At 41.9% G+C, this 144,179-nt stretch overlaps 2 protein-coding genes across 4 annotated transcripts; one reads left to right on the top strand and one right to left on the bottom strand.

Annotated features, from left to right (window-relative positions):
• Positions 1-26,377: 26,377 nt before the first annotated feature.
• On the bottom strand, positions 26,378-88,292 carry LOC307258168 (interferon alpha/beta receptor 1a-like). 2 transcript variants are annotated; one of them, XM_080037616.1, is made up of 8 exons: positions 88,104-88,292; positions 71,432-71,555; positions 48,786-48,976; positions 47,610-47,770; positions 37,748-37,901; positions 29,341-29,486; positions 29,059-29,204; positions 26,378-28,543 (listed from the first exon to the last, which is right to left on the bottom strand). In XM_080037616.1, the coding sequence occupies exons 1-8, from the start codon at positions 88,150-88,152 to the stop codon at positions 28,399-28,401; spliced, it is 1,116 nt and encodes a 371-aa protein (XP_079893742.1). In that variant the 5' UTR covers positions 88,153-88,292; the 3' UTR covers positions 26,378-28,398. The 2 variants fall into 2 exon arrangements, with proteins under 2 accessions (XP_079893742.1, XP_079893743.1); XM_080037617.1 differs by lacking the exon at positions 71,432-71,555.
• Positions 88,293-92,077: 3,785 nt separating this feature from the next.
• itgb2 (integrin, beta 2) lies at positions 92,078-142,560 on the top strand. Of its 2 annotated transcripts, none has more exons than XM_080037814.1 (16): positions 92,078-92,122; positions 95,144-95,195; positions 102,894-102,991; positions 110,080-110,281; positions 110,578-110,748; positions 111,090-111,331; positions 111,589-111,747; positions 111,924-112,019; positions 112,137-112,226; positions 112,384-112,521; positions 118,655-118,845; positions 123,429-123,661; positions 124,564-124,783; positions 124,882-125,096; positions 135,258-135,424; positions 142,164-142,560. In XM_080037814.1, the coding sequence occupies exons 2-16, from the start codon at positions 95,147-95,149 to the stop codon at positions 142,227-142,229; spliced, it is 2,337 nt and encodes a 778-aa protein (XP_079893940.1). In that variant the 5' UTR covers positions 92,078-92,122; positions 95,144-95,146; the 3' UTR covers positions 142,230-142,560. The 2 variants fall into 2 exon arrangements, with proteins under 2 accessions (XP_079893940.1, XP_079893939.1); XM_080037813.1 differs by lacking the exon at positions 92,078-92,122 and adding an exon at positions 93,572-93,649.
• Positions 142,561-144,179: the final 1,619 nt, after the last annotated feature.

Here is a 144,179-nt window from a genome sequence, read left to right as displayed (position 1 = left end):
CTAGTTCAATATCTAACCTGTAGAGGGCGGTTATAAGCTTAACAGTGTCTAAACTGCCTGAATCTTATAAGAAGAAGAAGAAATTCTTCATTGCTTGAGTATACTTCAACTGAGAACGTTTAGACGCAGCTCGCATACACAATCGATCTTTGAGTAGAGAGTATGCATGAGTATGTAGGATGTAGGACGCTAGTATGGCAGTTCAGACACGGCCACCGGCTACTGAGTGACGCGCATGCGCATTTAAAAGACAACGTTTACAGGAAGTGCGTCATTATCGCGCATCTAGGACCCCGAGCGGATCTGGCAGCCGAGCGGATCTGGTACTCACACCTCAATTAAACATTTGCGAACAGGCATACACATAGGGCCTACACATTAATAAAATAAAAAATGAAATAATAGACAACATGTAAAACGAACGTAAGAGCCGCATGAAACGTTTGCGAACATGCACACACATAGGCCCACACAAAAAAAAAAGTATAAAAAAAAAAAAAAAAAATCACATAATTTGATATGAACTGAAGAGCCGCACGAAGCTGGGCAAAGAGCCGCATGCGGCTCGCGAGCCGTGGGTTGGCCACCCCTGCTGTAGGCAGAAATAAACACATTTAAAAAAATATTGCATTATCAACAATTATGGTGTATTTCATGCCAACAAGAAGGTGGACTTGTTAAAGGTGAAATATGCGGAATGGTCAGTTAAGCTAACTTCCTGTCAATAGCCCCTTTTACACAGAGATTGTGGCATATTGACGGAACAACATCACTCCAATATGCCGTCCTTGCTTGCTTCTGTGTTATTTACACAGAACAAAGCAACGCCGGCCTGCTGGCGCATCAGTAGCCCCTTTTAGGGCCCACTCACACTAGTGCCGTTGGCCTGTTCTGTGCTGCAGGAAGATTCAGCACGATTCCCCCCCTCTCCACTCCCCCCCGCAGGCCCGTGCTCACACTGCTTGTGGCCTGGGCACGATTGCACCTTGCCAACTTCCACATTAGAGCAACTAGAATCCTTAAGCTTTTTTTTTTTTTTAATGTAGCTTTGACGTAATAGGTCGCGGTGGACAGTCTCATATTTGTGCAACACGCTGTTTATTATTAATATAACGGCCCGTCATCAGACCATACGTACCGGATGGTTTTATACACAGATCGCTCCATCAAATCCAAGTCAGAACTTTTTGTATGGGCAGAGATCGTTTTTTTAATTGTCTTTATAAAGTTTCTTGTTAAACCTTAGTGTAGGCTACTGTTTCCTTATCACCGGGCCGCGGAGTCCCGTTGTGTGTTGTTTTGTGTTCGTCTCCACCGCCATGCGTATAGGCAGTATTATGACAGCTGACGGGAGGAAAAAGAAAAAAATCATCGGACGAACGTGAGTAAACACGAAAACCTTTTTGCTTTGCTTTCTGCGCTCACCTATTTAGCTCTCTCCCTCTTTTATTAGCCCACACCTAGGCCTACACACACGTTAATTCTCACACATTTTATGTAGCTACAAGTCCAAGTGGTGGGCAATTCTGGTGACGACTAGTAAGGCAGCGGGCGTTAAAGGACTATGCGCATCCTTAATAAATTCACATCAGGAACTCCGCCTGTGTGCTTGCTTGTGCGCTTGCTTGTGCGCGTGTCATCTCATTAGCATCTGCATGGCGTGGTCACACTAGCCAAACGTTCTAGACTTTAGTATGCTAATGAGCTTTGGCACGGGGCCGCGGCCCTAGTGTGAGTGGCCCCTTACACAGCGCTCCGGAATGAAAGAGGTGCTTGTAAACAGCGTCAGGTGTGACGTAAACATTTAGCGCCGCGCCGGTCAGCTGCTTTACAATAACAACACTGGCCGGTGAATTGAGAGCAGAAGTGCTGGAGCTTGCAGTACGAGGGCCGAATGTTACCCCGGAATTCCACTGGCTGCGGGTGCGGTGTCCAACGGTTTTGCTCCGTGCGCTCACGTCCGGCAATACCCACCGGCTCCGTTTTCAAACCAGCACGGCCAGCTCCGCTGAACTGCTGGGGTCGCGAGAACGAGGAGTTCCCGCGGTAATAAAAGTGACGGGCGATCGCTCTTGATAATATGATTCTCCTATATGGTATTTACACAACAACGAACGCAAGGAAGGTTATTGTTCCCATCCGAACGAGTAAAAGAACAGTGGACATGCTTGTATGTGTCACTGTTTTGAGAATGTCACCTGCAGTGAACACCGAGTGTCTTATTTTGAAAATTAACCGGAGGTTTTATTGTTTTGTCGGCGCCTGTGTTCCTGTCTATCTCGATGTGTTCTGTGCTAAATTGATGCGGTGAGCTCCGGCATCCGGCAGAAATAGAAGCAGTGCGTATTTCACCGGAGAGCTGGAGCAGCAGCGGAGCAGAGAGACGGCGCAGCGGCCATGGTGGAAACTCACCCACTGACTGCTCTTAATTGTATTTTTGTTTCTGCCGTGCTGGAGCGGAGAAGGACCGGAGACGCAGCCGGTGGAATTCGGCCTTTACTGTCCCTGTGATGTGCCGGTTGAGTCCAACATCTCTGGGACTGTTAACCAAACTGACAAAAATCACTCCGCTGCTCACTGCTTCACCTCTGTGTGTGTGTGTGTGTGTGTGTGTGTGTGTGTGTGTGTGTGTGTGTGTGTGTGTGTGTGTGTGTGTGTGTGTGTGTGTGTGTGTGTGTGTGTGTGTGTGTGTGTGTGCGTGTGTGTGTGTGTGTGGTACAGGTTGGCTGTGAGCGAGTCTCTTTGTAAGGGCAGCGATCTGCCAATCAGACATACACATACACACAGTGTGTGAAGTCACGTAATTGTAGACAGAAATAAAGTGTGGATATACGCTCAGACTTAGGATAATAATAGCGGCGGTGATCCTGTCGCAGCCTAGCTTAGCCTAGCCTAGCTTAGCCTAGCTTTCCCATTGTACAACTTCCCCTGGGCAGAAATAGACTCTGCAAAATGAAGCGTGGGGGTTTGGATTGAGCAGCGGACCTTATGACCAGCTAAATGATACGCCGTTCCTTTTATTTGGTGATTTTTACGGGACATCAGTCCGCCGTGGTTAATGTTAAACACACGTCCTTCAACCGCATGTTTAGAACGTAGGCTATGGAACGTCAAACGCCCCCCTGTTCCGCAACAACAAGCTGGCCGCATTTATACAGAGAGGCGGAACTAATTGTGTCGGGAATCTTACTACCCCCCGAGGTAGTAAAATTCCCGGAACAATCTCTCGCACCTTTCTTCCCTCATTCTGCAACGGTCGCATTTATACAGCAGGGCGGAGGGCCGAAATTCCGGCATATTCCCGTCTTTCACTGGCTGTGTAAAAGGGGCTAGTGACTGCAGTTGGCAGTCCCCTCCCTCATCCCCACGTCACCACATTAATGCACTGCGGTCTTTCACCTCTTAAGCTCTAGCCTATTTTTTAGGTTTCTGCTCGAAAATGACATACCCAAAATGAATAGAGTATATCTCTGCATCTACAGGGTCTATTTGAATAATTGTGGTGTCATTATGAAGGGAACACTTGTGAAATGTGTTCAGATGTGTAAGTATCAGTATTTATGTCACTGGCTCAGAGTCAATTAAGTTTGCACACAAGCATAAATGACTGATTTCATTTCCGCCTAAAAAAAATCACACTTTTTCAATGAATATCTCTTTGAAATGATGCTGATGGGGCTAAAACTCTACATCTAAGCATAGCACAAGGTGTTACCATTATCCCTGCAAAGTTTGATCCTCATAAAGTGAAGCAGAGCAGAATTACAGAGGTTTTAGTACAGACTAGTCAGGCGGACTCTCCAAAATGGTCATTTGGCACATTTTGGCACACTTTGGCACTAGCTGTGCCATTTGAAGTTTTTGATGTACTGAACTATATTTTTCACTTTTATGTCATTATCTGTGATCATCACATACATTTTCAAGAGTTTTTGACTTTTTTTTTGATTTTTGATTTTTTTTTTCATAACCAACCTAAACTATATACAATTTTCAAAGAACCATAAAAAGCAACTGAAGTTTGCATCAAAATGAAACATATTTATTTATCAACAATAATAAACAAACTGTAAAAAAATAAATCACAGAACTATTTACACTGACTGTGAAGTCCAAATAAAAACAATATATCAACAATAAGTCAAAACTAAAAACAGCCCCTCCTGAGTCTCCTTTTCCTCTCTACTTGTTGTTGTGCCAGAGCTGGAAACAGTTCTTTTTTGCAGTGAGACAGTGGTACCTGACATTTCCTGCAATACATGGATATCTTCACCCTCGGGATCCCAGCATTGAGGCACCACTTTTGCGAGTAATTTGCGAGTCATAGTAGATGGGCATGCATGGGGGTAGAGGCAAGCGGTAGCTGCTGAGCCTTCAGCAAACACCAACTTCCTAGCTGCATCTGAGAAGGCGATGGCTCTGTCTGGGAAGATGAAGCTGCTCATCATCACTGCAACACCAATTGTGGAAGGAAACAAATATTATTTAGTGGCCTTATTTTGAAAGTGTAATACATTCACAATATATTCTCAAAAGCTATCACTATAGATGTGTGATAATAACAATCTTGGAAGTAAAACACACACACAATACATGCATTCACAAAAGCAATAGACATGTGATAATAATAATCTTGGAAGTAAACATAACATAAAAAACACACTCCCTCCCTGCCTGTCTCTGTGTCTCTCTCTCTCTCACACACACACACACACACACACACACACACACACACACCGCACACATATACACACACACACACACACACCGCACACATATACACACACACAGGCCGGCACACACACGCATTTATCTAGCATAAAACTGATATTATATACATTATATACTGGTATATATGAACATCTCTTTGAGATGTCTCTCTAGTAACTAAAGAAATTAATTGTACCTTTCTAATGGCGTGTAGTCACTGTCGCTGCCGAAGTCTCTGTCGTCTGAGCTGGAGTCCCGTGCAGAAAGCTTCAGCATGCTCAGCAGTTATCATTTCGATCAACTTATCCATACTGCACTTGGTTCGGCGATGTTCTGCCATTTTTCATAATAAATGACCAAAAAACAACGACAAACTCTCTCAGAACTGCTCAGTATCCGTCTCAGACCGTGCGCTCTGCGCACTATGCGTAAAGATGGCTACTGCTGGATGTAGGCTAAGAAGGTTACGCAGACGAATAACTCAGCCAGTGATTGGTCGTTTTGGATGATTGACACCTTGTTTTAACCGTAAGAGCCAATAGATTTTAGGGGAGGTATCGAAATGTGTGCCAGACACATGATTGGCTAGCAGTAAGGAAGCAAAATGGTACCCGCGGGAAACTTTCTCTGATGTGTAAGCGCTATAACAGTCAAAGGAGGAATCTTTTCCGAAAACTTGGGTTGCGTTCCGAATCGCATACTTTCTACTATATAGTATGTAGAAAAAAGATTTAGGATGTCCCGATTCTTGTGGCCAGATTTAGGATGGTTAGAATACCCGGATGGTCTACTTCATGCGGCCAAGATTGTTAGTGTTGAAAAGTGCATCCTATTTGGGCGATTCTGACCCACAATCCAGTGCGCACGTGAAGTGACGTAACATCGACGAAGCCTATAGGTCCATGTTATGAAAACAAACGGGGATGCGACGGATATAAAAGCAAGAGGCAAGATCAAGGCGCAATGTTATGATGAAATAAGAGAGAAAAGTATGTCCCAATAGTATGTCTACTGCATCCTAACTAGATTATTTTTATCGTCGGATGTAGTATGTAGAATAGAAAAAAGAAAGAGTATGCGATTCGGAACGCAACCTTGGATCAGCTGGGGAATTAGTTTTCAATATGCACAACCTTCTGAATCTGGAGTCATGGGATAAAACGAAGGACTTGTTGGATTATCTTCACAACACTGGACTATACTCAAGGATTTAGAGCAGGGGTGGCCAACCAGTCAGAGACAAAGAGCCACATTTTTTACTGTGTTACTGCAAAGAGCCACATCGTACACACGGGTACACACAGTGGCGATTCCAGGAAATTTTGACTGGGGGTGGCCAAGGTGGGCCACAGAGTTAGAGTGGGGTGGCCATCGCACCCCTGAATGAATAGCATGTGATATGCTGTACAACCAATTCATAGATGATTTATAATCCCAAATGCCCAAATCATGTTAGTATCCATTGTAATGTTTGTCAGAAAACTAAACCCCTGAAGGGGGGTCTGGGGGCATCCCCCCCCCAGACGATTTTTTTGTGTTTTTAACATGTAATCTAAGCATTCTGGTGCATTCTGGCGAAGATAATAAAGGAAAAAGTCAATATTTATTTCAGCTCAGATGAATAGTAAAATTAGCAAGACAACATAACTTGCTAGTGTAGTAAGAAAATCAAAGCACGGTGATATGTTGTAGAAGCAAACAGGTTTATTTTCAATCAATAACAAGAAAACTCCGCGGAGTGGTCACTAGTTCCAACACATGTGAGTGCGTTGCAAGGAATGACAATATGTCCTTCAAATCATGAGCTATTTAAGGACATGTTATTGGGAGACAGACAGGTAGGGCTGGGTGGGGGGAAGGAGGGGAAGACAGGTTGGGAGGCAGACCGGTCTTGAGATATACATTCATATTATAATCGTGGTTGGGGCAGGCTGCCCCAGAACAGCAGGAGGCTGTCTGCAGGAACATTGTCCTCTTTCAAATGTATAGTCAGGCTGGCTCCACACGGGAGATTGAGGGGGATGGTTGAATCTACATTTCAGTTAATCAGTTTACACTAAAACACACTCAATATATGTCTATACAGGTTTGTAGCAAATGTTTCCTATTTCATTAATAAGCATTCTAACATTTGAGTCCAGACATACATCATATGCAAAATCTGCCACTACACTTCACTCTTTTTATCATATATGATAACATAAAAGATAGCAAACCACAGTAAGGGAAATGAACACTAGGGGAACAAATAAACCCCAAATCAGTCAAAATGTAAGGCAAAAGTAATAACAGGGAATAATAAAAACCTCGTAAGGAAAAAATATAAACCCAGGACAGGCCAAGATTAACACAAAATGAGAAATTTGATCAATGGGAAAAAACCTCGATAGGCGTTGTTTGAGGAAAACATTAAACCAAATTTCTGTGTAAAAGAAACAAAACAAAAGTTTAAGGCCAAAGATACAAAGAAAGCAGAAACCAAAAGACGATAAGGCAAAATAGTCCTAGAATGCCTGTAAAGTTCAAAGAGCCCCAAGGGTAGCAGAAAGGCACGGACAAGCAGCAAAAGCCACCACTGGAGGCAAAAATCGAGTTAATCGCCATCCGAAAAAGGACAAACCTTCGCTTAAGGTCATCTGCCAGGGTGTAGGGAATAGGGGAGCTGTGGAGGATGTGGGGAGCTGATGGCAAATCCAGTCATCAGGGTGATGGCTGCGTAGTCGGAGGAGTGGGAGGGGTTGGGGTTGTTGGTAGGGAGGGGAGGGGGTGGGGGGGTTGTGGAGCGGGGAGGGGGGGGGGGGGGCAGACATTTTCCATCAGGTCTGAAAGCATGGAGGGCGCACACTAGTGTGAGTGAATCCGGGGAGGGGGGCATCCGTGGTGCAGGATAGGCGGCCATTGCTGGGGGAGGTGGGGGTCGTCTGGCTCTCCTTGCGTCATCTTCCTCGTCGCTGCTGGTGCTGGTCCAGCTGATGTCATCTGGTCCATGCTGGTGGGCTGTAGTCCTGTAGGTGCCTCTCGATCCGTTCGCTGTGACTGGCATGGATCCAGGTGGTCCGATCTGCAACCTTCACGGCCGTCATGGAGGAGAGGAGGAGTTGAAAGGGTCCCGTCCATCGCTTGCTTAGTCAGAACCTTCGTCTGGGAGCCTTGACCACAAACCGATCCTCGGGTGGTGGCTGGTCGTGGTAGTGCATCCTTCACCAGTCTGTGGAGAGCAGAAAGAGAAGACAGGGGAGTGACCGTGACAGTGACAGTTGACAGTAGGCGTGCTTAGAAAAGTTGTTTGTGGGAAAACTCAAGTATTTTGTTTAACGGCAGTCATAGCCGCTATGGCAGCCAAAAAGAAACAGTTTGTAAAGGTATCACATATGCGCCCTGCAACTACTTAGGGTAGGAGCAAATAGCATCAAAAGGGTTGTCACTAATGTGTGTGTTGGATGCAGAAATCACCGTGAAGCCAACTTGGCCTTGCTCTGAGGCCAGATGCCGTGAAGCAGAGACATCCACCAAAGCTCCAGGTCTGGAAGGGACAGCGGAGGCGCCTTTCAAGTCAGGACAGGGGGAAACACTGCTGCATACACTGTGACGCATAGAGGAGAGAAGGATATTGTTCAAATATAATCAAAGAGACAGCGACATGAGGTATCAACATGGCAAATTGAGAAAAGCCCACTAAATCAGCTTAAAAGGGAAAGAAGATAACACTTATAGCAGAAAGTCAAAGCCATAAATAACAACAATGTTGACTTGTCAAATAAACAAAGTGATCTTACCTTTTGGATGCGGTCATCAAGCAAAACGTAACCATACTAAACTTACCGATTGGACCTGCAAGGCCAACAATGTAAACTGTGGTGAAACATCAACAAGTTTGCAGCAAAATGTTGATAATGTGCAGCAAATAAAACAAAACAAATTGCAAAGTTAGTTGTGTTAAAATGAGTTGTGTTAGGTTTTAGGAAAACCACAGAATGCGAGAAACAGTACAAAGAAACATAAAAGAAAACAGGTATGGAAATAGAATGAGATGAGCATATTTCCAGGGAAATATTAGAAAGCAGCACCTACAAGAAAAGTTTGGAAGCAAATTTAGCAGTTAGAAGCAAAACAAGAACAAGTTTAAGCAAAGCTTAAACGATCGCTGCGCGCAACAGAAAAACTGAAATACACACCCAAGTGTACAGAGTTAATCCAAACAACAACAAAAACACAAACATACAAAAATCAAGCATTCAAAAATGCCGGCAGCAAGGTGACCAATTTGGCTAATGGTCAGACAGACGCCAGAGATTCCACACAAAACACAGAGAGAGAAAAGGAGAGAAAAACAAGCCAACTGACTGATTTTTTATTTTTTTTTGGCAAAGCCAGAGATCAGAACTCTGTACCCTCACACATAAAACACACCTCAAACTCAACCAAACTATAACAACAACAAACCTCTCACTGTCTCACATGTGCTGTGAAGCACACAAAATCCTGCAACAAAGAAAACTAAAATCTCTCTCTCTCTCTCTCTCTTTTTTTTTTTTTTTTTTTTTTTGTAAAACACAGAACTCTCCACTGTCAACAAAAACAACCAAAATAGAGGGCCAACTCTGCCCTTATGCTTTGTTCACAAGAAGGGAAAAGTTTTAAAGGAGTTAAAACCTGCTGGAGAAAAGAAAAATTAGTACAAATGAATGCAATGTAGGAAAAGCTTGGAGGGAAATTTGCTATACAGTAAGTGGGCTATCAGTGGGCAATAGCTTGTGTGATGTGCAAAAGGTGTTGGTGCATCTGTGAAACAAAGCCAAAGCCTGGAGGGAGGGAGGCATTTACATCAAACTGTGGCTGAAATGGTCAGTAGGCTAAGAAATGTAAAAACATAGGTGACTGTGCTTTTGAGAAGTAAAGGGGCATGGTGGCTGGGCCTAGAAAAGGTGGATCTAAAAGAAATGAGCAATCAAGAAAACAATACAGCTTCTTTAATAGGCCTTTCACACCAAAATGAACCAAGAGTCAGTTCCAGGCTGGTGTTGGGGTCAGTTCAAAACTGGTTACAGCCTTATCCCAGTTATGAACCGGTTGGTTTCACATCGACCGGAGACAGCCATGGAGCCGGCAAGAGAGCAACGTGATGACGTCACTGTAAACGTGTGTGTACGTCACCCGACGCCGCTGCTCTTGTGGCTAACGCTAAAGCTACCGCTAGCTTTAAGCACAACAACAGCGGCGAATACGTCTTATTTTTACACTTGTTGGCTCTCGCTTTGCTTTCTTAAGCAAACAGGACCCATACAGCGTATTCTCGCCGGTCAATTTGATCGCTACGTTCGGTGATTATGTTATGTTTACGTCTCGTAGTAGCGGTGTTTTTAAATATGGCGGGCATGAGGTTTGAGTTGCTCTGGTTGGTCAGGATAATCCCTCCCCCAACCGTTCGCGCAAGCAGTTCTTATCAAACCCTGCTCAATCCTGGGGTATGAGTTCCCCCGGTTTTTACGGCCCGGAGCAGGCTCTCTGGCGGTGTGAAACCAAAACACTGGCTCTAACTCCGAACAAGCCCAGAACTAGCGCCGATTTTGCGGCAGTGTGAAAGGCCTATGAGAGTGGCTGTGCATGTTTAGCTGTGGTTTAAAGAGATGTAAATGAGGGAGTTTGGCTTGAACCAGGACATGTAGTATTTAAAGCAGAAGAACTAGTCCCCTTTCTAGAAGGAGGCAAATTGTAACTAAAATTAATGCTAGAACAAGGCAAAAGTGACAAGTGCATGGAGACAGGCTAGTCCAGCCATGACTGCAAAAATGAGAGTAGCCCTTTTTGCTACAGAGGATCCATGTAAACACAGGAGGTGTAGACAAAGGCATTTGTTAACAGAGTCAACTTAGGTGGCAGTGTCCCTGTCGTGCTGAAGGGAGACTGAAAAACAGACAGAACAAATTATTTTAGAGATGGGAAGAAAACAGCATAAAATCAGACAAGTTTCATTGGGGGAAAACGGCAGAGGGAAAACACAGTCAATTCCAGCAATTTACACATGGTGAACACAAGACAAAAGGCCATGGTCAGGACGGAGGATTAGACAAAAGGAAGATGCAAATGATGAGATGGTTGAACTAAGCAAAACACAGGGAGGATACTCACACCTTGGAAGTGGGCCATAGCAGACGAATAATAACAATAACAAGAGAAATACTCTAAGCAGAAGGTAAAAATGGGCACCTTGGTTGGCCCAAAAGTGTTTAAAAGTAAATTGGTAAAATAGCTAACCTGAAAGCCTACATTCGACTGAGGCATATCCATAAGCTAGGCTAGATAGAAGAGCAGACATTCACAACAGTGACCTAGGGAATCGTCGCTTACCAACTGGAAGAGTGTTTGACGCTGCTCCTCTGCTGGAGAGAGCAGCGGAAATGAACATGGAGCCAAATGAGCCCACAGGAAAAGCCTCTGAAAGAAATCACACACTAGCAAAATCAAGTGAAAACACGTCAACCAGCCTCGAAGGCCGGCTCCTGCTTTTGCGTGTGGCTAGTTCAGCCACAGAAAATGACTTTGCACAATGTTCCCTTCAACAGGACAACTCCAAACTCAAAAAGGAATTTAAAACAGATAGGCAGCTAGCTTTAGACAAAGTTAATGGCAAGGCCATCTGAACAGGGAATTAAATGGTAGCTAAAAGACATATGATGCCTCAATATCCTAAGGCTACAGGCCTGAATGCTAAAAGTAAATGGTTCGAAGCGTCCTGTGGAGCCTTCGCTAGTCAATTGTCACCACCACGGATGGGGCAATCGCGCTTCCAGTGCCCGGATTTCTTACAATGGAAACAAGTTTCGCGGACAACTTTGTTATTACGAGATTTGTAGTTGTTCGAATTGTAGTTCTTACTGTGATTATTTTGTCCGAAGCGGCCATTTTGTTCCCGCCCTCTCTCGTTCTGCGTGCCCTGAGACATCGCAATCGCGAGGATAGCCTGGTGTAGCTCAGTTGCTCTCGCCTCCAACGTCTCTGTTACCTGCTTTTCCAGAAGTAACTCCACGTGGGCTGCGTACACCTCGATCAACTGAAGCTTGGCAGAAGCCCAAGAAACACACAAATGTTTAATCAAATCAGCATTTTCCTTATGCATACCGTTAAAGTAAGCGTAACGTAAGTGGGCTTCGAAAGCTGTAACGGGTCCTTCGTTCAGATTATCTGGGGTGGGAAGCCCACAGAAGTCCTTATGGACTATAGTTAGACGAGCAAGATAAGAGGCTGTAGTCTCGTTACCGGTTTGTTTACATAGAGAGATTTTCACCAAGTCAACTTTGGGCGGAGAAGCAGAAATGCAATGCTGGGCCAAATCGGTTAACCCTGTACTGTAGAGCGCGTTGGAATCGAGATTGTTTGTGTCGGAAAGGGTAGCACAATCACTATATTGTATACAAGGCGAATTTGGAGTGACTACATCAGCCCGTTTGCTAAAAATCTTCCCCATTGTTATAAACACAGAAATAAGACCACAATTTTTCTTACCTTTTCCTTGTGGTACCGTGGCTAGTTAACACAAAGCAAAACAGAATGAAAAACAACAAGACAATACAAAAACAAAGACAAACAATAAAAAGAACACTTATGAAATTTCAATTTTCTTGCTATTGTCGAAAACAAACCCCACTAATACAGCGTATCTTGGTCTGTAAAAAGGTTAACAATTTCTAGATTTTTATCTCCAAGAAGGACCTGTTTAATAATTCAGGCTTTCCAAGCCAACTGCTTGTCCCGGTCCGTCAACCGAACAAGTACTAAACTACCTAAAACCTTCCTCTCAACCTGCTCAGTTCAACTTGAACAAATAAGGCAAATTCGGCTCCCGTGCTTGGCGGAAGGCTTCCCAAATGTGCTAACAGTCACCCCCCGTAACCCGGCCAAAACTAACCAGTAAATTCAACTGGAGAGTTGCGCAACCGTTTACAGTGTAAAAGTCAACACAGAGATATCTTTAGAAAAAGTCCTTTTTACCCAATCGTTTTGCTTTTTAAAAAAAGATTTTCCACATACCGATTCTTTTAGGAGGAGATGACAGAGTTTCCCACGGGACGGCCAGCAGAGTTCCTCTCTGTCCCGAATCAAAAGGGCTTTCAGAAGGTGATCAGCCTTTTGGAGTCTGTTGCCCGGGCCCGTGGACTCCCGTCGGTACTCCTCCCCTGGAACTGGCTCGCCAAATACTGTAGTAAGAAAATCAAAGCACGGTGATATGTTGTAGAAGCAAACAGGTTTATTTTCAATCAATAACAAGAAAACTCCGCGGAGTGGTCACTAGTTCCAACACATGTGAGTGCGTTGCAAGGAATGACAATATGTCCTTCAAATCATGAGCTATTTAAGGACATGTTATTGGGAGACAGACAGGTAGGGCTGGGTGGGGGGAAGGAGGGGAAGACAGGTTGGGAGGCAGACCGGTCTTGAGATATACATTCATATTATAATCGTGGTTGGGGCAGGCTGCCCCAGAACAGCAGGAGGCTGTCTGCAGGAACATTGTCCTCTTTCAAATGTATAGTCAGGCTGGCTCCACACGGGAGATTGAGGGGGATGGTTGAATCTACATTTCAGTTAATCAGTTTACACTAAAACACACTCAATATATGTCTATACAGGTTTGTAGCAAATGTTTCCTATTTCATTAATAAGCATTCTAACATTTGAGTCCAGACATACATCATATGCAAAATCTGCCACTACACTAGCAGCCAGATGCCTAACAACTGCACAGAGGGACGGATGACCACTAGCTTTTGACCAAATATCTTGCTAAAAAAATAAACCTTTATTTATGAAAGTCTGCCCTTGCTAAGAACATGTTACACTCGCTAACTACAAACTTTAATTTTTTTATTCAGATTTCAAAAATCTGCTGGGACACGTGCCTATACACATGCATGGGTGGCACGCATGTCACAAGCACACTTATGCTTTTTTCAAGACCTTTGCTGACCAGAGACCAGTTCTAGTGGCCACAGTCCTACCATTAATTTAGTAATTGAAAATTGGGGGGGGGGGGGGGGCGTTTTTATTTTTATGTTGCGTCCGCACCAAACGTTTGCGAACGTTATGTTGCGTCCTCAATTAAACATTTGCGAACAGGCATACACATAGGGCCTACACATTAATAAAATAAAAAATGAAATAATAGACAACATGTAAAACGAACGTAAGAGCCGCATGAAACGTTTGCGAACATGCACACACATAGGCCCACACAAAAAAAAAGTATAAAAAAAAAAAATTATAATCACATAATTTGATATGAACTGAAGAGCCGCACGAAGCTGGGCAAAGAGCCGCATGCGGCTCGCGAGCCGCGGGTTGGCCACCCCTGATTTAGAGTAACATAACAAACAGTGGGGGGCAGCAATACGCCATAGATGCGTCAAGTCTGCCTAAAATCAAAGAAGAAGAAGAAGACTTTCTCTGATGCATGCTGAACCAACGAGACTCATTGAAAGTAAAAAATACGTCAGATTCACTTGGAAATGGTTGGAAACGAAAGGGGACATGTTGGATTTACTATAATAGGAGTTTTTTGCTCTGAAGTACAACTTTTCATCAAAATATCACAAAGGTAAGAGTGAATTTATGTTGGTCTCTGTAAGTAAGTGATTGTTTACCTTTGTATTCTTTGGCAGCTGGTTCACTGAGTTTTTAATCGTAGGGACATGACAGTGGTACTGTTGAACTCGTCATGGTCTTAGCTTTCATGTGAGATGATATTTGTGTGTATACAATGAAGTATCGGAGCGGTAGCAATGGAAATGTGGAGAGAGGGTTGACTTTCTGACGCTATTCGGATTTTGACATTTGATCATTAATATGCTTGGTGTTTGAGTTGTGTTTGGTGCGTGTAAAAAATGACTTATATGTGCTTGTAGCTGAGTTTCTCATGTTTAATTTGATGTGCAGTATGACTATTTCTACATTGTTATGGAAGTGTTGCATGCCTTTTGCTGCGAGAGTGATCACAAAGTCCCCTAATTAGGGGACCCTAGAGTTTAGCAGCGAGTCATCTAGCATCATCTCAGATCCATAAGGGTGATAAAACATGATAAAAACCATCAAAACAGACATTGGGAAGGACTTTTTACCTGCTCCGCCATTGTAGGCGCATAAACATTCACCAATCTGTTGCTCTGCGCGTGCACCGGCAGTGAGACGGGTGCCGGTTTGTAGCATTCTCTCTTCTGATTGGTTATCAGTAGTGGGATCCCCGAAAAGTTTATTTGCTGATTACATGCAGAGCGCACACTATGTAAGTGATCACTCATCACTGTATGAATATAGAGCGACTTATCACGTATATTAACATAAATATATCGCTTACTTCACCTTTAAAGCTGGGGTGGAGGATTTGGGGAGAAAATGGCAGTTGGGATAGAGATTTGAATTCAAATACCTCAACCGCTCAACTTGTTCTCTTTGGTCCCTCCCCTATGGTCCCTCCCTGACACACTCTACACCAACAAAGTCGTGCCAAAGTGAATGGACAGTCCCAACCATAGACATTATAAAGGATAGACGCCTCATTGGGCGTTGAGCGCGAGAAATGCGGCAGTTTTCCCCCTTTTCGGGGGATGTTCCTCGTTTTGATCTCGGACGGCTGGTTACTTAGCCTATATCATATCAGAATCTTCTATGACTGTTAAGCCCACTATGAATATTAAAACACGTCGAATCTGTATCTTAGCTACATGTATGATCTTTGCAGCAAAGAAAACCGCGTGAAAATCAGTTTGGTATTTAATGAGATATGATTAATTACATGCGCTGACAGTTCATTGCACCTGCCAAACAGACTACACTGAGTGGAACGTGTGACCGGTTCAAGATGGCGGCCCCACGGCTCGTCAGCGCCAATAGGCAGTAGCGGCCAACGCGGCGTCTATCCTTTATAACGTCTATGGTCCCAACAGCCAACAAGAACAGAGAATCGGAGCCTCGCTCTGATTGGTCAAAGTGTACAGCTCATGAAAACTTTGACTAATCAGAAATCATATACCCCAGCTTTAAGCTTGACCACAACCTGTAAGCAAACCCTTACAAAGAAAATGTCTCAGTAGTTAAGTTAGCTAAACAATAAACTCAGCCTTTTAAATATCCCTTCAATGAAATGCATTAATCACTGGTGTTGTGGTGTCACTAGACTTGACAATATGTTCTTAATTGGACGGATTCTCCAATATGACAGGGTGGACAATTTTTTAAGGGACACAAATAAACATCTTCTTTTTATTTTATAAATAAATTGTTACAGATAGATACGCATTGTCCAGTACAACAAACCTCTTTTATAATATTGACATGACATGAGCCCCTTTTCCACCACATACACCTTTCTCAGGAACTAGGAACCTTTGTTCTTGCTGTGATTTATTTACCCTTCGCCCCTTCTCAATAGGTCCATGGATAGTACTTTACAAAGGTTTGGGAACATTGGGGGCGGGGCTGGACTGCTAAAGCTCTTTGATTGGACCAGGATCACTGCCAGCTTCCACATGCCATAGCCCTATGCAACATGGGCTTAGCAGCCAAGCCTGGTATTGCAAGTCCTGGACCCAGAGGTAAATTTCACAGTTCACTCCAATACAAGCGTGGAAGAGGTGTTTGTCTCTGGAAAGAAATCTAAATCTAAATCGAAGGCTCATAATTATCATTAGACCATGTTCCCAAAAATATTAGGAAAGATTTTTTAGTAGCACTTTATAATAATGTTAATTTATAAGATTCATAAGTCATATAAATCATAAGAAAATTATGAAATAATCATTTACTAAACATATACATACATACATACATCTTCAACCGCTTATCTGAAATCGGGTCGCGGGGGCAGCAGCTTGAGCAGGGAACCCCAAACTTCTCTTTCCCGGGCCACATCAACCAGCTCTGACTGGGGGATCCCGAGGCGTTCCCAGGCCAGTGTGGAGATATAATCTCTCCACCTAGTCCTGGGTCTTCCCCGAGGCCTCCTTCCAGCTGGACGCTCCTGGAACACCTCCCTAGGGAGGCGCCCTGGGGGCATCCTTACCAGATGCCCGAACCACCTCAACTGGCTCCTTTCAACGCAAAGGAGTAGCGGCTCTGCCCCGAGTTCCTCACGAATGACTGAGCTTCTCACCCTATCTCTAAGGGAGACGCCAGCCACTCTCCTGAGAAAACCCATTTCGGCCGCTTGTACCCGCGATCTCGTTCTTTCGGTCATTACCCAGCCTTCATGACCATAGGTGAGGGTAGGAACAAAGATCGACCGGTAGATCGAAAGCTTTGCCTTACGACTCAGCTCTCTTTTCGTCACAACAGTGCGGTAAAGCGAGTGCAAAACCGCCCCTGCTGCTCCGATTCTCCGGCCAATCTCACGTTCCATTGTTCCCTCACTCGAAAACAAGACCCCGAGGTACTTGAACTCCTTCACTTGGGGTAAGGACTCATTCCCTACCTGTAGCAGACAATCCATCGGTTTCCTGCTGAGCACCATGGCCTCAGATTTAGAGGTGCTGATCCTCATCCCAACCGCTTCACACTCGGCTGCAAACCGATCCAATGAGAGCTGAAGGTCACAGGCCGATGATGCCATCAGAACCACATCATCCGCAAACAGCAGAGATGAGATCTTCAGACCACCAAACTGCAACCCCTCCCCACCACGACTACGCCTTGATATCCTGTCCATGAATATCACAAACAGGATTGGTGATAAAGCGCAGCCCTGGCGGAGGCCAACCCCCACCGGAAACGAGTCCGACTTACTACCGAGAACCCGGACACAGCTCTCGCTTTGAGCGTACAGAGATTGGATGGCCCTGAGAAGAGACACCCTCACCCCATACTCCCGCAGCACCCCCCCACAGTATCTCCCGGGGAACCCGGTCATAAGCCTTCTCCAGATCTACAAAACACATGTAGACTGGATGAGCAAACTCCCAAGCTCCCTCTAGGATCCTTGCGAGAGTGAAGAGCTGGTCCGTTGTTCCACGGCCAGGACGGAATCCGCATTGTTCCTCTTCAATCTGAGGTTCGACTATCGGCCGAGCCCTCCTTTCCAGCACCTTGGAGTAGACTTTGCCGGGGAGGCTGAGAAGTGTGATACCTCGGTAATTGGCACACACTCTCTGGTCCCCCTTTTTGAAAATAGGAACCACCACCCCGGTCTGCCACTCCTTCGGCACTGTACCCGACTTCCACGCAATGTTGAAGAGGCGTGTCATCCAAGACAGCCCCTCCACACCCATTGCTTTCAGCATTTCTGGACGGATCTCATCAACCCCCGGGGCTTTGCCACTGTGGAGTTGTTTGACTACCTCAGTGACTTCCACCAGGGAAATTGACGATGATCCCCCATCAGCCTCCAGCTCTGCCTCCAACATAGAGGGCGGGTTAATCGGATTCAGGAGTTCCTCAAAGTGCTCCTTCCACCGACCGACCACCTCCTCAGTTGAGGTCAACAGCGTCCCATCCTTACTGTACACAGCTTGGATGGTTCCCCGCTTCCCCCTCCTGAGGTGCCGGACGGTCTTCCAGAAACACTTTGGTGCCGACCGAAAGTCCTTCTCCATGGTTTCTCCGAACTTCTCCCACACCCGCTGCTTTGCCTCTGTCACGGCAGAGGCTGCAGCCCTTCGGGCCTGTCGGTACCTTGCAACTGCCTCAGGAGTCCCCCGTGATAACATATCCCGGAAGCACTCCTTCTTCAGTCGGACGGCTTCCCTGACCACCGAGGTCCACCACGGCGTTCGAGGGTTACCGCCCCTTGAGGCACCTGAGACCTTGAGACCACAGCTGCCTGCCGCGGCTTCAGCAATGGAAGTTTTGAACATCGACCACTCGGGTTCAATGCCCCCAACCTCCACAGGGATGCTAGAAAAGCTCTGCTGGAGGTGCGAATTAAAGATCTCTTGAACAGGGGCCTCCGCCAGACGTTCCCAGTTCACCCGCACTACCCGTTTGGGCTTACCAGGTCTGTCCAGAGTCTTCCCCCACCCTTTGACCCAACTCACAACCAGATGGTGATCAGTTGACAGCTCTGCCCCTCTCTTCACCCGAGTGTCCAAAACATGCGGCCTCAGATCAGATGATACGATCACGAAATCGATCATCGACCTTCGGCCTAGGGTGCTCTGGTACCATGTACACTTATGAGCATCCTTATGTTCGAACATGGTGTTCGTTATAGACAAACCATGACCAGCACAGAAGTCTAACAACAAACGACCGCTCGGGTCCAGATCGGGGAGGCCGTTCCTCCCAATCACGCCTCTCCAGGTGTCTCCATCATTGCCCACGTGCGCGTTAAAGTCTCCCAGCAGAACTATGGAGTCCCCTACCGGAGCCCCATGCAGGACTCCGTTCAGGGTCTCCAAGAAGGCCGGATACTCCGAACTGCTGTTCGGTGCATACGCACAGACAACAGTCAGAGTCTTCCCCCCCACAACCCGGAGGCGTAGGGAGGCGACCCTCTCGTCCACCGGGGTAAACTCTAACGTAGTAGCGCCCAGCCGGGGGCTCATGAGTATCCCCACACCGGCCCGGCGCCTCACACCTTGGGCAACTCCAGAGAAAAATAGAGTCCAACCCCTGTCCAGAAGTACGGTTCCAGAACCAAGACTGTGCGTGGAGGTCAGCCCCACCAGATCTAATTGGTAGCGCTCCACCTCCCGCACCAGTTCCAGCTCCTTCCCCCACAGCGAGGTGACGTTCCACGTCCCCAAAGCCAGCCTCTGCCGCCCGGGTCTGGTCCGTCGTGGTCCCCGCCCTTCACTGCCACCCATAAGGCAGCGCACCCGACCCCAGCGGTTCCTCTGACGAGTGGTGGGCCCATCAGTTGTAGAGGGAGTTTGTGCCACGTAGCTTCTTCGGGCTGTGCCCGGCCGGGCCCCGTGGCAGACCCGGCCACCAGACGCTCGCAGGCGGGCCCCCTTTCTGGGCCTGGCTCCAGACGGGGGCCCCGGGCTTCCTCCGGGCAGGGTCACACTTCCTCTTGCTTGATCTTCCATGGGGTCTTTGTGAACCATTCTTAGTCGGGCCCCTCACTTGAGACCACTTTGCCATGGGAGACCCTACCAGGAGCACTAGGCTCCGGACAACACAGCTCTCAGGTTCACAGGGGCACCCAAACCTCTCCACCACGGTAAGGTGATGGTTCCCGGAGAGGAACCATCACCTTACCATACAAATATATATACTAAACAGTCATATATATTTGTAGAATATCAATAAGTGTTATGTTAACATATCACAAATGTGTTGTAAGTGATCTATAAATTATTTTAGTAATTCATGGAATGCTCATTAAAAAATCATTGGTAAATGAATAAGTGTAAATAAACCATTCATCAGGTACTAATTTCCTCGACTAAAAATGTAAAAAGTGTAATCTGATTGGTCCAATCTTGCATATAGGGTAAGCAGCAAATCAAGTAATTTTTTTCCTGCTTATTGATCCATATTCTCATTTGCACGTGTTTCCTAAACCACACAAAGGGGCTAAAAGGCTTAATTATTAGTTAGGTTGGTAACACTTTATTATATTATCGATAGGTCATTAGATAATGATGAACTAATGATTTACTAAACAGTAATATATATTTGTAGATGATTAATATGTGTTATCACAACTGTGTTGAAAGTCATCTATAAAGCTTTTAGTAGATCATAAAATGCTCATTAATAAAATGATTGGCAAATTATTAATAAGTAATTTACTAACCTTTCTGCATCCCCCTAATCTAAAGTGTAAAGCATTCATCAGATATAAATATGTGGTAGGGCTGTTCTCGACTGTAATGGTTTACACAATTTGTTAATAAGCATGCGATGATTTACTAAAAGTTTTATACGTGACGTACAACACATTTATGATATGTTAACAGCACTTAATAATCATCTACAAATATATATTACTGTTTTGTAAATAATTTGTTCATCATTATATAATGACTTATACTATATATGACATATGAATCTATAAATGAATATAATAATAATAATAATAATAATAATAATAATAATAATAATAATAATAATAATAATAATAATAATAATAATAATAAATTAAAACTGCGAGCAGTGATGACCGGGCCCTCGCACCTCCGTGCTGCTCGCCGTCCCGGCCGTCCTCGGCGCTCCGGGCGACCGCGTGAGAGAACGCGCCGCGGTCTCCTCTTCTTCGGAGTGCGCGGCACAGCGATACCTGTCGCTGGAAGCGTGGAAGTTGCCGCTACGCGCTCGATGCGGATGCGAGGAAGTCCTCGGGCCTGGGCTCTTACCAGGCGGGTGAAGTTTGGAGCGTGTGGGACAGCGCATAGCGAAATTACAGCGACTTCCTGCTTCATGGCGACGACGCCGAGCAATTACTAAGGCCATGGAGCCGATTGAACCGGCTTCCCGTGTCATCGTTGTCTCTAGACCTCCCTGAGCTGCTTTGAGGTTGATTTGATCAAGTGTGTAGGACTTGAAGGTAAATAACTATCATGCAATATTTACTTTGCCCAGCAGTTGGCGCTCTCACTTTTTCTTAATATTATTGTGTGGGCTTACTCAGGCCTTGGGTCTCATTAAGCATATCAAATGTTGAGAAGATCAGACTGAGTATACTGGAGCTACAGCTACTTCCTGTTTACTGGCGAAGACGCCAAGCAACGGCGAAGGCGTTTTGACAGGTGGCACTCTCACTTTGTATGAATATTACACACAACACAAAGTAATATGTATGAATATGCAATGAGAAAATTATGTATTATGTGTAATTGTCCGGAAGAATAATAATAAATAAATAAATAAATATTAGCGTGCAGGCTTCCTCAGGCCTTGGGTCTCATTAACCATAAGAAATTTGAGATGATCAGACAAAGTACAGTGAAGTTACAGTGACTTCCTGTTTAGTGAAAAAGACGCCAAGCTATGGCGAAGGCCTTTCAGCCAATGAAACCAGCTTCCAGTTTTATCACGGTGGATGTCTGTAGACCTCCCTGAGCTGCTTTGAGGTTGATTTGATAAAAGTTTGACGGACATATAGCTAAATAACCAACATGCAATATTTACTTTGCCCAGCGGGTGGCGCTCTCACTTTATATGAATATTAGCGTGTGGGCATCCTCAGGCCTTGGGTCTCATTAACTATATACAATTTTGAGATGATCAGACGGAGAATAGTGAAGTTACAGCGACTTCCTGTTTGGTGGCGAAGACGCCAAGCTACGGCGAAGGCGTTTCAGCCAATGGAACCAGCTTCCAGTGCTATCATGGTGGCTGTCTCTAGACCTCCCTGAGCTGCTTTGAGTTTGATTTGATCCAAGTTTGTAGGATGTGTAGGTAAATGCAGCAACATGCAGTATTTATATTGTCCAGCAGGTGGCAATGTCTTCCTACTTAATGTAATACTGTCATCTAGTGTGCAGCCCTTTCTTTATAGGTCCATGTAGAGAAAAGTTGAAAAAATTGTGAATATTTCAATTTAAAAGTCTTCCTGTTGATTTTGGGGCGGGGCTTCAAGAGGCTTTTTTGTTTGTCCTGGGATTATACATTTCTGTATAAAATATTGGGCATCTAGGTGTAACACAGCATGAGTTATGATCAATGAAAGGGTTCATGAGGTCCGTTTTTGATGTTTTTTGGCGAATACTTCAAGATAAAGGTCTTCCTGTTGATTTTGGGGCGGGGCGTCAAGAGGCTTTTTTGTTTGTACTGGGATTGTACATGGCTGTATAAAATTGTGTGGTTCTAAGTATAACACAGCCTGAGTTATGATCAAGCAAAGGGTTCATGAGGTTCGTTTTTGATGTTTGTTGGCGAATGTGGAGCCGGTGCTGCAAGACGGTTAATCCGGATAAAACAAGCTTTCGGGTATATCATCTTCCATGTCGGAAGACGTACCCTATCATGTTTTTTTTTGCACAAAAAGTTGTTATGAGTCCACTTTGCTCTGCAATCCTGCAGAGTAATGTGGAGTTCTGACTTTTGCCGCCATTTTGGCGAATATCGGCTCCCATCTCGTCATAGTTAATCGGAATCAAACAAAAAATGTTGTGGTGTATATTCCATGATAGATGAGTGTCCCTACAGTGGTCGTTTTTCTAAATATGTTCCTGCTAGGAGTTATTAATTTTTGAACATTTTGATGATTTGAGAGCCAGAAATTCACATATTTCACTTAAAAAAAATTCCTGTTGATTTTGGGGCGGGGCTTCAAGAGGCTTTTTTGTGGGGCCTGCAAAGATACATTTGGGTTATTAATTTGGTGCAGCTAGGTATAACACAGCCTGAGTTATGATGAATTAAAGTTTCATGAGGTTCGTTAATTATGATGTTTACGTCAACTTTGACCCCCAATAGATCACTGGTACTACTGTGATCTTGAAATCTTTTCGCAATCTAACATCGGGCAAGCGTTTTGAGTACTTGAGCAGTGGTTTGACGCCCCTGGCGTAAAATCTCTAGGAGCCTTTCGTCGAAATGCGAAATTATGGTTTTGGCGATTTTAGGCACTAAATCCAACATGGCCGACTTCCTGTTGATTTTGGCCCTGGATATAAAATTGCATTTATGTGCGCCCTGGGCCATTACATGTTGTCAGGCTTCTAGCCCAATTTTTGAGCATGCATTTCCTGAAAAACTGTTTGTGGCCATAGGGGGCGCAATTTTAATGCACAAAACCCGAAACCACTGATAAGTTGCAATTTTTTGCAGGTCTGACCTGTCTGCAAAGTTTTTCCGTTTTGTTTCGATGGGAAGGGGGTGAAAAGTGCCAAAAATGACTACAAATAAAAGAATAAAAAGAATAAAAATCCTAGCGGTTTCAATAGGGCTTCGCACCGGTCGGTGCTCGGGCCCTAATTATCATAAAGTGTTACCGGACGTTTTATTTTGAAAGACACCAGGGGCCTCATTTATAACGGTGTGCGTAGAAACCATCCTAAAACATTGCGTCCGCACAAAGCCAAAAATGTGCTGCGCAAAAAAAAATTCAGATTTATAAAACTGTGCGGCGCACAGTTTCACGCAATCTTCCCTTTATAAATACCCACCTGCGGTGAATTGTGCGCAGATGATCTCCACCCCGTGTCCTCCCACTTCACCTCCCAATTTCATCCCACATTCTACCATACATGGCGAATGCTAAATAGCTCCTGAATATGATGACGCACTTAATAAGCACGGAATTTTGACTGACATGAGGAAAAAAGGGAGGCAACCGGCCGCAAAGAAAGCGACTGTGAAGGAAGAAAGCCCGTGACGTGCATGTGCTGCAGAAACTGGCACACACACACACACACACACACACACCCGCGCGCTTATCACATATCATGATTGGCACAGTCGTTGTAGTCTTTGTAAAGCAGTTTCGGCCAACTTTGTACTGTATGCAATATCACGTATTAGCGTAGGCCTACCTGTAGTACTATATGTAGGCCTATATAAAATATGGTGTGACAAGTGAAATAATGCCTATAGTCTATTCGAGAGAATTGTTTATCTCCCGTGAGGTCCACACATTTCCAACAACGTCAGATTATAGTTATATCTTCCAGGGTAAATTGTTATGGGAAAGAGATGCGTGTAATGATTTGCTAAATTCATAACATGATTTTATCTAACGAAATATACAATTTAATTAATATCTGTTGGGCTTAACTTTGTACAAAACTACTTTTTACTCACCTCTTAAAATTTGCTCTCCCGCTGGGCACTCACGGAAACACCTCCCGACGTATAGGATATTATTATAGAGTAGTGCTAAAAGATTCAATTTATAAAATAACCAAAACATGTAGACCTAGGCTACTTAGTAATAAGTAATTCAACCTATCACAACTGCATGCCATAGACTACAGTAGCCATAGCCTATATGCGCAACTATAGGTAAGCTTATACATTTTATTGACTAAATAGATTGGGTGCCAAGCATCATTTGTCTGTGTTTTTCTGATGACTGAGCTTTATTTCGTGGTGTTGCCATTGAGTGTCGCTGATTCCCCGAGTCAGGAAAACCTTGCGGTAGCTCTACGCATGGTCGAAAGTTGGCGTAGGAATACGCACACTTCTCCGCAAATAATGTTTTTATAAATACCAACGTTTGTCACCGCACATTTTCCCGCACATTTCTGTCCGTCTACGCAAGGTTTTTGTGCGCCGCAAGCTTTATAAATGAGGCCCCAGGATTGTTAGAACTATTGTGAATGTTGCCAGTATGATGTTAATATGAGGGTCAACAGAATATTTATCTCTCTATTTTAGTGAGAGGCACCTATTTGCAGACCCATGGGGGAGCGGAGCTCCACCGGAAATACGAAAACTTCTTCTTCGTTTTGTTTTACTGGTCGGCGATCACCCAGCGTTTCTTCTTTTTGTTTTACTGGCGGCGATCACCTAGCGGTGAATAATAACAAGACACAGTTTCCACCGGCTATGGTGCTAGTAGACAGTAAAATAAGTCAGTTTGTTAAGGGTCCCAAGTGGCCAGGACGGTGGTAAAAAGTAGATGTTGAGGTAGAAGATTATGAGAGGAAACATGAGGCTGTTTAAAAGATATTTAAATGTTACTCGGAGCTGCTTTAACATGGCGCAGTAAAATAGGCAGACACAAGTGCAGCAGGAGAATGATGTGTGGCCAGGGCGTTAGTATGGAGGGCACTAGTACGGAGGAGGGCACTTAGGTTGTGCTGTTGCTGATCGCTCTTTATTACATCTCAAATGGATTAAAACCAAACAATGAAATGAGACAAACACAAAAACAGGATTTTAAAGATGGCGGGTGAAATGCTGCGAGTAGGCTACTCTTCAAGGAATTAAAAGTTTTCTGAAGTTTTTGAAGTCCTTCAGGGCGTTGTGAGTGTGTGTGTGTATGGGTGTGTGCATGTGGAAGACAATAGAAGGCTTAAATGCTGGCCAAGAAGAAAGAAGAAAGGGGGAAGCCCTAGAATAATCAACAAAACATAATTTACAAATAAACAATGTGCTAGATTGGAGCTGTCTCTCAGGATTCAGCTTGACACTGGCCCTCCTGGATCCTAGAGACCTTGTGTTCCTCTGAGCCCACTTTCATCATCCAACAGAGACGTGTAGAAAGAAGAGCAACCCAACATGTGAGAGCGTATTGGGTCTTTGTAATCCAGAACTGAGTCAGGGTTAAAACTAAAAGCTGAAATGTAAACCTCATGCTTATATTTAATAAAGCAAACATCCAATTTTCACCTGATCAACTTGGACTCCTGTCAAAATCAAGCCCCAACCACAGCGAGTTCTACCAGCATCCAATGTGGAAGTGACAAAAAATGCAGTTCATCAGCAGAGTGGCTACTAAGGGCAGGTACCAAAACAGAGCAATATTGACTCCCATGTTAAATAGGCTGTTTTCACAGCATTACTAAACCTATTTAATGCCTGGTCCAAAAAACGATTGTAGTCTGTATCTCTAGGTCATATCTCCTGACATTACACCTGCCCCCACTAAGCTGAGCACCCAGTTGCATATTTGGGTGCGACCTCATGTTCTGCGGGAGGGAATTATGGTATTGATTCCCTATGTACACAGAGCATAAGCCACCCTCTCCATGCTGCATCTACCCACACAATTGGTTTGCTAAATGTTTGAAACGTTTTTTTGAAAAGTGTGTGTGTGTTTGTGTGTGTGATTCAATATTAACCAAGGTTTGGTATTAAGACGTCATTTATTTCATGTTCAAGATTGTCCATTAAAATAGGTAATGTAGATGCAAACATTCACAACTCGCTTGACCGGTACACAATATGCACAAAATTGTTATGTACAATTACAACCGTGTTAAGCAATATATTGAGGTTATGAGGATTAGACATTCAGCAACAAGGATTAAGTCAAACTGGTCCCAGCTTCAGGTTGGCCAACAGTTTGTTTGTCCAAGCTCTGAAGTTCAATTGGGCAGTTTTGGGGGATTTTAAAAAGGTATACATTGAATTCACAATTGTTTTGCTGACATTTTATCCATCACATTCTACATGCAGACTGGTTTGATTGGTATTTCCTTACAAAACTTGCTGCCTCAAAATGTCACACATACATCCTTGCATTGTACATTCAGGAAGGGGACATTCATATTTTACAAATCAATGACAGCTGTTGAATAAACTATGTAGAGCATAAGCCACCCTCTCCATCTACCCACACAATTGGTTTGCTAAATGTTTGAAAAGTTTATTTCCGTCTTTGCTGAATGTGAGATCACAGAATAAGTGATGTATGTGAGTAAAAGCTGTTGTGTTAATATGAAAGTATAGGAATAACTCTGGCTGTCTGTATAACTTTAACTATGATCCACATTCACCTTTACAACTTGGACTTCAGCCAAAATCCATCATCTCAGATTCTGGATGTTTACTTGGGGAAATAGTTCTGAAAGAAACAACTTTCTTCCTCAAAACATAAAATCAAGGATAAAAGATTAACAGCGGTGGAAATAATATAGCTCCAATGAAAAAGTATATTATCTTTGATACACATTAAATCTATCATAAGAACCATCAAAAATAATATGGCACCAAGATTCTATAAGAATCATAAATGGTAGAAAAAATATGTATTCAAATTAAATTTTTTTTATAGCCTGGAAATCCAGACCCACATCTAGAACGATATAGTGTCCGGCTACGATCAATAGACCTTTCCAACTCAAATGCACCTATGCGTGCATTTCAAATACCACTGCACGCAATTGGATAGCACTACGACCAATCAGAGCAATACACAAGGTGACGTATTAAGCCCCGTTCGTTTAGCGAACAGTGGGGTTAACTGGTAAATTAAACTTTTGCCGTCATCGGTCGGAAAACAGAACATTCCTCTTACTTGGTAATGAAGGATTTGAGTGCCGTCTTCCAAATCGTAAAGGGTCGAGGCCAAAACCGTTTCAAACACAAACAACGTATCCCATACCCAGATCCCAATACATAGGGCTCTGGCCTACCCATTTCAGATAGAACGAGATTGGCATCTCCGAATTTTCCGACATAGTTAATGAGCTTCAATGGATTGTGTCCAGACCAACTGGCTGAGCAAATTTACATTTGCCAGCGGTAGGTCTGGATTTCCAGGATAGCTTTTTTAAGCTAAGTGGATCTAATAAATTATGTTTAGTGAAAAATGTGCACATCAGAGGTTGACTCCATTGTCTTTTCAACTGCAACAGTGCTTTGAGAACATTAACATCACTGTTGGTATCAACCAATCATTCTATTTGACTTCCTCTGCTTATGTTTATTTGCTGAAACCTAATCAGCACAAGGTGCTCATGTTGACTCATTAAAGCAAGGTGACAGTTAATAAGATCATTTAGGATTTGACTTAGAAAAGCATTATTAATGAAGACTGCTACAAAAATACACTCCAACCCATTCACCCACATTGAGTCAGACTAGAGCTGTCTAGCAATCACTCACAGCATGAGTGCAAGGTTAAGATGTTTGAGAGGAGGTGAATGTAAAAGATGTTCAAAGCAGCACTGACAGGACCTCGTGATTGGTTTGTCACAGGAGAGAAGTGACATTACATCATATGTTTAGTTCCTTGTTTGTGTGAGTCTGGCACTCCTCTTGAGACAGGCCTCTTTGCTCTCCTGCTTCCACATTGACAGATAAAGGGAACGCTGTACAGTTTACACATGCTTAACCCCACAAACAGCTGTTGTTGTCATGGCTTCAGACAGACATGTCTGTGAGGCCCTGGTCCCTGCTGAGCAGTGGGCTCTTCATGTTGCTCATGTTGAGCTGCTCCAGGTGTGCAGCGGAGCCTGTGGAGTAAACTCCCGAGTCCCTGCTGCCGCCGCTGTCCTGACAGCTGTGTCTGAAAACACCAGAGGAAAGGAACTCTTATTATTTGGCCTGCTGAAAACACATACAGTGGCTTGCAAAAATAATCATACCCCTTGAACTTTTCCACATTTTGTCACGTTACAACCACAAATGTATTTTATTGGGATTTTAAGTGACTTGTAGCTGTAATTGCAGCGATAGGTGGTTCTATTGAGGTTTTGACTCAGGGGGGGCTGAATGCTTTTGCACGCCACACTTTTCAGTTTTTCTATTTATATATATTTTTTAAACTAACTATCATTTTCATTCCACTTCACAATTATGCTCCACTTTATGTTGGTTATCACATAAAATCCCAATATAATACATTTATGTGTGTGGTTGTGATGTGACAAAATGTGGAAAAGTTCAAGGGGTATAAAAACTTTTGCAAGCCACTGTATCTCCCCATAATGTGCAAGTACCTGGCCAATAGACTGGCCAATAAAGTGTGATGAGTAATTTCTTATAATTGCACTACTTCTTTGTAGACATGAATGTAGCTACCTGCAGTCTGGCTCCAGGTCTGCGAGGGGCTCCAGTGGGGCTTGGAGTGGAGCTGGACACAGGCTGACTTTATCACACAGCGGCTCACACTGGGGGTCCGGGCAGAGCAGCTGAGGAATGTCTGATCCAGGAGAGTCACAGAGATACTGGAGGGAATAGCAGGGGAAAGGGTTAAGATGATGTGCTCTATCTCATTCAAAGCTGATAGGATGACAATAATAGTATACCCAGGTAATATCCCAAATGTAAAGATGAACTAGTGTGTGCATAGGTGTGACTGACCTGAGGCAGCTGGATGGAGGGGTAGAACGTTGCCTTCAGGGTCTTGTAGAACCAGAAGAAGCTGCAGAGTGAGAAGAGCACCAGCAGGAAGCAGAGCACCAAAGAGCCCAGGAAGTACACAAAGATCTGCCACCACGGAGTAGCACCTGTTAGTGTGGAAACACACAAACCATAGTCACCTAGCTACATTCACACAGGCAAATACACACATGCCATCTTTTTTTTTATACACAACAAAAAGCATTCTGACTATATTACAGACGTTCCACTTCATTATCATAGGTCATTGGCTATATTGGCAAATTTAGCAATGATGGTGTACCGGAGGATTGGACTCAAGTCACAAATGTGATGAGTTTACACCCTTGATGATAGATATGTGACTTCACTTGGACTTGAACCTTCCCCCAAGCCAAATGAAAAAGTAGAGGTCACCATGGCCAAATGGACGTTTTCCAAACTATTGTTATTGGCCAAACTATTGAGCTTCACTGTTTTGCATGAGGTTCCATAAGAATAAGGAATTACGGTATGTATAACACAACTTCATTTGTAAACCATGAACATGATTAGTCCATGGTCCGAGTCCCAAAATGTCACTTATTGGTACCATCTGGGTGGGAACATTCTAGTTGGGATTTTATATATCCTATACATCCCTAGAAGAAGGTTTTGATGTGATAGACCTTTTATATTGGTAGCTTTTTAGTGGTTATCCCCTCTTAAAGTAAAGGCTACTGTAATGGAGGAGAGACACTGCAGGTGAATAGGGTAACATTTTTAACATAGATATCATCATGAAACTTTGCCAGTTGATTACTTACATTAAAACAAAACAAAAATATATTACATATTGAATAAATATGCAAATGTGGCATTATCTGACTTAATATGCATTAATCTTTATTTAAAAAAACTAAAACTAAAAACTAGGTGTTGGACATAGCCAGACCTAAATCATTATTTAATATTTTCAACTTATATGTGTCCAAAGTTTTAACTAAACAGAAAATGGATAGTCTTTTTTTCATTTTATAGTGTTGCCTTTTCGGCATGTTTTTAAGAAGAAAATGTATCATAAATCACCTTCTGAAGCACTGACATCAACTTAACATTCCATAATCATTCTTAGCACTACTCTGAAGGTTATTATAGAAGGATTTGTTCATATGTTGTTAATCGTCTGAATTATGATACATTTTCTCCTTAAAACAAGCAGAAAAGGCAACACTATTTTGTGATAGTATTTTTTGATTAAAAAAAAAAAAAAAAAAAAAGGCTGGATCCATATTCTGTTCTGGAAAATCATTGTACACATAAACGTTGCAAAAATGGCTTTTTCCAACATCAAATTTATTTTTTATATTTAAGCATATTTAGTTAGATTTGCATATTTATTCAAGCATTCCTGGAAAAATTGTGGTATAAAAAATTATTGTTTTAATGTTAGTAATCAACTGGCAAAGTTTCATAAGAATTTAAAAATGTAATCCTATGCACCTGCAGTGTCTGGCCTCCATTACAGTAGCCTTTACTTTAAGAGGGGATAACCACTAAAAAGCTACCAATAATATCAAAACCTCTTCTAGGGATATAAAGTACATCAAAAATCACAACTAGAATTTGCCCACCCAGATAGTACCGATATCTGCATGGAAACATTTCTGTCCATGTGTCACTGTACTGTGTTATAGTACTCCAGACCGGTCTCTGCCTTGTCATGGTCTGGACTTCTCAAAGTCTTGGGCCCTTTCCCAAATGACTCCCTATGCACTCCCACTCCGTGAGCGAGTGTGACTCGCTGTGGAGTCACCCTCGCGGCTGTGGAGTGCCACTCGATCATTAAGGGGAGGGTATAACAACGGCGCGGCTTTGGCAAGCCCTCGCCTTTGCCAGACGGAAACAGGAAGAAACCTAGAGACACTAGTTAACTGTTAAGTTACCCTAAAATAAAATTCCACCACATTTATATTTGACCTGAAACACTCTTTACATTCATAAGCTACGCATGTGAGAGTAAAATGTAGTATTGAATAAAAACAAACACTCCCATGATTTTTTGGCTGCATAATTTATTTTTTGTTAAACATTTTGTAACTGCATATTCTTAATTTTACCAGCTCAGTCTGTAGTGGAGAAAACGGGTGGGTGTTTGATCCGCTGTTTAATTATCCTTTTAGTTTACATGCACAGCAGCATACAACACCAGGGAAAAGAACAATAGTGTGCTAAGGCATGTATTCCACTTGTCATGGTACGTTAATCTGCCATTTCGACCGGCGAATCGCGGCAGTTAATTAGCGTGCATAAATTATAATGCACTGCAAGGGTGGTCATAAATAAGAAAAGTCATGCGCTCCAGCTGACTGACGTCACCGCCGCTATTACTACCCCTCATCGGCTTTAACAGAAACACAAATCTTGCTAACAATTTAAGGAAATAATAATCACTGTCCCTTATTAACTTGTGGGCATTTTCTTCATCTCCTTCGTTTTATCTTTTATTCACGCCTTTAAAATACACTAACGGTAGACAAGTGGCATAATCAAATCAACAAGTGTAAAACAACATGTTAATTCCAATATTGTAGGCTACCCTCTGGTTCCGTCATTTAGGGCTATGCATAAAAATAATCAATCAAATGTCTGTTTGAGGTAAGAGAACGTTTCATTTATAATTCGGGAAACGAACTCCATGGAACTCTCATTTGTAAGTTGGCTCCTCCATTCCGGACTTAATTGATTGGCGGACACCTGTGTCAAACGTAGGGCTAAGCGGGCTAAGCCACCATCGATGCAGACTCGGTGATCGAGGGCTTTATAACCCACTCACACTCGAGGCTCTGTGGTTTGGGACGACACTCAATATGGCGGGCCCTCCTCACGAACGCGCAAACGGAGGGATAGTGGATAGAGATAGGGTGTAGGGGGTGGATCTAGATTGGGCCTTGGTCTTGCGTCGGTCTCGGTACACTCCGGTCTCGGTTTAGGTTGTCTCGACTACAACACTAGATTGTACTACTTTTCTATTGTTCTGTACGTGTGACAACTATGATGTATGTCCGTCCTGGGAGAGGGATCCCTTCCTTTGTCACTCTCCCTGAGATGTCTCAATGTTTTTTCCTGTTAAAGAGTTTTTTTTCTGTGAGTTTTTTCTCAGTCGAGCTAAGGGTCTAAGTCAGTGGTGTCAAACATACGGCCCGCGAGATGATTTAATCTGGCCCGCGACTTGTAGAGCACACATTTCTGAGCATTTAAAATAAATTTAAAAAGTAAGTCTCTAGCCCATTCCTGTGAGGAGTTATGAATTTTTAAAGAAATAACCAAAATGCTCACTCCAGCAGCCAGGGGGCAGACAAAATTTAAAAAAGCACATTTTAGCAACGTGGAAAATGGTAAATGGCAATCTTGTTTCACCGCTATTAATGTTTCCTCTAGTGCTTTATGGCAAAGTAAAAACCAAAAAATTATTATTATTATTTTTAGTGCTGAACAATTAATGCGCGCGAAACGAGCAGGAGCATGCTAGTGTAGGCCTATAAGATGTATTTCCTAATTTTCTGCTTTAAATTCTGCTTTATTTTTATGTTTTAAATTGGGAAAAACGTATTCCAAAACAACCACTAACCTCTGTATTTAAAAATAAATCAAAACAGTAGAAGTTGCACTTTTATTTAATTGTATTTTGTACTGTCTGCATGTTTGCACAAAATGTGTCCCTGTACATAGCAAACAAAATTGCATAACTGTAAGGTCAGTGTCTGTTGTATTGTTGTACTCAAATCAACAGTTGTTTATTTCATTAGTGCGTATTGGCATCTTTGAGCAAAAAAATAAATAAAATGTTGCTGCTATTGTAATGTAGGTTACAAATCGTCACCCTCTTAGGGTGTATTCACACATGCCGTGTTTAGTTCGGTTGAAACGAACTCAGATGCACTTCTGCCTTCGGTGCGCATCTTTCAGGCAGGTGTGAATACAGCAATCACACTCGGGGGCGGACCAAACAAACGCTCCGAGACACAGCTGAAGAGGTAGTCTCGGTGCGTTTCCAAACGCAGTCTGCTGCAGTTCGTTTGTGGTGTGAATTTGTCCGGACTCGATCCGACCCAAATGCAGGAGGCACTGTGCCTTTTCTTTCTTTTCTTTTTTAATAAATAGCCGTCAGCTTCACATTATGGGAAAGTGTTGTTGTCGCCATTGTTAGGACGATAAGTTGTGGTTTGACCGGGAGCCCAGAACAATATATTACATTTGATCGAGAGGACGCATTAACATGCTGAATGTGTTCAGCGATCAGATGAAGGAGAGGGGAGCGTCTCTCGCACAGTGCCAACAGGTTCACGCTGCGCAAGAAATGTGTGTTTTTATTTTGCTTCCCATGTACGGGACCGTCAATACTATCCCCTTGTCAGTTTGGAGCTGAACTGCGCCGACCCAGCTGATACACAGCTTAATCAGCTGAGTGTCAGCTTGAGCCTATTCTTCTCGCGTGACGCGCGTCCAGCACCAAAAATACAGTAAAAATTATGTTTCACATTGTAGGCTACAAGCCACATAACGTGGCATTGACATAGGGCTACATATTATAACCATATGAAACAACAATAATTTGATGTTTTTCCTCTTTATTTATAGGTTAGATGTAGGCAATATTTAAATTTTTAACCCCATATTATATCAATGATATATATTTCGCAGTTTTAACTTCATACTTCCTGTTTCTCTCCACCCCAGAATGTCTGTCCAATGAATGAATGACCTCAGATCACGTGTGGTTTTGCTTCGTAATGCTGGTTCACTTGCAAAAGGGGCAATATGAAAGTGGACCACACCAAACAAAAAAAATCAAAACTCTATTTGGTCTGGACCAAAGCAAGTGAACTAGCGGACTTTCCCAGTGTGAATACACCCTTAAAATAATGGCATAAGTCACTTTTTTGCCAAAATGATTTTCTTGCCTAAATCAGCTCCTTGTTACGGTGGCGCTGAGCATTCACCAAATAAAAAAAAGTTTCACAGCAGGATCTCGTAATTAGGAGAAAAGATCTCGTATTTACGAGATAAGTATCTCGTAATTACGAGATAAAGATCTCGTAATTACGAGATAAGGATCACCCTCTCATTCATCAATAACGATGTCTGTGTGTGTGTGTGTGTGTGTGTGTGTGTGTGTGTGTGTGTGTGTGTGTGTGTGTGTGTTTGTGTGCAGACGAGGTGAACCTAGCCATAGGAAAACGTAGGCAATTGCCTTGGTTTCCGGACTACAATGGGCCCCACAATTATTTTAAATATTTGTTTACTGTTCATTCATTAATCAGCGATCGCATCGGGAAATGAGGGACACACTTTCACTTTTTATATGCAGTTTGTTCATTATGAGCCACCGGAGCCACCGTACTGTGTTGCCTCATCCAATCAGAATGCCCGGTGGGCTAGTTCACTTTTACCTCCTGTTTGTTACTGTATCGGCGCGCAGTTTTATTGAATGCTTTGATTAAATGCAGTCGTTAAACTCGGTGTGATCCATGACTCATACAAACACATAAGAACTTTCTACAAGGAGGGCATGACAATGAGTACAGCCATGTCAACTTTGTGCAGATATGCAGTCACTGGGACTATTCAGGAGAAAAGCCCAGTCGGACCTCAGCAGCTGATCACGGGCGTAAAGCCGAAAGAGTGTCCCTCAGTACCTGATGCGATCGCTGATTAATGAATGAACTGCAAATAAATATTTAAAATTATTGTATTGATTATGGGCCCCATTGTAGTCCGGAACCCAAGGCAATTGCCTACGTTTTCCTATGGCTAGGTTCACCTCGTCTGCACACAAACACACACACACACACAGACATCGTTATTGATGAATGAGAGGGTGATCCTTATCTCGTAATTACGAGATCCTTATCTCGTAATTACGAGATCCTGCTGTGAAACTTTTTTTTATTTTGTGAATGCTCAGCGCCACCGTACCTTGTGATGCTGGCCACCTCTGGTAAAACTCTCAGCATCCTCAGTTGAACAGATCATGTGATCCCAACCCTTTAGTGTAATGGCCTATGTCAAGAGTGTGAATTAGGCCATTTTATTTAGCCTAAGTCACTAGACGGAGTGACTTAGGCAATTTTATAAGCGTTTGAAATTATAACCAAATATGGTAAACATTTACAATAAGGTTTAGGGTTAGGGGGTTAATCAGCATTAACAGTAAGGTTATGTTTAATTACCATGCTTATTCACATAATGCTTAGTTCATGCTTACCTTAGTTAAGCAGTTAAGTAAAATGTGTGGTAAATGATTATTGAGAATGTTTGTTGACAAATCACTTTGTCAACATCAGTGAATATCTCTTCCCAATCTGCTACCGGTCCATACTGTGAGCACTGACAAATCTTGTTAATACACCTAGGCTAGGGAATTTTAACAAAGACGACCCGCTTAACCCACCTTCAATGCTAAGTTGATGCTTATAAAACATTAACTTAGCATTGATTAATGCTTATTAAGCATTACATAACAATTAATTAATGCACCCTTATTGTGTGCATTAATAAGATAAGATAAGAAAATATAAGATAAGATAAGATCCTCTCCACCTCCAGACTGTCCAGTTAAAGTCCCACAACCGAGATGGCCTTCCTCACCAGCTTGTTGAGTCTGTTTGACTCCCCAGCCTTGATGCCTCCTCCCCAGCATGCCCCAGCGAAGAACAGCGTACTGGCTACCACAGACTGATAAAATGTCCTTAGTAGTCTGCCACACACGTCAAACGACCTGAGCCTCCTGACGAAGAAGAGTTTGCTCTGACTCTTCCGGTAGAGGGCCTCTGTGTTGTCTGACCAGTCCAGTTTATTGTTGATGTGTACTCCAAGGAATTTATACGAATCCACCGTCTCTATTTCAACCCCCTTCCTCTTCCGGCGGAAGCCCCTTGGTCTTGCCGATGTTGAGTTGGAGGTGATTCTCAGACTGACCTGCTGAGCTCACTGGGGCAGGGGTTGAGTCAAACCGGTTGAAAAATAGGTTCAGCTCATTTGCACGTTTATGTCCGCCCGCCACAGCTGGACCTGGCAGTTTGTGTCCCGTGATCTTCTTCATCCCATCCCAACCTCCTTGGCACTGTTCCTTTCGAGCTTGCCCTCCAGCCTCTCCTTATAGCATGTTTTGGCCGCCCTTAGTTCCCTTCTCAGTTCCTTCTGAACTGATTTTACCCCCTCTCTGTCTCCTGCCATGAAAGCCCTCTTCTTCCTGTTGAGTATGTTTTTAATGTTCTTATTGATCCAGGGTTTGTTGTTAGGAAAACAGCAGACCTTCTTGATGGGTACAACGCTGTCCTCACAGAACCTGATGAAATCTGTAATGCAATGGGAGAGTCCCTCAATGTCCTCTGTGTGGTCCTCCAGGAACAGATCCCAGTCTGTTCCTGGAAGCAGTCCTGCAGGGCCTCCTCAGCCTCTCTAGACCACACTTTCACAGTCCTGGTGGTAGCCGGCAGCTTGCTTACTACAGGCTTGTACACAGGTGTAAGGTGTATCAGGTTGTGATCAGACTGGCCGAGGGGAGAGGAGCTGTATGCCTCCCTCACATTGGCATAAAGCAAGTCCAGGATTTTATTTCCTCTGGTTTTACATTTCACATACTGTGTGAAGCTGGTCAGAGTTTTCGAGAGGGAGACATGATTGAAGTCTCCGTTGAATATCATGAGAGCTGTGGGGTGCCGGGTCTGTAGTCTTGCGTCGGTAGAGTGGATTAATGGTGCCATTCACAGCCAAACTTCCCTCTGTCTCATGAGTCTATGTGTGCTCCACTAGCATATTCAAATGTTTGTGGCATACCCTTCCTCATGGTATGTTACAGTAGTTGGGGAAAAAAAGAAATGCACTGTTTTGCCTCACTTATCCCAGAATTAATTTGGCCCAAGTCAGGTTAAAAATTGCGTAAATCGCAAAGGTATGTTCATAAATTGGCCTAAGTCATTTTATCCTCTCATGTTACACAATTGACTGACATCTTTATTTTTATATCAATAGTCATCTATTGTCATAACCTTTTTGTTTGAAATGATTCATAAATATCATATACTCTATGTATGGTTCAGTTTTTTCTGTTTTCTGAACAACTTGAAAATATGACTTAGGCCATTATTTTAAGAGGGTGACGAAATGTAGGCTGAGTGATAAAGCATAGTACTGAAAACAAAGCTAAAGATTTGGAGTTGACATATGTACGTTATTTTGCCATTATTTTACTGGTCTGGCCCACTTGATATCAGAGAGGCTGTATGTGGCCCTCAACCAAAATGAGTTTGACACCCCTGGTCTAAGGGGAGAGGATGTCATACTGTGAAGCCCACTACTATTTGTGATCTAAAGCTACAGAAAGCAAAGTCATTGGATTAGTTACCCTGGGTCTGTCTGCAGTAGGGGGAGGTGAATCTGCTGGTCTTGTTGTAGAAGTCAGAGCGTGACTGGATGCTGACACAGTACCATGTCCAGGCCTTTGTGTTTGGTAAGGTCACCAGGTTGGCACTGCTGTTTACCGACTGGTTTCTTAAGGCCTGGAGGACACAGATAGGAGAGGTGAGAACTTTTGGCAGGCTACTTTTATTGCATTCATTCATCAGCCAAACCTATCTGCCAAGGGACACCTGTAAAACTATTGCTGAAAATAAATATTGAAGGAACATTCAACTAGGCAAGGGATGAAAACCAATTTCAAAGTATACCGCTGTGGAGTCACCTCACCAGCTGGTCAAGATGGCAGCATAGATCCCTTAGCGCAACCCAGTATTTCAAATTTCTTTATTTTATAAAGAAAAAGTTCTATCAAGAACTTTTTTTTTTGGTCATACGACGTCGTAGAGCAGTCTGTAAGAAGCAATGGCTGATTCAACTAAAAAGCCCGGTAACCAGAGGGAAATCTGAAAAGGAGGCCCTGGCGGACGCGGGGCTAGAGAAGCAACATGGCTACCTTGTGTCACGCTTCCATCAACTTCAAGCAATGGGGATTGGCACAGAGGAAAAATGAAAAGCTATCCAAACAGACTTGGTAGCAATAAGTAAGAGTGTTGGCTCAGTTAAAGCTGAAATGGGCAAGACACAGTCTGATATTGTTGTGAGCAAATCCAAGATGCTAGCCAACCACGAGAGCACCTGGGATTCAATACAGCTTAATGCTCTGAGGTCCGGGGCTATTTTGGCCGTTTGTGCATTTTTTGATTCATCCTTACTAAACTACAGTAAGAAATGATTATCGTGCCATTCAAAGTTTGGTATCTTTTTGTTCAGCACATCCTCACCTTTACGACCTGATCGTTTTTTAAAAATTTTGAAATACTAAATCAGGGGTGTCAAACATACGGCCCGCGGGCCAGACTTGTAGATCATCAATTCATGAGTATGTCAAAAAAAAGTAAGTCTCTAGCCCAGTGATTCCCAACCGGGGGTACGCGTACCCCTAGGGGTACGTACGGGTATTGCAGGAGGTACGCAGAAAGATAAGACATTTGCCTACAATAAAGGCTATTTCCACATGAGAAAAATATTTTTATATTAATAATAATATTTTGTATTTAATTTGCGCATCCACGAGTAACAGTTCCTTCCCCGTGTTGATTGTACTAGGCCACTATGCATGCACGTAATTAGGCCTGTAGCGATATGCAATAAATCAATTAATTGCGCGATAAATTAAAATGAGCGATAATTTTTTGCCAGCTGCGATAATTTCCATTCACACGCTTGTTTGTTTTCCTCGTGTCTATCTATCAAAGACACTGGATATCAAACGTTTTTACTCTGGTGTGTATCTGCCCTCTCGCCGGATTGGTGTTTTTTTGCCCCAACTGAATTCTTCAAGGCAGCGCGCAGGGTTAGGGCATTCAGTTGGTGATGGTTAATGGTGCCTTTCCTGCAGCGCTGCCTTAAAGGCCGAGTTGAGGGCACAACGAGTAAACCACCTTGTCACGTGTCAGTCACTTTTTGCATGGTCTCTGTGTGGGAGGGGGAGCCCTGGCGTTACAGTGCAGCATGAGAGCCCCGTGAGGAGGAGAGCAACAAAACAAAAATGTGGAGGAATAAAAAGTTGGTGTCTAAGCCGAACGCGACAGCTGCCGTGTGGTAGCACATCGGCTTCAAACCCAACGGCCGGGGCGAACCAACTCACCTGAGAGAGCCGACATGTCGCATTTGTTTAAAAACAATAGCCTTGTTTGAGTAGGAGCCGTCTTGCTCAGACCTGCGCAATTATGATGCGCTTGCTGAGAGCACAGCATTTTCTAATATCAACAAAACGCGCCAATACAACACACCTGAATCTTCACCTTAAACACAATCACCCGATGCAGTTTTCCCAGCTTGGGAAAAAACAAATAGACTGAGTAAATTTTATTTATTGTTTTTGGTTGTTTTTTTAATTTATTCTGGATATTTTAAATGTCTTCCAGACGTCCAGTTCCAGTGTTCTTTAAAAATTAAAGTTTATTGATCTTCGAAAGGGTGTACTTGCATTATTATGCCATTATCATTATATTTGTTGAAAATGGTCTCAAAACGGCAATATTATCGCTTATCGCAATAATTTCTGGCGCAATTAATCGCACAGAAAAATGTGTTATCGTGACAGGCCTACCAACACCACTCTCCAGTTACACAGAGTTTCTCTCGTGTACACAGACACAGATACACACGATAATGTGCAGTGACTGTCCGCGAGTCGCGGCCGTTAATTAGCGTGCGTATCAATGCAAACGGCCGAATAAAACAACAAAGCAAACTCTGTGTATTTATTTAAAAAAGTTATTCACATAAAGTAAGTAGGCACATTAACACGGTAAAATAATAATACAGGAGAGAGGAAAAAAGTCAACTTCCCTGCAGAGGCTCTGACTGACTGATGTCACCGCCCCTCAAAGACAAATACAGGTTCTGATTGGCCAAATGACCGTCAACGCACATATGATAGGAGCTACCATCTGTCACTCATAGTCAGTCACTATGGTCACTACGCAAACACACACACACACACACACACACACACACACACACACACACACACACACACACACACACACACACACACACACACACACACACACACACACACACACACACACACACACACACACACACACACACACACACACACACACACACACACACACACACACAGCCTCTATTCAGTATTTGCCTATTAAGTGTAGGCCTGTCACGATAACAAATTTTTCTGTGCGATTAATTGCGCCAGAAATTATTGCGATAAGCGATAATATTGCCATTTTGAGACCATTTTCAACAAATATAATGATAATGGCATAATAATGCAAGTACACCCTTTCGAAGATCAATAAACTTGAATTTTTAAAGAACACTGGAACTGGACGTCTGGAAGCTTTAGGGGGTACTACACAAGTCAAAAAGGTTGGGAACCACTGCTCTAGCCCATTCCTGTGAGGAGTTCTGATTTTTTAAAGAAATAACCAAAATGCTCACTCCAGCCGCTAGGGGGCAGCCAAAAAACAAGGAAGGAATTCCACACTTGTCTAGCAGAGGGCACTGACATAACAAGAGCCCAGGAAATAAACACCTCCTTATAAAAACAACAATTTTCAAATTAAAAAAATCGTTGTATGTATGGAATCGTGCGTAAAAAATTGTGAATCGTGAGTTTTTGTATCGTTACAGCCCTAAATCTTAACACTAAAGATTTGAAGAAATTAACAGGCTAAACAATAAGGCCAGCTCCCCTAGTAAATGAGATTTTTTTTTATCATGTCATGAGACTGTAAAATAAAAGGTTAAAAAAGAGAGAAGACAATAGCGTGATTGCCCTAATATCGTTCCATCTCTAACTATGCTTATAGCAGCAGTAAATGTAACCTGTAGAGTGACACCTGTGTAGTCTGCTAATATTAATATGTAAATGTATTTTGGGTGTGGCTCTATATAAGCCTGTACAGGTTTCTGCAACACCCACACATGTATTTTTTAATTTTTTTTACTACATGTTTTTTTTTTTTATCTATTTTGTATGTGGAATAAAATAAACATAAACATAAACATAATTCTGGGAAGTGTGGGTTTTCAGGACGATGAATGTATTGAATCCCTAAAAACTAAACTTAATGGATTCCTTGCTAGCGAGGGTGGCCACTCGTAAATCCACTCGGCCGAGAGGGGGACTGCGCCGGGCATCACTGGAGCTTCTCCCTGCGGGGAGAGCCAGCGAGTTGGGCAGCGCCGGGGCGGCTTTACCCCCAACTACGGCGCATGAACCATGCGTGCGGTAGGAAATGTGGGCACTGCGGACACGTGCAGCATCCACTGTGGGAAATGTGCCCTGGAGCGCGTAGCCTCCCCACTACGGTCACGCGTAGGGATGTAACGATATTAAATTTTGAGTATGATACGATACGATATTACAATTGATATCAAGATACAATATTAAGCGCGGAATGAATTTCTACCCTCTCAAATTAAATGGTGTACCGCTGATTTAAATAAAACACACACGAATACTTCAAATTTCTATATATATATATATATATATATATATATATATATACATACATATATACACACATTTATATCTTATTATGAAGAGATTTCTGAGAGATTTAAACAACTTATCGCCAAAACAAAGACACTGCTTCTCTACTGCTTTTTTTTAAAGAAGAAATAGGACTTTTAAATCTAAACTTCATTTAGGCACTTGTCTGTAACTGTAAAAGTATGCATAAAATTAAATAATTTTAAAATAGTGTGATAATTTTCCCATTTTTTATGTTTTATTTGCTTATCAACTCTATTTTATTCAACACTATTTTTACAAGCCATGCTTTTACCTTAATAATAAGTCTCAAAATCAATGTTTTTGCAGTGCACTCCTCTCCCCTCCTCACACTTTCGCAACGTCACCTATGTTTGACAGTAGTGTCACCTAAATTTGACCTAGTAGGGATTCCATAGTATTGCGGAACATGCCGGTATAGTAGGGCTGCCTGAATTATTCGAATATCCGAGTATTCGTTTGTTAAATTAGTATTCGGAGCTCAATTCAGTATTCGGAATATTAGTTTTTTAATTTTTTTTTTGCAAAGGTAGCTCAAACTGCAGTATATTTTGTCAGCAAATAATATTTGGATACACAAGTTATAAAACAATTGTAAAATACAAATTAGACGTTCATTTAAAATATATTATCGAATTATTTGAACTCTGACCTAGTTGGCCGCTGCCCTTTCAAAGCGCAACCAGTGATATCAGCTGTAGTAGGCTACGTGATGTTACCAGAGTGAGGCGAACTAAAAGCGGCACCAAGCGCAGGAGGGAGAGAGAGATGGAGGAAGAATAGATTGTGTTCCTAATAACTCTATAGGCTACCACAACATTAGTGATTTCGGAAGGAAATGTAATGCTTGGCGTAATGCTAACGTTAGCTTAGCTCAGCTGTTTGTTTACATTCAGCACTGCTATTCAGCCATCATCAACCGTGACTTGCTTGCATCATGGGAATAGGCGGTCAATAATGGATATAATATGGACACAAAAGACTATCAATATTGGATCTTTGTATGGATTTATAAATCGCCGAAAAGATGCACGTTCCTGGATGAATTGATAAGCTCCTGTACGGGTTACGATGGCGCAGAGGTGATTTGGAACGGAAAAACAGCTGTTCGCTGTTATTTCCTTCATCTGCCTTTCACGGAAGTTCGCCGACTGGGATTTAACGCACGGTCGCGGTGGATGCTTTTTTTATTTATTTTTTTTTTTTTTATCTCATTTCCTCACGTTCGCCTGGATTCATAATGATATAATTCACCCGCAAGCAACTTGGCGATGAAGTAGATAGCTTAGCCACTAAGATAAGTGAAGGAGTGTTTCCAAGCGCCTTGGAGACCAGGGGCCGTATTCACAAAACATTTTAAGGCTAACGCGCCCCACACACATCCTGCGTCTACCTCTGGAGCGCGTCGCGTTACCTTACTGCTGCCTCTCTCGGACTTTTCTCGGACACACATGCAACGTCTCAGCAGCTGCTGCTGCAGCGCTGCTTCTAAAAGCCCTATCTTTCTACATAGAGTTTTCATAGATAATTCCCATTAAAAATGAAGTTCTTTCATGTCATCTATGATGCATATGATTTATATTGAGTCTGGACAGTAATCCGTGCGCCCCATTGCCATTTTTTTTTGCCATATTTTCGCTTGTTGGAAGTTTTATTTTGAAGGGGACACACCAGGAAATGGTTAAACTACAGCGAAAGCTGCCAGTATGAAGTCAATATGACTCTCAACAGAGTATTTCAAAAATCACTTTACTGATTTATACGGGAGAGAGAGAGGGGGGTGTGGTCGGGGAAGAAGAAGGCCGTACACACAGATAGAGCAACGGAAAACTGTTGCGCTCATCATGATCTTTTTTATTTCTTCACTATATTGGATCTCTATATGTGTCATTTATCCAAAAATGAAATGCCAGAACTAATTGAAAATTAGGTTTTAAATCCCTCGGATTTTGATTGCACAATTAAATCGTGAAATAAAGGGATTATTCGCGTATACGACTGAGGGATGTTTTATTTTGAAATAAACACACCGGGTAAACGTGTAACTAGAGTGAATGCTGCTGGTATGACTGTCAACAGAGTATTTCTCTATCAGTTAAAGCACAGAGACCCGAGAGAGACGCGCTGCTCTCAGAAAAAAATAGGCGAGCCTCCTGAGGTGAAGGGGAGCGGCGCTGCAGACGTGCCTCCGACGCGCCTCAGCAGTGCGTCTGAGGTTGGATGTGTGCTCGCTCTACGTTGATTTCACAGTCTGTGACCAAAAGTCAGACGCAGACGCGAGGTAGACGCGCAGTAGAGGTAGGATGTGTGTGGGGCGCGTAAGAGTAGGTCCTAAGGTCCTGATTTAGGAGTAACTCTCAAAAATAAGGGGCGTTTCACTCCTAATTTTAAGACTCCTAACTTTTTAAGATAAGTGTAATTCACAAAGCATTTTAGTGCTAAAACTAGCTCCTAAATCTATGAAAAGCTAGGAGTCCTCGAGAGGACTCCTAAGTCACTAAGAGTAATTCACAGACAACCATTTGATGGTGTTTTGGAGAGATTTAATGCTAGTGAGCTTTACAACAGGTACCTTAATAGCTGTAAGGGTTTAATGATCTTAGTAAAGCTATATTTAGAAATGATAGACACATTTATATTTATTACATTTATATAAAAAAATATTTATTAAGTTCCTTTTCCTGCAGTTGCTTTGGGTTTACGATGCGCTGAAAGTTACTGTTAGTGTCACGTTTGGGTTTAATTTGTTACTAGATAAGAGTTCCATCTCCTCCATTCCACAGGTCCGCTACTGTATAGTTGCGCCTCGCCTTTTTCCTTCCGCGTGCACTTTACGATTTCGCCGGCTGTTGTTTCTTAATTGTGAATTTCCTGGTTTGTCGCTGTCTGACTATTGCTGCATAGTCCGCCGTTGAGAGAAATACAGTGAGAGTGCATGGCGTGCAGCTGTTCAATGAGGATATTTTTTACGATTCAAATCATTGTAAAATTTAAAATGAATAGACCTATGTGGCGCTTTTGTAGGTTAATTTTGAACGAATGTGTGGGAAACCCTGCAGTATCTTGGTTTCATGTTAAATCAGTGTCACTTGTCATTAATTGTATATAAAAACTCTTTACTTTAATACAGCGACACAATATGGATATCTCCCACAGTGTTTCTATCATAAATTCACTCCTAGCTCTCATTCCCTCTCAGCCAATCACTGTGGGCATAGAAGGTATGAACATGACATCATCCATAGCAACAGGGTCAACACCGCCCTCTAGTCTTAGCTTAGGAGTCCCTCCCATTCCTTAGTAAAAGTTGGTCTTATCAGCTTTGTGAATAGGTTTTAAGAAATTACTCCTTACTAAGAACTTTTAGAGCTCCTTAGGAGTACTCTTAGCGCTAAGATAAAATGTTTTGTGAATACGGCCCCAGTTTGCCAAATCAGTGAGCTTGATGTGTAAAGGTGCCAAAGTTGTCGAGAAGAGGGTGGACGCCGCAGAGAAGAGGATTTCCGACGCGGTAACCCAGTTGCTAGCTAAACATGAGCGCGCCGAGGCGCAGCTGAGCGAGGCTGTCAAAAGGCTGGATGATCAGGGGCCGTATTCACAAAACATTTTATCTTAGCGGTAAGAGTACTCCTAAGGAGCACTAAAAGTTCTTAGTAAGGAGTTATTTCTTAAAACCTATTCACAAAGCTGATAAGACCAACTTTTACTAAGGAATGGAAGGGACTCCTAAGCTAAGACTAGAGGACGGTGTTGACCCTGTTGCTATGGATGATGTCATGTTCATACCTTCTATGCCCACAGTGATTGGCTGAGAGGGAATGAGAGCTAAGAGTGAATTTATGATAGAAACACTGTGGGAGATATCCATATCGTGTCGCTGTATTAAAGTAAAGAGTTTTTATATACAATTAATGACAAGTGACACTGATTTAACATGAAACCAAGATACTGCAGGGTTTCCCACACATTTGTTCACAATTAACCTACAATAGCGCCACGTAGGTCTATTCCAGGGGTGTCCAAACTACGGCCCGCGGCCCGCTTTTTATGGCCCGCGGCCGATTTTAAAAATATAATGTAATATGGCCCTTTGAGAATTTTTTATTTTTTTTGCATTTCTTAGTTAACCCACTAGTGCAGGGGTGTCAAACACTGATTGATTGGCCCGTGGCACATTTTAAAAATATAATGTAATATGGCGCTTTTAATTTTTAAATAATTTAAATGCACTCATTATATTACTGAGAAATATGTCCCATAAAAGAAAAAGAGCAACAAGCCCATCCCAGAGGACCCTGAATAATATTTTATTTTAAATTAATATTATTATGGAAAATCTATGTGTCCTTCTCCAATAGCTTCTAATTCATCTGACACAGTCTCCATTTTTTTTTTCATACAAAATTCTTCAGATTTAGCCTCTTTATTTCCCTCTCAAAGTGCACCAGATTCATGCATTTCACTTTAAAAACTTTAAAAAATCTCCTGGGGGGGCATACCCTGGACCCCCCTAGAAGGGTCGGGACCTCGGCTGGATACTATTTTCACCCTGCTGGACATTGGACGCAAAGGCAGAAAACACTGGGTGTATCATTGGCATATAAACAAGAGGGGGAATGTGTCTGTCTAATGTGCAAGGAAAGTGTTGCCGTGACGAAGGATTACAATTTACGAAGACACTATGAAACTAAACATCAGAGCAGCTACATGTCCTGATAAATGTGTTATTTTTGCAAAGTGGCCCGGCCCTTCGTAGATTTTTCTGTATGTGGCCCTCAGTGAAAAAAGTTTGGACACCCCTGGTCTATTCATTTAAAATTTTACAATGATTTGAATCGGAAAAAATATCCTCATTGAACAGCTGCACGCCATGCACTCTCACTGTATTTCTCTCAATGGTGGACTATGCAGCAAGAGACAGACAGCGACAAACCAGGAAATTCACAATTTAGAAACAACAGCCGGCAAAATCGTAAAGTGCATGAGGAAGGAAAAAGGCGAGACGGTTACCAAAAACCCTGCACCTCACGGTAAAAAACGGCCGGATTAAGACAGGAGGGACCATAGGGGAGGGACCAAAGAGGACAAGTGGAGCAGTTGAGGTATTTGGATTTCTCTTTTGTATGGAAAGTTCCAAGCAAAAGATGAAAATAATCTAATGTGATTAAAGTACAGCACGATTATTTTAATCCATTGAATTTAAAGGAAAAATATTATACCGTGATATATATCCATACCGTGATATAAAATTACCTATACCGTGATATAAGATTTGGTCCATATACCGCCCAGCCCTAGTGGATATTGTTCTTTCTTCAAACCCATCTCAAAAGAGAATTGTCTCTGCCTTGCCTGCAGGATGTTGGATCTAATACACGCCCCTATGGACAAGATCAAAGCAGCATGGGAAAAGAACCTGGGCTTCTCTTTAGTAGAAGATACATGAGTTCCATTCCTAAACGGGTAATAGCACCTCTGAAACTCTGAAAGTACTTCGTTACAGTACGGATCGTGAGGATATGTGGGAGTTTATGTTCACCTTGTTTTTTTAATTTTGAAATTTCTGGTCGTAAGTAATCTTACAGAAAATGCTTGAGTAAAAGACTGAAAGATTAATGGAGGTTATGGTTATTAATTATTATAGGAATGTTGCCTAAAAAGAAAAGAATGGTTAGATGAATGGACTAATGCTCTCTACCTGTGTGTCTTCAGAGTGTTCCCAGTACAGGATGTGGTAGTAGAGCTTGGGGAGAAACTCCTTCATAGAGCTGTTGGTGCTGGTCACAGGGTCCCAGAATAAGAGGTCCAGGTCACTTCCAGAAGGTGAAAGCTCCACGTTGGTAGGAGGACCCACAGCAGCTAGCAGGAGAGAGATTCATTAGGCTTTGTTTTGGAGCCAATATGGAGGAACTGAGAGAAATCAATCAGATGATAAATCAATCTACAGAAAAGGATTTGGCTACTTTTATTTGAGAAATTATATTATTTGATATTGTTTCAATAATTGTTCAAGCAGAAATGAGATCAAGATTTAATTTCTCAAGAAACAGATCAACTCTACAAAGGGTTTGCTGTTTTTCTTTTTCGTCACTAAATCTCTTTGATTTTCTGACATTTTATTTATAAAATTATAAAATTAATTTATTAGATTAATTGAGATACAACTGACACATTATTTGACTAAGATTGTCCTCCTTAATAGTGTTTTATGCATTCATGTTAGGTTCTTTATTATTACTATGATGTACACTCCTAGTCATGTGGCTCCATCAGAGAAGGCATTTAACTGAATTGAGTTGTGCTTTTGTTTACATTCCGAGCACCGCTGGTTGCTCATGTGCTCGCTTTCTCTTTCTTTCTTCCGTCTCTCTCTCACATACACTTTCACACACGTTACACTGCCGTAGTCTTAACGAATAGGCTACATGAATGTTGGCTGAAATTGTAAAGTTAAAGAACGCAGGGAAATCAAGTCTCCTGCATTTTGGTTTTATGATTTCTTCCTTGTGTTCGATTTGAGACGAGGCAATAGAGTTTTTAGACGTGACTCTCTCCCACTGGTAAAAGACCATCTCAAAGTCACGTGCGACTTCCAATCCCATGAGATTGTCCACCATTTTTGTAGTTTCCTCACTCCTGTCTTGTTTTTGTAGTCCATCATTTTGGTTCCACTGTTGCTGGCCCACACCCCCACCACCCATCCACAAATTTGCTATTATTTTTCTATTCTTAAGTAAATAGTGGTGCCCCGACTTATAACTTTAATAAATGATTTAAGTATTATTAATTTCAGATCATTTCTAATAGCAAAATGAATCTGAATGACCTGTAACCACTACATTATGCATGTCTTCAGCTCTCCCCTATCTCTCACCATCCGTATCAGGGCAGAACTCCTTCTGCACCCAGTGGGAGTGACATTCCTCTGTGTTGGCCCGCACACGGAGCACGTAGATGCCCAGGTAGTGCAGGTTGAATGCTGTCAAGTCACATGACCTGTGTTGCATATTATCACACGCCATGCTCCAGTTCGGACTCCTCTTCTTAAATTTTAGCTGGTACTTACTGAGGGGAGTAGAAAAAAGAAAATCTGAATTATAATTCATGGCAACTGAGAATAAGGATTGTTTAGATCAGGGGTGCCCACAAGTTTTCAGCTTGCGAGCTATTTTTACAATGACCAAGTCAAGAGGATCTACCTACTATAAAAATGCAAAACATATTAGGCCCTGGGGCTGAGAGGTTTCGTAGGCCCCCTGAGAGTCCGTCTTACAACACAAAACGTGTAATATTTCTTTTGATTAATAAACAAATCATTTTCAGGTAATACTCAGGGCCTTTTAGTGGGGTCCGGGGGCATGTTCCCCCGGAAGAAAAATTTGAAACTTTTAACCCATTGATGACTATGGCAATCTAGGATGCATGTCCTTAATGCCTGAGGGTTTACTGAAAAAATAGTATGAATTGTAAAGTCTACCAAAACCTTAATATCTAAGCCTGTGTAACACATAGAAACATGAAATAAAATACATTTAAAAGTTAAGGTTCACAGGTTTTATTTAAACAGCGCTTACAAACCAACACATTTTTCTAAAAATCGTCAAAATTAGATGGGGGAGAAAAAAAAGAATAAATAATATAAAATATTTAAGAATAATGTGCTAAACGAGGTTATAATCCTGCTTCCTTTTAGCATGGATAGTAGTGACTGAGTGTGCAGTCGAGGGATAAAGATAGACAGATATAGGAAGGAGAAGATAGCTTTATTTTATTATTTAGTTCAGTTATCACTGGCACCAGTGGCGTGCACAGGTAGACCTGAAGTGGTGCTGAAGCACCTGCCCTTTTCCCCTGGCCCAATCAAGTGCCCTTTTGAAAAAATAAATCTGAAAGTTTTTTTATTTTTTTTCCCCCCACAGTGTATGTGGCCCATGCCAACGTTATCTATAAATGCTCAACGATTAAAAACGTTTGACAATAATGCCCCAATAAATATGCCCCCCCCCCTCCTCCTCACACACTTCCTTTGTCAACGTGAACGCGCAGAGTGGACACAAACGGAGGCACGTTGCCACAGCAGCTGCACACACACACAGCTACTCCCCGGCCTGCCCTGCCCCACCAGCGAGGTAACGCATACATGAATGGAGTCAAGAGTGTATTGTTTGCCCCCTAAGCCTCAGTTGCCAAGCTATAACTTGCATTTATTTGTCTCTGTTATAAAGTAGCCTCTATCATGCAGCGCCACACAGCTGAGCATAAATTAGCCGACTGTCCTGCTAGCCCAAAAAAAAAATAGACATGACGTGATGAACACAACTAATGTCGGCGGAGTTTGTCATTGGTACAGCATGTGAATCTATCAGTATGCTGAATATTTAGTGCTGTTTAGGTTACTTTAGGCTATATAATTAACTCTTCACTTGCAGTAATTTATTTGCTAAATGACAAACAGGCAATTCCCAATTGCCTGCAGAAAAAGTAGCCTTGTGCCTTGTTGTAATGCACTCTGTAACCAAGCAGTCTTATTCATATGGTTGGTTGGTCTCTTTTTATTTACAAATTGCAGTATAATGCCTAGAAAGGAGAGATTAAAAAAGGAAAAAGAAAGGGAGCTACAGCAGGCAGCCCAGGGGAGCAGCTCTCTGCTCTCCTGGATGAAAGCATCCACCAGCAGCAAGGAGGAAGATGAAGATGAAAGGTCAGAGTCAAGACCAGAGTCATGTTAACTGTTCAGGGCCTGTTACGTGCAGATCTGTTCTCTGTTGCAGAGCTCCTGAAGCCTCTCCTTCAGCCCCTCCCTCACCTCGTTAACAGTCACCTGCTGCAGCCTATTTAAGCCTGGAGGCTTAATTGACTCACTCTCTCTCCAGCCAGGGCCAGCAGCATGGCTCCCATATTCCTTTTTGTTAAGCCTTTTGTTACAATAAACTCACTTTTCTTACACCCTTAACTTGTTTTGACGGTTAATTGTTGCTTCCTTGAGCCGGGTCGTAACAGGGCCTTTTAAAGCTCAGATTTTAATGTTGAACTGTTCCTCAAATGTTATTGAAATATCTTAAAAGCTGTCCACACATTTTATTTTAACTACGCAAAGTGGGTTGGTGGTACTAAATCAGTCGTGAAGCTATATAAGCTAATTATATTATTTTGTCCCAACCATAAGTTATTTCTATGTTACAAGACTTGCAGTAATCTTGTATTTACCTTAATAGGATATTATTAGTTTACGGAGATCAGGGGCCTAAAGAAGACTTCAAAGAGAGAATTCGGGATAAGGGCTTATTTAAAAAAATCCGAAGCTGACTGTTTTTTTTTCAAACATGTTAATTTTTTCTTTCTGCTTTTTGGTAATTCTGTGTCTCCAAATTATTCCAGAAAATAGTACTAAATAGCCCACATTGACACAGGTGATTTAGCCTTAGCTTTCTTCTCAAAGTGCACCAGATTGATGAATTTTACTTTAAAAGGTTAAAATTTTTCCCCCTAGAAGACTATGTGTGGCCGGGTATTAAAAGTCATTAGGCCAGGGGGGGACTTTGTACACGTACCCTTAAAATGATTTGGTCATTCAACGATAGAATATATTGTGCCCTTTTTTTTTGCACTGAGCACCTGCCCCCCAAAATGTCTGTGCACGCCACTGACTGGCACCATAAATCTGACTTCCCAGTACAACTGGAACGCAGACTGACTCCTGCTGTCGGGAGCCGATCAGCTGGTCCAAACGGCTGTATACCACGGAGATGAAAATGAAACTGAAACTTAACTATCGCCAGTCTGGGCTGAATTTGAGTTGGAGCAGCAAAATATTAGCCTGGTGCTACCAGACCATCGTACTTCATTTCATTTGTACAGAAGGTCTGGCAGTGCTGTAATTGGCAAACGTTCACTCATGGAGGCGGGTGTCTGTTAAAGTTTAAAACTATTGGATCTGCCCAGTGCCACTCTGGATTAGCCAACCAATCGCATAACGTTTGGTCGTCACGTTTGTCATGAGCCGGCTTCTGGCAACTGAAACTGGAGCGCGACTTCGACGTCATTGTTCTCAGCCACTCGCTCTGTTCGCTGATTGGACCGGCTGTCGAATCTCCGGCAAAACTGGGAAATGGGCTGTACACCCAGACTGACTACTGAAGGGAAAATAAAATTTGGCCGGAAGTAGGCGGGCGGGCGGAGCCAGGCTAGCAAAATATAGCCTAAATTCATAAATATTGTTAATAAATAGATGCAATGTGTTGTGTGATTTTCGTCAGTAGCCTATAGTAGACCTTGATTCTGCGCTCTGAACGCCACTAACTGTTCTGTTCAACTCGTCAATCTTCAGATCTTCATCCTCCTAAATTTCTTACTTGCAGAGGTCAATTTTCAATAAGATTTAGGGGTACCAAATTATGGAATGGCTTTTCCCATCTGGCAAAAAACTGTTCCTCTATAAAATGCTACAAAAGAAACTTAAAAGATCATTTAACTGTTGTTTTGTAATTGCTTTTTTAATTTTTTTTATTGTATTGTGTCCATGTCCCCATGTTTTATTTTGATTTACATATGCTCTAGGAATTAATAAATTATGTTTATAAACCAATATTCCCTTCACGGATTTACACACACACTCATACACTTACACACGCACATTTTCTGCTTTTATATTGATGTTATTATTATGTTGTTATTATACAGGTCCTTCTCATATAATTAGCATATTGTGATAAAGTTGATTATTTTCCATATTGTAATGATAATAATTGAACTTTCATATATTTTAGATTCATTGCACACCAACTGAAATATTTCAGGTCTTTTGTTGTTTTAATACTGATGATTTTGGCATACAGCTCATGAAAACCCCAAATTCCTATCTCAAAAAATTAGCATATCATGAAAAGGTACTCTAAACGAGCTCTTAACCTAATCATCTGAATCAACTAATTAACTCTAAACACCTGCAAAAGATTCCTGAGGCTTTTAAAAACTCCCAGCCTGGTTCATTACTCAAAACCGCAATCATGGGTAAGACTGCCGACCTGACTGCTGTCCAGAATGCCATCATTGACACCCTCAAGCAAGAGGGTAAGACACAGAAATACATTTCTGAGCGAATAGGCTGTTCCCAGAGTGCTGTATCAAGGCACCTCAGTGGGAAGTCTGTGGGAAGGAAAAAGTGTGGCAGAAAATGCTGCACAACCAGAAGAGGTGACCGGACCCTGAGGAGGATTGTGGAGAAGGGCCGATTCCAGACCTTGGGGGACCTGCGGAAGCAGTGGACTGAGTCTGGAGTAGAAACATCCAGAGCCACCGTGCACAGGCGTGCAGGGTTTTTCCTGGCTCAGAATGGGCCTTTGGGGGGTCAGTACGCGACCGACTTTTGTTGGGGTCGCGACAGTAAAGGCAAACGGTTTGTGTATTTTAAGAGGGGTGTTGGGTTAGGAGAGGGGAGTTTCTGTCCAGCTCAAGAGCATTTCAGTCAGCCTGTCAATCACTGCGTTACCATGGAGCTCACTGACGCTTATGAAATCACAATAAACAACCTGTAGATATGAAGTCAAAATACTGATAATGACTAGGCCTACCTGTTTAATACTTTAATTGTTTCTAATTGATCTAAACCATGGAAGAAGGTAGGGCTGCTTGATTATGAAAAAATCATAATCATGATTATTTTGAGTAATCACATTGTGTTATCACGATTATTAAAGACAGTTAATCATTGATTTAAGAACATTATGCATTTATTTTACTTTTAACAAGGTTTTTTTCTAAAAACACCATGACTTTGGACTTTAAACAAAGGCCTAATTGAACTGAAAACAGGGAGAATAGAAATAGGCTAAATAAGTGAAACATATTTTGAATAATTTAATAAAAATATGTCAAAATAAAAATAACCAGTTGTAAATGGTGTTGATAGGGCACGTCTTTTGCTAGCATTGAATGTAAGGGCATGATTTATTTATGTCATGGAGCTGGCTGGATAGGCAGTTGCATTGTAGTGTTGACAGTTGTGGTGGCAGGAGTTAAGGAGCTTTAAACTTCCTGTGTTTTTATTCATTGATTGCTTGGTCATAGACCACTATGACTCGACTTAAAGTGAATAAACAAATTGGTCGGGATTTTTAAAGGTGCAGATCAGGTCGTATATCACTTTTCTTTCTCTCTCTCTGTCTCTCGGTCGCGTATGTCATGTTACTCGCGTGTCCGCGCGTGACAAATCTTGCACATTATTTTAGTTTGTTGTGAGTCTGAAGTGTTTTCAGACAACACATTTAGTTTTACCTTTATTCTCGTCATCTAGAAGTTTTTCAAAACACCCGGCAATGCGCAACATCTCCCTCGTACTCTCTGGACTAGCCATTAGCGAAACTATCAGGTGAGGGAGGGGCCGAGCGGAGCTCACGGCTGAAAGGGTTTGCTGCATTTATAAGCCTGCATGCCCCGGCGAGCGGAACAATGATAGTTTAATAACGATTATCCCGACCTGATTTCTTTTTTTACAACTGAGATTGCAAGTAATATGACTGGAATGGCGCGGAAATGGAAACACATTTGGAGCCGTTTTAAGTAGATTTTTATTTATTTATCTATATATATATAAAAAAAAAACACTTTGGCGCTGAGGATTTTCCTTTGGGGGGCGCTAAAATTCCTTTGGCAGGCGCCAAAATTTTTTGAATGCAGGAAAAACCCTGGGCGTGTGCAGGAAATGGGCTACAGGTGCCGCATTCCCCAGGTCAAGCCACTTTTGAACCAGAAACAGCGCCAGAAGCGCCTGACCTGGGCTACAGAGAAGCAGCACTGGACTGTTGCTCAGTGGTCCAAAGTACTTTTTTCGGATGAAAGCAAATTTTGCATGTCATTCGGAAATCAAGGTGCCAGAGTCTGGAGGAAGACTGGGGAGAAGGAAATGCCAAAATGCCTGAAGTCCAGTGTCAAGTACCCACAGTCAGTGATGGTCTGGGGTGCCATGTCAGTTGCTGGTGTTGGTCCACTGTGTTTTATCAAAGGCAGGGTCAATGCAGCTAGCTATCAGGAGATTTTGGAGCACTTCATGCTTCCATCTGCTGAAAAGCTTTATGGAGATGAAGATTTCATTTTTCAACAAGACCTGGCACCTGCTCACAGTGCCAAAACCACTGGTAAATGGTTTACTGACCATGGTATTACTATGCTCAATTGGCCTGCCAACTCTCCTGACCTAAACCCCATAGAGAATCTGTGGGATATTGTGAAGAGGAAGTTGAGAGACACCAGACCCAACACTGTGGATGAGCTTAAGGCCGCTATCGAAGCATCCTGGGCCTCCATAACACCTCAGCAGTGCCACAGGCTGATTGCCTCCATGCCACGCCGCATTGAAGCAGTCATTTCTGCGAAAGGATTCCCGACCAAGTATTGAGTGCATAACTGAACATAATTATTTGAAGGTTGACTTTTTTGTATTAAAAACACTTTTCTTTTATTGGTCGGATGAAATATGCAAATTTTTTGAGATAGGGATTTTTGGTTTTTCTTTACTTTTTTGCCAAAATCATCAATATTAAAACAATAAAAGGCTTGAACTACTTCAGTTGTGTGTAATGAATCTAAAATATATGAAAGTCTAATGTTTATCAGTACATTACAGAAAATATTGAACTTTATCACAATATGCTAATTATATGAGAAGGACCTGTATATAATTTGTTATTATTAGTTGTTTATCGCTTTATGTAGTCATATAATTTTTTTGTATGTTTATTTTGTGTTTCCTTATAACTTTGTGAAATTTTAACATTATTTAGGTGGAGGCTTCAAATAAGCCCACTGGGTTTTCTGCCTCTCCCTGCACTGTATGTTATTTGTATTCTTTGCCATTCTTTGTGTATGTTTCTTTTTTAATTGTGCAAATAAATAAAAACTTAAAACTTAAACTTAATACACTATCGCCGACACAGCTGGCGTATTTTTTTTATTATTATTTATTTATAAATGTTTTGATTGGCGTGATTTTCGGTAAACCACACATTTTTTGGGTGGTCACGTGGTCTTAAAAAAAAATAAACAAAACCCACCTCAAGTGTATTTGAACCAATGACGGTGCATTCTATGTTGCGCATGCCATGAAAATTAGATAAAGTAACAATGCTGCGCGACGCAGCAACAGGCAGGAGATACAATGTGGCATCGCGCAGCAGCCGTCATCAATGGGTTAAAGTAAAATGTATCAATCTGGTGCATTTTGAGAAGAATACTAAGGCTAAATCAGCTGCGTCCTATGTGAGCTATTAAGTACTATTTTCTGGAATAATTTGGGGACACAGAATTACCAAAAAGCAGAAAGAAAAAATTTACAGGTTTAAAAAATCTCTCTGTGAAGTCTTTTTCTCTTTTTTTTTTAATACAGTATATCTCAATATAGGCCCCTGCTCTTTGTAGCCATGAACAATGTAATTTAAAAAATATCAAAAATGTACTGGTGCCAGATCTCTGTATGCCCCCCCTACCTACTACTAAGGTTAGGGGCCTATAATGAGCCAGTCAATTGTTTATTTTTTTAAATAAAGTTGTTTGGGGTCTTCAAAGATGAGGAGCCTATATTGAGCCAGTAAAAAAAAAAGAAAAAAAAAATTATATATTTTTTTAAGAATGCCGGTCGATCGCGATCGACGTAATGGGCACACCTGGTTTAGATGTATAACTTATATCAAAAGGGGAATATGTAGTTTAAGAAAACAACATGTTTAGTGTTTGAATGACGATTTTTGTGCTGCTTATTGCACTATCAATACTTTTTCTGTAAAGTCTGCTGGGATCCTGTTTTTCTGGTCACCATGTCAACAAGTTACTATGGGACCAGCTAATATCACTCCCCGAGTCTCCACCACTGCCTGGGAGGGCAGGGGCCTTTCTAGTTGTTTCCTTTGGGATCTAATAACACCATCACAATATGGCACATTGCTAACAAAGGTTATAGAACACCAGTGTTTCCGACACATAGGCGATTGAGACCCGCCCAGGTTGATAAAATCCATATTTGATTATTTATATAAAACAAAATTATAAAGAAAAATATCATCAAATGTATTGGTCAGTGTGATTGCTACCGTGGTGCAGCCAATGCTACAGGTGTTTTTATTGTTAGTTTGTGTTAAAGTGCCTCATGCATCCGGTACAGTCGGATTAAGGTAAAAAGAGGGAAAATAATAAAGAAACGGCCAACGCAATTACAAAATATATATAGGCCTACATAATATTTTTTTTTATTTTGACATGATCAAAGTCTGGTTTGTTGAATATGTAAATAAGTATTCCTTCCTAAATTATTTAACATCATTGACTCATTGTTTATCAGATGGTTCATAAACCTTAGTTTGACTAATTTATTACTGAACCCGCCCATCACGCGCCATGCCGTCACACTCTGCCACAAGTCAATTCTCAACCTGGGAAACACTGAACACCATCCTCAGGGAGGACACTTTTTCATGAACTTTAGCTTTTTTTGCTTGCAACAGTGCAAGAGGAGTAGGGGAGAACGGGGTAATTTGTCACACGGGTTGGTTGTCACAATCGTTATATCTCGGAACCAGAAGGCGCTGTCTGTGAAATTTTGGTATGTAAATATCCAGAATTGGGATCAGAGGTCACCTACATAGTCTTCCTTGGAGTTAGACTGCTGAATTTGAGGTGAGAGGACTGTTTGTGTTTTTCATGTCAAATTGAAAATATTTAGCTCCTCAGTATTTTTCTTCTAGGCTTTTACAGAATGGGTTTATAACAAAACACTTGTTACCCATAAAAAGTGTGAAGGGTAAACTATAGTTTAGATTGTGGTTAGCAAGCTAATTAGTTGTCAAATGGTTGTTGGCCTTGATGCTAGCAAAAAATTCAAGTTTGGGTTGGTCGTCACATTTTTGGGGGGGTTGGTTGTCACAAGTTATCCAAAGGCTACAGCCAGAAAAGGAACCCAATAACGAAATAAATTGTCAAGCTGTATCCTCACTGACACCCCAGAGAAGGATAGAATAGAGCAGGAAAAGGCAGCTAGCATGCAAAGGAAAAAAGGGCAACAAAATCAAAACAACCCAGTGCATCCCAAACTAGACAAGCTGCCAAGGCTACAGTAAGTTATATAGGCCTATTTGTCAACTTGACAATGCAATTGCATTTTCAAATTTAGTTCTACTTTCTTTCCTTCTTTTCAAGATTATTCCCATTAAGATAACATTGTGACAAACAACCCCATAGTGTGTGACAACCGACCCCTTGATGGGGTTGATTGTCACAATGTGTAAGGGTGTCTTTGATGATTAATTTCTTCTTTATTACAATAAGATAGAAAAAGTGAGGAGTACACATTTCAAGCCAACACTTTAAGCTTCAATGTAATGTAGGAATGACTATCGAAAGATGTTTAGGTGATGAGCAATTCTCAGTAGAGTAAAAAGTGTGCCTACTTACCCCGTTCTCCCCTAGTGTGTAAAAAAAGAAGAACTTCAAGATTTTGGCTTAATTGTGCCTGCTTCCTAGCCTGGAAATCCAGACCTGCCGCTGGAAAATTAAATTTGCTGCACCTGTTGGTCTGGACACTCTCCATTGAAGCTCATTAAATATGTCAGAAAATTCTGAGCAAAGTTCCAATTGGTTCTTTCTGATATGGGCGGGCCAGAGCCCTATCTATGGTGCTCAGGGGCGGACGTAACCGGATGACGACAGCGCTATGCACGCGCGGTCAAAGCCGTGATAGTAAACAACAGAGATATGTTGTTTAAGTTTGAGACTGCTTTGGCTAAAAAGTAGATGTAAAGTACCTTTATTCCATTAAATGAAAATCGGAAAAGAATCCATCATAGTGGACATCTATTGTCCAGAGATAGTCATCCAATCTGACTTACTGTGTTATGGATGTGGCCTCTCAGACATAACACAGTAAGTCATCAAGATTTCTGATTTCCCTGACATTATTCTCAGGTAAATACTGTTTAATTATGTCACAGTCAATAACAGAATATGAGCTAAGTATTTATGCATAAACTCTCTAAACTGGTAACATACACCCTGTTTAACACTAACAGATTGCAAACCTTTGCTGGACATAGCCTAACAAAATTTAGTAAATCCATTCAGCCCTAGTGTTCTTCGAGGCTGGGATGTGATGGTAGCTTGAGGATGAACTAACACTGCAGCTTGCTTCTACTCTGTTGTTGCATTAGCGAGTGGAGGCTCAGGTGTGTGTGGTTACTAACGGGGGCGTCTTGATTTGCCAATCAACTGCCAAGTTTCTGGTGAGCCAGTGTTAATTTTGGCAGCAAATTCTGATTTAGTCTTAGTCTTTTGAATATCACACCATTTAGTCTTAGTCCTATTCTAGTCATCTAAAATATTTTAGTCTTAGTCTAGTCTAGTCTACTAAATATAAGCAGATTTTAGTTTGACTAAATCTACAGCGGACTTCGTCGACTAAGTGTTTTTCTTCATTGAATGGTATTAAGGTTTGAATATGCGATACAGACACAGATTTAATAGGTGTAATACAAAACATGTATTCTATTTCATTAGTAATAATCTCACATAAAATCAGTGTACCTGACTGGATAGAGGGGAGGGGGGCTTTAAGAGCCTGTGCCCGGGGGTCCATTATCTCATGATCTGTCTATGAACCAACTGGATTCCACAATCTTTTTTCTTTTTGCGGGGAGCATGCACAAGCATTATTTATAAAAAAAAAAAAAAATAGAGAAAATATTTTAAAAAAGTGGGGGGCCCCACACTAGGTCTTGAAACGGGCCCCGAGATTGTTAAGGCCGCCCCTGGGCAGCAGCAGCACGCAGTTGAGGTGCTGATAAATTTGAGCAACTGCGCCTTCCTTTAAGCAACACTGCTGCCGCTGTGTGTGTTCTGACTTCTTTTGCATCAAAGCCTTTTAGATAATACAATTAGAGGTTTTAATTGAACGCTGTCCATGCGTCGGAGTTGATTGTAACTTAAAAACAGAAACTAACGGACGGAGGCGGCAGTTTCACATGGCTCTGTGTATTCAAACTCGAGACAGAGCCTACTACAAACAGATCGCGGAACTTAGCCGTTCCCCTAGACATCGTTAACGGGCAGGATATCCCTGACTATCATTTTTGTCCATCATACTGCAGAGTTTTTCAGCACAGCGGCTCACTCCACCCGCTCACACCTGCGCGGTCTCCCGTCGATTTTCACCGACACAGGGTTGCATTCGCTGCTTTGCACTGATTGGATTTCTTCCCAACTTGTCCCACAAAAAGAGTAGTTCTGATTGGATCTCTTCTCTATTCGTCCCGCCCTAACAGTTTCGTCTAGTTCCTATTCGTAGACTATAGTGTCAGTTAAATTAGTCTCAGTCTTCGTCATCACATCTGCCTTTTTATTTAGTTTACGTCCGTGAAAAAGGTTCGTAGACGAATATTTTTCATCATAGTCTTTGTCTACGAAATTAACACTGTGGTGAGCTTTCCCGTGGCAGTATAATATGTTAAAGGTCACATATTATGCTAAATGCACTTTTTAAATGTGTTCTAACATATCCATGGGTCTACGGTGTGCCTAGAGACTGCCAAAATATTTAAAAAAATAACAATCTCTCCTGTTCTCACTCTCCCCCTTTCTGAAACCCCCACCCCTCCCCCCAATATACTCCAGTCAGAGTTTTCCCCTTTTCTGACCTCACAAACTGGAAAGCCAGAAGCTTCCACTGTGCAGCCCACACCCCTATTTCTTATTGGTCCACGGCCCTGACAGACAGAGGGCGAGGCGTATCTGGCTTCGCTTCCGGACAGGGGGCGGGGGGAGCTCAAAGATTGTATATTTACGAGGGGAGCTGCAGCTCTTTTTAAAAAATAGGCCATTGTGAGATTAGCTGAACATCAGCATAGTACAATAAATTATCTGAAAGTTTTTTTCAGCAAACAATTAAAGAAAAACGTATTAGGGACCACTAAGACCATATAATATGGTGTATAATAGAACCGAAAAGTGTATAATATGGGAGCTTTAATGAAAACCGACCAATTTCGTCATCAGTCGGTGTATTTTGGAACAGACTAGGGCCCGACCGATATGGATTTTTGGGTGCCGATGCCGATTATTTTCTGAGAAATTACGATAACGATTAAATCGGCCGATTATTATTATTTTTTTAATCCCATAAATATATATTGAAAAAATTAACTTTTTTGAACCCTTAAATATATATAAATACTTGTTACTGTCAATAGGTGTACAGGAACTTTTTATTTATTGAAATATGCATTATCTAAAAAAAAAAATTAAGTGTTACAAATATGTCTAAAGTGACATGACCCATTTTTAAACTCAGACATTAAGCATTTTATGTAACTGCACCCAACCCTCTGGAACTCCCTCCCTCCAAACATCAGCATCTCAGACTAAATAAACTCATTCAAAAGTCAACTCAAAACTCACCTCTTTCAGAAAGCATAATTACACCGGACTCCACTCCAAACCTTATCTTTAATTTGTCTGTATTTTGTTTTCTTTTTCTATAAGTATGATTTTCTATATGTTTGATGTAAAGTGTCTTTGAATGATCTCCAATAAAGCACTATATAAATTCTATATAATAACTATAGTAATATCAACTACTATTAACAGTCAAGAGATGACCAATGACTCCGCTATCGGTGTCAGGGGGACTGTCAAGTGTGAATTAATCTAATGTATTACAACACACCTGCTGCTGCTGTTAATATGCTATAATGCTACCTCCGGGGCAGCAATGTATCTCACTCAATATGATTGCTGACAAAGAAAAAAGAAAATACCGAAAAAAATCGGCGGCCATTTTGCCGATGGCGATTTTTCGGAGATGTGCTATAATCGGCCAATTATATCGGCCGGCCGATATATCGGTCGGGCCCTAGAACAGACCATCAAATCCCCCCTTTTTCAAAATAAGCATCCCAGAATAAACTGACTATTTATCTTTTTGAAGCTTGTGTGTGCTGGTAGGGACCCCAATAACCTAAAAAGTGTGCCCAAACACCGGAAAAGTAAGTTTTTCATAATATGTCCCCTTTAGAAGGTGCTGTAAGCGGAATGGTTCTTTTAGCTAACTTCCTGTCAGGTACTGCAGTTAGCAGTCTGCGGTCTTCAAGCAGCGAGTTATCTAGCATCATCTCAGATCTATGTGATAAAAACCATCAAAACAGACATTGGGAAGGATTTTTACCTGCTCCGCCATTGTAGGCGCATAAACATTCACCCATCTGTTGCTCTGGCGTGCACCGGCAGTGAGACCATGAGTGAGACGGGTGTCGGTTTGTAGCGTTCTCTCTTGTGATTGGATATAAATTTCGGGATCCTCCAATAAGTTTATTTGCCGATTACATGCAGAGCAGCTGACAGAGATTGGCTTTATGAAACGCGCACATTATGTAAGTGATTACTGTATGAATAAATAGGAATTTAACACTTATATTAACATAAATAAACCGCTTACTTCACTTTTAATAACAGCGCAACCATATTGCAGATCACTAAGAAAGGTCATAAACTGTGTTCACACCAAACGCGATGCTCGCGATTGACTATCGCTCTTAACACCCCTAACGCGCCACTTGATCATGTTTTGGTTTATTTTGGTCAATCGCCTATATCGCGCCTAGTCTCCCTCCAGCTATTTGATTTCCCTTTATCAACCATGGCTCAGATAGAACACCATTCCTGGTGGGGACACACGTTTTGACTACGTTTTGTGTTTCTACGGTGCATTAGGTGTCCCAAAAATGGGCAGAAGAAGAAGCAGAAGGGGGGGGGGGGGGGCGCTAGAGCGCATGCGATGGAATAGACGTGTTGTACTTGCGCTCCTCTCCGATAAATCGAGTTTTACATAAAAAAATTACATTTATTGCACAATTCCCACTTCGAGTGTTGCTTTGTACTTTACTACCGGCAACAAAACAATATGACCCGTAAAAAGCCGAAAACTAACGGTGAAAGCCTATCACCCCCGCCGGCTGAGGAGGGGGCTAGCGGCGAGGCATCAGAGCTAACAATGGCGGACGGTGCCCCTAGCTTGGCCGTCATTCTCAAAGCCATAGGCGACTTGAGCAAGAATATGGATGATATATTTCAAGCCCTAGAGGCGTCTCTTCAAATCACGCAGGCTACTCTGTCTGAGCACGGTCGGCGGATAGCTGCGGTGGAGGAGGCTAGCAGTGGCCATGACACCAGGCTAACCCTCTTAGAACAACAGGGGCTGCGGCTAGAGAATGCTAACAAGCTTCTCCAGGACAAAGTAATTGACCTCGAGGTGCACTCTAGACGGCAAAACATAAAAGTGGTCGGTCTACCAGAAAAAGTTGAAGGTGATCGCCCCACGGAATTTTTTGCCAGCTTTATTAAAGATTTACTTGGGGCAGAACATTTCCCGAAGACTCTATTGCTCGGTTGATCGAGCGCACAGACTTGGAGCACACCCGGCAAACGACCAGGGGTGTTTCTAGGTTTACAAAACATCCGGGGCTAGTGATGCCGGTAACGGTTACTTAGTAAAAAAAAAATGGTGATATCGACGCATGGTTAAAAAAGCTAGACATACCAAAACTAGACAGCGCCTCCCACGAGGCCTTAAACTCTGAACTGTCCCCTGCAGAATCACGGACGCTATCAAATCGCTGCATAACGGCAAGAGCCCTGGGCCAGATGGCTTCGTAGTTGAATTTTATAAGAAGTTTGCTGACCAAGTAACCCCGATCCTGCATAGAATGTTCTCCCACTCAGCCTAAGCGAATAGGCTTCCACCAACACTGTATAACGCAAACATTTCTCTCCTGTTAAAACAAGACAGAGATGAAACTAACCCGTCCTCATATCGACCAATTTCTATGCTTAACTTGGATTTTAATTTTTTTACAAAAATTCTGGCAAATAGACTAAACAAATTTATAGAATCCATTTTTCACACAGATCAGACCGGGTTCATCCCCAATAGGTTTTAATTTTTTAATGTTAGGAGTGTCCTAAATATTATGTATAACAAATTTGACAGCTCTTTCAAACAAGCTATTTTGTGTCTGGACGCGGAAAAGGCTTTCGACCAGGTTGAGTGGGGGTACTTGCTCAAAGTGCTGTAGGAGTTTGGTCTTTGGGCCCCTTTTATTTCCTGGGTGCGTTTAATACAGTCATCTGAAAAAGTTTGGGAACCCCTCTCAGCCGGCATTATAATTGACTCTGCTTTCACAAAAAAAATATAAAAGTGGTATGTCTTTAATTTACCAGGAACAGCTAAGTACTGGGATGTTTTCCAAACAGATTTTTTGAAAAGCAGTATTTGGTTGTATAAAATAAAATAAAATGTGAAAAACTGGCTGTGCAAAAATATGGGTACCCTTGTGGTTTTGTTGATTTTAATGCCTGTAACAGCATGTAAAACTGATGAATTTAAACACAAAGTTGGTTGGACAAAACAGCTCCCAAAAGATCTGAAAAACAAAGATTGTTCATTGTCATGGTTTTGGGGAAGGCTACAAGAAGCTTTCCCAAAGGTTTCAATTGTCAATTTCGACTGTAGGGAACGTTGTCAGGAAATGGAAGGACACAGGCACAGTGGCAGTTAAACCCAGGCATGGCAGACCAAGAAAAAAACAGGAGCGGCATAGGTGGATGATTGTGAGATCACCTCCAAAGACCTGCAAGAACATCTGGCTGCAGATTGTGTATCTGTACATCGTTCAACAATTCAGCGCAATTTGCACCAAAACATCTGCTTTTTATAAAGACCAAATAACTTAATTTTTGTCTCATCAGTCCAAAGCATTTTCTTCCAATATGAATCTGGCTTGTCTAAATGAGCTTTTGCATACTCCATGCAACTGTATCTGTGGCGTGGGCGCAGAAAGGGCTTCCTTCTCATCACCTGGCCATACAGATGTTTTGGTGCAAATTGCACTGATTTGTTGAACCATGTACAGATACACAATCTGCAGCCAGATGTTCTTGCAGGTCTTTGGAGGTGATCTTTGGGTTGTGTGCAACCATTCTCACAATCCGCCGCATATGCCGCTCTTGTACTTTTCTTGGTCTGCTAGACCTGGGTTTAACTGCAACTGTGCCTGTGTCCTTCCATTCCCTGACAACGTTCCTTACAGTAGAAATTGACAATTGAAACCTTTGGGAAAGCTTCTTGTAGCCTTCCCCTAAACCATGATAATGAATAATCTTTGTTTTTAAGATCTTTTGGGAGCAGTTTTGATGATCCCATTCTGTCTCACTTCAGCAGAGAGTCAAAGAGAAGTGCAACTTGCATTTAGGCACCTAAAATACATTTTCTCATGATTAAACAGACATTTCTATGAGGTTCAAGGCTTAACAACATAATCCAACCAACTTTGTGTTTAAATTCATCAGTTTTACATGCTGTTACAGGCATTAAAATCAACAAAACCACAAGGGTACCCATATTTTTGCACAGCCAGTTTATCACATTTTATTTTATTTTATACAACCAAATACTGCTTTTCAAAAAATCTTTGTTTGAAAAACATCCCAGTACTTAGCTGTTCCTGGTAAATTAAAGACATACCACTTTTATATTTTTTTTGTGAAAGCAGAGTCAATTATAATGCCGGCTGAGAGGGGTTCCCAAACTTTTTCATATGATTGTATATGCCCATCCCACTGTCTCCATTCTAACAAACCAGGAAAGATCCACACCCTTTGCCTTTCAGGGGGGCACGCGCCAGGGTTGCCCCCTCTCACCGGTCCTCTTTGCGTTGGCCATCGAGCCCCTGGCTATTAGCATAAGAGGGCACGCACTTATAAAGCCAATATCACTAGGTGGGATGGACCATAAGATTTCTCTGTACGCAGATGACATCGCCCTCTTTGTAGCCGACCCCGAGAATTCCATCCCCCACCTACTCCAGCTAATTAATTATTTTGGCGACGTCTCGGGTTACACCTTTAACTGGCAACACATGTGAACTCTTGTCTTTAACAGCAGATCTGGACCCAACATTCCTAGCCAATACGCAGTTTAAAACAAATCTGGTCAGTATAAAGTACCTGGGCATTAAATTATCTAAAAACCCAAAGACACTTATTAAGTTAAATTTTATGGAAAGATTGAACAAACTAAAGGAGAACATAGAGTAATGGAGAACATTACCGATCTCCCTTATTGGCCGTGTGAACGCAGTAAAGACGGTTTCCCTGCCGAGATTTCTGTATCTATTTCAGAATGTACCAATTTATATTCCTAAATCTTACTATAAGTCAATTGATTCTATTATAATGCCTTTCATTTAGGGATATAAAGCACATAGGATCTCAAAAGCCCATCTTCAGAAACCCAGGGAGCATGGCGGACTGGGGTCACCATGTTTTTTACATTATTACTGGGCTGCCAATGCTAGAGTGATGGTGTATTGGCAATTTACATATGAAAAAGGCATTAGATCTGATCTGCCCCCCTGGTTGGCAATTGAAAAAAGCTTGGCCCCAAAAACCTCTCTTACTGCCCTCCTTTTCTCTTCTCCCAGACCGCCTGCCTCCTTTAGAGACCACTTTACGCAGCCTTGGAAAAACTGGACCATAATGCTCGCACAATCACAGGGACGTTGGAACTACTTTCTTAGGGGGGGTGCTGTAAATTGGCCGAGGTGCAGCGCTATCAGACAAAGCAGTAGGCTACTGGTAAAATTAGCAATCTATAACCATGATAAAATAGCCTACTTATATTTAAAATAATTTGATTAGAATTAAGCTATTAAAACAAACTATAAAAGCAAATAACATTTAAGAATTTTCCAAAGTATCCTTATAGCCTTTTTTTTTTTTTAAATCATGAATTTAAAGGACGTAGGTTTTGATCACACATTGGCTTGTGACAATTTATAAGTGGGGGTCTGGTGATACTCCCCCAGAATTTTTTGAGCATTAAATGCTTAATTTCTTGCATTCTGGTGAATTTGTAATCACCAATTTGTTCCTTTTCTGCATAGCCTACATTTGTATTCTTGAGCCCCGCTGTGATCGGTGAATGATAACCGGGGCAGTGCACGTCACGTTGTCGAGGGGAAGGCTTCCGCGATCTCCATTAATTTCAGTTTACAGCCGAGTCCGACAAAGTTACAATCACAACGACCGCATAGACAAAGCATGGACAGCGTTTAATGAAGCCTCTCATTCTTATTATCATAAGGGGGTTGAACCAAATGATGAAATCTAAGGGGCACTTCACGACAACACGAAACGGTGCAAAGGCAGAAATATTCTCGCGGTTGCACTATATCATTTACATGAAAACAGCAAACGCAAGCATGAAACCGCAAGTTTTTGAGATCTACTCCCAGGGAGGATTTTTTGGAAAACACAACGGTTTTGGTTTCTTGTAAACACCGAAACCATTTTCCCTGGTAACGCTGACATCACGGCTCCACTTCACGTATGCGTAGTCTATAACATTTGCTGTCAAAATACCCACATGCGAGTTATGAAGTTAGAAGACAACATAACATGAAAGGTGTCCCCGCGGCACCATCACTCTGATCAGCGGAGAGTGTCCTGCAGGGCTCAAATATAACACGCGCCAATTTAGTCTAAGCGTTATTCTAATTAGTAAGTTATTGAGACCACCCGACACTTTTTCTGGGGAAAGATTTGTGCTCTGCCGGTTTTTCTAGCAAAATAAACGTGTAATAAACGTGTGTAGCTTCTATATGCCAGGGACACGGCTCTCTCTACATTAAAAAACACTATCCATAGTTCAGCGCGCAGCAGTTAAGTTACTGTTCAACAAAAGGAGCATTAAGGCAACGGCTTCACAGTAAAAGCATTTCACTGGCTAAACATTAACAGCATTTCACTGGACAAACATGAGTCGACTTTTATTTTGAAGTACGCCTAACAGGAAAGTAGCCGCTCACAAAGCCCCTTCACTATAAGCATGTCTTCTGTTTTCACGAGTTCAATGCGGTGAAATAAGAGGACAGAAAGCTCGTAATTTACAATACTTGTAACCCCAAGCTTACACCAACCGCTTTATGAACGTTAATGGCATTACTTTTCGGTTACAGTAAGGTTGTATGCATCAAATTGTACCGGAAGAGCTATCTACTAGGCTGTGTCACCGCTGACTATTGGCATGGCATGGCTGCTACACTCCTACTACAGCGATTTTGTCCCGTTTCCTCTGAAAACATGTGTACGAGTGAAGATGTCAGATGAATTGTGTCTGAACGGGTTTTAAAAAAAAAAAAAAAAAAAAAAAAAAACAGGGAAAACTGTCACGTTTTCACCGTGTAAAGTGCCCCTAAACATTACGGCGGCCCTGGTGGTGGGTTAAAGGACAGCGCAGTTGGCAATCTCTCCTCAGCAGTGCAAGCCACAGTAAAAGTCCATCGCACAGCCGATTCCTGTAACTTGGCACGATACCGGGCGGCACACACCTCGGAGGAGCAGGTGCGCAGGTGAACGTTGCATCCTGTCAGCGCGTCTCTCTCTCTCTTTCTCTCTCTCTCCCCCCGTGGTAGGGCGCTTAGCAGACGGAGGGAACGTATAGTGACTTGACTGACGTCCACCAGGCTGAAGTTACCTACTGCTTTGCAGAGGTGTGGACTCGAGTCACATGACTTGGACTCGAGTCAGACTCGAGTCATAAATTTGATGACTTGAGACTCGACTTGACAAAAAAAGAGACTTGCAACTTGACTTTAACATCAATGACTCGTGACTTGACATGGACTTGAGCCTTTTGACTTGACAAGACTTGCTACTTTCCCGAAAACCGAAAGATTAAAAAGTAGGCTATATTTTTAAGTACCGCTCGGTATCTTTCATCATGTAGCCTAGTGTAGCGGAGGAAACTGGTGGTTGTACCGGTACCGCACTAATCTGCTTATCACTGGTTTCACTTCAGAGTTGTCGGCCAGAACACCACTTAAGGCCAAAAACGTCAGACTATAAGCATGAGACTAGGAGAGGAGGAGTATGGTTTATCCACTCTTTATTTTCCTTCTTTCACAGGCACAGCAGCATACATCGCGGGAAAAGAACAAAAGCTTACATTCCGCTCGCGAGGAGACGCTAGAACAGCTGTTGCGACCCGCGAATCGCGCCCGTTAATAACATCTATAAACTGTAACTTATAACAGCGATCGGGACTGCATGTAGGTCTACTTACTCACACACGGGTGATTCACATAAACTCAAATAAACACGTTTCAACTCGAATGATCGACTACTGCGGCAACATGCACACTCACACACCTGACCGAGAGAGAGAAGAAAAGGAAACTTACTAAACAGACTCTCCGGCCGACAGACGTCACGGCCACTAACTGACAGCTATAATGTCATCCACACTGAACAAAACACATCAACACTGTAACCTAAAAACTTTGGGGCCTTTTCTACATAGACTACCTCCTCTTATAAGTCGAAGTACAAATCAATGTGGTTCACAATCACATCCCTAGTAAAATATGAATTTTACTCTTAGATTCGAAGGTTTTATTGATTATTTATTTTGTGTGGCTTTTTAGTTGTAGGCTATGTTTGAGGAGCACAATTGGGAGTTTTGTTTATGTAGGCTAATGTTGAAAGAATTGGCTGAATTTTAATTTCGGTGCATCCCTACAATGAATAATCGTCTTTAATAATCGTGATTAGGGGAGAGTGGCCTAAGTTGTGCAACTTTTCACTCAAAGTGACTTCAAAGTAAGGCCTTGACAGTAAAGTCTCCAACTCAAATATGTACATATATTTCAGGGTGTTGTGCATCCCTGGCAATAAAAACTTTGGATCTGGAATAAACTGTTGAAGAAATAGAGCTTTCGGACAAAAAGTTGTCTTGTTGCACAACTTGCCCCCGGTGTGGTGTAAATTGTGCCATTGCTATATATCTCATAAACTGTAATGCAACACAAATCCATTAGACAATCACTTATTTAAGGTGTATTTAAAGTAAATAGTTGACAAAGATTGAAGGACAATTTTCTTAAACAAGGCCTAGCAGATCTAATGGTTTTACCTGAAAAGCTCACAATGACAAAGTCACCATCATCATCTTTCTGGCCATCTGAACTCTCATCAGTGGTGTCGTTCAGTGGAATTGAGATATCACTCTTCTCTGAGCTACTGTAGGCAATCACTTTATTTTGGTGACCAGCGTATACAGCCATGCCACTGGCACAACTCTCAGAAATGTACTTTGCACTAGTTGCTCCGTGCTTGTGGAACCAACTGCCACCTGACAAATGTGATTCCCTCTACATTTCTGCCTTTAAATCAAGGCTCAAAACCCATATGTACACCCTGGTGTTTCCTCCCCATTAACTATCTTACCTCTGCACTACTATCTGTGTTTATGTGGATGTATGGGCTTTACGTCTTTTATTTTGGTTATTGTTATTTTACCTTCATTGTTTACCTACTGAATGCACTATGTACAGCACTTTGGACAGTGCAAACTGTCATAAATGTGCTTTTATAAATACATTTTACTTACTTACTTACTTATAACTCACCGAGGCCCTTTGGCACAAATCACCCCAATCCCAGAAATTTGGATAATAAGCATGATGCAGAAATTTAGGGCCGACATCGTGCTAACTGTATAGACTCAAAATGTAGCATACCAAAGCACTAAAACATGTGTCAAATGTTTTCAAACTTGTCTATAAATGTTCAGACACAATAATCAAAAAACCTTGATCATGGAAATTTTACTTTGAAAGGCAAAACACAGTTTTTTGAGCTTAAATGTGCTTATATCTTATTCCTTGTGTCTCCCTTCTTTACAGGATGAGTCAAATGGATGGCTCTTCTTAAATATGTGGACACATTTCCAATTTCTTCCACGGTTTTCTAGAAACAAGGGGTGGCACAACTTCCAAAATGCACAACTTAGGCCACTCTCCCCTACAATATCAATCAAAATAATCGTGATTATAATTTTTGCCATAATCGAGCAGCCCTATTCTGAAGCTGTGGAAATCGGACTTGGCCCCTCAGTTTGACACTTGGCTGAGGGAACTGGTGGGCATTTTACATGTTGAGAGGCTGAGATATGAGCTGTCCAGCAACATTCATAGATTCCTCGCCGTATGGGGCCTAGTGCTGCAGCACATCGGGCCTGAAATGTCTGCCCCCCTTGGCCCCTTGCCCTGTCGTGTGCCCCTTCTGGGTCCTGCAGTAGTGGACGTGTGAGGTTTGCCCCAGTTGTCTTTGGTTTTGCTTTTTTTTTTTTTTTGTATTTCTTGTCTGTTTATGTGAGGGAGGCGGAGGGGGTGGCGGTTGTGTATGTATTGTATGTGTCTACTTATTCTGTTTTTTGTCCGTATGTGGAAAAAGTGTAAAATTATTAAAATAAAAGTAAAAAAAAAAGCAGAAGAAGTATGAGTTATAGTAATATTGTGAGGCCTTTCAGCAGGCACAGCTACGACAGCACTACCCAAAACTAAACTTGGACTCATCATTACAAACTTGCACTGTTCACTATCACTGTTCTCTCCCTTATCTATAATGCATGCAGGTATGAGTGAGACATACGCCACATATTGTGTGGTGAAAGTGACACTCTCTGGAACACTCTGGTCCCAGTCCCAGCTCAGTGTGTAGTTGGTGTTCAGAGTCCTCATGGTAGGGTTCTGTGGTGTGGGCAGCTCTGCTCCCACTGAAACACATAAGGGGGAAAATCCACATGAAAATATTATTATCAGAATTAATACTATTGATATTAGGCTGCAAAAAAGAATATGTTATCTATTAATCTCCTGACTATAATCCTACTACTTATGCTGGCCTCACACCAAACGACTTTTCACACGATTTGACAGTCACAGACATATTTCTAATGTCGGAATTCAATGACGAGAGTCGTTCTAGAGTTAGGGCGGGCTCCATCATCTCAGTGGTTTGGTGTAAGGTGCTCATCCGAGCCCATTTCAGCCAGACTTCTTCTCGTCTTGACGTTCCGACAAAATCAAACAGGTTTGATAATATCGTGAGTCTTTAGGGTTGGTTCATGCAAATAGTTAAGTTAAATGACGTGAACACTGTCAACAACCAATGGGTGCGCTCTCTCCAGAACCAAACATGACGCAGGAGGAGTGGCATTAGTCGCGACCTGTGTCCGCCTGTGAGTCACATTTTTCAGACACTTTTACCTAGCAGCCTCGGCTGAAGAACCAGGCTGACAACTGCACAACCTTAACACTTAAGGATCTGCTCGGATCTAGGTTACTGTATTGAATTAACTTTTTTTAATTCGATAATCACAATCGTGTTTGCAGTTTATAACGTGATCAGGCATTTCATTACATGATATCGCAAATAAGGGTCTATTAAGGCTCTTATTACGTATTATTAACTAATGCTTATTACAAGGACCTTAATATAAAGAATTATCCATTAGGGTATCATATGCTACTGCACTGCAGTATTCTCCACAATATCGCTTAATCCCCCCACACCAACCACCACATTAACTAACACATTTCCCATAATAAACACTGCATTGTTTTGTACATGTGATAATACGTGACTCATGGCTAAATGTTTATTCAATGACATTAACTGACATGGACTAGATTTCGGACATGTTTTTGTTTTAATCATTGTAACCGTTAGAGCAGGGGTTTTCAAAGTGTGAGAGAGTGAGCCCCCCCTCAGAGAACAAATTTCAGCGGAGCCACCCCCCCCCAAAAAAAAAACAATAATTCTAAATCCCTGTGTGTTTTGAAAGATCTTTTAATTATTTTACAAATTTAAACATGTTTTTCTAACATTCTAAAAAATGTTGTGCGTTTTTAAACACATTTTATAATACACTTTAGCATCTTAATCCAGTGTTTTAATCCTGCTTCCTCTAAGCACGGATAGTAATGACTAGTGTGCATCGGAGTGAGAAAGATAGGCAGACAGACTTGCCCAAATTATTGACTAGTTAAATGTCATTCACACACCCAGTGTTTTTTCATTAGTGCCTCCAATGGAGGAAAATAGTAGCCAGCGGAAAATCTCCCGGGGGTATGCCCCCCCGGGAGATTTTTTTCACCTTTTAAAGTGAAATGCATGAATCTGGTAGCCTGGAAATCCAGACCCTGATATCTTGAACGATAGAGGGTCTGGCCACGATTAATAGTAATTTCCAACTCAAGGGGCGGCTCCTACTCGTGCATTTCAAATGCCACTGCACGCAGTTGGATAGCACTCCAACCAATCACAAGAGCGATGCACAAGGTGACGTAAGCCCCTTTCGTTTAGCGAACAGCTGTTAAACTGTTAAATTAAACGTTTGCCGTCGTCGGTCGGCAAAACAGAACATTCCACTTACTTGCTAATGAAAGATTTGAGTGCCGTCTTCCAAATCGTTAAGGGTGGAGGCCAAAGCAGTCTCAAACTCACACAACATATCCGCAGCCATCTTTGATGTTTACTATCACGGCTTCGACGTCGCATGCACGTCACTGTCGTCATCCGGTTACGTCCTCCCCAGAGTACCATATAAAGGGCTCTGGCGCGCCCAATTAGATAGAACCAATTGAAACCACCAGCCAGATTTCTGTTTTTCTTGATAAAGCTTCAACGGAGCGTGTCCAGACCAACACGCGCAGCAAATTTAATTTGCCAGCGCCTAGTGGCAGGTCTGGGAATGCCAGGCTATGAATCTGGTGAACTTTGAGAGGAAAATGAAGAGGCTAAATATGAGGAATTTTGTGTGAACAAATAGTTTGGAGACACTGGATCTGATGAATTAGAAGCTATTGAAGAAGGACACATGGATTTTCCATAAAAATATTAATATAATAAAAAAAAATGTATGCCGGGTCCTCTGGGTTGGGCTTGGTGCTCTTTTTCTTTAACGAGACCTATTTCACTGTAATATAATGAGTGCATTTAAATGCAGTGAGAGGAACGAAGCAGAAGAAATCTTGTCCAGCTATGCCGTGACCTTAATATAAAAAACACAAACTTTTTTTTTTAGTTTTTTTTTTTTTTTACATATTCATCCGCGCCCCCCTGCCATAACCCCGCGCCCCACAGTTTGAAAACCGCTGTGTTAGGGCATTATTTGTATATGCAGCTTTTGAGTCAAAGACAATTTCCCTGGACAATTAGGTATATCGTATTGTATTTAATTAATTAAAATGTAATTAAAAATAAATAAATAATAATAATATTGTTGCTATGTCCAAGCCTTGACACATAAACAATAGATTACATCTTGGTAACAATAAAACAAGTCCATCAATTGTTTGATTGAGTCAAGAAAACCTAATGAAATTGTTATATCAAATTTTTTACATTTGAATGAATATCTATCTCAGTCATAGTCATTGAATAAACATTCAGCCCTGAGTCATTTATTTTGCCTTGTACAAAACTAACATTTGTTTAGTAGAATAATGAAAATTAGCCTGCCACTCTGGCCAACATTACATTTTAGTCAATAAACGTATTTGTGTGTATCATAAAAGCTGGAACGCTCTCAGGTCGGAATTAGAACATTAAGGGTGTATTCACACTGGGAAAGTCCGCTAGTTCACTTGCTTTGGTCCAGACCAAATAGAGTTTAGATTTTTTTTGTTTGGTGTGGTCCACTTTCATATTGCCCCTTTTGCAAGTGAACCAGCATTACGAAGCAAAACCACATGTGATCTGAGGTCATTCATTCATTGGACAGACATTCTGGGGTGGAGAGAAGCAGGAAGCACAAAGTAAAAACTGCGAAATATATAATTAATATAATATGGGGTTAAAAAATAATAAAAAAGCCTACATCTAGCCTATAAATAAAGAAGAAAAACATCAAATTATTGTTGTTTCATATGGTTATAATATGTAGCCCTGACAATGCCACGTTATGTGGCTTGTAGCCTACGATGTGAAACATAATCGCTACTGTTTTTTGGCTGCTGGACGTGGGGCTCGCGAGAAGAATATGCTCATGCCGACACTCAGCTGATTGAATATTTATCTACACATCCTACAAACTTGCATCAAATCAAACTCAAAGCAGCTCAGGGAGGTCTAGAGACAGCCACCGTCGGATCATCTCAAAATTGTATATGGTTAATGAGAACCAAGGCCTGAGTAAGCCCACACAATAATATTAAGAAAAAGTAAGAGCGCCAACTGCTGGGTAAAGTAAATATTGCATGCTAGTTATTTACCTTCAAGTCCTACACACTTGATCAAATCAACCTCAAAGCAGCTCAGGGAGGTCTAGAGCTGTATGCCAAAATCATCAGTATTAAAACAACAAAAGACCTGAAATATTTCAGTTGGTGTGCAATGAATCTAAAATATATGAAAGTTCAATTATTATCATTACATTATGGAAAATAATCAACTTTATCACAATATGCTAATTATATGAGAAGGACCTGTATATGTAAAGAGGTCAAGTGAGATAAAAGGTTTTCAAAAAAAAAAGTTGAAAAAAATATTACTGTATAATGTTTTTAGGGCAGTTTATAGGGAGAGGACGTTTTTGTCCATAGGGAGCTGAGTGCGAGTATTTATTTGCATCTGTGACTGCACAAATACTAAACATGTATCAAAAGCAGTTTTATTGCAAATCATTAACATATCCTAGAGTCTGATTATCCCACTCAAAAAAATCCACTTTGCATCTATTATATGAGAAATGTTTCAATTATTGTTTTTTTTTAAATAAAAATGGCTCACGTCATCACATAAGCTTGCATGTAAAGGGTTAAAAGCAATTACAAATGAATGAATATTTGATATGTATGTAAAGAGGTCAAGTGGGATAAAAGGTTTGTAAAAAAAAAAAGTAGAAAAAAATATTACTGTATACTGTTTTTATGGCAGTGTATAGGAGAGGACGTTTTTGTCCTCTATGTTCCTTATTATCCAAATGAGTTTCTTGCAAAAAACACAGATCTGTCTTGTTTCTCTTTAAGTAAGTAAGTATTTGTTTCCTCTTCACTGGGCTCTGCATGCCATTTATGTTCCAAGATATGAAGCGACAGGTATTCATAGACACTGCGGTATTAAGTCAATTCACTATCTCCTCCACAGGCATAGTGGAGTAAAGACAACCTGAACTGGCATAGAGTGTCTCCCGCATTGAGTTTGGGTTCGATTGCACTGCACCAAAACAAAATCTCAATTAAGAAAATCTTAACAAACACAAAAAAAAGACTAAAAGATAAGAAAAACAGCCTTCTTCCCATCTTGTCTTATCCTGGTAGCGAAGGAATTGCATTATTATGGCTCGGGGCGGTTGACCTGGCTTTGGTCTTGCTGCAAGAGTGCGATGGGCGCGCTGGAGCTCAATCCCATTGGGAAAGTTGTCGGGCCCCAGAGTGTTAAGCAGAAGATTCCCCACAAATGTGTTGGGGCTGTTTCCTTCCAATCCCTCTGGTAACCCCGTCAGACTGATATTGCATCGCCGAGAGCGATTTTCCATGTCGTCCACTTTTAATTTGAGATCGCTCACCGTCTGCTCGGCCTGAGAAAGGCGCCTTGACAAGTTATCCACGTCGTTATCAATTTTGTTCAGGCCGCCTTCTAAGTCGTCTTGTTTCTTTTTGATGAGTGCTGTTTTCTGTTGCAAAGTTTTTAGAGTGGAATTTAGATCTTCAATCTTGCTGGTTATCATTTTGTTTCCTTCGTTGATAGCTGCCATCAGTTCGGCGGAGCTGTATTCCCGTTCAGCCCTTTCTTGTTGGTTAGCCATGTCCGGTAATGCAGGTTTTTGGCTAGCAGCTACAGGCGTGGAAACACAAGGCCGTTTCTTTGGCGATTTCTTCTTAGGTGACATGTATGGAGGATAAGGTTCCGTTCCCGTTGCTCTTAAAATGCAGTGTATGCTATTATTTCAAACTTTCAGTACGTACAAATCAGTTATTTAATCTTTCGTTACGGAGCAGTCCTTTCTGCGTCTGCTCTCTAGCTTGCCATCACGTGACCCTGAATCCTCCTTTTTGATGCTTTTCCAGGCTTTCACTGCAGCCTTATTCAGTTGCTGTTTGTTTACTTTCTTCAGTCTCCTCTTTAGCAGGTAAAATGCTTGCTCTATAGGGTTTAAGTCTGGAGATTGACTTGACCAGTCTAAAACCTTCCATTTCTAGACCCTGATTAACTCCTTAGTTGTTTTTGCAGTGTGTTTTGGGTCATTATCTTGCTGCATTATGAAGGATCTTCCAATCAGTTTGGTTGCATATTTCTTTAAATTGGCAGACAAAATGTTTGTGTAAACTTCTGAGTTTATTTAGCTGTTGCCATCATGTGTTACATCATCAATGAAGATTAATGAGCCCATCCGAGAAGAAGCCATGCAAGCCCAAGCCATGACATTGCCTCCACCGTGTTTGACAGATGAGCTTGTATGCTTGGGGTCATGAGCAGATCCTTTCTTTCTCCAAACTTTAGCCTTTCCATCACTTTGGTAAAGGTACATCTTGACAACAACACAGTAACACATGATGGCAGCAGCAAAATGAACTTAGAAGTCTACAGAAACATTCTGTCTGCCAATTTAAAGAAAGATGCAACCAAACTGATTGGAAGATCCTTCATCATGCAGCAAGGTAATGACCCTAAACAACTGCAAAAACAACAAAGGAGTTCATCAGGGGCAAGAAATGGAAAGTTTTAGACTGGCCAAGTCAATCTCCCGACTTAAACCCTATAGAGCAGTGGTTTTCAAACTGTGGGGCGCGCCCCCCCGCGGGGTTATGGCGGGGAGGGGGGGGCGCGGATGAATATGTGAAAAAAATATATATATATTTGATTTTGTGTTTTTTATATTAAGATCATGGCATAGCTGTACAAGAGTTATTCTGCTTCGTTCCTCTCACTGCATTTAAATGCATTCATTATATTACAGAGAAATAGGTCTCGTTTAAGAAAAAGAGCCCAACCCAGAGGAACTTTTTTTATTTTAAATTAATATTTGTATGGAAAATCCATGTGTCTTTCTTCAATAGCTTCTAATTCATCAGACCCAGTGTCTCCAAATCATTTGTTCACACAATTCCTCATATTTAGCCTCTTAATTTTCCTCTCAAAGTGCACCAGATTCATGCATTTCACTTTAAAAAGGTGAAAAAAAATCTCCCGGGGGGCCATCCCCCAGACCCCCCTAGGAGGGTCTGGTTCTTTACTGGCTACTATTTTCCTCTATCAGGACATTGGAGGCTCTAGCGAAAAAACACTGGGTGTGTGAAAGTCAATAATTTGGGCAGGTCTGTCTGCCTATCTTTCTCACTCCGCTGCACACGTCACTACTATCCATGCTTAAAGGAAGCAGGATTAAAACACTGGATTAAGATGCTAAAATGTATAAAAAAATGTGTTTAAAAACGCACAAATTTTTTTAGAATGTTTCAAAAATATGTTTACATTTGTAAAATAATTAAACGATCTTTCAAAACACACAGGGATTTAGATTTTTGTTCTCTGAGGGGGGGGCTCACTCTCTCACACTTTGAAAACCCCTGCTATAGAGCATGCATTTTACCTGCTAAAGAGGAGACCGAAGGGTGTAACCCCCCAAAACAAACAGCGACTGAATGAGGCTGCGGTAAAGGCCTGGAAAAGCATCAAAAAAGAAGAATGCAAAAGTTTTGTTATGTCAATGGCTTGATGCAGGCTTGATGCAGTTGTTGCAAGCGAAGGATTTGCAACAAAATATTAAGTCTTATTCACTTTAATTTACTTTAAGTCTATCTGTTCCAATACTTTTGCTCACCTAAAAATGTGGTGTTCCTTTACACAAAATGCTATCTTCTCAGTTGTGTATCAGATCCAGATGTAAATACCTGGAAATGAAAGCTTAAATGTTGATCTATTGTCTCATATTCATATTTTGGTGTAAAACACAAATGTTTCCAGTCTACAGCAAAAATAAAGGAATTGGCCTCACTGTTCCGATACTTATGGAGGGGACTGTATACATATATATCTGTGATTCTTGAGAACCGGGACAAAAGGCCGTCTTCCGTAACTGCTGTTATCTTTAAAAATAAAAATATTAAAAATTGTAGATGTTATTAGGGAGGGATTAAGAATAGAATGTCTGGAGCACAATTATCTCCTTAAATGTAATTTTATCATTATTATGTCAAATATATGACACTTGTTATCTTCTCACGACGTCCAAAACAGTGTGTCCACAGAGAGGGTTTCACTGTATGTGTCATACATCTCGGGAATTTTGGGAATATTCAAAATTAGAAATTATAGGAATTAACTAAATGGCGGTAATTTATATGATTTTTTTTCATATCCAAACATAAATCTAAACATTTAAACACTGTTTGTTCACAGGCAGACATCCATGCAAAATAATACAATTAAAAAACATTACATTTGAACAGATTTATTTGTAAGAAGAATTTATTGTTAATTTATGAACAATCGATAATTTCACTGAACAACAAAAAGATGAATGTTGAGTAAAATATTACTCATCTGTCTGACCCCACCCATTCAATAAATAAAGTAAAATGACCCCCCCCCCCCCCCCCCCCCATGTGATGGAGGAATGCACAGTGCATGTAGGGGGTGTGGCCTCAGTACCCCTGCAGTATGATGTGTGCAATTTGCCAAGTGTACTTGCATAAAATCTGGTTGTTTTAGTCCAGATTATGCTAAAATATATTTTCAACTTTTAATATATAGTTAAAATCACAGATTAAGCCTCTGTAAACCTGGTCTAGTAAAAATCAATATATGATATCAAGTTTGGTGTCTCAGCAAACTTTAAAAAAAATCTGATTTGAAATTAAATGTTCATAAACATATTAAAACTTAGTTGAAAAAACTGCTTTTTACTGTCTACAACAGGGCTATTCAATTAGTTTTGAATGGGGGCCGGTTGGTGGAAATGATCCAAAATGGAGGGGCCAGAAAAAAATGCCTAAAATTGATGAGCATCACATCAATAGCTACATATACTGTAAAACACTACAACGACATAGGAGTGCATATATGGTCTTTATTTTATCAAATAGAGTTCACCAGCTTATCAAAAAAATCCCTATTTGATTAACATAGGCTGCCTGTTGTTTAAGTATTTAACAATCTTATCAGTTCAGGAAAACACAATAGGTTAACTCTTCAAACCTTGAACGCTTATCAAAATACATAGAAATAAATGTACTCTAAGTGCAACAGCTCATCAAAATACAGGTAGGCCTAGGTTTACTAAGAGTGCAACAGCTTATCAAAAAACATAGAAATAAAGAGCGCCGCGGCTAAACTTTTGGCTGTATTTTGCTCAAAGATGCCAATGCACAGTACAGAAATACAACAACTGCTTATTTGAATACAAAAAAACTACAGACACCGACTTTACAGTTGTGCAATTTTGTTTGCTATGTGAAGGTACAAATTGTGTGCAAACATGCAGACAGTACAAAGCAAAGTTCTACTGGTGCAATACTATGCAGACACACTAAATACAAATAATGGACCATACACTTACACTGCGGTCGCGTGCGCATATCTGCATACACAGAGCAGCTGATAGAGAAACGCTTGGAGACACATGTGCACATTTATTTACTGCAGATCGCGGCCATTAACCATGACTCCTGTGTTCCCTGCTCTCCTGATACATGCAAAGTCATGTTGAAAAAGTATTCCATTGTTTTCTGAAGGAGTAGTAGCCCTGTTAGTGGACGTCTATCCATTAAAACTATGACGTAGGTCCTTAGCAACGGTCATTATACCCTTGGCAGCTGTCTGTCTTGCTGGAAATAACAGACCTGTAGAATGCCGTGATTTACATAGGATTTTCAAAGTGCCATGTAATAAGTTCTGTCAACAAATTCCACTGTATGCAGTCTGTGCTTCCAATCGCATGGTTCAAACCATTATGCATTAGGGATGTGAATGTGTCGACCGAATGACCGGTTTTCCACTTGCGCTCAAGTTGACTTTAAAAATAGAATAGAAATCCGAAAATCAGTGGGTTATGCCATTTTTTTAATGGGAGATTTCACCGTGTATGCGAGTTCACGTCTGGTCGTGAGCGCGCTGCAGGAGTGTCACTTCTCCATGAAGTGTCAGCTTCACATAAGAGTCCGGTGTGGGACCATTTTTTCAAACTATTGATAAAAAACAATGCAGTGCAAAATATGCAGCATAAGTTAAACGCTCGTCTAAGACTATGACGTTAAATCACCTTAGAATCACACAATGCCTTCGTCCGATCACAGCAGCGTTTCACCGTGTGATCTCGCCAGCGAGTGAGCCGCCGCGCAGATGAACTGTGGTTTGTGGCTAAAATAATAACCGGGGATATTCTCCCCGTTAGCGATTTCAATGGGAAAGACTTCCGCGATCTGATTGAACTGTACAGTGAGCGGAGTCCCTCCGTTCGTTTCTGTCTACAACCGACACAATCACCGGAGACGCATTCACAGCGTTTAAATAACGCCTCTCATTTGTATTACCATTGGGGCTTGGATGCAAATACTGTAACATTACGGCGGCAGATAAAGGAAAAGCGCAGTTATCATTTTCTGCACCTCAACCTCTGCCGTGGGAAGAAAGAAAGGGGGGACAGTAATACGCTGAACAGCGTCTACATTGCCGGAATTCTATAAGAAGAAGAAGAAAGGGGGCAAAGCAAGTCGATTAATTTGTCGACTCGCAGGCGGACGGTAGGCAGCTCTGCCAACGGAGCGAGAGTGCACCCGCTTGTTGCTCCGCCTGTCAAAACGCCCACGCATCGGTTGTCCACTGGCCTTTCATTAAAAAATATATTTTATATTAGGTTTATTATATTGAGTCTTAAATAAACACTGTTTTCATTACGACTCTCAACGCGCATTTCAATGAACCATGATGTAGTCTACAAAAAGATACTGAACTGTGATTGGCCAGTCACTGGCCCGGGCGGGACAGTGACTGGCCAATCAACTTGCCCTGCATATGATTTTACTGGCCCCGGGCCATCGGGCTATACGTTATGTCGAACCCTGACAACTAATTCTTTATGTACTTTGGGACCAAAGGTAATGATCCTGCAAACGGTTTATGGCATCATGTATAAAATAAACCGATAAATGAATGCGAAGAGAGACGATGTTTTGAATCATGGACCTATAAAGAAATGGACAGCGGACTGAAAACCGTTGGAACGTGAAGCCATTCATTCCTATGAAAGCTGCTCATTGGCGCAGGGCGACAATTCAGGAAGTGACTTTCTGCTTCATGGGTGCCGACACACCCCTAAAGCATGACACGCAGGGTACGTTTCACTGACGTTACTCATTCTCCAGCAGTGTAACGTTATAATATGTCCGTGCACTAAGCTAAGCGGGACGAGCACAGTTGCATTGTTTATCGACCATGGAAGTATAAGTTACTAATCCCCGATGATTCTCTATCTGTAATATTTAAATTACACCCCGTCGTTGTAAAGTAATATAGTGATAAACGAAGATTCCTCCCGCCATCGGAGGCCGGGCCGGCCGAAGCAACGGTTGTTTCACTACGGCTCCTTTTAGCGGCTACTCGCCTAACGGCTAAAACTGAAAATAAAACGGCTATAAAACGCTTTCGGTGACGTTTTGAAAAGCGAAAACTTCCATCCTATTAGTACATGGTCTAAAGAAAAGTATGAGCCTTTGATTGATATCCAGAAAAAATTAGCGGAGATACATTCTTTGGGAATGAATGGGGTCGGCACCCTATGATCTCCATTTTGTTTTACGGACCCGTCGCAGACAGTCTAATGCGTGTAATACCAGGCGTGGCCACCTGTCCATGCTGGCTGCTTGGAAAAGGCACAGGTTGCGTTCCGAATCGCATACTTTCTACTATATAGTATGTAGAAAAAAGATTTAGGATGTCCCGATTCTTGTGGCCAGATTTAGGATGGTTAGAAGTACCCGGATGTCCCACTTCATGCGGCCAAGATTGTTAGTGTTGAAAAGTGCATCCTATTTGGGCGATTCTGACCCACAATCCAGTGCGCACGTGAAGTGACGTCACATCAACGAAGCCTCCATATGAAAACCAACGGGGATGCGACGGATATAAAAGCAAGAGGCAAGATCAAGGCGCAATGTTATGATGAAATAAGAGAGTTAAGTATGTCCCAATAGTATGCCTACTGCATCCTAACTAGATTATTTTTATCGTCGGATGTAGTATGTAGAATAGAAATTATAAAGAGTATGCGATTCGGAACGCAACCACAGTCCTGGGGTAGGGATGGGGCCGATCCGATCCAGTATCGGGTCCGATATGGCCGAAATCTGCGTATCGGATATCGGACTGACAGCTCCGATATTAAAAAAAATAATAATAATTATTTCATTTTTAATTTTTTATTTTTTTTACTATGAAAGAGCGAACGAGCCGTGCGAGCATGCGCCGACGTTCGGTGGAGGGAGAGAGGACACCACTTTCTAATTTGACATATCAGTTTGTTACCCAGTGAGCTAACCAAAGCTAACCCAAGTCAAGGAAGTGGAGAGGCTTCTGCACTGTGACAAATTCTACTATGTAAAATACAGCCAGAGAGAGGAATACTGTTTAGACAAACACACCACCACATATTCTAGTGGGGCAAAAGTGATCATTGAGAAGGATTTTTTTTGTATGACTATAATTCTGCCTATATGCATTTGCGTATATTTCTTGCTCTTTTAAATTAGAATTGCTTAAGCCTTCCTAGCTTTACACATAACATCACCACCATCAAATTTTTTTATAACAATTATGATATCGTATCGGACAGTATCGGCCGATATCCAAAACCCAGATATCGGAATCGGATCGGGACTAAAAATAGTGGATCGGTGCATCCCTATCCTGGGGGCCTGTTTTGAATAGGTTTATTTCTGGGTTTTTAGACAAGGGGTCCTAAATAGACACGCCTACGAAACATCTGCAAATGCCACCAGCTACCCTGATCACCAGTTGATCTGACACACCGGTGAGTGAGTATATATATATATATATATATATATATATATATATATATATATATATATATATATATTAGAGGTGGGCATAGATTAATTTTTTTAATCTAGATTAATCTCATTGAATTTTGGAATTAATCTAGATTAATCTAGATGAAAATGGCTCATTTGAATTCATTCATAATATGTGTGTGCTCCCTAAATAATGACTCAAAGTAAGTCTTTGAGAACGTGTTTCTCAAGCCAGGTGGCGCATCAGACCAGGGGCTCATCTCCTGTTTCCAACATGCATCACAAACTGCTTGAGGAAGCTGTTCTACTATAATAATTGGTGATGAAAATAAATAATGTTCAACAAATTCCGTTTTTTCCGTTTTAATCTCATGACTTCCGTTTTTTACAATTAACACTCATTTCGTCATCAGAACGAGTGTCTAATTATTGCGAACAAATAATATTCTAACAATTTAATCAGATATAAGGCTAAAAATCACAACATTGCACGGCAACAGCTGAATAATGTAACACATTACACAAATTACACTACATGAAAACAACGGGCTGTAGACGCTAGAGTTATAATTGCGTGTAGGAAACATTGTTGAGACTGGAATTTCGTACCACAGCGGCCGTTCCATAATACAACACTCCCTTTAGCAACTGAATATAAGACCTCCCTGTGCTGTGTATCTGCGGGAGCGAGTGGCATTAATAACTTAAAAACAGTAAACGTTTAACATGATTACGTTCTTTTAGATGCTTTAATCATATGCCGAATTTATAAACAGACCATATTATTAACGATAAATTAAGTTATGTACATGTCAGAGTTACGTACATGGATACATTCATAAGTAAACATTGAATAGACAGATTTGTGAAGGGGGTTTGGCGCTGCGTGTTACATTAGCGATCCTGCAGCCAGGCTCTACTTTTCACGGCAGTAGTTTGGTCTTTAGATGTCACCAAACCAAAATTCCTCCCTAGTTCTGCTTTAATTTCAACCGTGTTGTTTCCCTTTGCCTTGGAAATTGAATTTCACCAAAATAATGGCGAATTCCGTGACATTCCGTGTTAAACAGTAGATTCCGTTTTTATTGCCCAATTCCGTGATTCCGTCCGTGTTTTCGTTATTGCGGAAATCATAGGGCCCTACATCCGCGCTAATATTCGCAACCCAACTTTGAGAATAGTGTTGTAAGAGTGGCGTAGCCCTTTTTGGGAATAGGGCATCTCACGCAAGGTGAGATGCGTGTGCGCAGGTGGTGTGTGTCGTGGGCAAGTGATGGAGAGAGAGAGCGGCGGGTGTGTGAGAGAAGCTTCGCTCCTGCAATAAAGGCTCCTCAAGTGTCAACAACGGCCCCCGGCTATTATTACCCGACCAGAGAACGCACGGAAGGGGGTTCACCCCGACTGTCCCGCCCGGGCCAGTGACTGGCCAATCACAGTTCAGTATCTTTTTGTAGACTACATCATGGTTCATTGAAATGCGCGTTGAGAGTCGTAATGAAAGCAGTGTTTATTTAAGACTCAATATAATAAACCTAATATAAAATATATTTTTTAATGAAAGGCCAGTGGACAACCGATGCGTGGGCGTTTTGACAGGCGGAGCAACAAGCGGGTGCACTCTCGCTCCGTTGGCAGAGCTGCCTACCGTCCGCCTGCGAGTCGACAAATTAATCGACTTGCTTTCCTCCTTTCTTTCTTCCCACAGCAGAGGTTGAGGTGCAGAAAATGATAACTGCGCTTTTCCTTTATCTGCCGCCGTAATGTTACAGTATTTGCATCTAAGCCCCAATGGTAATACAAATGAGAGGCGTTATTTAAACGCTGTGAATGCGTCTCCGGTGATTGTGTCGGTTGTAGACAGAAACGAACGGAGGGACTCCGCTCACTGTACAGTTCCTATAGTCGCGCAGTTTGGCACTGTGTTTTCAGGCTCGAGACATACAATCAGATCGCGGAAGTCTTTCCCATTGAAATCGCTAACAGGGAGAATATCCCCGGTTATTATTTTAGCCACAAACCACAGTTCATCTGCGCGGCGGCTCACTCGCTGGCGAGATCATACGGTGAAACGCGCTGTGATCGGACGAAGGCATTGTGTGTTTCTAAGGTGATTTAACGTCATAGTCCAGTGTTTCCCACTAATGTATCATTCCGTGGCGGGCCGCCACACTTTCATTTTGCCCCGCCACACTTTAATTTTTTTACATTTTTTTACATGTATATTTTACTATTTAAAAAATATACATGTATACATTTCATTTGCAATGCGCGAGTTTCACTTGGAAACAATAGCATTTCCGCATAAAAATCTTTAACGTGTGATTCGCGATGTGATCTCAAGAAACAATATTTCCTTCAATCATGGACGTATTATCAAAGCGCCGCTTGAGGGATCGAGGCTTCAATCTCCCCGAGTCAATCAGCCCCTCCCCCTGCGGTGTCAACACGCGCTGTGACTGTATTGCCTTTGAACACTCTAATTTTTTCAAAGTAAACGCTTCGGACCCCGCGGGACACGCGGGTTAAGAGCATCGAGGGGGCGCCGAGAGGCAGGGGCTGGGCTTTTTAACTGCAGCAACTTTAAGATACGCTATTGGAGCTGGAATTACCGCGGCTGCTGGCACCAGACTTGCCCTCCAATGGATCCTCGTTAAAGGATTTAAAGTGTACTCATTCCAATTACAGGGCCTCGAAAGAGTCCTGTATTGTTATTTTTCGTCACTACCTCCCCGAGTCGGGAGTGGGTAATTTGCGCGCCTGCTGCCTTTCCAGCAGAGCACCCTCTGCTGGAAAGAATATTGTGAGCTATCCTTCGTGATTGTAGTCACAGTTATTTGAGTACTAGTAATTCAACAATCTAATAAAACAAAAGGGCGCTTGTGTTCACTCTTTTGAACCACAGGTAACCACCACCTTTGCTTCATTTTTTTGATGGCTCAAATGTGTATCATAGAAAATTATTTATTCATTAACCATTGATAAGTGTGTTAAACTCCATCTTAATCACCATTTATATAGGAATAGTGTTCCTCAAAGTACACCAGATTGATGCATTTAACATTTAAAAAAGGTACAACATTTTCTTCCGGGGGAGCATACCCCCGGACTCCCCTAGGGGGGTCGGGGTCCCCACCCCCCCCCCCCCCCCACACTTTCAAAAAATTCTGTGGGAAACACTGTAGTCTTAGACGAGCGTTTAACTTATGCTGCATATTTTGCACTGCATTGTTTTTTATCAATAGTTTGGAAAAATGGTCCCACACCGGACTCTTATGTGAAGCTGACACTTCATGGAGAAGTGACACTCCTGCAGCGCGCTCACGACCAGACGTGAACTCACATACACGGTGAAATCTCCCATTAAAAAAACGGCATAACCCACTGATTTTCGGATTTCTATTCTATTCTTAAAGTCAACTTGAGCGCAAGTGGAAAACCGGTCACTCGGTCGACACATTCACATCCCTAATGCATATAGAGAAAGTAATAAAAACAGCCTACCACACCACAAAGAATGATCAGACCTTCATCTCTTATTTTTTTTTTATGTTTGAACATGACTTCTGCAGGTGAACTATTCATTAAACTGCCCAAATTCAAGAATAAAAACAACCATCAAACTACTGGACTTTAAAACACTGGCCGACTCTTTCAACATACTTTCAGTTGTAGGCTTCTAATTCAATATGTTTGCCTGGTTTTATATTATGTGTATGAGCAATATCAACATTTCATATAATTAACTAAAAGAAAAATAACCAAATCTAAAGGGAATATCTATACTGTTACAGTATAGATATTCCCTTTAGATCTGGTTATCTTTCTTTATTTTTCTAATACAGGTATTATAATTATTGACACTAAATTATGAAGAAAAAAAAAGTGTGTGCAGGGCCAGTGAAAATATACAAGGGGCCAGTAAAACTCGGATGGAAAAAAAAGTTATGTTGAACCCTGTCACAAATAGATCGAAACCTGCTAAGGAATTGTCCCACTTCCTGTTTACACCGTTCACAAAGTCAAATTACAATCGATTACAATGCAGCTTTTACATTAAAAGTCAATTAAAAACAATCATGCCAATACAATTACTTCTGAGCACCTTGGGTTTAAAACAACACATTACTTCAATGTAGGTATTTTGCATTTCAACTGCGCAAAAATACCTCTAGCTAGCTCCAACAACAGTACATGGACAAAAACAAACACTTGCGTTAAGGTTACAAGCCCGTCTGAAATACAAAAGGATGAATGTTAGCATACTATTACTAGCCAGTAAACGACCTTACCCGCGTTGAATTGGAGGCACCAAAAGAACACAGAAAGAGCACCAAACATAGTTGATATTTGCCGTTTTCCATGTGTCTCTGAACAGGCTCAGCTAGGCTCGCTAGTTTCGCTTTCACCCATGGACCTTGTAAACTGGGTTTCAACCATAGGTTTCAACCGCTGTAGGCTCGTGATCCTTGTCCGTAAAGGGTGGGTCGGTCGGGGTAGGTTGATGTTTTGGTATCGGTGTTCTTCTTTAGGGTTTATTGGCGGTTGGCAAACCAGCTTGTAGGCGCATTACCGCCACCAACTGGACTGGAGTGTGAAGAGAAAAAAGCAGAATTAAAAACAAATATGAAATGATAAAATAAAACTAGATTCGTTTTGCTAAATCCATTTCTCATAAACTAAATAATGTTATCATATCATATCAAAAAGGGAACAGCAATCTCCTTTTTTTCAGTTAACAAGGTATAGTTTGTTGTTTCAAGGCCCTCTGAAGCTTCATCCTTATCGATCTCTGTTGGCAGGCTTAGCACTTTGTGGCCTGTGTTTTCTCTGAACAGACTGTTGACTTTTTTCCACAGTGACAACTTGGTAATTAAAAATAAATGAATATAGGCTATTCTATTGATTAAGTGCTTCCTCCTTCCCCATTCTCTTAACTAAACAACATAAAAACAGTAAAAAGACGAAGGGTATGATGAGTTGTAGTGATAGTTTACTCTAGATTTTACAGAAGCATAAATGTGATGTCAATTTGTGGATTATACTGTGTCTTTTTAGACATTTGTTGGTAAAGTTTTAACTTCTAGTGTGTCATGGTTTGGCATTTTTTGGGAGAGAGGAAGAATTTGCTTGGTAGGAGCCGAGAGATGGACTGAAGATATGTTATTGCAGGTTGAGGAAGTATGTCAGGATTGATTATGGCCTTCCTAAATGTATGAATAATTTACTTATCTGGAAAAATGAATGCATCTTATTTAGAAGGAAAATTATAATTTTCCCTTTAGATTCCTCAATTGTTCATGAATAATTATTATGATTAGTGCAGTTTGCTTATTGTTTATTTCCTTTTGCAGTGTTTTATTTTGTCTCAAGTTAGAATTTTTAGGGTTACGACTATACATTTTCATCATAATAGGTTGCTATCATCACTGAATGCATTCCATTAGATATTGAAATCCTAGGGGCATGGTTCTGGGAACGTTATCACAGAAAAAAAAGTACAGTTTCCTGGCTGCAAAGACAATATACCCGGGCCAACTGCATTCAGCAAAACAAAGACATTGAAATGACCCAAAGGGAGGTCCTCTCGCTAGTCTCATACTATAAGAACTTAAGTATGAAGGCCTACATCTTCTATGACAAGCTAGAACGTTTCAAGCAAGAACTGAGACAACACCACCTGCTTCTGGGGGAAAGCAGATCTGGAGCACTCTGGTACGAAACGGAGAAGTCAAAGCCACCAGCCTGGCCCACAAAGAAAATGACGATGAAAAACATTCTAGTGTTGCTGCTCATGTCAGACTCATCAATCATCTTCTAAGAACGTACGATTCCTTTCTGTGAAAATAGTTTTTTTTTACACAGTGTTCCCCTTTAAAGTTTGCTCTATGCATGCAGTGATGAGTTTGCTTGAACAAAACTAAGTTAAAGCCTCCTTTGGCATTACATAATTAGTTAGCAATTAAATTCCTTGAAGACATTGCGGTGTGAATGCTTATTGGTGATTGGTTTCTGGGCAATTGGAGTGATATATTTTTTTACCATTTGCATCTAAGGAGGGTATGGAAGGACTTAGCTTTAGGCTGAATTCATTTCAACCCTGATTTTTCTCAAGCTTACTAAAAAAGCCTTACATTACATTACATTTTATTTAGCTGACGCTTTTATCCAAAGCGACTTCCATCAAGTGCATTCAACAATGAAGGTACAAACTCAGAACAACAGGAATCACGTAAGTACTAAAGCTTCAAATAAACCAAACTACAAAGTGTTACACATAAGTACTACATGGAGATGTAACAAGTGCAATGTTTTTTTTTGTCAAAGTGCAGTCTGAAGAGACGTGTCTTAAGGCTGCGGTGGAAGATGTGTCAGCTGATCTGATGTTAATGGGGAGTTTGTTCCACCATTTTGGAGCCAAGACAGCAAAGAGTCGTGATTTAGTCAAGTGACTAGGTGACCCTCTGAGTGAGGGAGCAGCCAGCAGATTGGCAGATGCAGAGCGTAGTGGAGGAGCTGGGGTTGTAAGGTTTGACCATGTCCTGGATGTAGGCTGGGCCTGATCTGTTCACAGCACAGTACCATAGTACCAGTATCTTGAAGCGGATGCAAGCAGCTACTGGTAGCCAGTGAAGGGAGCAGAGGAGTGGTGTAGTGTGAGAGAACTTTGGTAAATTGAAGACTGGTCGAGCTGTTGCATTCTGAATGAGCTGCAGTGGACGGATAGCACATGCAGACCAGCCAGAAGGGAGTTGCAGTAGTCTAGGCGTGAGATGACAAGTGCCTGGACTAGAACCTGCACCACCTTCTGGGTTAGAAGGGGACAGATCCTTCTGATGCTGTACAGTGTGTATCTATGATCGGGTTGTTGTAGCAATGTTAGCAGTGAGGGAGAGTTATCGAGTGTCACACCCAGGCTCTTAGCTGTCATGGTAGGGACTACCACAGAGTTGTCAATGGTGATAGTAAGGTCAAGGGTGGGAGTGCATTTACCTGGAAGGAAAAGCAGTTCTTAGATAATTTAATTAGGAGATTTCTTATTATAGCTTGCAGATTATTTTTGTTCTTGCCCTTTTTCACCCTCTCTGCATGTAATCGGCAAATAAACTTTTTTGGGATCCCACAACTGAAATCCAATCAGAAGAGAGAACGCTACAAACCAGCACCGCTCACTGCCGGTGCACGCGCAGAGTGACAGATGGGTGAATGCTTGGTAACACTTTACAATAAGGTACACAAAAAAAGAGTAGTTTACCTTTTAAAAAGGTAACCTTTTTAAAAGGTAAACTACCCTTTTTAAAAGGTAAACTAACCTTTTTTGAAAGGTAAACTTACCTTTTTAAAAGGTAAACTACCCTTTTTAAAAGGTAAACTAACCTTTTTTGAAAGGTAAACTAACCTTTTTAAAAGGTAAACTAACCTCTTTTGAAAGGTAAACTTACCTTTTTAAAAGGTAAACTAACCTTTTTGAAAGGTAAACTAACCTTTTTTGAAAGGTAAACTTACCTTTTTAAAAGGTAAACTACCCTTTTTAAAAGGTAAACTAACCTTTTTTGAAAGGTAAACTAACCTTTTTAAAAGGTAAACTAACCTCTTTTGAAAGGTAAACTTACCTTTTTAAAAGGTAAACTAACCTTTTTGAAAGGTAAACTAACCTTTTTTGAAAGGTAAACTAACCTTTTTTAAAAGGTAAACTACCCTTTTTAAAAGGTAAACTAACCTTTTCTGAAAAGTAAACTAACCTTTCTAAAAGGTAAACTAACCTTTTTTGAAAGGTAAACTAACCTTTTTAAAAGGTAAACTACCCTTTTTAAAAGGGTAAGTACTCTTTTTTTGTGTACCTTATTGTAAAGTGTTACCGAATGTTTTTCCGCCTACAATGGCGGAGCAGGTAAAAGTCCTTCACAATGTCTGTTTTGATGGTTTTTAACATGTTTTATCACACTTACGGATCTGAGATGATGCTAGATAACTCGCTGCTTGAAGACCACAGTGCATTAATGTGAGGGAGGGGACTGCTAACTGCAGTCACTGACAGGAAGTTAGCTAAAAGAACCATTTCGCTCACAGCACTTTTAACTTAACTTAAATACCAAATTATTGCCTTCTGACTGTAAGAAGAGCATGTGCTAGATGTGGCCTTTATTTTTAACACGACGATGTCGCGCCTTTGCTGTTACACAATGGTTGATGATCTCTGTAAAACAGTCTTTGGTTGCTTCACACTTCCTGTCAGATGGGTGGAGTCTCACACCAAGAGTGTTGAATGCAACTGTCAACCACAGACAAGAGCTGCTTCTCCTTCTAACCGGTAAGTTTGCTTTTATAACCAAGTTTAAGCCACCAGTTTTATTGTGTTGTTTAGAGTTTATGCATTTATTTTTTCAGTCCTTGCTGGTGTTACTACTTTCTTTTCAGCCCCCTGTACTCAGCGTCCTTGGGTTTCTTGAAAGGCTCTATATAAAACAAAGTTTTAATTATTATTATTATAAATAATTTTGAAACTCTTATTACCCTCCTAATTTTTTAATTTTTTAAATATGCTTACATGAAAATCTGGTGATCAAATGAAGTCTTATGTAACACAGAATAAATGTATTTGAAATGATCCAACATGTTGTGGTTTGAAACAGTCAAAGTAAGCTTTCACATTAAGCCATGAGGAAGAAAAACTTCTTGTTTTCAAGGAGGAAGTTGACTTAACAACACATTTTCCAGAATAGATACCAAGAACAGCATGTTTTAAATTTGGCTTTCTGAGAATTGAATCCATTTCCACATTCAAATAGAGAATTGGCAACGTTTTACTTCCTCTGCAGTTGTGCACCGATGAATAATCACATTTCAGTTTTATGATGAAGCAGTATCTAATATATCTATAAGGCTGTCTTTCATGTCTTCATTGGCCAAAGTCATGCATTTAATGTACTTTAGAAGGGAACACCCACTAAATATTTGCTAAATTGTCTGGAATGTTCAGTTTAATCAATGAGTAGTTTGTGTAATTTTTGAATAGTAACTAACTACTAACCAAAACTATCTAGAACAATATTTCACTCCTACATGTAGAGGGGCAGAAGAAGATATAATGAAATACTCAAGCAAAGTACAAATAGAGCAATAATTGAATAAAAGCACTATGTTTACTTAATTACTGTCACAATAGGCCCCATCTGCAAGTTAAGATACCACTTTGACAAAAATCAACTTATTAATAGCATTTGCAACATCAAATGCTTTTTGAAAGACAAGTAATACCCCCTAGATAAAACATCTTCTGCCCTTTTTCATGCATAGTTGACCATGTTTCCATGTTGGACGTATGGCTTTTTGGCTGCAACCATCTTCAGATTTAGAAGGGAAATACGTTTGATGTGTTTGTCATCTGCTGCACTAAGTTTCTTTGGCCGACCACTGCGTCTACGATCGTCAACGTTGCCCGTTTCTTTGTGCTTCATCAAAAAAGCAACACATCTTGAAACTCCAGTCTGCTTTGAAATCTTTGTCTGGGAGAGACTTTGCTTATCCAGTATAACTACCTTGTTCTCACACTTAGAATTTTTTTAAATCGATAAAAATAAACAATTATTATTTATATTTTTGAAAGCATTCTTGTTAACAGCATTTATTCACAACTGCCTAAAACTTTAGCACAGTACTGTATATATATACGATGTCTCTGCATTTAATTCTGTTGATACATGTACAGGAGAGTAATGGTACAGCACGATTCTATTGGGAGGGAAACACTATTTAAAGAGGAAGAGAGTGCACCCCAATCCAGAACAAGGCCGTATAACAGATTATGTTATTTCTAGCTCATCTACACTGCCTGCATGTAAGAGTTTGACGAAATGATTTATTTAAAAGGGTATTGATTGGAAGAAGCACTACCACAGATTAAGTGAAATTGTGCTGTTAATCCCTGTGTAACACACTTATATGCAATATAAAATAAAATGCATTTTTATTAAATGTACTTATCTTGAACTAGAATGGCTTAAGGTTTACCATGCAAAGTTCAAACAGGGCGTCAACCACAACGGCTCTGTGTTCAGCACTGTGGTGAAGGGTGGCTTTGCATTTCCCTCAACATGTAATCACCTTCCTTCTTGTTCTCTTTTCATTTGTTTCTATAAGAAAGAATGTTTAAAGTTAAATCTTTAAATTGAATCCACCAACTGCTACTTCAACATCTTTCCATTTTAACGTTCATTTTAAAATGTGTAATTTGAGATAGCTTGTGTACTAAACTCAATGAAGTCTCAACTTGTTATTTTAAACAAAAGAAGCATCAGCTGTAGAAAACAAATATCGATTCATACAAAAACAATTGCAAATGTTTTATGAGTGCACTTTTTTTTTTTTTGCCTGATTCACAAAGCGGAAATGTACTGATGACACAACACATCACTGTTCACTTTTACCTTTTATGGTATCGACAGTGTTGACACTTAGTGCATCACAAGCTTCTGTGCACAGGAAACGGTGTATTCATATATGGTGAATGTTTCACTCATATCAACAAAGAGATGGTCATTTATGTATTAAACTGTCATTATAGTTAAACAAAAAGTACATTAATTTTACAACTCATAACCAACTGACAAATTGCCAAGTTCCATTTCTGCTGGTTAGCATTTTAGGATAACTGAATATATGGACAAGCCAAACGCAGCCAGAGTTAATGACCTTCTGTCTAGTTTAAGTATTATTGCAAGTCACTTGCAAGATACAGAGGAATCCAAGTAATGATAACTCGCTTGAATTTTAGATTAGTTAATCTTTTAATTTGGCATTTTTGATGTAACATCTGAGCATTATTTTGCCTTGTGTGACATCACTGATGCTGGTCAGGTAATAAAGTAGATCAAAGTGAGGAAGGATCCAGACAGAGGCACAGATAGCCGTCTCTTAAAATTGTTAAAACTGTCCGCCCAGCAGGCTGTGTAGGGAGAGTGTAATACTGTCCAATATTTACATCAGATTCACAACATTCTCTCACAATTCTGCAGCTTAACAACTGTTTAGAGTCTAAACAGTTGTAACACCGCATAATTACATTCAAATATGTCCACATCCACTGATTTAAGGAGTCTCCTTATCAACTGCAGGCGTGTGACGTTGTGAGCCGTGTGTTTAAGAACATGTCATGAATCTGACATAGACTTTTTTTGTAGAGATGTCAAGGACAAATTTAAGAAAAAAAATGGGAATATTTTCATGAATGACGCCTAATGTTGTACTTTATAAAATCTCACAATTTTAATTCTGATCCGTTCAAATTTGCACTAATAAAAGAACTGTCTTTATTTATTGTTTATGTTGTAAGGAAATGGATCAGTGTTTGCGGTTTCTTCTGCTCCTGTTGGTGGGTACACATGGTAAGTTTTGAAAAATTAACAAATTACTAACATAACATTATTTATTTGCACATCATAAAATCTCAACATTTATCCAACAACATGAAATGTGTTTAAATGAACATGACGACAAAGAGACCACGTTATCACTCAGTTTCAGTGGCTGTGAGTCGTGTTAGCCCTGTTGAAAGTAGTGTTGAAAGAGCTGCACACAGAGAAGCTTTCTTAAGGCCCTCATTGGCAGAGTAAGAAGAGAATCATATGAAAACTGGCTGAATGGTTTAAAACATCAGCCTGATTCCACCTGGAACATACATCTAGTGATGTTTCCAGGACATTTTGACTGGGGTGGCCAAGGTGGGACACAGACCAGAGTGGGATGTCCATCGCAAAGCAAACCTTATTGAATGGCATGTGTAATGCATTATAACCATTGCAAAGATTATTCATAATCATATTTGCCTACCTTGAGATTTAGAAAATAGGGAGATTTTCCAAAACCAAAGCGGGGGTCTGGGAGTCCCCCCCCAAAAAAACCGTGTGCTATAAAGACATTGTTTCCCGCATTCTGGTGACTTAAAAATAAGGGTAACACTTTACAATAAGGTACATTCATTAACTGTTAGTTAATGCTAAGTTAATGTTATTAATGGTTAGTTTATGCGTTCTTAATGCCTATTAAGCATTAAGTGTGTTAATGCTTAATTATTAACTTAATGCTTCTTTAACTAATGCTTAGTCAAGCATAACAGTTAGTTAATGCTAAGTTTCTGTTTATTAAGCATTTACTAAGCAAGTATTAACAGTTAGGAAATGCTTAGTGAATGCTTATTAAGCATTAACTAATAGTTAATTAATGTACCCTTACTGTAAAGTGTTACCAAAATAAGGTCAAATAACAAAAAAAAATAAAAATGTAAATGTTATGTCTCATACTCATGCAGCAAAGGAGTGAGCAAAGGGGAGAGTTGTCCATCCTCATTTTAGTCCTGGGAAAGTTTTGTATGCACTTCATTTAGCGGAGAATATCTCAACTGTTATAGACTAATATGACCCCAGTGAACAACGTGGGATGTGTGACAAAATCTCTATCCGGGGCGAAAGTCCTGAAAATGACCACAACAGGTTACACTAGTATCACACTACGTGGTGAATGGGACTTTTTTTCCCCCTTTATAGATATCCTCATACTTTTTTACCAGATTAATCTTCATATTAAGAGAAATACTTTTTGTATTACACTTTGTCTAAAATTTGTAATAAAATATGCAAATGAGGCACTATCTCATTAAATATGTGTAGCCTATATAATCCCTTTAGTAGAGGTCCTGGATACGATTAGGGTTGGGTATCGGTTGGGTTTTTTCCGATACTGGTTACTACTACTTTTGAAACGGTTCCGGTGCTTAACCGGTACTTTAACCGGTACTTTAAAGCCTAAAATTGCACACACTTTGTAAAAAAATAATGCCCTTTTATATCCAGTGCCAAATTTAACACAATTAACTTAAACAATATAATTATGAGTAACTATTTCAAAATTTTAATAAAATAAAATTCACACAATTTACATACTATCTAATACAACAATACATGGGGCCGGTGTTGCGTCGCCAGGTGGTGTCCGCCAATGCCTCCCTGGTAGGCTGGGGAGCCGTACACGAGGGTCAAGGCATCAGTGGCCAATGGCACGGACCCTGGTTGACACAGCACATCAATCAGTTGGAATTGCAGGCTATCCATTTAGCTCTTTTGCACTTCCGGCCAGAGCTGGAAAACCGCCATGTACTGGTAAGGACAGACAGTACAGCGGCAGCGGCATACATAAACAGGCAGGGGGGCCTGGGTTCCCCGCGCCTTTGCAGATTGGCTCAGATAATATGGGAGTGGGCGTATCCACGGTGCAAGTCCCTCAGGGCGATGCACGAGCCGGGTCAGGTGAACCTTGCGGCGGATCGGCTCTCCAGAGGGGGACCCCTCCCCGGGGAATGGAGACTGCATCCGGAGGTCGTGAGCCTTCCCTCCCTTCACCCTCCTTCGTCCACTTCTACAGAGAGTTCAGGTGGAGGAGGTGAGCCTCATCCTGGTGGCCCCCAACTGGCCCCAGATGATCTGGTTCTCAGCGATTGTACCCCTCCTTCAGGGACACCCATGGGAGCTCCCGGGTCGGCGGGACCTCCTGTCCCAGGTCCACGGGAGTCTCTTTCATCCTTTTCCCCAGGGTCTCCGGCTTTGGGCCTGGCCCCTGAGAGGGCCGGGTTTCTAGCTATGGGGTTGCCCCAGTCTGTGGTTAGCACTCTACAAGGAGCCCGGGCTCCATCAACGAGGGCGACATACGCTTATCGTTGGGGAGTGTTTCAATCATGGTGCAATTCGAGACAGGTGGATCCCCTCGCCTGCACGGCCCATGACATTCCAGTTCCTCCAGGAAATGTTGGAGGTGGGCAAATCTCCCTCGACATTGAGGGGAATAGTGGCAGCCATAAAGGCAGCCCGTGTTGGACCTCTGAAGCTGGCAGAAGGCTGTTGCGACCTTATTGCTCAGTTTCTCAGAGGTGCTCGTAGGGTTACTCCACATCGCAGAAGGCCAGCTGTCCCCCCATTGGATTTGGAGGTGGTGCTGTCGGCCTTGCAGAATGAGCCATTCGAGCCCCTGGATACAGCTAGGCTACAATGGCTTTCTCTCAAGACAGCGTTTTTGCTCGCAATTGTGTCTGCTAAGAGAATGGGAGAGCTACATGCTCTTTCAGTGCATGAGGACTGCTGCCGCTTCTTGCCAGGTGGTGCTGGGGTGGTGCTTTGCCCAAACCCTGCATTCCACCCTAAAGTCTGGTCTGAGTCCCACACCGGTCGATCTATTGAGCTGCACCCTTTCCACCCTCCTCAGGAAGGTGAAGCAGGGTGGAGTAGGCGGTCACTAACTGTGCCCAGTCAGGGCCCTAACAGTGTATCTACATCGGACACATGGCCATAGGACAACGGACCAGCTCTTTGTCTGTTACAAGCCTAACCGTCTTGGACAGCCAGTCTCCAAGGCCAGGCTTTCCCACTGGGTTGTGGATGCTATCCAGCAGGCATATGAGAGGACAGGCAAGCCGACCCCAGTAGGGGTGCGGGCGCACTCCACACGGGGCATTGCTACGTCATGGGCCCTATGGCGAGGGGCCCCTCTATCGGAGATTTGTACGGCGGCCTCTTGGTCGACCCCGTCCACTTTTATCCGGTTCTACTGCATGAATGTGGCAGCCAGCACCCCATTCTCGGAGCGAGTGCTGGGCTCAATGCAGCAGGAAGGTGCGCGTTTGGGCTAGGCCATCTACCCATTCATGGCTCGCCTTAGCGTCTTGCAGGGCCAGCTTAGCCTTGGTAGCGTCTGGCGCCTTGGCGATGTGTGTGTACATAATGTATATTTGTAAATAGTTCCTTTATACTGGGCACATGGGTGAACACTCTGGTGGTGGTGACGTGTCGTTAGAACTCAACTGCTTTTTTTTTAGGCTCCCGCAGGAGCAGCTGGGTCTGCTTGGTTCCTCGCGGTGTGTCTTACAGAGGTCCCCTTACATATGGAATATGTAAGGTGGAGAGATAGTCTTGACACGATAGAGAACGGTTGGTTACGTTGTAACCCAGGTTCTCTGAGTGGAGAGACTATCTCTCCAGCCAAGATGCCGCTCAGAAACGCGTTCCAATCAAGGTTAACCGAAGAGGCCACGCATGGGTGTGGCATATATAGCCACGGCTGGCCAATCATGCGTGGCTGCCACAAGTGGTGTGTCTTAAAGAGTATCCACGTCAACTGCCCCCGTGGGGGTCAGTCCCCGTACATATGGAATATGTAAGGTGGAGAGATAGTCTCTCCACTCAGAGAACCTGGATTACAACGTAACCAACCGGTATTTGCGCCAGAATCTGCACCAATTTCCACGCAAGTTTGATAAATGAGGGCCAATGAGAACCACAGACTGAAAACAGTCAAGGAAGGGCGTTAGCCTTTTGGAATATTAACAGTGCTCATTTGCATTTAACTTGAAACAAAATGTAAAGATAAGACCACAACTATTAACGTTGTCAAATTAACCATTTTTGTGCAGAAAATGTGTCATGTTTGCCTTCTCAGGATGGATACGAGATCTTTAATGTATATGCTGTTCTAATGTGCAGCGCGCTGTTTATTATTAATATAATAATATAACGGCCCGTCATCAGACACATGTAGCCTACCGGATGGTTTTATACATCGATCGCTCCATAGAGTTATCCAAGTCAGAGCTTTTTGTATGGGCAGAGATCGTTATTTTAAGTGTGTCTTAATGAAGTTTCTTGTTAAAACGTTTCCATATCACCGGGCCGCCGTGTCCCGCTGTGTGTGTTTTTGGGTTCGTCTCCACCGGCGCAGCACTAGAACAGCTGACGGGAGGAAGCGTGCAGCCGGCCGCTGCCTCATCGTCAGCCTACACGTGCCTAATACATGCGTGACAATACTGTTAGAAAATCCCAAAATCTGGAACAAACTCCCAGAAAACTTGAGGTCTGCTGCAACTCTCAGTTCTTTTAAATCGAGTCTGAAGACTTTTTTGTTTCCATTTTAACCTGCAATTTTTATTTAATTTGCTTCTTTTATTCGCTTTTAAATGTTTTATAATGTGTTTTATGTATTCTAATCTTGCCCCTGTAAAGCACTTTGAGTGGCCTTGTGTCTGAATTGTGCTATATAAATAAACTTGCCTTAGATCGCGTGTCATTCGCAAAAAGAAATGCATTGGCGTTCAAAAATAGTCTGACATAAAGAGCGATCAGACCTGTGAAACTGCGAACGTGAGCGAGTGTTGAGCACTCGTGCGCGCGATCCTCGAGACGGTCGGGCTCGTTCTCGTCACTCACAGCCCGGTGAGAAATGCTCCTCGCTGTACACAGAACAGCATCCGCGAGCGGACATGCTTCATTGATCATGACATACAGAGCGATCAGTCTGTCAAAATACAAATGTGACTACAGCAGGGGGCGGCACCGAAATGAGACACCGACACTTTCGTTCTTATTCGGTCTGGTTACTACCGTTTACGTCGGCACCGGTGCCATACTGGTACCGGGTTTCGTGTTATGGTGAGGTAGGCAGGCAGGCAAGTAGGACCCAAACGCAGACGTTAAAAAGAAAAAGGTAATTTATTGCTCCACCAAAAATACAAAAACTCAGGACGGCCAAAAGGCAAAGGGCAAAAAGGCAAAAGACAGGTAACATGGGTAACACAGAAGCCGAGACTCACCAACACGCAACAGGACAAACCATAATGCACAGACAAGGAACAAAGGAACACAAGGAGTATATATGCAAGACACAACGAGACACAGGTGTAAAACATTAGGGGAGGGAGCAGCAATCACACAGGAGGGAAACTTGACAGGACATGGGGAGGAACAAGACAGACATACCAAAATAAAACAGGAAACCCGGATACCAAAACAAGACAAACCCAGACCATGACAGTACCCCACATACTGGAAGAAAAAAAAAGTCAAACCCAAGGGGAGCCAGGAGGAGGGAAACAAAAAAAAACATGGCCTGGGGCAGGGCACGGGGGTGACCGGCTGGTCAGGGAACTGGAGTGGAGCAGTGCACGGGGTGACAGGCTGGCCAGGGAACTGGAATGGGGCAGAATGGAGGGGTGTCAGGCCGCCGGCCAGAAACATGCCCCAGGGCATAAACGGGAGCCTCAGGCGGATGGCCTGGGGGGCAAGCAGGGGCACGGCAGGGAGCTTCAGGCGGACGGCCTGGGGGGCAAGCAGGGGCAGAGTGGAGGTGGAACCCCTCAGGAGGCCGACGGCAAAGACGATGAGGGCTCAGTCCCTCTAGAGGCCTGCAGCGACGAAGACGAAGGTGAGGAACCCTTTCTGGAGGCCGGCCTCGGCCAAGAAGAGGACGATGGAAACCTCCTGGAGGCCGGCAGAGACGAAGGCAATAAACCCCTTCTGGAGGCCGACCTCGGCGAAGATGAGGGCGATGGAACCCTTCTGGAGGCCGGCGAAGGCGATTAACCCCTTCTGGAGGTCGGCGAAGGCGATAAACCCCTTCTGGAGGCCAGCGGCGACGAAGGCACCCTATTGGAGGCAGGCAGCGGCGGCGATGACCCACAGGTAGCCGGCATCGGCGAAGGCCCACAGGTAGCCGGCATTGACGAGGACGGACCTCCGCAGGAGACCGGCGAAGGCAGAACCACTCAGGCGGCCGGCCACGGCATAAAAATGTGCGGAACTAGTGGTTTGTAGTCCTCGGCGCTTCTAGCCTTTTGGGATGGATGGCGCGGATGTGGGGTGTAGATTATCAGGACAGCTGGACCAAGGGAAGACTGAGTCAAGACAAACCTCTTTCCTTATATTACAATAGACATTTTATCATGATGGAACGCCGGTTCCGTATCGGTGAAGTAATCCTTTAACAAACGGCTGCTTGTATACAGTCCATTTTATTTTTCTTATTTTTTTTACCGTCAGATGGCCGCTGTTCTCCAATAAAATATACAGAGAAATAATCTGTCCGCTGCCAGTGTTAACAGACCAGAGCAGCCACACACCGGTCACCTCTTTTTCTGATTTTTCTCTAGACGATCGCGTGTCTCTGCTAAAATAGAGCAATAACCTTTTGATTCTCATTCACTGATTCTGTCGAAACTCAACAATTATTAAGTGTAGCCTGTTATAAAATGACGTGCAGTGCATATACTTTTACTGCTTCTCCATACGTCATCGGCCTGATATGTTTAACCTCCCTGGGACCTCAGATCCCTGTGGATACACACACAGCCACGCGGCCCAGGAACTAAAGGTTCATGGTCGAGGAGTTCCTGGAACCTAAAGTTCCTGGTAGTTATGGTGGAAACGTGGCTTATGTAGTAGGTAATCATTGATAACTATGTAATAGTTACAAAAAAACAAAACATGTATTAGTTACTAATATAAATAAAAACAAACTATGCAGTAGGTAATGCATAACTTATTGTAAAGTGTTACCGAGGCTGCTAGCAGTAAGCTAACTATCGCCCCACTGAACCAGGGTGACCAATGAGATTTCAGGGGTGGCCCTGGCCCCCCCGGGCCACTCCCTCATAACATCTCCAATGCAACACATATACATTCATGCAGATTGGACAAGTGTATTGTTGAAGTTTAGGCTTTTAACTTGGGAAAGTTTTATTGCACTTACTTACAGAAACTAAGACCGTAGTTTACGTCAACTTGTGTAAGGAGAAAGAAAATGGCAGCAGCGAGTGAACAAAAACAAAAACAGACACATTTTAGGAATCTGGATGTAAGGAAAGGGTAGTGTGTTTGGGGCAGTGAAACGAGTGTGAGATTTTGAGACCCTTACCACTGTGATTTGCCCAACATTATGCATTTCCTTGGCCCCTTCTACAATGTTTTTAATCTCTTACAATATCACACACATTTTTAAATATAACATAAAATATAATATGTTTATCATGTGAATGTTATAAACTAATGAGGTGACTACACCAACACTGACACTAATAGCAGTATCCCTAACAGGAAATAGATAGTTTAGATACCACACCTATTTATCCGCCCACCTAAACTAAACAGCGAGAAAAAAACATGAATTTGAATTGTGTCCACAGCTCATTATTTCAATTTGATACTGTTCATTAAATGCATATTTCCAGGTTCAGACACTATGTTGCATACAGTTTTTGTTTTTCTTTGCAGTGTTGTGTCAACAAGAGGAAGTTTGCTCCAAGTCTGTGATCAACTCCTGCAGTGACTGTATTAGATCGGGCCCCTACTGTGTGTGGTGCAAACAGCTGGTGAGAAACAAACAAATGTAAATGAATAATGTCCCTCTTCAGGTGTTAACATGTCCCTATTAGCATCATAAATCAACAAACTGAGTGACCTCAACAATCAAACTACAGTACACCACTGACGGAATAACAACAACATATCTACCTCCTGCCCATATTGACATACTAAGCCAATGTACGGTGGCCCTGAGAACTCACAGCACTGTAACCAAGAAAACACATGCAAATAGACAAAACACAAGCAAATTAAAAAAACATCTTCATCTATTTGACAACACATGCGCAGCATTTAGAAAACGCTCTGCAAAGACGGCAGCAAAACACATTAGAAAAAAGCGTAGCAAATAGCCCGCACCACAATGGAAGTCTTTCCAGACACACCAGTGGTGTTGGAAAATTAGATAAAAGTAAGTATTTTTGATTTATTTTAAAATTGTGATTGCATGATTCAGATATTAGCCTATTGCAGTGTTCAGGAAGCGGGTTTTGATGCTGGGTTTTCCTTTTTAGGAAGCAGGTTCAGCACAACTCAGAGTCCGTTGCTGGGGCAACATACGCCATGAGTCTAACCTGCTTGCCAGGTGGTTTGACCGACTCTGAGTTTGTCACTTTACGCTGCAGCTCCGACTGAAGACTCACGCGTCCTGTACAGTTTAAAGCAAAATCACTCAATAGAAATCTCCATCGGGATGTGTTTATCATTTCCTGATGATTTTATGTTTGATCGATCATCTGATCAACAGAGCCTTTTCTCAGCCCTTGTGTCATTCATGCTCTACCTTCAGATTAATAAGCCTATTTGTGTTGCATCAAGCAAAATGACTTGCTGTAAACACAGTCACACTCTTGCATGCACCAAGCACGACGCAGGAGGAGCGGCATTAGTAGCGACCTGTGTCCGCCTGGGCAGGCACTTATTTTGGACACTTTTTCCTAACAGCCTCGGCTGGAGAACCAGGCTGACAGCTGTGCAACCTTAACACTTTACCGTCAAATACAGGGTTAGGAGTTAAAGTTATTGGGGAACGAGATCAGCAAATAAAGCTAGTCAAATAACTAAAGGAAGCCCCCGCTCGGAATATTGAATTAACTTTTTTTTATTAAATAATCACAATCGCGTTTGCGGAAATAATATTAATCTCAAAAGGAATCTAGTTGTAGTCTTGCAATATGAGACCCCCTGTTACGGCTGGACAGGGAGGACACAGGCGCGGAGACAGTACCAGTTTAAGAAGGTTTAACTATACCTCTCTCAGAAATTCAGGCTAATCTTCAGTTTTCATCTTTACATGGTTTCATATGTTGGAAGTTCATCAAGATGTGTGATAGAAGTTTTTCTACCTGAATCAATTTGATTAGGCACAACAATCGATTAATTTTAAAACTTACTTTTACATGCAAAAAACACTTTTTTTTGGTGTTACCTACTACATAGGTTTTTTTTGTGCTACCTACTACATACACTCAACAAAAATATAAACGCAACACTTTTGTTTTTGCTCCCATTTTTCATGAGATGGACTTAAAGATCTAAAATTCATTCCAGATACACAATATTACCATTTCTCTCAAACATTGTTCACAAATCTGTCTAAATGTGTGATAGTGAGCACTTCTGCTTTGCTGAGATAATCCATCCCACCTCACAGGTGTGCCACATCAAGATGCTGATCTGACATCATGATTAGTGCACAGGTGTGCCTTAGACTGTCCACAATAAAAGGCCACCCTGAAATGTGCAGTTTTGTCTCACAGCAAAATGCCATAGAGCATTGAGGGAGCGTGCAATTGGCATGCTGACAGCAGGAATGTCAACCAGATCTGTTGCTCGTGCATTGAATGTTCATTTCTCCACCATAAGCCGTCTCCAAAGGCGTTTCAGAGAATATGGCAGTACATCCAACCGGCCTCACAACCGCAGACCACGTGTAACCACACCAGCCCAGGACCTCCACATCCAGCAGGTTCACCTCCAAGATCGTCTGAGACCAGCCACTGAGACAGCTGCTGAAACAATTGGTTTGCATAACCAAACAATTTCTGCACAAACTGTCAGAAACCATCTCAGGGAAGCTCAACTGCATGCTCGTCGTCCTCATCGGGGTCTTGACCTGACTCCAGCTCGTCGCCGTAACAGACTTGAGTGGGCAAATGCTCACATTCGATGGCGTCTGGCAAGTTGGAGAGGTGTTCTCTTCACGGATGAATCTCGGTTTACATTGTTCAGGGCAGATAGCAGACAGCATGTGTGGCGTTGTGTGGGTGAGCGCTTTGCTGATGTCAATGTTGTGGATCGAGTGGCCCATGGTGGTGGTGGGGTTATAGAATAGAATATAGAATAGAATATATCTATTGCCATTTGCACAGGTACAAGTACAAGTGCATTGGGATTCTTGTGCGAATCTCCCTGTGTCAGCTTCAATAAAAACAATGTTATATATATAAATAACATTATAACAGGAAAATTCAAAAAATAAATAAGAAATCGTAAAAAAGTAGAAAATAGCTATTCTCTCTTAAAACAAATTATAATACAATAGAATAGAATTAATATTGCACACTTAAATTGTACTACGAGGTGTAGAGCACTAAACACTGAAATGAGAAGAGACACATAAGGTTATTGCAAATTGCAAAAATTGCAAAATGTTCACATTATGTTAAATAATTGCATTATTTGAGGTTAATAAGGTTAATAATGCACACTTATGTTATGAGGTCGACTACTGTCCATTTAGTCCGAGGTGTGGGGTGAAGTACTTTCCTCCCATCTTAATGTCTTGTGCTACCAGTTTCACAGCAGCAGGGTAAAAGCTGTTGTGGTAGCGGGCCTTGTGGGTGGAGATGCTCTCTGGCCGGCGATGTCGCAGGTTACAGCCAGAGTTCTCCCACCTGAACAGAGCATGAGCTGGGTGATATTTGTCCCTGAGGATGCACTGTGCTTTCTCCCTGCAGTGCCGTGTGTACAGTGTGTCCATGGAGGGGAGGTTGGAGCCAGTGATTCTCTCTGCAGTCTTTATGACCCGTTGAAGCGACTTCCTCTCGGACAGTGTGGTATTTCCGAACCACACCGTGATGGCATTGGAGAGGAGGCTTTCAACGAGTCCTCTGTAGGCCTGTGTGAGGGGCTGACCTTTAATTCCAGTCTTCTTCAGCAGCCTGATGAAATATAGCCACTGCTGTGCTTTCTTCACTGTTTTAGCAGTGTTTTGGGCCCAGCTCAGGTTATCCGTGATGTGAAGACCAAGGAACTTGTAGCTGTCAGCCCGCTCCACCGTCGTCCCCTTGATGGTGAGCGGCTGCAGAGGGGGGGCTTTCCTACGGAAGTCCACAATTACCTCCCTTGTTTTGTCTACATTTAGTACTAGGTCATTGTCCTCTCCATACATGGTGACTTTGTGGACTAGCTCCCTGTAAGAAGACTCATCCCTCCCTCTAATGAGGCCAAGGATGGTCGTGTCGTCTGCGTATTTAATTATAATGTTGTTATTGTCCTGGGGGGAGACGCAATCATGTGTGTACAGTGTAAAGAGTTTTGGGCTGAGGCAGCAACCCTGGGGGGTTCCTGTGCTGACTGTGAGCTCGGCAGAAACCCTGGTACCAAACCTCAGGGTTATGGTATGGGCAGGCATCTGTTATGGACGAAGAACACAGGTGCATTTTATTGATGGCATTTTGAATGCACAGAGATACCGTGATGAGATCCTGAGGCCCATTGTTGTGCCATACATCCATGAACATCACCTCACGTTTCAGCAAGATAATGCACGGCCCCATGTTGCAAGGATCTGTACACAATTCTTGGAAGCTGAAAATGTCCCAGTTCTTGCATGGCCAGCATACTCACCGGACATGTCACCCATTGAGCATGTTTGGGATGTGCTTGACCGGTGTATAAGACAGCGTGCACCACTTCCCACTAATATCCAGCAACTTCGCACAGCCATTGAAGAGGAGTGGACCAACATTCCATAGGCCACAATTGACAATCTGATAAACTCTATGCGAAGAAGATGTGTTGCACTGCATGAGGCAAATGGTGGTCACACCAGATACTGACTGGTTCTGAGTCCCCAGAGCCCAATAAAGCAAAAAAATGCACATTTCAGAGTGGCCTTTTATTGTGGACAGTCTAAGGCACACCTGTGCACTAATCATGATGTCAGATCAGCATCTTGATGTGGCACACCTGTGAGGTGGGATGGATTATCTCAGCAAAGCAGAAGTGCTCACTATCACACATTTAGACAGATTTGTGAACAATGTTTGAGAGAAATGGTAATATTGTGTATCTCGAATGAATTTTAGATCCATCTCATGAAAAATGGGAGCAAAAACAAAAGTGTTGCGTTTATATATTTTTGTTGAGTGTAGGTTTTTTTGTGCTACTTAACACATAGGTTCTTTTTGTGTTACCTACTTCATAGGTTTTTTTTTGTGTTACCTACTACATAGGTTTTTTTTTGTGTTACCTACTACATAGGTTTTTTTTGTGTTACCTACTACATAGGTTTTTTTTGTGTTACCTACTACATAGGTTTTTTTTGTGAAACCTAACACAGGGTTTTTTTTGTTACCTACTGCATAGGTTTTTTTGTGCTACCTAACACATAGGTTTTATTTGTGTTACCTACTACATAGGTTTTTTTTGTGCTACCTAACACATAGGGTTTTTTTTGTGTTACCTACTGCATAGGTTTTTCTTTTGTGCTACCTAACACATAGGTTTTTTTTGTGTTACCTACTACATAGGTTTTTTTTGTGTTACCTACTACATAGGTTTTTTTTGTGCTACCTAACACATAGGTTTTTTTTGTGTTACCTACTACATAGGTTTTTTTTGTGCTACCTAACACATAGGTTTTTTTTGTGTTACCTACTACATAGGTTTTTTTTTGTGTTACCTACTACATAGGTTTTTTTTGTGCTACCTAACACATAGGTTTTTTTTGTGTTACCTACTACATAGGTTTTTTTTGTGCTACCTAACACATAGGTTTTTTTTTGTGTTACCTACTACATAGGTTTTTTTTTGTGTTACCTACTACATAGGTTTTTTTTGTGCTACCTAACACATAAGATTCACCATCCTGACTTATTTTAGGCTGCAGTTTAGAGAATGAACTGTCAACCCTTTTTGTAACAATTTATGATTAATGCAAAGCTGTGATGTAGAAAGTTTTTATTTAAAGCATTTTCAATTATAAAGCATAATTTATTAACATTTGATAATTTGGCCAACATTAATAGACAAAACGTGAGCCGATAAACCTCTGCATCTGCAATCTTCTTACACCTGGTCTTCATCTGTAATCAACTCCTCTTCATATACTCCTGGATTCTCTGCAGTCAGCTCCGGATCATATTTCGCACTCCCGTGTACCCCCGGATCATTCACTCCAGCCTGCCTCCCCACTCACCAACAAGCCATTTCCCAGCCCCGTTCCTGGTCTGTTCATGGTGAATCTTATGTGTTAGATAGCACAAAAAAAACAATAAACTATGTAGTAGGTAACACAAAAAAAACCCTATGTAGTAGGTAACACATTAGGGCCCGACCGATATTGATTTTGGAGTGCCGATGCCGATTATTTTCAGAGAAAAATTACGACGACGATTAAATCGGCCGATTAAAAAAATAAAATAAATCCCCAAAATGTATATTGAAAAAAGTTTATTTTTTGAACCCTTAAATATATATATACCTTTTACTGTTGAAAATATGTACAGGAACTTTTTCTTTATTGCAATACGCATTGTATAAATAAAAAAAAGTGTAACAAATATGTCTAAATACAGACATTATGCATTTTATCTTACTGCACCAACCCTCTGGAACTCCCTACCCCCAAACATCAGCATCTCAGACTCAATAAACTCATTCAAAAGTCAACTCAAAACTCACCTCTTTAAGGAAGCATAATGACACCTGACTCCACTTCAAACCTTATTTTAATTGTTTTCTGTATTTTGTTTTCTTTTTCTACATGTATGATTCTCTATGATGTAAAGTGTCTTTGAATGACCTCCAAAAAAGCACCATATAAATTCTATCAATTATTATTATTATTAACTGTCAAGCGATGACCAATGCCTCTGCTATTGGTTGCAGGGGGAACTGTCAAGTGTAAATTAATCCAATGTATTACAACACACCTGCTGCTGCTATAAATAGGCTATAGCATTAATGCTATTCAATTAGGCTACCTCCAAGGCAGCACTACATTTCACATATAAGATGGTTCTGGTTGTGGTGATGTAGGAGGTGACTACTCCTCAATGTCTATGTGGCTGTGGTAGGTGGCAGCCATGGACTCGCAAATAACAACTGGCGTCAGAGACACCCGTTGTGTCTGGGCGGAGATGGTGTCCACAGCACACACATACACACACACACACACACACACACACAGACACACACACACACACACACACACACACAGACACATATCACACATAACCCTGACCACTCAAGCCCTCTTGAATCCATCCCCCTCTCCCTCCTCGTTGCAGACCAGATTCTGCGGCGGGCGGGACGCGCCTGTCGGCTGCGTACGCCCCCTGGTGGCTGTGCTGCGACACCTACCGTTCCATAAACCCTTAACCCGTCCCTTTAATGTGCAAGTCTAGGAGTTTTATTTGTCTGTGGTGTTTATCATGTTGCTTATTGTGCCATGGTGTTTGTTTTTACTGATCACACACAGCGCTCCCATAAGGAACGTAGTTTGAGATTGGCATTTTTTTTAACCTGCTTTTCCCTGTTCTCCTTTTCCTTCGATGATAAATAGGGGCGCAGTCCACGCTAGACGAACCTACAGTTACACTCTCTCCTGTCCACCCATGTTATTGTCACTGTCTTTCTATGTTTCTTGGCGGGGTGTGAACTGAAATGAAATTGCGTTGTTCTGTAACGGTGCAATGACAAATAAATCTGATTCTGATTAGTATTCTGATTGTAAACATCTCCCAGTCAGTGGTGTCAAATCAGTCTTAAAGTGCAGCAGAGGCCCCTTCTGACCACACATGCAGACACAGAGGAGTGAACTTTCTATTCTTATCTCTTTTCTTGTGTTTTGGCTTCCCCTCTACAGAATTTTACCAAAGCAGGTGAGCAGGAAGCCGCACGCTGTGACACCCAGGCTCAGTTAATAGAGAGAGGCTGCAAGAAGGAGGAAATCATCTCCCCTAAGAACAATCTCACCTTTGTCAAGAAGGATGCTCTGTCCGTGTCATTCAACCAGCAGGAACCGGTCCAGATGAGTCCACAGAAGATAAGTCTGAGACTGCGACCCGGTACGTGGAATGACTTCAGGCTAACCTTTGAGAAGTAAAGGAACACACTGTTTGTTTTAGAAGATGAGAGTTAAACCAGAACAGTCCTCTGTGTGCTCTAAAGTCAATGAGCCATTATCTTCGTTTGTGTAGAAAAAATTAAAAAGATTAAAAAAGATTAGAGTTCCAGTTTGAGAATTGTATGGACATGCTGTCAGTGGACTTCAAATGTGTGTTATTGGTTGTTTAACGCCTACATGCTAGTTTTAATGATTCTTGTTCCTCCTTTAATTTGTTTTTCTATTCTGTGTTTACAGGTCTTTCCACAACATTTAGCGTTTCATTTAAAAGAGTACAGGGTTATCCAGTTGATCTCTACTACCTAATGGACCTGTCTTACTCAATGAAAGATGACTTGAAAAATGTTAAAGAACTGGGAAAAGATCTTTTTGCAGCTCTGAAAAAAATCACTGAACATGCTCAAATAGGTAAACATTTACAATCTTCTCTGTTTATTGTTCTTCTCCATGTTTATTGTCTGCACCAATAAACCAAGGCAATTTCCTTGTTAGTAAAAAAGTATTTGGAAATAAGCTTGATTCTGCTTCTCATTTCCTGCCACTCCCTTTCCTGTGTTGTATCATGTTTTGATAATTATACAAACTATGTATTCAAAATCTACAGGCCGTATTCCAAAGGGCTGCCTTTTGTTTCAGTATACTATGACTTTATTCATATCAATGATCTGAAGTGTTTGATAATGTTTTTAAAGCAGTGCTATGTGATAAGGTCAAATCTGAGGAACTTATAGTTGTTTTTGTAACTACAGGGTTTGGTGCCTTTGTGGATAAGACAGTCCTTCCTTATACTAACACCAATAAAGAGAAACTGCAGAAGCCATGTGATGAGAACGACCAGCAGTGTCAGGCTGCCTTTGGCTACAGACATGTGCTTAGTATGACCCCAAGGGAGGATGAGTTCAAAAGGAAAGTGACAGAGCAGTTCATTTCTGGGAACTTGGACTCCCCTGAAGGGAGTCTTGACGCCATGATGCAGGCTGCTGTATGTGGGGTAAGTTACCTTTTAAAATGCAATCTTTTGACTTCAAACTGCTGATCATATTTGTAATAGAAACGTCATTGCTGGATTACACTACAATCCCCATCAATTATGTTTAACAAATGTTTATCGTAAACCAAGTTAATTGAATATAGAGGTATTTAAAGGAGAAAGAGAAATGTTACCACAGGTTTCTTTTAACCAATCAGATAAAAGAAAATCCTTGTTCCTTTTAAATGCTTAAATGGTTGCTTACACCTATTTTATAGGACAAAATTGGTTGGAGGAATAGCAGTACCAGACTTATTGTTTTGACCACTGACGCTGGATTCCACATGGCTGGGGATGGAAAATTGGCTGGCATACTGGAACCCAATGATGAACATTGCTACGTGAAAGACAATCTTTATACCAAGAGTTCTGAGTTGGTATGTATAGAATCACAAATGTAAATCTCCTGTCACAAAGTTGCCATTGCTGTGAAATCCAAAATGCTAAGATCCAGTAATACATTGTAACTGTCCCTTATGCCTTAATTTAGCTATATTGACGAAAGAAATGACATGGAGATTAGGTCAACAAGATTTCCTTGATTGTTGTGCAGGACTACCCGTCTGTTGGACAGCTTGCTATGCAATTGGAAAAGAACAATATTCAGCCGATATTTGCTGTGACAAAAAACGTGGAGGATGTATACAAGGTAAATATAATGAACTTACATTTCTATACCTATGTTTAAATCATTTTTAATTTAGTAGAGTACACATTATTTTGATAGGCCAATTAATTTTACATTTCATCTTATTTTTTACACCAGCAACTCTCTAAAATGATTCCAAAATCAGAGGTGGGAGTCTTGTCACACGATTCTACAAATGTTGTAACACTGATTGATACTGCCTACAAAGTAAGTTTTCAACTGATGTAAGTTGTCACTTTGTCACTGCTTTCTCTTCTATCTTGCACATGTGTTTTTAAAACTGTCCAATAATGACCAATACAATTTGTCCAAGAATTTTTTTGTTTAAATCTCACACGTTTCTTAAATCTGTAATCCATGACAGAGGTTGTCTTCCAAAGTAACTGTGACCCATGACAATCTGCCTGACAACGTAAGAGTTTTCTACACCCCCAGATGCACATCTCCAGGAACAGCTGGGGACAGCGAAGGGGTTTGTGACAATGTGCCTGTGGGACAAGAGGTCAGTATTTTTTGCAGTTCTTTAAATGTGTCATTGTTATATAGCCTATATATCAATTTCAGGTGTTAACATTCTAATAGATTCTCTACTTGGCCATATTGCAAATCAGATTTAAAAACCATTTCATTTTAATTGCTGCCACTCTTCACCACTGTGTAAATGTTTCAATTGTTTTTCTCTTCACCTGTTGTTGTGTATTTGATGTATTTGCATTGAATATTGTTTATGTATTGTTGTTTTTCCTTTGAATTTGTTTTATCTCGACGTCATTGTAAATGAGGGTCACCCCTCAATTGGTCTCTCGAGGATAAATAAAAGTTAAATGAAATTGTCCGTCCACTTATCCTGGTCAAGGTGTCAGGATTGTACCAAAATGGCAGGCCAGAACCCAATAGCACGACAACAAACCGTTCAGGTATAGCAACAAAGTTTAATAAAGAATCAAACCAGGTAGTAGCGAGGCAACAAGTCCAAGAGGGGCAGGCAAAGGGAATCCAAAATCCAAAAGGATGGGTCAGAACACGAATAGGCAGGCAGGTAAACAGGCAGGAATTCGGAATAGGCTGGAGAGCAATGTAACACAAAGACAATCTGGCAGGGAACTGAGGGAATGAACCGGTATATATACTGTGGGGCTAATAGCTGATGGGGAGCAGGTGAGTGTGGTTAGGCCAGGTGGAAGTAATCAGCAGGGAGTGCAGAGCAGGGGGGAGTGGCCGGGTCTGAAATGACAAGAGAGTTAATATGGGAACAGACAAGTGACAAAAAACTAAATTGTGGCTGAAGTAGTGACAGAACCCCCCCTTCTAGGGACGGCTCCTGACGTCCCACCAGGCTGATCAGGATGGTCCCTATGGAATGTGGTGATGAGGTCGGGGTCCAGGATGTGGCGAGCCGGGACCCACGAGCGCTCCTCAGGGCCATAACCCTCCCAATCAACCAAGTATTGGAAACCCCTTCCCCGTCGTCGCGACCTGATGAGACGATGAACCGAGTAGGCAGGCCCTCCATCAATGAGCTGGGGGGGCGGCGGGGGTCTGGAGGAGGGCTGGAGCTGGGACTCTTTAACGGGTTTGATCTTGGATACATGGAAGGTGGGATGGATCCTCATGGAGCGAGGAAGACGGAGACGGATTGCAGCAGGATTGATGACTTTATTGATGGAGAACGGACCCACAAACCTGGGAGCCAACTTCCTAGACTCCACCCGGAGCGGAAGGTCCCGTGTAGACAACCAAACCTTCTGACCCGGAGTGTAACCGGGTGCAGGGGTCCGACGGCGATTGGCATATCTCTGGTATCGGTCGGACGAGCGCAGGAGAGCAGCACGGGCCCGCACCCAGGTGCGCCGACATCGCTGGACGAACGCCTGGACAGACGGGACACTGGCCTCTCGCTCCTGCTCAGGGAACAATGGAGGTTGATATCCTCGAGAGCACTGGAAGGGGGAAAGACCTGTTGCTGAACTTGGAAGTGTGTTGTGAGCATACTCCACCCATAGGAGCTGCTTGGACCAGGAGGACGGGTTCTGGGATGTGATGCAGCGCAAGGCAGTCTCCATCTCCTGGTTCATCCGCTCAGTCTGGCCGTTGGATTGAGGATGGAAACCCGAGGATAAGCTGACCGTGGCCCCCAACAGCTGACAAAACTCTGTCCAGAAACGAGAAGTGAACTGCGGCCCCCGGTCGGAGACAATGTCACAGGGAAGGCCGTGCAGACGGAAAACATGATGCAACATAATTTCAGCTGTTTCCTTGGCAGATGGTAACTTGGGCAACGGAACAAACTGAGCAGATTTAGAAAATCTGTCCACAATAGTAAGAATAGTGGTGTTACCCTCGGAGGGAGGCAGTCCGGTGACGAAGTCGATCGAGATGTGGGACCACGGACGATGAGGAACAGGCAGTGGCTGAAGAAGGCCCGCAGGGGCATGGCGAGCGATCTTGTGCTGGGAGCAAACACAGCAAGCAGCGATGAACTCCTTGGCGTCCTCTTCCATGGTAGCCCACCAGAACCGTTGCTTCAGCAGGGCTAGAGTGCGCCTAACCCCTGGATGACAGGCAAGGCGAGAAGAATGTCCCCACTGGAGGACCTGAGAGCGGAGATTCACAGGCACATACAGACGATTATCAGGGCAAGCACTGGGGGCCGGGTGGTCGGCCTGGGCCCGTTTTACCTTGTCCACAATGTCCCAGGTAACTGCGCCGATGACCATCTTAGTGGGGAGGATGCTCTCAGGATGTGTGGGAACATGTTCGGATTGGAACTGACGGGACAGGGCATCTGGTTTGACGTTCCTAGAACCTGGGCGATAAGACAGGGTAAAATCAAAACGATTAAAGAACAACGCCCACCTGGCCTGACGGGAGTTTAACCGTTTGGCTGACCGGATGTACTCCAGGTTTTTGTGGTCCGTCCACACCACAAACGGATTCTTCGCCCCCTCCAACCAGTGCCTCCACTCCTCGAGAGCCATCTTAACCGCCAATAGCTCCCGGTTTCCAACGTCATAATTTCTCTCCGCTGGGGACAATTTGCGGGAGAAAAAGGCACATGGATGTAACTTTTGGTCTTTACCTGACCGCTGAGACAGGACTGCCCCCACCCCGGAGTCTGACGCATCCACCTCAATGACAAACTGGCGTTCTGGATCTGGTAGGATGAGGATGGGAGCAGAAGAGAACCGTGACCTTAACTCACTGAACACCCTTCCTGCAGCAGGGGACCATTGGAAGGCTACCTTTTGGGAGGTGAGGGCTGTCAGGGGAGCTGCTACAGAACTATAGTTGCGGATAAACCTACGATAGAAATTGGCAAACCCCAGAAATTGTTGAAGCTTCTTACGAGTGGTGGGGACCGGCCAATCCACCACCGCTTTAATCTTGGTGGGATCCATGTGAATACTTCCGACTGAAATTATGTATCCCAGGAACGACACCTCAGTGGCATGGAACTCGGACTTCTCGACCTTCACGAACAGCTGGTTCTCTAGGAGTCTCTGGAGAACCCTGCGGACATGCTGCACATGGTCCTGTTCGGTCTTGGAGAAGATGAGGATGTCATCAAGATAAACAAACACAAATACATTGAGAAAATCCCGGAGCACATCATTCACTAAGGCTTGGAATACTGCAGGAGCATTTGTGAGTCCGAAAGGCATTACCAGGTACTCGTAGTGGCCCCTAGGGGTATTGAACGCCGTCTTCCACTCATCCCCCTCCCGAATGCGAACTAGGTGATAGGCATTCCTGAGATCAAGCTTGGTAAACACAGTGGCCCCTTGCAAAAGTTCAAATGCAGAAGAGATGAGTGGGAGGGGGTACCTGTTCTTAATGGTGACATCATTCAGACCGCGGTAATCGATGCAGGGCCGGAGGGATTTGTCCTTCTTACCCACGAAGAAAAACCCTGCTCCAGCAGGTGATGAAGAGGGACGGATGAGGCCTGCTGCCAGTGAGTTGTTTATGTATTCGTCCATGGTCCTGGTCTCCGGGGCTGACAGAGAGTAGAGCCTCCCCCTGGGTGGGGATGAGCCAGGGAGGAGGTCAATGGCACAATCATACGGGCGGTGTGGGGGAAGAGAGGTGGCCCGTACCTTGTTAAACACCTCCTTTAAGTCGTAGTACTCCGACGGGACACCTGAGAGATCTGGGAATTCATTAGAAGAAGGGGTGCTGCAGGCAGGTAACAAGGCAGATTTCAGACAGACCGCAAGACATTGATCACTCCATTGTAGAATGGAACCGGTTCTCCAGTCAATGTGTGGATTATGTTTAATTAACCAAGGATACCCCAAGACCACTGGCTGCTGAGGTGCATTAATCAGGTGAAAGGTTAGTGATTCAGTGTGGTTACCTGATATGCCCAGATGAACAGGAACTGTGCGATGGGTTACAGTGCAGAGGAGGCGCCCATCGAGAGCAGTAGCTTCAATAGGCTCGGCCAAGGGTTCCAGGTTAATACCCAGCTGCATGGCAAGGCCCCGATCCAGAAGGTTGGTGTCAGCTCCCGAGTCAATGAGGACAGCGACAGTATGGGACAGACCATTAAAGTTGAGCTGGGCATGAAGTAGTGCTCGAGAGGGACCTTCAAAGTTCTTGATGCGGCTCACCAGCGCCCTCTGGATTCCTGGTGAGCCCTGTCTTTTACTGGACAGGATGACACGTAATGGCCTCCCTCTCCACAGTACATGCAACAGTTCTCCCTTTGGCGCCGTTGTCGTTCAGCAGCTGACAGCCTGGTCCTGCCCAGCTGCATGGGTTCAACTGGGTCACTAGAGGCAGCAGCGGTAGGAAAACCCGTTGAAGTGGAAGGTGAAACTGGAAGACGTGGAAGGCTACGGGAAGTGCTGGTCAGTACCTTCTCTCGTCTCCTCTCCTGGATACGTCCATCGATGCGGATAGCGGTGGCGATGAGAACGTCCAAATCCCCTGGAGGATCCCGGGCCGCCAGCTCGTCCTTGATGGCATCAGAAAGTCCGTTGTAAAAGGCGTCAGCCAGGGAGGAAGAGTTCCAGTCACTCTCTGCAGCGATAGTCCGGAACTCGATGGAATAATCAGTCACTCTCCGGCTCCCCTGAGCCAGGTTAAACAGACCCCGAGCAGCCTCTCGACCAGGGGTAGCATGATCAAACACCTTCCGAAGACCCTCAGAGAAGGCAGCCACAGAAGAACAGAGAGCCGACTGCTTCTCCCACTCGGCGGCACCCCAGTTCCGGGCCCGCCCAGTAAGCTGGGTGATCATGAAAGCCACTCTCGACCTCTCCGTGGGATATGTGAGAGGTTGTAGTTCAAAAGTCAATGAGCACAGAGTCAGAAAGGAGCGACAGGTATCTGGAGCTCCAGAAAAGCGCTCTAGAGCACTTAAGCGGGGCTCTGGCCGGGAGACAGCAGGGACAGGAGGGCTGGTGGGTGGTTGAACCGCTGGGGTCTGGCTGTCCAGCGTGAGCTGCTGGAGCTGGCCGCTCAGAACCTCAAAATGCTGATTGTGGCGTTCCGAAGCTTCCTGGAAAGCCACTTCCATAGCGGTGAACTGTCTCGAATGCTGGTGTAGGGCGGCACCTTGTGCTGCCACTTCTTCCTTAAGAGCCTTTGTGTCGGCTGGGTTCATCTTTTGGCCAGATTGTACTGTCAGGATTGTACCAAAATGGCAGGCCAGAACCCAATAGCACGACAACAAACCGTTCAGGTATAGCAACAAAGTTTAATAAAGAATCAAACCAGGTAGTAGCGAGGCAACAAGTCCAAGAGGGGCAGGCAAAGGGAATCCAAAATCCAAAAGGATGGGTCAGAACACGAATAGGCAGGCAGGTAAACAGGCAGGAATTCGGAATAGGCTGGAGAGCAATGTAACACAAAGACAATCTGGCAGGGAACTGAGGGAATGAACCGGTATATATACTGTGGGGCTAATAGCTGATGGGGAGCAGGTGAGTGTGGTTAGGCCAGGTGGAAGTAATCAGCAGGGAGTGCAGAGCAGGGGGGAGTGGCCGGGTCTGAAATGACAAGAGAGTTAATATGGGAACAGACAAGTGACAAAAAACTAAATTGTGGCTGAAGTAGTGACACAAGGTCCTGGTAGCACCAGACTATGAAAGGTAGCCCAGACACCTTTCTTCCTAGCCCCTTTCTCCAACTTCTCAAGGAATGATCCCAATAAAAGAACATAGATCCATAGGTAAATCAAGACCTTAACCATTAGGCGCAGCTGCACAATGAAGAATGCATTTTAATGCAATGATATTAGGTTGATCATGTGTTTTGTTGCCGTTTAGAAGTCTGAAATCTATCATGTATCTTCTATGGTTTACTGCTTGAGTGTCTAAGTGTTTAGGTGTATAGGGTGCCAGCCGCTTTACTGTGGCTCATTCAATTTGTGTCTCACTGGAGGAAGAGCTGTATCTGTGCTCTTGGCAGGAAGTGAAGATTAGTTATAATTATAGACCAATGGGTGGTGGTTCTATTTAAAAATAAAAATAAATGTTTTACTCAAAAGGTGTGCTGCAACACTGCACAGGCTTCCGGGGAAAAATGCCAAGATCCTTGAAAAAATTATCCTGCTGATTGCCAAAGTGCTTAGTTTTCTTTTAACTGAACATTTAAAAAAAAAAAAGTTACTTTGTCGACCTTTGCAGATTTCTTTTGATGTCACTGTGACAGCGGACTCATGTATGAAGGACAAGTCTTTCACTATCAGACCACTGGGCATTAAAGACACACTTACAGTGACCATATCTACAAACTGTGAGTGCCAATGCGAAGAACCCAATAACAATAGCCACCCACACTGCAAGGGCAAGGGAAGAGTCAACTGTGGGATATGCAGGTAAGCTTTACCCCGGAATTCCACTGGCTGCGCGTGCATTGTCCTACGGTTTTGCTCCATGCGCCCACGTCTGACAACACCCACCGGGTGCGTTTTCAAAGCGGGCACGGTCGCGAGACCGAGGAGTTCCCGCGGTAATTAAAAGTGACGGGAGATCGTGCTTGATAACATGATTCTGTATGTTGTATTTACACAACAACAAACGCACAGAAGGTTATTGTTTCCTATCCGAACAAGTAAAAGAACAGTGGACATGCTTGTATGTGTCTCTGTTTTGAGATTGTTACCTGCAGTGTCTTATTTTGAAAATTAACCGAATGTTTTATTGTTTTGTCGGCTTCTGTGTTCCTGTCTCGCTCCATGTGTTCTGTGCTAAATTGACGGACAGGCAGCTGGTGGAATTCAGCCTACACCTCCTACACAATGACTGTGTCAGAGGGTTGGAATAAACTGGAAGTTCTTTTGCGTTCAAAAAAAGGTACTCTGCTGGTGTTACGGCCGACCATACCTGGCTCGTTAATCGGCCAGCAACAAAGAAAGACAACGCAAAACCAGAATTAAAGCTCCAATAATAATCTCAGTTTATTAAATCAATCACCAAAACTCACTGCGAGCGAGAGCCGGCCACAGCACAGGCCACGCGTTAAGGACCTGCAGTAACGCCTCCCCCAAATCAGGACACCTGAGATACCCCTTTCACACCAAAAAGAACCAAGAGCCAGTTCCAGGCTGGTGCTGCTTCAGTCTCCTCTTTAGCAGGTAAAATGCATGCTCTATAGCAGGGGTTCTCAAACTTTTGATAGCTGAGGGCCAATTTAGGAACCCAACATTGGACCGAGGGCCGCCGAAGGAAAAAAAATTATAAAACTGAAATAATTTAAATGGCCAGCGTCTTTGCGTCTTTACAGTTTACATGTATTGGTCAGCATCCAATACTGTGTAATTAACACATTTAAAGTAATAAATGAAGGGCTAGGTCTCATTTCAACATTGGGGAACACATTAAAAGCGGGGGTCTGGGGGTTGTCCCCCAGAAAAATTTGAGGTTCGAACACTTCATTTTGTGCATTTTGGTTAATTTTTATGCAGTAATTTGTGTCTTCTGTATTTATTTATGGTGGAAATGTTAAGGAAAAGACAACTCACTCCCATTGACACACATCTAATGGAATATAAATCAAGGCACTGAGGCATTCTGTATTGCATTCAAATATTTATTCTACTTTATTGTTCAAAACTTTCTACACATTGAAAACGTATCACCTTTTGGAGTGTTTTTTTGTAGGACTCACTACTCATGATGCAGCAGCAGTGTTAACTATTATGACACTATACATTGGAAATAAACAGGGTGGGCTATCAGCAGTCAACTAGGCAGATAGTTCCATGGCTATCAGCAGCTAGCTAACGTTAGTTTGTTAGCTAAACTTTAGGCAAAAGAGTTAGAAACCAGATAATGTTAGCATCCATCCTTAGACACTTGACCTAATCTAATTCACCTTGAATGTGAGAAAGTGCATCGTATTGGGCTTGACAAGCTCACTATCTAACAACTTACATTGGGACCACTACACTGCCTGCTGCACTGCGGGAGGCTGACCAGCCGTCTGCAACGAGAGGCAGAGGCCAGCCGAACTTCGCAAGTTTAATAAGTGGGGAATGAATACAAACAATTAGGAGGGATATTTAAGTGTTTCGACCCCTGTACTGTTTTTACTGTTACGGGGGACGCATCCCCTCCGTGCGTTTCAATAAAAAAAAATATATATATATATATATATATATATATAGGGGAAGGTGGGGTGATTTGTGCAACTTTTTACTCAAAGTGATTTTAAAGTGAGGCCTTGACAGTTATGTCTCCAACTCAAATATGTACATATATGTCAGGATGTTGTGCATCCCTGGCAATAAAAACTTTGGATCTGGAATAAACTGTTTAAGAAATATAGCTTTCGGAAAAAAAGTTGTCTTGTCGCACAAATCACCCCAATGACAAAGTCACCATCATCATCTTTCTGGCCATCTGAACTCTCATCAGTGGTGTCGTTAAGTGGAATTGAGATGTCACTCTCTTCTGAGCTACTGTAGACAATCACTTTCTTTTGGTGACCAGCGTATACAGCCATGCCACTGGCACAACTCTCAGAAATGTACTTTGCACTAGTTGCTCCGTGCTTGTGGAACCAACTGCCACCTGACAAATGTGATTCCCCCTACATTTCTGCCTTTAAATCAAGGCTCAAAACCCATATGTACACCCTGGTGTTTCCTCCCCATTAACCTCTGCACTACTTACTTACCTCTGCACTACTATCTGTGTTTATGTGGATGTATGGGCTTTACGTCTTTTATTTTGGTTATTGTTATTTTACCTTCATTGTTTACCTACTGAATGCACTATGTACAGCACTTTGGACAGTGCAAACTGTCATAAATGTGCTTTTATAAATACATTTTACTTACTTACTTACTTATAACTCACCCAGGCCCTTGCGCACAAATCACCCCATCCCCAGAATTTTGGATAATAGGCATGATGCAGCAATTTAGGGTTGACATTGTGCTAACTATATAGACTCAAAGTGTAGCATACCAAAGCACTAAAACATGTGTCAAATGTTTTCAAACGTGTCTATAATTGTTCAGACACAATAATCAAAAAACCTTGATCATGGAAATTTTACTTTGAAAGGCAAAACACAGTTTTTTGAGCTTAAATGTGCTTATATCTTATTCCTTGTGTCTCCCTTCTTTACAGGATGAGTCAAATGGATGGCTCTTCTTAAATATGTGGTCACATTTCCAATTTCTTCCACGGTTTTCTAGAAACAAGGGGTTTTGCAACTTCCAAAATGCACAAATCACCCGACCTTCCCCTATATATGATAATTTTTTTTAATTTTTTTTTAATAATTCATAATTCAATGCGGGCCGCGGGCCGCCAGATATGCTTCCGGCCCGCGGGCCGCCATTGGCCCGCGGGCCGCACTTTGAGAACCACTGCTCTATAGGGTTTAAGTCTGGAGATTGACTTGGCCAGTCGAACACTTTCCATTTCTTGCCCCTGATGAACTCCTTTGTTGTTTTAGCAGTTTTTTTAGGTCATTATCTTGCTGCATGATGAAGGATCTTCCAATCAGTTTGGTTGCATCTTTCTTTAAATTGGCAGACAGAATGTTTCTGTAGACTTCTAAGTTCATTTTGCTGCTGCCATCATGTGTTACTGTGTTGTTGTCAAGATGAACCTTTACCAAAGTGATGGAAAGGCTAAAGTTTGGAGAAAGAAAGAATCTGCTCATGATCCCAAACATACAGGCTCATCTGTCAAACACGGTGGAGGCAATGTCATGGCTTGGGCTTGCATGGCTTCTTCTTGGATGGGCTCATTAATTCATTGATGATGTAACACATGATGGCAACAGCTAAATGAACTCAGAAGTTTACACAAACATTTTGTCTGCCAATTTAAAGAAAGATGCAACCAAACTGATTGGAAGATCCTTCATAATGCAGCAAGATAATGACCCAAAACACACTGCAAAAACAACAAAGGAGTTAATCAGGGTCAAGAAATGGAAGGTTTTAGACTGGTCAAGTCTATCTCCAGTGTTAAACCCTATAGAGAATGCATTTTACCTGCTAAAGAGGAGACTGAAGAGAGTAAACAAACAGCAACTGAATAAGGCTGCGGTGAAAGCCTGGAAAAGCATCAAAAAGGAGGATTCAAAAGTTTGGCTTGATGCAGTTGTTGCAAGCGAAGGCTTTGCAACAAAATATTAAGTCTTATTCACTTTAATTTATTTTAAGTCTATCTGTTCCAATACTTTTGCTCACCTCAAAATGTGGTGTTCCTTTACAAATAATGCTATCTTCTAAGTTGTGTATCAGATCCAGATGTGAATACCTAGAAATGAAAGCTGAAATGTTGATCTATTGTCTCATATTCATATTTTGGTGTCAAACCCAAATGTTTCCAGTCTACAGCAAAAATAAAGGAATTGGCCTAACTGTTCCAATAATTTTGGAGGGGACTGTATATCTGTGTTTTTCTAATGACTGAGCTTTATTTTGTTGTCTTGCCATTGAGTGTCGCTGATTCCCCGAGTCAGGAAAACCTTGCTACGCATGGTGGAAAGTTGGCGTGGAAATACGCACACCTTTCCGCAAAGAATCTTTCTATAAATAACCAAGTTTGCAGTGAAAATTTATTACGCATGTTTCACCCCGGTTGACGCAAGGTTTTTGTGTGCGAGGCCCCTTGTCCCCACTTCAATTGAATTAAATATTTTCTTTACAGTTTTAAAAACATTGTGAAGGAGTTGAACTTCTGATATACTTCTGTATTAAAACAGTTTAAAGCACTTCAAATAAGGCCTAACTGAAAACAAATATGGAAACATCTATTCAAAAAATGGGTTTTGGCTTATCAAATGGATCAAAGAAAACCTGTATCATAAAATGCATAGAATGATGTTGGTGAAAAGGGATGAAGATGCTTTATTGTGTTTTGCTACAGTTGATCGTTTCTCTGCTAATATTGTTTTATGTTATATTGATTTTTCTCTACTCTTCCTTACCAGCTGCAATGAAGGCTTTGTTGGTCAGTTCTGCGAATGTTCCATTGGTAATAAAGACGAGAGTTCCATGCGCGCCTCCTGTCAGAGGCAGAATGGCACAGACTGTGAGGGCAGAGGAGACTGTGTTTGTGGGCGGTGCCAGTGCCACATCACAGAGAGTGGTAGCAGTTACCATGGGGACTTCTGTGAATGTGATGATGAACACTGTGAGAAGTTCCAGAATAAATTATGTGGAGGTATGGTTTCAGTAATTTTCAAATGCAACAGCAAAATGTTACAGCTAAAGAACTGACTTTTCCCATTATGGTCTAACAGATTAAAGTATTTCTTTCCAAAACAGAGTCTGTATCCTTAAGACCTAAAACATGGGTTAAATGTATTTTATAACTTGATAAAAAATATGGAAAACATATTCCTTGCTCTTCTTTACACCAGTTATTGCGATTGCCCTAGCTTGCCCCGACTGGACTGGAGATATAACATGGAGGCTGCCTACAGGACTTGATTTGATTTGATTTGATTTATTAGGATCCCCATTAGCAACACACCGGAGTGAGAGCTAGTCTTCCTGGGGTCCGAAACATACAATATAGACAACAGACAATCACTTGTTTGACATTATGTCAAACCGAAATAGACATATAATAACAACAGTAATAAACAACACTATGATTTAAAAACATCAGAATTACAGATATAACAAAAGAAAAGAAAATATACGAAGGAGGGGACAAAGTGGACTTCATGAGGAAGCTTAGCTCCTTCAATGTGTTCAGCAACATGTTTCATATCTTCTACCAGTCTGATGTTGAAAGTGCAGTTTTCTTTGCAGCCATCTGTTGGTGCAGCAGCATCAGAACCAGTGACTAAGAAAGACAGACACTACACAGCCTACTGGACAGACAGACAGGCACTACACAGTCTACTGAACAGACAGACAGACAGACACTACACAGTATACTGGCCAGACAGCACAGTCTTTTAGTAGGAGGCTCCTTCAGCCTTACTGTAATAAGGACCAGTACTGACATTGTTTTCCTCCCTCTCTCTCTCTCTCTCTCTCTCTCTCTCTCTCTCTCTCTCTCTCTCTCTCTCTCTCTCTCTCTCTCTCTCTCTATCTATCTATCTCAACTTGTAGGTAACGGTAAGTGCAACTGTGGCAGATGTGAATGCTTCCCAGGCTACGAGGGCTCTGCCTGTCAGTGTAAGGTGTCTGAGGAGGGGTGTCGAACCTTAAACAACACGGTGTGCTTCGGCAGAGGTAGCTGCAAGTGTAACCGCTGTGAGTGCAAGGAGGGATACCAGCGTCCACGCTGCCAGACATGCCTAGGATGCCCTGACCCTTGCCAGATTAAATTGTAAGCATTCTAAACTACTGATCTAGGCTACAAAAACTACTTTCCAGTAGTAACTAACTGATGTAAGTGCTAACTGTTTCTATACATTTTGTTTTCAGGAACTGCATTGAATGCCTCGGCTTCGACTTAGGTCCGTTAAAAAAAAACTGCAGTGTGGCTTGCAGCAAGAGCATTTTTTCTGAGATGGTTGACCAGTTCACCATATCAAGCAAGCAATGCCAGCAGAAGGACTCAGAGGGCTGCTGGATCAAATTTAAGCTGGACCAGTTGATTGGAGAGGATAACTACAAAGCTGAGATTCTGAATCACAGAGGTAAGCTGCTGATGAAAAACAGGAAATATTTCAAGGTGACAGATTTCAAGCAATAGTTAAAAAAATTGAGTTCTAAACTTTTTGGCTCACTCTCCGGCTCAAGAAAAGGCGACAGAAACCATCCCTTCAGTGTGTGCATGTTTGATGAAGCAATGGGTAAAAACTCTCATCCAGGTTACCTTAGCTCAAACACTTGTAGTCAAGGGAAGCATTATGCCTCAAACACACTGGCCTCGAAGCGCCGAGCTGCGCGAGCCGAAGATCTTTTGGTTGACCACTCATGGAGCAAATCTCCCCGCGCCTGTCTGCTCTGAAAGCGCTGGTTTTACCAGGTCCATGTGTTAGGGCGCACTCACACTAGGCAAGTTTGCCTGTTCCGTGCTGCAGGAAGATTCAGCACGAATAAATGTAGCCTGGACAGTCTCATATTTGTGCAGCACACTGTTTATTATTAATATAACGGCCCGTCATCAGACCATACGTACCGGATGGTTTTATACGATCGCTCCATCAAGTAATCCAAGTCAGAACTTTTTGTATGGGCAGAGATTGTTTTTTTAAGTGTCTTTATAAAGTTTCTTGTTAAACCTTAGTGTAGGCTACTGTTTCCTTATCACCGGGCCGCGGAGTCCCGGTGTTGTTTTGGGTTCGTCTCCACCGCCATGCGTAAAGGCAGTATTATGACAGCTGACGGGAGGAAAAACAAAAAAAATCATCTGACAAACGTGAGTAAACACGAAAACCTTTTTGCTTTGCTTTCTGCGCTCACCTATTTAGCTCTCTCCCTCTTTTATTAGCCCACACCTAGGCCTACACACGTTAATTCTCACACATTTTATGAAGCTACAAGTTCAAGTGGTGGGCAATTCTGGTGCCGACTAGTAAGGCAGCGGACGTTAACGGACTATGCATCCTTAATAAATTCACGTCAGGAACGCCGCCTGTGCGCTTGCTTGTGCGCGTGTCATCTCATTAGCATCTGTACTTTGGCCACGGCACACCTCTCCCAATTGTGCCGTGGCCAAGGGGATGTTCCGTGCTGGAATACGGATGGCGTGGTCACACTAGCCAAACGTTCTAGACTTTAGTATGCAAATGAGCTTGGGCACGGGGCCGCGGCCCTAGTGTGAGTGGCCCCTTAGTAACAACCTCATTAATATACAATGTAGTAAATAGAAATATATACAGGTATTTGTAACTGCTGTGCATGTGTGTCCACAGTACACCCGTGGGTGCTAGTTGTGATATTTCTTATCAGTTAATTTTTCTCACCGTCTCCCTGTGCAAGTTGTAGGAGAGGAGGAGAGCCCCTGCTCTTTCCCTATATTCAATGAACACATATAAACCTTAATAACGTGTTTGTTTATCCAGTTTAATGGGGATTCTAATGTGGTTTCTCTCCAATTCGCTCGCGGCTCGCAGATAAAATAGAGCAGACACCTAAACGATCGGCTGGTGTGATCTGTCAAGAGGGGCACCAAATGAAACTGCCCCAGCTCACAGGCGCTTCGAGGCAATCGGTTCGCTTCTGCGTCCAGTGTGTTTGAGGCGTTAGCCTGCCTCTACTGACAGTCAAAAGAAAAACTTGCAAACAGTGAAGTTAGTTTGAAGAGACAAAAGGAGTATCTGATGAATGTTTGTTGAATATTCAACTTCAAACTAACTTCCCCACGGTGTCGGATTACATTACCCTAGTTTCCTTCCATTATGTATTTGATTCTAAAATGACAGAAATTGTAAAAATCTAAAGCCCGACATAATGTGGTAAATAAACAAGTCTCAATAACCACATAGGAGCATTTAGTGACGCTGTGAAGTTTTTATTTTGATTGTCAGCAGAGGCAGGATAACGCTACCTTTGACTACCAGGGTAAACTGGTACATAACCCTAGCTGGGTGCTACCAGCTAAGGTAACCTGGAAGAGCGACCTTTGCACATTTCTATATCAAAAATGCAGGTGCTGTTTAATGGCTCATTTATGCTCTACGTTACATACGCATACGGATACGGACAGAGCCTTCTGTCCGTACTCTGCGTACATTACGTCCGTATTTCTGCACGTATCCTGCATGCTTGCGGATGCGTACCAAACTGACAGAACGGAGCATTACTACCGAAGATCACGGGGCGCACAGCCAACAGATCACTTTCACTTACTGTACATTTGTTTACAAACACAAACGAAAGACATAATACTTTAGAAAATGTCTTAACTTTTGAGGAGAGGTTTTTGTGAGTTGGTACGGAATTACATACACATTTATCTATCTACAGTCCCCTCCATAAGTATTGGAACAGTGAGGCCAATTCCTTTATTTTTGCTGTAGACTGGAAACATTTGGGTTTGACACCAAAAGATGAATATGAGACAATAGCTCAACATTTCAGCTTTCATTTCCAGGTATTCACATCTGGATCTGATACACAACTGAGAACATATAATTTTTTGAAAAGGAACACCACATTTTTAGGCAAGCAAAAGTATTGGAACAGATAGACTTTAAAAAAATTAAAGTGAATAAACCATAATATTTTGTCGCAAATACTTTGCTTGCAATAACTGCATCAAGCCTGTGATCCATTGACATCACAAAACGTTTGCATTCTTCTTTTGTGATGCTTTTCCAGGCTTTCACTGCAGCCTCATTCAGTTGCTGCTTGTTTTGGGGGGTTACTACCATCGGTCTCCTCTTTAACAGGTAAAATGCATGCTCTGTAGGGTGGTAGGATGGCCTAGAGGAAAAGGTGGCCGACCAGTAACCATGAGGTCGCTGGTTCGATCCCCGGCACCGGACAGGAGGGTGTTAGTTGTAAAACTAGCAGAGGCTGGTATTGCGTCTACGGTGCCCACCATCTCTACCATTGTGTCCTTGAGCAAGACACTTAACCCCAAAACTGCTCCAGGGGCGCTGTACTGCGGCTGACCCTGCGCTCTGACCCCCTCCGAAGTGTGGTAACTTGAGAGGGGATATGCGAAAAGACAAATTTCAATGTGCCTCGTGTACAACTGACAAATAAAGATAACTTAACTTAACTATAGCGTTTAAGTCTGGAGATTGACTTGGCTAGTCTAAAACCTTCCATTTCTTGCCCCTGATGAACTCCTTTGTTGTTTTAGCAGTTTTTTTGGATCATTATCTTGCTTCATGATGGAGCATCTTCCAATCAGTTTTGTTGCATCTTTCTTTAAATTGGCAGACCGAATGTTTCTGTAGACTTCTAAGTTCATTTTGCTGTTGCCATCATGTGTTACTGTGTTGTTGTCAAGATGAACCTTTACCAAAGTGATGGAAAGGCTAAAGTTTGGAGAAAGAAAGGATCTAATTATGACCCCAAGCATACAAGCTCATCTGTGAGAAACGGTGGAGGCAATGTCATGGCTTGGGCTTGCATGGCATCTTCTCGGATGGGCTCATTATTCTTCATTGATGATGTAACACATGATGGCAACAGCTAAATGAACTCAGAAGTTTAAAGAAACATTTTGTCTGACAATTTAAGGAAAGATGCAACCAAACTGATTGGAAGATCCTTCATAATGCAGCAAGATAATGACCCAAAACACAACAAAGTAGTTAATCAGGGGCAAGAAGTGAAAGGTTTTAGACTGGCTAAGTCAATCTCCAGACTTAAACGCTATAGAGCATGCATTTTACCTGCTAAAGAGGAGACTTAAGAGAGTAACCCCCTAACACAAACAGCAACTGAATGAGGCTGCGGTGAAAGCCTGGAAAAGCATCACAAAAGAAGAATGCAAAAGTTTGGTGATGTCAATGGGTCACAGGTTTGATGCGGTTATTGCAAGCAAAGGATTTGCGACAAAATTGTATGTTTTATTCACTTTAATTTATTTAAAGTCTATCTGTTCCAATACTTCTGCTCGCCTAAAAATGTGGTGTTCCTTTACAAATAATGCTATCTTCTCAGTTGTGTATCGGATCCAGATGTGAATACCTGGAAATTAAAGCTGAAATGTTGATCTATTGTCTCATATTCATCTTTTGGTGTCAAACCCAAATGTTTCCAGTCTACAGCAAAAATAAAGGAATTGGCCTCACTGTTCCGATACTTATGGAGGGGACTGTATGTGGGACATACAACTACAACAGAGCAGCATGAGCGGGGATCGCACGGGGAAGAATGTCAGCTAGACGGCAGGCAATGTGCCGGAGGTCCGTGCGAGACTAGTTAATTTGACATGTTGTGATTAATGTCCTCACAGACCCCCGCTGTCTATAATACAGCCTCTAGTTTAGCCTCTTACATCGCTACGGTAGTAGGCCTATATCGTAAAGCTGTTTCTTCCATGGACCTATTATAAAATATTTATTCCAGTTAATTCACTGTTTGACTCTTCTTCTTCCTATTTGAGTAACATTTGACTCTGAGTGGCGCTGCTGCCCGCTAATGGTTGATTTGCGTAATGTCGATTCCAACATAAAGGACGCATGGAAGTATGAGGGCAGTGACGGATATAACGTTGTAAATGTACGTCTCTATTTACGCACGGAATTGGAGCATAAATGAGCCTTAAGGGATGGTTTCTGTTGCCTTTTCATAAGCTAGGGAGTAAGGTAAAAAGCTAGCAATAAAATGTTGAACCTTTAAGAATAATTTCAGTACTAAATAAAGTTATAAGAACTCATCCTGAAGCTAAGATAAATCCAAAATGATAAACTATAGATAATACAGCAAATGTGTGTATGTTTGCTGACGTTTGTATCCCTGGTAGCAATGTGGCTCTATGTATGGCAAACTTAGCTGCTAGTTTGTCGGATGGTCAAACACTTTGGTCCAGACTGAAATGTCTCTTAAAAGACTTTGAAAAGACTAAAGTCTGACACCCTCTCACATCTAAAGAAAATCAACCCACACCTGAAGTCATAACTCTCTGATAAATCTGTCTGTGACTAAAAACTCAAAGACAGGGGATCTTTATTGAAAGACTTCAACTAGATTCCTTTTTAGATTAATTAAAGCAGCTACGAGTAACATTTAAATATCTTTTAAAGGTGAAGTAAGCGGTTTATTTATGTTAATATAAGTGTAAAATCGCTCTTTATTCATACAGTGATCACTTACATAATGTGCGCGTTTCATAAAGCCGATCTCTCAGTCAGCTGCTTTGCATGTAATTGGTGAATAAACTTATTGTAGTATCCCGAAATTTTTATCCAATCAGAAGAGAGACCGCTACAAACCGACACTCGTCTCAGTCATATATAGTATATACACTCCATGGTCTCACTGCCGGTGCACGCCAGAGCAACAGATGGGTGTATGCGCCTACAATGGCGGAGCAGGTAAAAATCCTTCCCAATGTCTGTTTTTGATGGTTTTTATCATGTTTGTTTATCACACTTATGGATCTGAGACAATGCTAGATAACTTGCTGCTTGAAGACTGCAGTGCATTAATGTGGTGACGTAGGGACGAGCGAGGGGACTGCTAACTGCAGTAACTGACAGGAAGTTAGCTAAAAGAACCATTCTGCTTACAGCACCTTTAAAAAGCCTAATGTTTCCTCTGATAATCATAAATTACCTTTAACAGCAAACGAGACCATCAGTGCAAAGAAACACTTTTTTATATAGTTTTTATTACTGCATTTGGTCTGGTCGCACACCCAGTCCGACTTTCGGTTCGCGCACAATCGTATTGGTCGCAACACCACATTTTTAGGCGAGCAGAAGTATTGGAACAGATAGACTTTAAATAAATTAAAGTGAATAAAACATACTATTTTGTCGCAAATCCTTTGCTTGCAATAACCGCATCAAGCCTGTGACCCATTGACATCACCAAACTTTTGCATTCTTCTTTTGTGATGCTTTTCCAGGCTTTCACCGCAGCCTCATTCAGTTGCTGTTTGTGTTAGGGGGTTACTCTCTTAAGTCTCCTCTTTAGCAGGTAAAATGCATGCTCTATAGCGTTTAAGTCTGGAGATTGACTTAGCCAGTCTAAAACCTTTCACTTCTTGCCCCTGATTAACTACTTTGTTGTGTTTTGGGTCATTATCTTGCTGCCTGATGGAGGATCTTCCAATCAGTTTGGTTGTATCTTTCCTTAAATTGTCAGACAAAATGTTTCTGTAAACTTCTGAGTTCATTTAGCTGTTGCCATCATGTGTTACATCATCTATGAAGAATAATGAGCCCATCCGAGAAGATGCCATGCAAGCCCAAGCCATGACATTGCCTCCACCGTTTCTCACAGATGAGCTTGTATGCTTGGGGTCATAAGTAGATCCTTTCTTTCTCCAAACTTTAGCCTTTCCATCACTTTGGTAAAGGTTCATCTTGACATCAACACAGTAACACATGATGGCAACAGCAAAATGAACTTAGAAGTCTACAGAAACATTCGGTCTGCCAATTTAAAGAAAGATGCAACAAAACTGATTGGAAGATGCTCCATCATGAAGCAAGATAATCAGTGTTTCCCGCACGTTCACTCCGCAGCGGCGGAGTGAACGTGCGCCGCTTCTATAAAAATTAGGGCTGTCAAGCGATTAAAAAAATTAATCTAATTAATTACAGGCTCTGTGATTAATTGATCTAAATTAATCGCATACTTATATGACACTTTTATACCTGTTTATAAACAACTGTAGGCCTATAGGCTACCGTTCGTCTGTCTGTCTCTCTCGCTCTCTCTCGCTCTCCCCGTCTCTCATAACTTCTGTCTCCTCTAAAAAAAACAAGCAGGCTAAATTACGACTGTCTATCTCCCCCAACAGACAACGCTGCACTGCCACAGTTGCGGTGCGCATAGCCTATACCGACTCATTCACCGTCCTACTCACAGCCAAAAATATTGACACACACACACACACACACACACACACACACACACACACACATGAAGGAGGAAAAAAGACAGGCATATGCTAGGAAGAGTGAGAGGGGGCGGGTGTCGATCGCAGCTTGCAAACAAAAGTGAGCACCCACTAAATCAATAAAGCACAGAGTAGACACTGCGGAGAATAACATAAGACGTATTCCTACCTTCATGTTTATGTGCCCGGAGCAGCCCATTACACATCCATAGAGCCCTCTCTATGCTTCTTTCTTTACTCTTTAATCCCGTGCGGGCCGTGTGCGCAAGCTACAGGTACAGCTCCGCTATCGTCTCAACTCTTTTGCACCGGGTCAAAGGGCACTATAGAGGTGCGATTAATCTGCGTTCATTTTTTTAATCGCGTTAATTTTTCTGTGATTAATTAATCGAAATTAACGTGTTAATTTGACAGCCCTAATAAAAATCCTTCTCCTCCGCATTTTCTATTTTTTTTTTTGTACGTAGCTCCTTTTAGAAAATGGGCAGCGCGTAACGTAAATTGCGCAGCACGCGGCACATCATCACGTAGCCAACATCTAAGAAGAAGAATCACCTAACAGCGAGTGTGGCAGTTGTTGGCAGTAGTAGCCTACACGGTTGCAAAGTTACATTGATTCCAGCAGCGAGTGAAGCGGAAGAGCGAAGTGTAGCGGAGGAAACTGGTGTATGTAGCTTACCGCGCTGATTTGCTTGTATCACTGGTTTCACTTCAGAGGTGTCGGCCAGAACACCACTCATGGCCAAAAACGTCAGATTATAAGCATGAGACTAGGAGAGGAGGAGTTGGGTTTATCCGCTCTTTATTTTCTTCTCTTTCACAGACACAGCAGCACACAGATCGCGGGAAAAGAATAAAGGGTTTAACTCCGCTCCTGATGAGACGTTGGAACAGCTGTTATTGCGACCCACGAATCGCAGCCGTTAAAACATGCATAAAACTATAACTTAGAACAGCAATCTTACACCCAGTATTAAACACTGTAACCTATAACTTTGAGGCCTTTTTGAGAGAGAGAGAGAGAGAGAGAGAGAGAGAGAGAGAGAGAGAGAGAGAGAGAGAGAGAGAGAGAGAGAGAGTTAGGGATTTATGCTAATCGCCTGTAAGTATGTGGTCATTAGCATAAATGCAGGGAAAAAGCCTATGGACTTTTTAAAAGATTATGAATAGTTTCTATTATGTTTAATTTATATTTATTTTAGAATTTTCTCATCACTTTTTGACTCCCAAGACTAAGAAGAAGTGGTTTAAGCAATAACAAGCTTAATCAATGTTCCTTTTTGTGTTATATCAATAAATAATTGTGAGATATTTTTAGCTTTTTTACTGTCTAATTTTTTTAAATTAATTTCCTACATTCAAACGACATCACTGCAGCACACATATTCTTATAGTCCAGGTTGTGGCCCAAATAAATGATAGCTTGACAGCTATGCATTATAGGGGTGATGAATGCAATCTTAAAAAGAGAATAAATCCAGGCAAACCAAAACTTTTCAAAAATGGCTTAGGGCTCAGAGGTTAAAAGGCTGGTACAAGCTCTTAAGGGATGCACTGTGCACAATGTATATATACATAGTTAAATAATATATATTACATTTGCAGATGAGTCTAAAAAGCTGGGTGAAAAAGAAAGGCAGACGGGGACAATGGAGTAAAGCAAATTAGGGAAGCAAACTTTCAAGCTAATGAGAATTTTCATTCGGATTTGAATGCATAATGCTAGGTGATATTATTTGAACATTACAAATACATGTATATAGGGTAATTTGAAGGAAACAAATAAGATTTCTAGCATTTCTTACTTGTTGTTTAAGTGCTCAAGTTTATTACAGAAAATACAGGTAGACCAAGTAAGGGAGGAAAGAGAAGTGACAGAGAAGCAAGGAGAACAAGAGAGAGATGGTGCAGTGGTAGATCCTGAGAGGTGTTTTGCCCATGATTGCAGGAGATTTCATTTTTGAACAATGTGTCTTGTGTAAAAAACAGTGTGTAGTGTTTTGAAAGAAGTGTGTTGGAGAATTTCAAACACAGTGCAAAGTAGGGTTGGTGCTTGTGTTTTGGGCATGGTCACCAAAGTTAGAGGTTGTGATGCTTTGCTAGCAACCACTTTTTGTGTTTAAGCATTAGGCAAACATCTGTAAATAAATTGTGCAAATTATTTTTGCGTTGTGGCATTTTTTGTTTAAATATGAATTTCTATACAAAAATGTCAAAATCTGTAAATGAAGACACAAAAGGCAAAGTTACAACACCAATAATCCTATCTACAGTAATACACAGGACTGTGTGAATAGGATTTAAGTGTATATTCTCCTCTCAAAGTGCACCAGATTCATGGATTCCAATGTACAGGGTACAAAAAAAAATCGGCCGGGGGGGCATGCCCCCGGACCCCCCTACAGGGTTCGGGGACCACAGCATCGCTGCTGAAAAAAATCCTGCGGGAAACACTGGATAATGATCCAAAAAAACTGCTAAAACAACAAAGGAGTTCATCAGGGGCAAGAAATGGAAGGTTTTAGACTAGCCAAGTCAATCTCCAGACTTAAACGCTATAGAGCATGCATTTTACCTGCTAAAGAGGAGACCGATGGAAGTAACCCCCCAAAACAAGCAGCAACTGAATGAGGCTGCGGTGAAAGCCTGGAAAAGCATCACAAAAGAAGAATGCAAACGTTTTGTGATGTCAATGGATCACAGGCTTGATGCAGTTATTGCAAGCAAAGTATTTGCGACAAAATATTATGGTTTATTCACTTTAATTTATTTAAAGTCTATCTGTTCCAATACTTTTGCTTGCCTAAAAATGTGGTGTTCCTTTTCAAAAAATTATATGTTCTCAGTTGTGTATCAGATCCAGATGTGAATACCTGGAAATGAAAGCTGAAATGTTGAGCTATTGTCTCATATTCATCTTTTGGTGTCAAACCCAAATGTTTCCAGTCTACAGCAAAAATAAAGGAATTGGCCTCACTGTTCCGATACTTATGGAGGGGACTGTATAAACAAGTATATGCCCTTATCATATAATGAAATACCTGATCACGTTATAAACTGCAAACACGATTGTGATTATTGAATAAAAAACAAACATGACTGAGTTTACGGGCGCGTGCCACAACTCCAGGAAGACTCGATAATTCATTCCGACATAGTATGTGGAATAAAATTGCCATGACAATTTTCTTCCACATTCATGGTCCCTAAAGGACTTAAGTTATCCTCTGACCTTTCCTCTAGGCCTACTGCCCATTACAATGTTGACATTAGTTGCTTTGACCAAGCTATCAACTTCACCAATTCATCCCTCTTCCTACAGACTGTCCAGAACCACCCAGCGTCACAGCTATTATTGCAGGTTCTATTGCGTCAGTGGCTCTCATCGGCATCCTGTTGCTGATGCTGATCAAGTTATTCATCTACATGAAGGATCTGAAGGAGTTCAGGAAATTTGAAAATGAAAAGAAAAAATCCAAATGGGCAGAGGTAAGACAATTGTTTTGAATGCAATTTTTTTAATTAAACTTCTTATAAAATAATCGCAACATTTGTCGAATCGTTGGATTGAATGTTTATTTTTTCCCCCTTTTGGGTAAAGTCTCAGGAGCAGTACATAAACAAAGTGTGGGGGGAGTTGTGCCAGTGGGGAAGTAGTGCCACCCCTTGTTTCTAGAAAACCATAGAAGAAATTGGAAATGTGACCACATATTTAAGAAGAGCCATCCATTTGACTCAACCTGTAAAGAAGTGAGACACATGGAATAAGATATAAGCACATTTAAGCTAAAAAAAACAGTGTTTTGCCTTTCATAGTAAAATTTCCATGATCACGATTTTTTGATTATTGTGTCTGAACAGGTATAGACACGTTTGAAAACATTTGACACATGTTTTAGTGCTTTAGTATGCTACACTTTGAGTCTATACATTTAGCACGATGTCAGCCCTAAACTGCTGCATCATGCTAATTATCCAAAATTAGACAGTCTGAAGACAATAGGCTGGCTGTAGATAATAGGCTGGCTGTAGGTGTGGAATACACACGGTACGTGGAGAGGGGGGAATTTGAATGTTTCTAAAAGCAGACACTGTTAAAAACTGCAAAAGTTTGCAATGTTTCTTATTGCCGATATAAGCATTCTATCATTTGAGTCCGGAGATATATCATATGCAATATTTGCCATTACACTCCACACTTTTTTTGTAGGCCTAAACAGAAACCCTGAGAAAAAGGTAAAACTCAAATCAAAATGTAGAAAATATATATGGGACCAAATTAATGTGAAAGTAAAACAATAGCATAGCAACCTTAAAATGTTAAAGTGACAGATGATCTGTGAGCAGGCCCGGATTAAGTGGAAAGATTACACTAGGCATAGCGCATTTTTTCGGGCCCCCTCCAAACGGATACTTTATGATTTGGTGAAAGACCTACATACATTTGAACTGCCACAAGATTGTTATGCTCATTTATTTATTTATGTATTTTCATGCACCTTTCAGGCTTTGTTTCACTGTTTACGCAAATTGTTGTACTGTAACAATAGTTGAAAGCATAGCCCTATATATTTTAGGGATTCACCGAAAATTCGGCCACCGAAATGGCAAAATAAATCATGTTCAGTTACCAAATATTGACGAACTACTGACGAAATATTTGTTTAAGAGTTGCGCGTTTGTAAACGGGAGTAAAGAGAAACGTAACCGTGTATGCGAGTTCACGTCTGTTCGTGAGCTCACTGCAGAAGCAGTTCTGTAAGGTGCGTGTAGAGTCCGGTGTGGGAGCAATCGGCATACAGTTAAAACACTCGTCCAATACTGATCCAAACACAAAAGCCTTGCACGAGCAAAGCAGCGATTCACATGGTGAAACCTGACATTGAACTCTGTGGTGGGTTACGGCGAAATTCACAGTCCATCAGTCATTGTTGTTTCTGGTTTTCTGCTGGTGTTGTCCAGCCATGGCTCGTGGGCTGATGGCTTCTCAGTTATGGCTCTGGTTTTTGCAGATAGAAGCTGGTTGCACCGGGCAAGAGGTGACAGACTGCCACAGTCGATCCAGCACTTCCTTCAGATCAGGGTTTGTGTTGCTGGGGTTTTTCATCTGAAATGAAAAAGCACAATAGGGAGGGTCTTAGTTTTGCAAGCATTACCATTTAAAACCGGTCTTCTTAAAGGGGGCAAGGCAGTGATGCAAATGAAAGCATTGTAGTGACTGTCCATACAATGGCCCTCATTTATCAACCGTGCGTAGACCAGAAAAATGGGTGTACGTACATTTCCACGCAAATCTCGGCATTTATCAATATGGACTTGAGCGTAGGATATGCTCAAATCCCACGGCAGCTCTCAGCTCGTGTACGCAACTTTGTAAACAGCATGGACTCGCATTGCAGGCTGTGCCGGGTAGCCGATTACTTTGTTGGACAATTATTAGAAGGTAATACAAATGCAGTGTTTGCTCAGACCGAAATAAAGATATTAATCACTTAAAATTGTGCAGCTTATGGTGTGCAACTGAGTAGGAGAGCTGATTCAATAGTGCGCACACCGGCCACATAGGAGCGCTGCATGGGACTGCGTAAGGGCAGTTATCTTCGACTTGGAGCAGCTGGGGGGACACTGAGGCACTGGGGCTGCATTCATTCAAAATGTTAGCCTAAGTATTAAATATGTAGTAGGCCTACACTGCTCTTTATGATAAAAAATACACGGCACAACATTCAACTTAACATTTTATTTATTTGACGCACTTTTTAGATGTTAGTTCCTCTTTTAATGTGTCATTGATCGCTTAAGCGAGCGATTTATTTCCACCGTTAACCGGCACGTTTCGGCTTGTTTTTCTGATCTGCTGGTGGAACAGGACAGTGGGCGCTCTCACAGCTGATCGTTGCCGGGTCGGCTTGTGCAGCTGACGGCCGGGCTGACCACTCGTGCTGTCATACAGTAAAACGCAAAATGTGTTATTTTTAGTTTTTAAAACCCTTTTGAGTAGTGCTATCTAAAAGGGCCAATACATTCTAATCATTCAAATCTCTGCAGACCTGTATTTATTTTATGGGGACCATTACCGGACAGTTGGTGCGTCTGTTTCTCCTCTACCACTTACACTCAAAAAATATATAAACGCAACACTTTTGTTTTTGCTCCCATTTTTCATGAGATGGACTTAAAGATCTAAAATTCATTCCAGATACACAATATTACCATTTATCTCAAACATTGTTCACAAATCTGTCTAAATGTGTGATAGTGAGCACTTCTGCTTTGCTGAGATAATCCATCCCACCTCACAGGTGTGCCACATCAAGATGCTGATCTGACATCATGATTAGTGCACAGGTGTGCCTTAGACTGTCCACAATAAAAGGCCACTCTGAAATGTGCATTTTTTTGCTTTATTGGGGGTCTGGGGACTCAGAACCAGTCAGTATCTGGTGTGACCACCATTTGCCTCATGCAGTGCAACACATCTTCTTTGCATAGAGTCAATCAGATTGTCAATTGTGGCCTATGGAATGTTGGTCCACCCCTCTTGAATGGCTGTGCGAAGTTGCTGGATATTAGTGGGAAGTGGTGCACGCTGTCGTATACGCCGGTCAAGCACATCCCAAACATGCTCAATGGGTGACATGTCCGGTGAGTATGCTGGCCATGCAAGAACTGGGACATTTTCAGCTTCCAAGAATTGTGTACAGATCCTTGCAACATGGGGCCGTGCATTATCTTGCTGAAATGTGAGGTGATGTTCATGGATGTATGGCACAACAATGGGCCTCAGGATCTCATCACGGTATCTCTGTGCATTCAAAATGCCATCAATAAAATGCACCTGTGTTCTTCGTCCATAACAGATGCCTGCCCATACCATGGGCCACTCGATCCACAACATTGACATCAGCAAAGCGCTCACCCACACGACGCCACACACGCTGTCTGCCATCTGCCCTGAACAATGTAAACCGATATTCATCCGTGAAGAGAACACCTCTCCAACGTGCCAGACGCCATCGAATGTGAGCATTTGCCCACTCAAGTCTGTTACGGCGACGAGCTGGAGTGAGGTCAAGACCCCGATGAGGACGACGAGCATGCAGTTGAGCTTCCCTGAGACGGTTTCTGACAGTTTGTGCAGAAATTGTTTGGTTATGCAAACCAATTGTTTCAGCAGCTGTCTCAGTGGCTGGTCTCAGACGATCTTGGAGGTGAACCTGCTGGATGTGGAGGTCCTGGGCTGGTGTGGTTACACGTGGTCTGCGGTTGTGAGGCCGGTTGGATGTACTGCCATATTCTCTGAAACGCCTTTGAAGACGGCTTATGGTGGAGAAATGAACATTCAATGCACGAGCAACAGATCTGGTTGACATTCCTGCTGTCAGCATGCCAATTGCACGCTCCCTCAATGCTCTATGGCATTTTGCTGTGAGACAAAACTGCACATTTCAGGGTGGCCTTTTATTGTGGACAGTCTAAGGCACACCTGTGCACTAATCATGATGTCAGATCAGCATCTTGATGTGGCACACCTGTGAGGTGGGATGGATTATCTCAGCAAAGCAGAAGTGCTCACTATCACACATTTAGACAGATTTGTGAACAATGTTTGAGAGAAATGGTAATATTGTGTATCTGGAATGAATTTTAGATCTTTAAGTCCATCTCATGAAAAATGGGAGCAAAAACAAAAGTGTTGCGTTTATATTTTTGTATATTATGCCCGCACCCTCAGTTGGTTGCATTTCAGAACAGCAACACGCTTTTTTTAGTGGCGATTTTTGAGTCAGACCACTTTTTCTTCATCTATGTAAAGAAATGGCGACATATAATTGTATGCTGTTTTATAGCATTTGAGCGATAGTAGCCGACTGATGTAAACCTAAAATGCAACATCCTCAGCTGGAGATCGTTTGTCAACACCAACGCTGTTGACCGCAGCAGTTATTTCCTTCATAACTGCTGCCTTCTGTCGTTCTTTGATGCCGCTTGTAATGCTCCGAAATTAAACAATTTTTTTTCTACTTTCGCTGTTATTCTGTCAATTTGTACTTCAGAGAAGTTCCTCTTCTGTGCCGTAATGCGCATATCCATGTCGTAAAACCTCTGGGCGAGGCCGCTAAACTGAGAAAATATAGGGGCGTGATACCATCGTTTTCAGCCGCCGCATTTATCAATAATGGCCTGGCGTACGCTGAGATTGGCGAGAAACGACTGTTTGATAAATCCCACGCGATACCTGGCGTAGGGAGGTATTTGCGCCAGAATCTGCACCAGTTTCCACGCAAGTTTGATAAATGAGGGCCAATAAGTGGGCCGTCAGTGGCATGGCCAGTTATTTGTGTGATTTGCAAAGTTAAGAGAGACACAGGTGGGGGCCAGGAGGCATTATCATCTAGCTGAGTGTCAAAGAGATGTAAAGTGATTAGTCGGCTCGACTCAGAAAAGGTGATTCAAACGAAAATAACATTCCTATACAGGCCCTATTAATGTCTGGCGTAGAAAAGTTGAAGGAATATGTCAGGGCATATAACCGAGCTCAAATAGGGAAAGTAGAGTATACTTCAAAGTATGTCAAAGCCAAAAGAAACAACAATGTTGTCTTAGTGAAATAAACAATGTTTGCTTACCTTTTGTTTGCAGTCAGTCATCAAGGGAAACATAACCATAATTACTTACCGAAAGTACCTGCAAAGCCTACAATGTTACCTGTGGTTAAACATCAACAAGGTTGTAGCAAAATGTTGAGTATGTGTTTTCAAAGTGAGCATCGTAGAATACAATAAAATATTGCAAAGTTAGTTGTGTTAAAATTAGTTGTGTTAGTATTAAGGAATGCGCAGAAGGTGGGAAACAGTAAAAAGAAGCATAAAAGAAACACGTTTCGGAATAAAATTAGGTTAGCATATTTCCACTGTCCTTCTCATACATTGTGGAGATGAACTCATGCCCAGCACACAAGAGGCTGTCAGAGAGCTATCAGTGGAAACGTTGGTGTGTGGGTAATTTGCTTGTTCGGTTTGACTTTTGCGACTTCAAGCAAAGATAAAACACAATATATCCCACTGTCAACAGACCAAACCAGCCAAAATGTAGTTCCTAACAAAATGCCAAGTTGCATGAACACGATTGTTCAAAGGAGAAATAATTGAAAAGCATACCTGCAGGAGGAAAATTAGTGCAAGCATCCAAAACAGTTTTTTATACAGGAGGAAAATCAGCAATCAGCAATTCTATTCAATTGCTTTTAAATGTTTGTTGTTGTTTTGTTTTGTTTGTAAACTTGCCCCTGTAAAGCACTTTGAATGGCCTTGTGTCTGAACTGTGCCATATAAATAAACCTGCACTGCCTTGTCTGGCCTTGCATGTTTTAAAGGCTTTGATGGCCGTTCAAAACAGTGAGTGGGCAATCAGTAGTCAGTGTGGTGTGCTACTGTGATGCAAGGCTATAGTGATACATGGGGGAGAGACATTTACATCAAAACTGCTGCTGCAATGGTCAGTGGGCTAAGAAATAAAATAAAAGATTCATGGCTAAAAAGTTGTACTCATCCTAAAGGGACAACTATGGAATATGTGTCAAATATATATTTGTTCCCCTTAACACTATAACACAACATTAGCGCAATCTCGGAAGGAAAAGTAATGCTTGGTGAAATGCTAACGAGAGCTTAGCTAAGCTTTTTGTTTAGGCTTTGTTCGCTATGCAGCGCTGCTATTGCCCGTCAACGGTAACCGCATGGCTTGAATCATGGGAATACCCAGTCAATACTGGATATATTATATGAACACAAAAGAATATCATTATTGGATCTTGTATGAATTTATAAGTCCCCGAAAAAGATGCATGTTACGGGATTAATTGAAAAACTCTATAGGTTACGATGGCACAGAGGCTAGCTGTGTTAAATGTGTTTTTTGATGGTCTGTTTTTCTAGAACAAATATTCAAATACTTGCTCGGAAAACCAAAGAGTATTCGATCCTGTAAAATGGTTTTCGGGACAGCCCTACAATCAAGTTGATCTCAATACTTAATGTGTAGCCTACAGTCCTTCTCATACATTGTGGAGATGAACTCATGCCCAGCACACAAGAGGCTGTCAGAGAGCTATCAGTGGAAACGTTTGTGTGTGGGTAATTTGCTTGTTCGGTTTGACTTTTGCGACTTCAAGCAAAGATAATAAAAGATAAACATAAAAGTATCATTGGGTTTTCTCTGTTGGCAGGCTGATAACCCATTGTTCCAGAACGCCACCACTACTGTGACCAACCCTACCTTCACTGGGGAGTGAGGGCTACCACTCCAGCACATGGACCATTCTATATCTCTGCTGTATACCAGTTATGCCTGGATGTTGGGAGGGTATCGTTTGTCGTGTTTATGAGATATTCGTATGTTCATTCACAGATTTATTTACTGGCATTAATGTTGATTTGCTTAATTCATTCATTATCAATTACTGCCATTCTATGTCTTAAAATGGTTAGAGTTGAGTTGTATTTCTTTTAGAGGTGGGCATAGATTAATTTTTTTTAATCTAGATTAATCTAGATTAATTTTGAAATTAATCTAGATTAATCTAGATTAAAATGGCTCATTTGAATTCATTCATAATATGTGTGTGCTCCTAAATAATGACTCAAAGTAAGTCTTTGAGAACGTGTTTCTCAAGCCAGGTGGCGCATCAGACCAGGGGCTCATCTCCTGTTTCCAACATGCATCACAAACTGCTTGAGGAAGCTGTTCTACTATGATAATTGGTGATGAAAATAAATAATGTTCAACAAGATGTACTTGTGTTTACAAACTGTTTATTCAGTTAAACATGAACTTTGAACTGTAGGCCATAAGAGGTAACGATGAATTGTTTAGGGCTGCAACTAACGATTATTTCAATAATCGATTAATCGGTCGATTATTTTTTCGATTAATCGATGAATCGGATAAAAAAAATAAACATTTGTAAATGCTGCATCTTTATTCAAAAACTGAACATTACTTCAAATTCACAGTGCACACTGAAGTGTCAAAACACCAGGTTATTGCTCCAACGTCCCGGAACTATTAAAAGTAATATTAAATGATAAAAAATTAATAATAAACTTAACTGGGATAACACAAAAAAAAACATACAATGTATGATATACATTTATACAGTATAAGGGATGTCCATGGTAAACCAGTCAACCGATAATATTTTTAACCGGTAAATACTAACGGTTAAAAAAATTAAATCATCTTAATTTCTCTCAGATGACAGGAGAGTTAATTTGTATTGATATTGATACCATTTTCAAGACTCCTTAACGATCCAAGTCTTTATTGATATCAAAATTGATAATTTTCTATTATTTTGTTGAAATAGAACTTGTATTATTGCTTTAATTGCTGATATGATCATAGCTCTAGATAGGACATTAAACAGGTCATAATTCCATCTTTACTATCTATTTTATCTTGCTGGGAAAACAAGTTTCGCCAAAATCTCAAATTTCTTTTTTTTTGTGTTGCATTTGAACACATCAATCATATTACTGAGCCGGCCTGAACACATCACAGTTGACATGTTTGCTACTTTTTTTAAGCTAACTAGCTTTATATCCTTCCGATTTTAACATGGATTTAAAATCTGGATCACTATTTTTAACTGACGGGACTTTCTACACCGTTCGGTTGTATGATTACTGCCGCTGCATTGAATGACTGTTGATGCGCCGATGCCGATTCTCCGAGCACGTCTGCACACCGTCTGCAGCAGCAGCTGACAGAGTTTTTTTGGACTAGACGGATACTGAGTTGATGGAGTTTTTTTTAACCCAAAGAAAGCAAAGGTACAACACTTTTATATAGGCCTGCAGTCCAGTGTTAGATATGACCAAAATACAAGCTGTGGCCGCTCACACTATAGCTTTCCCGCACGTGAAGCGAGCCTTCACGTGCGGAAGGGGGTTCACCCCGACGGCGAACAGCATCTCCCCTGAGCCGAACAGGAGGTGGAATTAAGAGATTAACGGCGATATTTTTTTTATCGCCCGATAAGAGTTTGGCGTTAACGCAGCCGTTAACGCCGTTATCGGCCCACCACTAATTTCTTTACTTATTTTTTGCTTATACTTACACATGTGATATATCGTAATTAGGGCTGTCAAAATTTGTTTTAAACTGCTAACGGCCACGTCTGTGTCGGGGGTATAGATAGTATATAAAATCAACTGCCGCGGGTGGCAGTTGATGTTGAAGC

Source organism: Ammodytes marinus (assembly GCF_949987685.1).
Source record: "Ammodytes marinus genome assembly, chromosome: 12".
Lineage (NCBI taxonomy): Eukaryota > Metazoa > Chordata > Actinopteri > Uranoscopiformes > Ammodytidae > Ammodytes > Ammodytes marinus.
This window is presented reverse-complemented; position numbering and strand designations above follow the sequence as displayed.

Excerpts from the sequence above, each read along its gene's own strand:
- LOC307258168 (XM_080037616.1), bottom strand. The coding sequence starts at position 88,152 with ATGTTTGGTGCTCTTTCTGTGTTCTTTTGGTGCCTCCAATTCAACGCG. Across the intron at positions 47,771-48,785 it reads GTTCTGCCCTGATACGGATG|CTGCTGTGGGTCCTCCTACC; the intron begins GTGAGAGATAGG and ends CTCTCCTGCTAG. Across the intron at positions 29,487-37,747 it reads CTACTGCAGACAGACCCAGG|GTGCTACTCCGTGGTGGCAG; the intron begins GTAACTAATCCA and ends CCACACTAACAG.
- itgb2 (XM_080037813.1), top strand. The coding sequence starts at position 93,617 with ATGTTATTTCTAGCTCATCTACACTGCCTGCAT. Across the intron at positions 102,992-110,079 it reads GTGTGTGGTGCAAACAGCTG|AATTTTACCAAAGCAGGTGA; the intron begins GTGAGAAACAAA and ends TCCCCTCTACAG. Across the intron at positions 118,846-123,428 it reads GTCAACTGTGGGATATGCAG|CTGCAATGAAGGCTTTGTTG; the intron begins GTAAGCTTTACC and ends CTTCCTTACCAG.